General features: G+C 39.2%; 2 protein-coding genes and 2 long non-coding RNA genes across 10 annotated transcripts; 2 read left to right on the top strand and 2 right to left on the bottom strand.

Moving 5' to 3' along the window:
• The first annotated feature begins 14,121 nt into the window (after positions 1-14,121).
• On the top strand, positions 14,122-36,849 carry LOC110366401 (cell death-inducing p53-target protein 1). The gene is made up of 9 exons (XM_036148040.1): positions 14,122-14,284; positions 20,173-20,434; positions 20,651-20,683; positions 23,005-23,152; positions 33,915-33,918; positions 33,992-34,181; positions 34,705-34,740; positions 36,253-36,397; positions 36,520-36,849. Exons 2-9 carry the CDS (start codon positions 20,173-20,175, stop codon positions 36,623-36,625), a joined length of 924 nt encoding a protein of 307 aa, XP_036003933.1. The 5' UTR covers positions 14,122-14,284; the 3' UTR covers positions 36,626-36,849.
• Positions 36,850-40,080: 3,231 nt separating this feature from the next.
• On the top strand, positions 40,081-78,396 carry spag9a (sperm associated antigen 9a). 7 transcript variants are annotated; one of them, XM_012881584.3, is made up of 32 exons: positions 40,081-40,612; positions 45,433-45,553; positions 50,110-50,180; positions 50,271-50,359; positions 50,476-50,626; positions 56,022-56,111; positions 56,915-57,050; positions 57,759-57,852; positions 57,952-58,073; positions 60,140-60,151; positions 60,617-60,631; positions 60,911-60,968; positions 61,083-61,235; positions 63,456-63,507; positions 63,603-63,733; positions 63,832-63,888; positions 64,789-64,953; positions 65,034-65,163; positions 68,466-68,555; positions 68,661-68,777; positions 68,869-69,043; positions 69,125-69,340; positions 69,808-70,018; positions 70,136-70,252; positions 70,510-70,590; positions 72,587-72,654; positions 72,785-72,933; positions 73,015-73,186; positions 73,332-73,445; positions 74,834-75,010; positions 75,766-75,903; positions 76,880-78,396. In XM_012881584.3, the coding sequence occupies exons 1-32, from the start codon at positions 40,313-40,315 to the stop codon at positions 76,996-76,998; spliced, it is 3,891 nt and encodes a 1,296-aa protein (XP_012737038.3). In that variant the 5' UTR covers positions 40,081-40,312; the 3' UTR covers positions 76,999-78,396. The 7 variants fall into 7 exon arrangements, with proteins under 7 accessions (XP_012737038.3, XP_021163768.2, XP_021163770.2 ...); XM_021308093.2 differs by having other exon boundaries at positions 56,025-56,111; XM_021308095.2 differs by lacking the exon at positions 60,617-60,631.
• Positions 78,397-94,224: 15,828 nt separating this feature from the next.
• Positions 94,225-104,344, bottom strand: LOC118566367. The gene is made up of 3 exons (XR_004932960.1): positions 104,260-104,344; positions 103,816-103,943; positions 94,225-94,392 (listed from the first exon to the last, which is right to left on the bottom strand). It is a non-coding gene; the product is annotated as an uncharacterized LOC118566367 (long non-coding RNA).
• A 23,581-nt stretch (positions 104,345-127,925) lies between these two features.
• LOC118566368 lies at positions 127,926-143,347 on the bottom strand. Its single transcript, XR_004932961.1, has 3 exons — positions 143,170-143,347; positions 133,569-133,648; positions 127,926-128,009 (listed from the first exon to the last, which is right to left on the bottom strand). It is a non-coding gene; the product is annotated as an uncharacterized LOC118566368 (long non-coding RNA).
• Between the last annotated feature and the right edge of the window lie 832 nt (positions 143,348-144,179).

Consider the following 144,179-nt stretch of genomic DNA (forward strand, 5'->3'; position numbering starts at 1 on the left):
CATTCACATGACTGCTGTGCTGGCTTATCACCCAACAAGCTCCACCCTTCTACTGTAAGTCATCCATTATGGCTTTTAGATTTTCATATTATGGCTTGCAAAAAATAGCACTGAACCCCTCGCTCCATCCGTCACCGTCATTGTATTATATTTTATCAAAGTTGCGGTGCACAGGGAAACAAAACGTATTTGAGAGTAGATGAAACAGCTTTAGGCAATTTTAGAATCTTTCCAAAGTGGCTTTACCAGCATTGTGTTTTGCCAAAGGAAATAAATCACCTTAAAACATCCTGTTTTTTGTGAAACTGCACTAGTTTAGTTTAGTGTAGGGTGTCCAAACTTTTTTCCAAATAAAAATAAAATCAGGAATTACTTTCCTTTTCATTGACCAGCAACAAACTTAAAAAGTGATATTTTATTGAAATAAAGTAGAAAATAAATAAATATAAGTTCAAAAAAACAGTTTCTCAACTTTTGGGTCAAATGTTTTCTGTTTTGTTGGGGTAGAAATTGCTTTTAGTCTTTCCCAAGCATCAAGTACAAGAACTGTTTTCAAATACAGTTTAATTAAGTTTAATAAATGGGTGTGCTCAAGTTTGATTATGAGGAAATAGTGGCTGGATGTTTGGGGCCATACTTACCAAGATATTAAAACAAAAGCAAAAAATACATGGCTCTTAAAAATTCCTTTTTTTAGTACCTAACACTCTATTTAGGAAGATAGAAATTTGTCATTTAAAGGTCATAGCTACAATTATTTTATCAAAACAATACATTTTTCAAAAATAAAACATCCACAGATTGTCTAGAGTGGTGCAGGATAAAAGTATGAATTTAGCAGAAAAAGAAATGTATAGTACATACATTTATACATTTTGACGGGTCCAAAATGTATAAATATTTACTTGTGCTAACGTCGACCCGAAAGGATTCTGCACCAATAGGAATAGTAGGTTGAACACATCCCATCACCCCAAGGTGGTGGCAGTATCATGGCATGGGGATGTTTTTCAGCAGCAGGGGCTGACCTCAAGCCAATTGAGAATCTGTGGCACTGAAGTTTTCTGGCATTTTGTTCTATTCGGTGTTTGCTTTTGCAATTAAAAAAAATACTCTTTCAAAGTTTTAGGAATGTTCTCTAAATGAAATGGTGCAAACTCCCAAATAATCCATTACATTTCCAGGTTGTGATGCAACAAAATATGAAAAATGTTCCAGGAAGTGCAAACTTTTGCTGATCACTGTAGCACATCTTTTCAATAAGGAGATCTGGCTGTTGATAAATTGAGCCCCAAAGAAACATGCTCATGCTTTCAAAGGGCAGAAAACATTCAAAGGACAGTGGTGTTTAGATTTCTGCCTTGTGGTTAGGTTAGAGCCTTGTGCTTGTGTCCTGGAGGTTCTGGGTTCAACTCCCACACACTGCCACTCTGGGTCCTTTAGCCCTAGATTGCTCCCTGGGCGCTGCTCCCCAAGGGGATGGTTTCATGCAGAGAACAAATTTCATTGGGATGTATGTTGCAATGACAATAACTTGATTATCATTATTTTGATCAATTCACTCTTAAAAGGACAAAGAATAGATAATTATTTCAATGATCCTTTCAAAAGAATGTATGACTTGCTCTAAAAGCTTGACATTTAACATTAATCTTAGCCTGTACCATATTTAAAATTCCCAATGACTGCATAATTGCTGAGCTTTGCTTTTCTCCCTATCTAAACTAAGTTTGAATTAACGTTTGGATTAATTCATTAACATCTGAAGGACTGTTTGAATAAAAACAATTTCAGTATTTAATCATCACCTTTCTACCCTCCAGTGCACATCATCCTCAAAGGTACAACAGGCCAACTTTGCAACCCGCTGTAGCTGTTCCATATGCTCCCAAAAGTTTGGTTTCAATTTGAGCCTAAAAGAAAAACAAACAGAGAAGTAAAGCTTTAAATCAGCGTCATAATGCAGTGGATTAATTCTCATATATTTAATGGCTCTGGATCACACCTTACTACAGTGCTATCTGGGGTCAGCCTAATCTATGAGAAATAGATGTTCAGCTGATTAGAAATTGCCACCTGGTGTTTCTGGGAAACAGAAGAGAACCACTTACAAGATAAAACAGGAAACCAGGTTAAACATTAAAAAGCAGTTTATGTCCACAGAACAAAAGCAACTGACTACTGGCTACTACAAGTGTGCCCGCTCGGCCTAACTACAGACAATGGAGCAGGGACATGTAATTACAACCCACCCTGATACACATGTATACAGTTTATGTGCGTGATTAACGGCTCTGTTTGCTTGTTTTTTTTTTTATCAATTAGAAAAGTTCAGTTGTCTTAAAGTTGCATGAAAATCTATGAGGTAAACTTTACAGCAAAAACAGGCAACATAAAGATTATACAACTGCAGATCTAGACTATGTTGTCCAAAATAAATATTTGCAATTTATGAAACTTGCTAAATTTGACCACTAGGGTTTGCTATTGTGAAAGTAAAGGTGTTTTACATGCCCTAAAAAAATTTTTTTTGCAACAGTCCTCGACTAATTTTACATAAAGGAATGTAGACCTCGCCCACTTGCACCTTGATTTTCTTTTTTTTTTTTTTTTTGCAACAAAGCCCCTTGAAAACAAAAGCAATCTAACACCCAGGTTCATCCTACACCTTTACCCAAACCATCTACAGAGCAAAAAAAAAAAGGGGTTATCATAGACAGTTTGTGAACTTTTGCACCAAAGTTACGTACAAACAAATATTGTTAGTGAGTTAGCCACAAATCTTTCACTCGCAATAATTCAGGAACTATTAGAAGTTAAAAAATAGCCTTCATAATCCACGCTAAACATAGGATTCCAAAGAAGTGCATTGACTTTGGGCAAATATCCGCAACTAGTGGGAATAAGAGATTACTTTGCAAAAAAAAGTTGATCCAATTTTTACAAAAATTTGTCCATATCTTCAAGGCATACAGCTTAGATGACCTTTTCAACACAGTGATGTATCAAATTGGTAAAAATAAATAAAGATTTTTTTAAGTCTGTGTAAATCACACATTTATCCTAATGAGCTTAAATATTCCTTTGATGATCTTTGACATTTTATACTATTTTAAGAATTTTTTAATACCTTGTGTCCAATTTTTGCTCAGTGTTGCTATCCTTAATAAAATATAAATTTGTGGCTAAAAAAGTATTTAATCTAAAGACATGAAACCCTTTAATCCTTTAATAGAAATGGTTACTTCAGAATATTTCAGGAATCTTATGATTAACTATGAATTACTTATGAATTTTGGAATCAAGGTCATTGTTGAATTATGTTGTTGATATTTTGCTTTACAATTTTGGTTGTTGAAATATCATTAAATCTAGGAACGTTGAGAACAATGCATTTTATAATTTATAGAAATTGCTATTTTACAAATTTGGGGAAATTTATCCATCCATCCATCCATTTTCCAAACCGCTTAATCCCTCATGGGGTTGCGGGGTTGCTGGTGCCTATCTCCAGCGTTCACTGGACGAGAGGCGGGGTACACCCTGGACAGGTCGCCAGTCTGTCAAATTTGGGGAAATTTATTATATGCAAATTGTCCGGGTTAGAGATCCTCGAGGGGACTCAGAGTAGATTCATTGCTTCTCCACGTCGAGAGGAGCCAGTCAAGATGGCTTGGGCATCTGGTTAGGATCCCTCCTGGAAGCCTCCCTGATGATGTATGCCGGTCACGTCCCACTGGGAGGAGACCCAGAGGGAGACCCAGGAAACGCTGGAGGGACTATGTTTCTCGGCTGTCCTGGGAACGCCTTGGGGTTCCCCCGGAGGAGCTGGCACAAGTGGCTGGGGAGGGGGAAGTCTGGGGCTCCCTACTAAGGCTGCTACCCCTGGAACCCGAGCCTGGATAAGCAGAAGAAGATGGATGGATGGATATTATATGCATTTTTTAATATATGCATTTTTAATTACATTGTTAACTTGCTAACATGGTACCCTCAGAATGTTTTGATATTTTATAATAAATTATCAATAATGTAATTAACTTTTTATTGGGTAAATGCTGTGGAAATGATGGTTAGTAACTTGTGGCTGGAAAGGTATTTAATCTACGGACATGAATAAACCCTCATATTGTTTCTTCTGTAGAGATATTGATCGGTTGATAAATTAAGGGTTTTTAATGAATTTTTGAATTCAGGTTAATTTCACATAATATAGTAGAAATGACACTTAGCATTTTTTTTCTCTGGAAATTCATAAAATCTAGTGTATGCTATTCCTTATATAGATATGGTTATTTGAGAATGGTTTGTACATTTTATAATACACTATGAATTAAAAAAGTAACTTTAAGAACAAAGTTGTTGAAATAAACTTTTTTTTCCTTTTGACATTTTTTCTTCGTTTTTTTTTTCAGCCGAAAAGGCATTTAATCTAGAGAGGCTAAAATGATTTGTATTGAGGACAGAGTCCTCTGATGACATTTAGGCAGAGTTTTTAAACTCTGGTTTTTATATATTTGTTTAAATTTGGCTCTATGATAGAAAACAAAAAATTGAAATTACTGTTATAATTTTTTATTTAAATTTTTTTGAAAAAGCGTTTGATCAAGGGTATTGGAAATTGGTTGTATTGTTCCAAATATAGAAATGGTTGTTTGGAAATATTTTGTCATCAAATGTGGATTTTCATGAGTGCATTTCAATACAACTCATAGCCAAAGCTGTCAGCGCTGTCGATATGAGAGAGAGAGAGAAGGCAACGCCTGCCTGGCAGGAAGTGGTGAGGAAAGTGTGCTGGGAGGTGGGTGCCAGGGGCGGACTCTACTGGGTTGGGTTTAAAACCCGTTCATAACTGCTTGCTGTTCTAGTTTACAATAAAATGAAACTCACTGTGCTTCTGCAGTTGCTTGGTTGTTTGGTTTTCTTTGCATTCTAGCTCCCCCCTCAGATTAATGAAAAAATTGCATGTCAATTCTTAAATTTTACATAATCTGTAATTCCACAACATTCACGTGACCACAAAGGATACAACTATATGCTTGATAATAAAGAGCTGAGTTTACAGTTTGACATGCTTTAAGATAGCAAACTAAGCCAATTTAACATTTCAATGCAGTGATATTCGTTATTCATGCATAAAATGCTTATACCCCAAAGGACATCAATTAAAATAAACGTTAACACCTTAATTTTCCTTTGCAATGAATTTAATGTAAAGTTATTATTTGAAGGGAAAAGTATAAAATAAAGGTTTAGGAATAAATAAATAAATAAAGGAATAAAAACAGAGGAGGGAAGGAGAAATTATATACGTTAATGGTAAAGAAGTGACGTGGTCACATGTTTGCATAGTCAAGGGCTAATTAAATCCTTGCTTGCAGCTGCAACCAGACGCTTAGCTTCACAAACCACCAACCCTTTCAGGTTTCAGATGCGCGTCACTGAAGTGAAATATAGAAACAGCGAGTAACTTTGTGTTTTTGTAGAGTGTGAGTTGGTTTGAGAAACATGGCTTTGCACACATCCTGTTTCTGTTAGTTCAATCAGAATGACGAAGATGTTGGAAGATATTGAGAGGGTGACTGCAGTCAGGTTTACTGAACTGAATGTTCTCCATAACAAGTGTTCCAATGTAGTGTGTCAAACTGCTTTAGTGCTACCCAGCGCCAACATTTTACCATCTTCTAAAACTTTTATCCACTTATTAGCACCTTGTGCATGTCTGACAATTGCACAGCCCACCTGACCAGATCCTAAGAGGCACAGGGAACCTAACTGGCTGTATTTCCTTTTATCAGGATAGGTAAGTGTAATGATTAATGCTGGTGGACCCAATATTCAGCCAAACACAGAGTTACTTTTTAAAAGGTTTATTGTGAGAATGAGTTGTGGCAGAAGCAGACTTTACAGATGAATAATGGCTTATGTGCAGGCAGGCAGGGATGAGCAGGGGACCAGAATATGCAGGTTGTGACAGACTTAGACTAAGTGATAGAGGCAGGAGCTGATCAAGTGCAGAAGGTGCAGGCCTATATGGACCGAGGAACCACCAGAACGGGCGGAGTGAACGGCTGGAAACAGGCATGCTTGTGCAGCATGCAGACACAGGCAACTTTCATCTGAGAGGGGAAGCAGAAGAGTCCAGCTGGCCGAGGACACAGGAACTGGTACAGTCAAGGTGGTCCTCCATGAAACAAGACGAGACGAGACGTTCTGGTCAGGATGAGTTGGCTGAGGCAGGTATATAGAGACAGGGACAGGTGAGCAGAGTTGGCATTAATTACTGGCCACAGGTGAAGCTAATCTGGTCTAATTGACTGGTTACTGGTGACTGAGCTGATTGTGTGGCGACAGATGGCTGTTGGCTGAGGGGAGTGGAAACTAATTAGTCCAGAAAAGTCCAAAACAAAGAAAACAAAAACCTAAATCATGACAGTGTCAGGGTTCAATTTTGCCTGCCTCACCCTGAACAGTTTCTGGCACTTTCCTCCTTCCATACACCCCAGTTTCCACTCCACACCTGAGCACTGCACCTGCCATCACTAATCAAGGGAACTGATTCCACCTGCTCTCTGCCTACATAAGGACTCCTCTGCCAGCTCTTCATTGCAGGAACGTCTCTCAACTTTCCTCATGTCAGCCCCTTGCTCACCTGCTGCCGCCAGCCTTCACCTCACGGTCCTCACAGTTTCCCTCGCCTCAAGCCTGCTGCACTCACTTTCCTCCTGCCTGCCTGCTGTTCTCCAGCACCAATAACTTTCACTGTGCTGCTGGCATTCCTGGAAACTTCTGCGCTCTCCTTTCAGTCCAGAAGGTAACCTGGCTCCCTGCGCTCGTCTGGCTCTGGCGTGCAGCACTACGGTCCTCCAGCTCCTTCTGCTCCCGCTGCCATCATCCACCTGCTCCAGACCGGTTCAGTTCTCTGAAGACGAAACCCTGTGTGTGGCTGAATTCAGGCTCAGCAGAACCGTTTCATGACAGACAGTAAGTGGGAAATCAATACATAAAGATGGCTTCAAAGAACGCATTCAAAGAGTTGGTTGGAATCAATTTGGATGCATTTTGCCAGTGTACTTTGTAGTTTTGCCTGTTTTTGTAATTAATAATTTTATATTCTCTCCAGTGACTACATGTGGGACAGTTCCAACTCCCTCTGTTTTTAAAATCAATATTCAATGGTGTCATTTTAAAGCTATAGTTGGTGATCCTGTTCAGAAACACTTTTTGTTATACTGGGTAAAATCTTCTTTCCATCCAGAAAGTAGTAAATACATATTCAGAAAAGGGAGGTTAATAAAATCGCTCTCTGTGAGGCAGGCCGGTAAAAATTCTAACAATCCCTGCCTTTCTAGTGTTTATACATCTGGTTAGCTTAGTGGTTAGCTTCAGTCTTAGCCATTCATTATAGCGCCACTGCTTTCACCGTATACTTTGAACATGGCTGAGAGGCGCAAGAAGCAAATCAGAAATGAGTTTATCAGAAGAAAGGAGAAAGAAATAAGACCCGAGTGGATTTGGGAGATTTTTTTTTTTTTTCCACGTGATTTCCCCTGAGGAACGGAAAAACAGGTAAGAAGGTCTTGCGCATGCACAGTTATTCAAAAAGGGATTTGAGGAAACATCCGGAAAAATTGCTGATTCAATCTTTAATGCTCAAGTTACCATGTGTGGTTGTTAATTTAGTGAGCAGTTATGTCAACTTTGTAATTCCCACCATTGGAACTTGTATCATTTTGGTGTTTGACTAATTGCAGCTGGAGGAGTAGTAAATTTGAGTGTTTTCATTACCTTTTGCATTGTCTCAGTGTGTTTTTATTATTATTTTTTATAAATGTTGCTTCTGCAATGTTTTCCTTGCATGAGTTGGTAGTTTAAAATGGGCAAATTTCTGATCCAGTGCCCTTATGTTGAGGTATTTAAAGTATATTTAATTGTTTAATTTCTTCATCAACAGTATCTATCATTTTCAGCCCATAGGCTTTGTATCATTTTATTAATTTTGTTTATCTGAACAATGTCATGTTTACTTCAACTATTCACCCACAAGTTGTTTAGAATAGCCTTTATTGTCATTGCACAGGGAGCAACAAAATTTGAGTGCAACTCCCTTTGGTGCAGAATTACAAAAAGCAATACCAGCATAAAATAAAAACAATATTATACACAGATATATGCACAGTAGCGGCGTGAGCCAGTGCAAGTCAGGGTCGTAAACATGAGATGAAGCAATTAATTTCACTTAGTGTATTGTTGTTGCACAGAAATTGCTGATTTATTGTAGATGATCAATACGATCAGTATATGTATAATTCAGGGGGACAGGTTCATTTTATTTTGAGATTGTTGGCTAAAGTGATAGCTCCTGGAAAAAAGCTATCCCTGAGTCTATTTGTTCCTGGTTTTGTGTGACCTGTATCGCTGGCCCAACGGTAACAGGTCAGGTGGTTATTCGGGTGAGAGGAGTCCTTGATGATATTGCCAGTTCTGCTGAGATAGTGAGAGTTCGCAATGTCCTCCAGGCTGGGCAAAGAGCAGCCAGTGATCTTCTGTTCTTCTGAGCTGCGTTGATGACCATCTGCAGTGCTCTCCTGTCTGTTGCTGAGCACCCCGCGTACCGCAATGCAACATGCCAGGATGCTCTCTTTGGTGGCTCTGTAGAAGGTCACCAGCAGGCTCCCCTCCAGGTTGTTCCTCTTGAGCACTCTCAGGAAGTGGAGATGCTGCTGAGCCTTCCTCACAACACCATAGCATTTGTAGTCTTCAGATGGAGGTCTTCAGATATCTGCGCGCCCAGGAATCTCATGAAGTGGACCCTTTACACACAGTCCCCATGGATGTAGAGTGGGGCCATTTTGTCCTTCCTGAAGTCCAAAATTTGTTCTTTTGACCTCCTCCCTGAAGAAGGTCAACACCAACAAGGCTGCAGGTCCAGCTTAACTCATGTGCTGACTATAATTTCCTTACTCAGAGGTGCTCTTAGCAGCTATCTAAGAGGACTTTGTGAATACGGGCACTGATATTGTCACAATTTCTAGGTGTTTGTGTTCTGATTTTTCTTCATGTATGTATTTTTAACTAGTTTAAGTTCCTGGATCATGATCTCTTTCGTGATTATTTGAACTAGTTCTTACTTTTGTGGATTCTGTTCTCAGTCTCTTTATGTTCACCATGTATTTTCTTGTAGATCTTTTCCTTGTGTTTTTCTGTCTACCCATGCTAAGTATTCTCCTTCTCTCTCAGCTCTCTGCCTTCATTGTGCTCAGCTTCTCCTAATTTCCTTAGATTTTTTTTCCACCTGTCTTCTGTCCCATTTCTCCACTCTGCCCAGTATATTGTCTCCAGTTCTCCCTGTGTCTTGCTGGCTTCTATGTTTATCCTTGAACTTACACCTCCATCCGCTGATTCCTCCATACCTGATATGTTCCGGTGTTTCCTGTCAGACTTCCTGATAAAGAATATTTTGTAAGTTTCCTTGTTTATTATCAAACTTACAGCTATTAATACACTCTGTGCTTCAATCCTCCTTAACCTCACCATGACAGATATTGGGCTACTGTTTAATGGAATTTGATTTGTTTTAGCGAACTAATTTATGTTAATTATGTTGACCAACTCATATCAAACCGAATGTTAAAATATTGTTAGCCTTTTTCAGTTAGATTTCTATTTGTCATAAAGTCTGTGTATTGTGTACAAAATAAAAGACAAAGACGGAGTGTATTGTCCCAATTCATTGTCAGATAAATTGATATGTGGGTTCAAGGCTGAAAAGGCATAATAATAATAATAATAATAATAATAATAATAATACATATTTTATTTATTTTTATTAATCTACAGCATCTCAAACTCCTGCACGCAGTTATGATGATTACTCCAAAACATGTTAAAATACTGCTGTACTCTGACCCAGCAGCTATCTTCCACAGAACAAGAGCTAGTCTTTTCTTTCTTTTTTTTCTTAAAGGCAAACATGTACTGAAAATTGTATCTTGTCTCAAGAGTTTGATGTTGTTTGTAGCACATGTAGCTAAACATTTGTTCAGACATCCTGAAGCTAATCCACAAAACTTGACAGGTATAAACTGCAACGAGTTATTAGAAATGCAGAGAGGATTATCAGGACAGACCCGCAATCTAGTCATGACCTGTGGAGGACGTCCATAGCCCGTAAAAGGGTAGCTAACATACCTGTCAGCCCAACACATCCTGGTCACAATTTATTCAGACTTTTACCATCAGTTCGGCGCTACAGAGCCCTGATGACTAAAACGAGTCGGCAAAGAGCAGATTTCTATCCCCAGGCTGGGACGCTGATTAACACCTTACTGCAGTGGTAGCTAGCTACTCTGCTGAGAGGAGAAAAAAAACAACACATTGTTATGGTGTGTTTAATTTATGTAATATTTGCTAAAAGTTAAATGTAGTCTAATTAGATATAGGTTGTAGGGCTGGAAGATGATTCAATAACTGTATGTATGTATGTATGTATGTATGTATGTATGTATGTATGTATGTATGTATGTATGTATGTATGTATGTATGTATGTATGTATGTATGTATGTATGTATGTATGTATGTATGTATGTATGTATTCCTTCTTTTTGCATTCTAGCCATGTAGATTTACAACAATCACTACATCCACCCAACCAATCACAATGGGACCCAGGAGCGTTCTGTCAACAAGCTACGCCCCCTTCAAAGTGTTCAGAGAGCACACATTCTTTTGTAATTTTTTTATTTTATTTAATTTTTTTTTTTTTAAATTGCAGTTTTGGTAAAAGGTTGGTTGAATAAAGGGTTGAGTTTGAAACCAGTGTTTGCGTGTTCTGTGTCTAAAAATAGGTCGATAAGCAACAGCATAAAATGGCCAGGACAGCATTTAAAAATATGTTTTGATTTGTTGATTATCTATCGGTAAATATGATTTTTATTTTATCGATATGCTTTTTATATATATATATATATATATATATATATATATATATATATATATATATATATATATATATATCTATATATATATATATATATATACTATATATATATATATATCTATATATATATATCTATATATATATATATATATATATATATATATATATATAATCTCATCCAGCCCTCATAGGTTGTGTGGAGTTCTTAATGGAACAGCTCTCCCTGTGATTTTAGAGGCATGCATTCACTTAGTCAGCTCAAGACACCCACAAAATAAAACACACTGGGAAAACAGATAATGTCTCCACGACCACGCATTTTGTTCTTGAGACATCACGTGAGGAGACCACCTCTTTTGAGGGGTGTGTCTAAGCTTAGAAAAAGAACATGTGGGTTTGATTGGAGGCTCTTCATCTCTGGGACGTTGCACGTGTTGTTTTGCTTTAAGAGTCTAGCGGTGTAACATTGTGATTATTTCTCTGCCATATTACAATAAATGGTTAAGCTAAACTCTGAAAGTCTTCCATCGAGCGTGTTTTCAGTGGTAAGCTGCTTGGGGAAATTAAAAGGACTGGGGGGAGCGACCTTGTTTGAGTGTTACTGAGTGTGCATACACATAAATTATGAACAATATATACACATACTTAGAGATATGTATGTATGTATGTATAGGGGAAAATACTCTCCTGTGTTAATACTGCCACTGTTCTTACGTTTTTCTTTGATTTATTTTTTATTTCTATATTTTTGCTTTAGACTGTAGTTTGCTGTTGTGCTTGCTGTCAATTGTCTGCCTGTTTGCTACAGAATGCAAGTGTTGGAATTTGAAGTCAAATTCATTTGTTTGTTTGTACCCACAATCTAGGTGAACAAAGTGATTTCTGATTATGATAATATTTCACTGTCATGCAATCTGCTTTTGTTTTTGGACTGGCTTGTTTTTTACCTCATGCTCTTCTCCACTCGTCACACAATCTGCAACACCTTCTGCTGTTCAATTAACATCAGTTTGTTTCACCTGGGACACCTATTTATATGTGCCTCTCACAGCAATTCCCTGCCAGATCGTCTCTCAGCCTTGCATTAACACTTCCCCAGTGCTCGTGTGCACCACCTGCCTATCCTGTGCTCGCCCTGCTCTCGCATGTTCATTATTCCAGTGCGTGTGTGCACCGCCTGCCTTCTTGTGTTCCTGTGTGGATCCTGTGCTCGCCCTGCCCTCAGTGGGTACTCATCGGGTTCTGATTCTGGTCACAACCTGGACTACCGCTTGCCCTTTGGACTGTTCTGCCAACAGCCTGTTTACCCATCTTCATCTGATCAGCTGTCATCTTCCTGTTCTGCTTTCATCTGCCTGTTCAGCCTGCCACCAGCCAGTTCTGCCATCATTTTCCCTGTTTCGTCCTGAATTCTTTTGTGGTCTTCTTTTATTTTACAATAAACCTTTTAAGTGCACACCATGTCTGGCTGAATTATCAGGTTCTCTGCTTGGTATATAACATTCACCACTGGGTGTATCAGTTAAACACAATACATTTGTAACAAGACAATCATCTGTAACACATAGTACACATATAACAAAAACAATTTCTTCGACTATTAAATTGTCGTACACCGAGTTTTTTATCAACATGATTAGGTACCATTAGTTCACCCTTACACCCTGTCTAGCTCGTACCCTTCAAGTTGGTACCGCACAATAGCATACCACACTCTCCTGTACTTATCCAGAGTGGTTTGTCTTGCCACCAACAGACTTCTCTGGCTCTCTTCTTTTACTTAGTGTTTTTTACTTAAAAACACTGTCCTGCATGACAACATACATCAAACAGATAAAAATGAAGAAATGATTTAAAATCAATATTCCACATCTGAAGCTCAGTGCTACCATTTGCTGATTAAAACACAGCGCCCCTCATGGACAATATAGGAACTGCAGATTTTCAATTAAACAAAGTACATGTTTTTTTCATGTTTTTTTTATCATTCTCTTCCTTTTATCTCCTCTTTCTTTCACTCTTTCTTTTTTCTTCTTGTTCTTCCTTTCCTCTCCTACTTTCCCATTGTCATGTCCGTCTCATTTCAGATAATCCCCGCATGAATCATAATAAAACTATTCACATTCAAAATCAAGCGGAGCACTATGGCAAAAGCCGTACTGCTCCACTTGTGAAAGTCAAATCTGATGAGCTCTTTTTGGCATTAAGACAAAAATTCTTATTGCCACATTGCCAGACAGGACACTGGAGAGAAAAAAATTATATATATATATATATATATATACATATATATATATATATATATATATATATATATATAAAAATGACTAAATTGTTTGGCGGACCGGAACCGGCCAGCGGGCCATATGTTTGACACCACTGCACTAGGGTATGTTGCTTTTTTTTGTAAGTCAGGCCAGTTGATTTGCATAAAGTCCCCTTGTCAGTCCTGGGATTTCTATAGATCTCATTCTTCTGTCGTGAATGAAAATGTGTGTTTGAGTGAGTGTGAATGATTCACTGATCTCTAAGTACTGAAAAATGTGTTCATAAAGAAAAAAAAACGTTCCAGTGTTTATTGTTTTGCAAGAGGCAGAGCTGAAATTTATTTTAAAAAGATGTTTTTAAATCTCTTTATTTGAAATATTTTCAAATTCACTTAAAATTTAACCATTGTTCTATTTGGAATTTATATGTAAAGAATTTTATGGTTTCCACCATATTTAGAATTTTGGGACAGGGGATATATTATATTTCATTAAAAAGTATGGAAAGGATTACACGGTTTGTATTTATATCACTGTTATATGCAGTTTGCCTTGTACCTGTACCTGTGTAATAACAATAAAGTTGAATCTAATCTAATATGCATTCTACTTGGCTGAAATAGGTGAAACTGTTTCAGCTAACAGAAGAAACCACAAGAGGAAGTTGACAGGAAAGAGATAAATTGTGGCTATACTGGGTATTTATCATAGAAAACCATCAGTTTTCAAGTAAGCAGACTTAAAAAACATTTGACTCTTATATCTTTGGATGCATTGTGTTTCCTATAGCTACATATTTGAAAAGATTTGACGTGAACTTGGCATTGCTTCTTCTTTGATTTCTGTGTGGCTCTGGTCACATGGGAGGAGAAAAAAAGGGGGACGGAAGAATGTTTATTTCCGGTAAATCAAACCCATTGTGTTTAAGGAAGCATCTGATGCCTCGTGCTTCTATCAGTTTTACGTGTTTACTATTTAATCTAGGATTTGCTGCACGTCCTTATTATCCAGGACCAGGAAGATTTAAGAGGGGGGAAAAATCATTTCATCCCTGTCTTGCTGTTTGAAAAAACACTGGTAAGCTAAAGTTATTTCATATTTCTATCCATGTAATATTGAGCTGCAAATGTCATGTTCATTTTGGTATTTTGTACTATATTTATGTCTAAATGCAGTACCAAACAAGCCCTATCAATCTGTCAAACTTTATTTATAAAACATTTTACACACCAAAGTTACCAAACTGCTGAACAAGTAATAAAGTAATATAATAAAATAAATGAACAGTGAAACTAATAGAATGAGAGCAGTTAAAACAATAACCACTGATAAAAGAAGCCTGGTGCTCCTGCTCAACTGGAATTAAAAGACTGGGGAACATACTTGTGTAAAGGCACAAGCAAGTAAGGAAGTCCCTGATCATTTAAAGGCCAAGAGAGAACTCTTACAATCCTAAAATGTACAGGCAGCCAGTGTAAGGGGAACAATGTGGGAGTAATATGCTCACATTACTTTTTACTGGTCAACAGATGGGCAGCAGCATCTTGGACTAGCTGCAGTCGACACAGCACACAGTTGTAATTAAAGAGTGTTTCACCCTTTCAAGTGCACTCTATTTTCCGGGTTGTTCAACTCTATGCTCTACCTGTCTCATTTGTTTGTGGCTACAATCGTTGCTTGTCAGCGTGTGAATGACTGAATGTAGCGTAAAGCGCTTTTGGGTCCTCTGGACTTGAGAAAGTGCTATACAAGTAGAGGCCATTTACCCGCTAAATTAATTTAAAGGACCAATTGTGCTGCTACACTCAGTCAACAAGTCTGTTTTCCCCAAAACTATCACCTCAGTTTTAGTTCCATTTAGGTGTAGATAGTTAAGCTTTATCCAAATTTTACTGTCCTTTAAAGGTGACCTATTGTGCTTCCTTTAAACATTTAGGATAGGTCTACGGGCTAACCATGTTCACATTTTTTTGCACAAAGTTGTTCTCAACTCAATTTCACCTTCCCAGTTTTGGCCATTTTGAGCTAATTTAAAGTGCACTGTTTTTATTCTACCCTATCTCTTGCTCTTTGACAGCTGGATAGGGACCAGAACCCCTTGCAACCCCAGCAGGGATAAGCGTGTCGGAAAATGGATGGATGGATGTTTTTTTTCTATGCAAATAAGCTGTAGTTGCCCTCAACCCATCTCAATGTTTACACTTGCTCTTTATGCATGTGAAAATGGCTGCCAGCAAATGCAAAATGGTACAGTCCCACTTTGATCCTGAGTCAGACCCAGAAGCAGGACTTCTTGCACAATTAGCAAGGATCAGCCTCATTGAAACAAAATTAATTTGCACATATAACATCACAGGACAGTTCCTCGTCAGTGGTGACAAGTTCACGCTCTGCTTTTTTATTTCTTTGTTTTTGAAAGGAGGCTGCTACTCGTCCTTCCTTCAATAGGAGCAGACCCTGCTATCACAGCAGCTGTTGTCAATGTGCAACATGCTCTGTCTACTCAACCATTGTAATAAAACTACACACAACATTTTCTAAACATTCATGAAACGCTAGAATCAGACATTTCCTGGGGTAGCTTGTGCTGTGGACATGTCGTCAAAAACAGAGACTTTCCCTGGAAACTGAGGATGTCTGTCGCTCCACCTAGCCTGTCGGTAGCATTAGCTTGTGCTAAATAATAATAATAATAATAATAATAATAATAATAATAATAATAATAATAATAATAAATACATTTTATTTAACAGTGCCTTTCATGACACTCAAGGTAACTTTACAGAGAATAAAAAAATACAAAGACCATAAAAATATAAATAAACAGTTATGAAGAGGGACAAGAACAGTGTATTACAAATACAAAACAAGCTGGAAAAGGTTGGTTTTGAGTCTGGTTTTGAATAAGGGGAGAGAGTCAATACTGCGGAGGTCAGGTGGGAGTGAGTTCCAGAGCTGGGGAGCAGAGCGGCTGAAGGCTCAGTCATGGTGACGAGTTGAGCTGGGGGTACAGTGAGGAGGACGAAGGATCTGAGGGAGTGGGAGGAGGTGGCAATGTGAAGGAGGTCTGACAGATGTGGAGAAGCAAGGTTATGGATGGCTTTGAAAGTATGCAGAAGGATTTTAAATTGTATTCTGAACTGACCTGGGAGCCAATGGAGCTGCTGAAGGACAGGGGAAATATGATGAAAAGAGGGGGTTCTGTTGATGACACGAGCTGCTGGGTTCTGAAGAAGTTGGAGTTTGTGGAGGGATTTATGAGGGAGGCCGAAAAGAAGAGAGTTACAATAATCAAGACGGGAGGTGATGAGACTGTGGATAAGGACAGAGGTAGTGCGCATGGTGAGGGTGGAACGGAGGCGGTTAATGTTGCGAAGGTGGAAGTATGCAGACCCGCTAATGTTATTTGTGTGTGACTGAAAGGATAGGGAGGAGTCAAGGATGACACCCAGACTCTTGACCTGAGGGGAGGGGGAGACAAGCAGTTGTCAATGGGTAGTGTGAAACTATTGATTTTTGATAGGGTGGATGTGGTGGCAACGATGAGGAGTTTGGTTTTATCACTGTTTAGTTTAAGGAAGTTTGAGGGGAACCAGTCTTCAAGTAAGCAGTTAGTACGGGACAGGGGGGGCGGGGGTGAGGAGGTGGGTTTGCTGGATAAATAGAGCTGGGTGTCATCTACGTAAAAGTGAAAATGAATGTGAATTTGCGGAAAATATTGCCAAGGGGAAGGAGGTAGGTGATGAAAAGGAGGGGGCCAAGAACTGAGCCTTGAGGGACACCAGTAGTGACAGGGGAAGGGTGCGATGTGAAAGATTTGAGTTGAATAATCTGAGTTTGGTCGGAGAGATAAGAGCGGAACCAGTCAAGGGGGGTGTGGGAGATGCCAAGAGAGGATGGAGTTGAGCAGACACTAGTTTTTTTCCGAGTATTTTAGAAACAAAGGGAAGATTTGAGATGGGACAAAGATTATTAAAGCTAGTGGAATCTGAGCCAGATTTTTTCAGAATTGGGGAGACGGTTGCAGTTTTGAAAAGTGAGGGGACAATGAATAATGGAAGAGAGGAATGGAAGTAATGAAGGGGAGGAGGGAAGTGAGACAGGTTTTGACCAGAGCTGTGGGGAGGGGGTCAAGAGAACAGGTTGAGGACTTGGATTTATGAATGAGATCAGAAATTTCGGAGGAGGTGGGCAGTAGGAAGCAGGGAAATGACTGGCTATGGGGGAGGGGCAGAGGGGAATGGGGAGGCAAGGGGGTCGTATGTAGTTGCTAATGAATGGAGTTGATTTTTTTTTTTTTATTAAAAAAGATAATGAATTACAAGTGTTACTTGAATACATGTGAGAAGGCAGGGAATCAGGGGGATCAAAAATCTTGTGCCTTATTGAGAAGAGAGACTTGGAGTTGCCTTCGTTGGAGCAGATTAGATCAGAGTTGTAGTTTGATTTAGTTACAGATATTGAGTTAGGACAGTGAAGAAGATAAGTTTTATGCATTTCTTTGTGTATGAAGAGACCAGGTTTTTTTTATTTTTTTATGGAGGCGTTCAAGTTGGTGGCCTTTGGCTTTCATGAGGCAGAGCTCAGGAGTAACCCAAGACAAAATATATTCATGCCGAACAGCGATGCAAAACACACAAGACAAATAAGTACTTTTATTTCCATCATCTGCAGATTTCTAAAAAAACTTCAGAAGATATTTTAAGTTCATTGGCCACAGAAATGAAAAGGTGAAAGAGAAAAGATGAAGCAAAACGTTAAAAGGCAGAAAAGGTGACAAAAATAGAGCAGAGGAAAACGAGAACAAGGTCAAATCCTCAGTCTGCTTCTACCCCTGCAGAGAGATATAAAAAGAACAGCAAAACCAACCAAAAAGTACCACAGAAACAAACAACCAACGCCTTGATAACATCACTGAAAAATTCACTGACACATCAGAAATGCAAAATTCTCACGGACGCAAATTCTAAGGATGCTGGACTTTGTTTTCTCAGTTTAAAGATGTCTCGCTTCTAACCCAGAAAGCTTTCTCAATTCAAAATGTCTGGAGTAGTGTGGAGTTGCAAGTTTAGTACTGCCCAACAAAGGCCTTGTAATGGCTTAGATGACATGCAAATTGAACAGGGTGGACCTGTTTCGGTTAATTTTGCATGTAATAACCTTACAAATGGCTATTATCTACGGTCATTGTGTGAAATGGTTTTTGGCACTGTTGTCAAGTCTGCTTTTATTTTTTTTATTTTTTTTAAAGTGGCTTTTTTTTTGGGCTTGTTTCTGAACGTCTAAAAAAAAAAAAGCGACCTATAAACACAGTTAAAGACACCCGACCAGTCTTGCGGCTGTACTACAGGCAGTGGACAGGCCAGCCGACATCCCTCCGCATACTATACATACATACTCCTTGGGTCCAGAGGACTTGATAAAGTGCCATACAAATATAGGGCATTTACCATTTATTTGGTTGGCACACCTACAGTCTGTGGCGATGCTTTCACTATAAACTGTGACACTAGTGTTTCAGTATATTCCAGCTTTTGGCAGGCTTGAATCTTTATGTTTTTGAGTTATACATGAAGATCACACTGAATGTGAGTGTAACATGGTGATAATAAACCATAAATCACTATACAGAGAAGAAGTAATAGGATGCTCCTTTTTATACTTTTAAGTTGGATTGTTTGACTTTCTGTTTGAAAAACAGAACTGGAATGCTCTTTCCAAGTGGAAGTTCAATGAGAAATCCTTCCAAACAAAATTGTTGCCTATATCATTCTATCCTGACATAGTTATTTGCTTATGAAACTAGGAGGTGGACTTTGCACTCACACATGTGAACATCTGGGCAAACTCTTTAGTGCCTGTGCTATGACATCTAAAACTCTGCTGTATATTGGAGTTTATTCTGTGTATTATTAGTGATTTAAGGGATATTATTTGTGACATAGGTGATTTTAGCCAAATTATAGGTTAGAACAAGACAAATTTATCAGCTTTTTTTGCAGTTAGTAGAGTTGTATTGAACTTTCTAGCTAGTCTTCCACCTGCATATGGGAATGGGTTCTGTGATGCCTCAACATGGAATGTACAGTCATATTCAATAAATTAAGATATGGGTTCCAATGAGGCTTATTCGCCAGATTAAAAATACCTTTTGCAAATAACAACCTTTAAGCAAGTATTAAACATACTTTTTATTAAGCCCGAGTTTCTGTATTAAAATTAGACATTATTATTATTATTAGACTGTGATAGACTGGCGGCCTGTCCATGGTGTACCCCGCCACTTGACAGCTGGAGACAGGCACCAGCACCCCTTGCGACCCCACAAGGCATAGGCGTGTTAGAAAATGGATAGATGGATGGATTAATATTAGACCTGAAACCTTTCTGACGTCACTTTTCCCCCCTCGGACTACTTGACAAGGGATTTTGTGATTTCAGATGGGCCTTGTAATGGCAGATTAGTAACTTCTCAAGAGTGTCCTATGTGTTGTTCAACAGCACTCATTAACAGAAAAAAGCTAACCTAAAGAGACCCCTTTGGTTTAAAATTGCAAGTGCGAGTGGTAGTAAAAGAGGATGTGGTTGAAAATTTTCAATTTCCCTGAAACTATTGTTTTCATCACATTGGTTAGGACATATAGGTTCTCACTTCCTCCCACCATAGATCTTCAGTCGGAACTTAAAACGGTCCTTTTTACTGAAATGAAACAACTCAACTGGATCTGGTTTGCATTTCATAGGGCACCTGTTCTGGCTTCGTCTTCTCCATCATTAAAACAGTTCCCATATTAAACAGAAAGCAGTGCACATTTATTTCAGATGCATATAAAAAAATAAAGCAGCTTTAAAGGCGTCCAAAGATTTACACAAATCATTATTCTTTAAATCATTACTCTCTTTTCTTTCCTTCATTTGTTTGCTCTTCTTAAATGATATTTGTTTTACATGTGGGATTTCTGAAGATGGAAAAAGGATTCCTGCAACAGGGTACGGCTCCACCCTATCCTGGCCCTCCAGTGAATTATAATTGTCCTGGGCCTGAGGCAGGGATGTTCGCTCAACCAGGCTTTTACGCTCCACCAGGGTTCCCCCCTCAGCAAGGCCCCTCTGCTCCACCAGCCTACTCCACTCAACCAGGCTTCCCTCCTCAGCAAAACTTCTCCGCTCAGCAAGGCTATCTGACTCAACCAGGCTATTCCCCTGTCCCTGCTGGATACCCAGGAGGTGTGTAGTCACTTCTTAACTTTCTAGTAATACACAGTATATTTGACATAGCCTAGTAATCTTTTTTTAAGTGTTAACCTATGGTGGTACGCTTTAAAAAAAAGGGAAAGCACATTATAGTGATTGGTGATGGAGAGTTTTATGCAACTATCTTTTGGATTTTTGAGACATTTTTTTTACTCTCTGTTTTGTTGAACTGTTTCTCTTATCTTGCAGCTGCTTTTGCTCCTGTGGCAGCTGCACCAGTAGGTGAGGCAACCTGCACCACGAACATGTTGTTGCATTGAAAACGTATGCATTCAGTCAGCTATGTTTCAAGCAGAAGCATACAGAACTGTATAGTGTAGACCGCTGTCCTCACACAGTAACTCATCATGAATGTGTTTCTGTCCTAGTAATTAACCTCTGCAGTGGGTGGCTGCATGACTGAAATCTCTGTCCGTGTGAATGGGACCGTTTGTGACATCTGGGTTTAACAGAATGCTTTTCTTCTGTTTGTTCCTTGCACAGTCCCGTTCTAAATGTTGTTTTTGTGAAGAGAAAATTCCCCAGTATGTATTATTTGTCCACTCAAATGCATGTGAAACATTGTTTTTCCATTAATCTGTTGGCAACAGTTTGACCCTAAACGCATTGAGCAATCGGAAACATTCTAGCCGAACCTGTTCATTATACATCACACTTTCTAACTTTCTGTTATTTTCTTGCTCATTAAATCATAACATATCTTAAGACAAATGGATCAGCGTGCAAAGCTGTCATTGTTCAGAGGATATAACTGCTGCTACATTACCAGTGTTGCATCTACGTCCTCTGCTGGTGACGTTTAGCCACTACAAAAACTGCCTTCTAATCAAATATGATTGATAACTTTACATGTCAATATATCAGAAAAGCCTTCTAAGATTCAGTTTTCTTCCCCATAAAACGTACAGGTTCTGTTGAAATATGAATTTATGCCTACAAAAAAGTTATCTGAGATTGGCCTGAGTATCCAGCAGGGACATCTCTAGGCTGCAGATTTATGTATACATCCACTAGAGGTCAGGATTTCTCTTTACAATGAAAGTCACTGACTGAATGAAAACTGCATAATGTCAAGGTGTCCACAATCCATTCTGTGGTCCAAAAAGAGCCCATTCATTACAGTACTAATGACTGATATGAACAACGGTACAGTAGCTTGTAAAAATGTATATAACCCTCTGACGTCTTCTCGTTTCTCACGTGACAGACAGGAATTTCAATGTATTTTATGGGAATTTTATGTGACAGTTCAAAGCATATGTTAGTATATGAAATAATGTACAAAACTTTGAACATCTCACTTAATTCCACCCACCATCTGAAAATGCAAAGACTCTCTCCAAACAATGAATTTCTGTGGACGTTGTTTTTGTTGCCATTTTAAATTGACAGTTCCTGGTGTTAAATCAGCCCAGAAAAATGTGTTTAAAAACTTTTCTATTTGTAACCCATGGGAACCATCCAAATTCTGCCCAAACAAAAACTGAAAATCTGTTTATTATTCACCCCACTACGTGAACCCTAACAGCCATAAAACTACAGTTACACATCATAGACATGTGTGTGCAGATGCTCTTTTAACCTTTCACTGTTCAACCATATTCACACTTAACTGGGAGAAAGTATTGTCTTTGTGTCTATTCAAGAGAAATTTGCTCAATTTGCAGTCGCTCTAAACTAATAGGCCAGCCAAAGGTGATTTAATCAAAGAGGCAGGCATGGAGTAACTCTGTAGACGCAGCATTGATCCACAATTCAGGTGGGAAAACGTGTTGGTAGTCAGGTATTCCAAAAAATGTGTCCTATATTGAAACAGTGGCAAGAAGAAAGCCACTGCTAAGAAGACATTAGGAGTTTCAGCTTCCCACAAACTGTAAGTTACACAAAAAACATCTCTAAAAGTATGCATAGGTCAGATAAAATCAGATTTTTCCCCTTGTTGTGCCTAACTGTGGAGTTTCCTATCCCAGCAGGAAAATACCTGTAAACATAAAACCAGGGCTCCAAATAAATAATTTACATTCAAACATATTTGTTTGAATAGTCAAGAACTAAAGTTCGCTGTTTTATGGATGTATGGAAACACGTTATAATGGGTGTTCAGAGAAGCTCTCGATCCAGTTTCATTGAGTTTGACATTTTTGCAGAAGAATAGGCAAAAGATAAATTCCCTAAATGCAAAAAACTTGAACGGGTGTTCCCCGTCGACTTCCAGCTATAATTACGGAGGAAGGTAGTTTTACAATTTTTGGTCTCATAGGAGTTGAGTCAACACACGCACAATAAATGCACAACACCCATTTTGAATATTTCTTTTGTAGAACAAGTAGCAGTATCCTCTCCTTTGTTATGCAGTTCTTTTAAAATCTTCTTTAAGCTTATTATACTACATCTAAGGCTAAATGTTGTCTAAATATTGTCTTAGACTAGAAAGCAAATGAAGATTTTTACTAAACAAATAAGAAAATCCTTTAAACTGTTGGATTATTTTGAAAGAATTGTGAGCATTTATTTTGAATTCTACTATATTTTGTGTATTTCAGTGTCTCAACGTGTGGTAATGTCACCTATGCTGTCAGACGTCCCTGGACAGACTGTATGTCCTCACTGCCAGCGAACTGTGGTCACCCAAACAATGCACACAACAGGATTGTTGACCTGGGCTGTTTGTGGAGGGTTGGCCATCCTTGGGTAAATATCTTCAAGAAATAAATGAAAGCCTAAATGCCTTTTTTAAAAGAATCCAAAGAATCCATAGTAGGATAAAGTGTAACACAATTCAATTTCCCATTTTCCCACATGCAGGTGCTGGCTTTGTTGTTGTTTCCCATTCTGCATCGATTCCTGTCAAGATGTGGAGCATCGCTGTCCGAACTGCAAACACATTGTCTACATATACAAACGGATGTGAAACCAGTCCCACATGGACTAGGGGGAAAAAGCCACTGTTTTCATCTTACTTAACTTCATAAAGTGGTGTGTATACATAATCTCAAGAAGGCAGGGTTTTTGCATTTCAAATTATATCTAAATTCACAACATAATATATGGTTTGCTGTCACTTTGGTTGTTGTATATTTTATGCAGTAAATTGGTGTCACTTTCTGTCATACTAATCTTTTTCAGCTGAGAGACAAACTATGTCTTTTGAATAATTTGTCTTTAAAGGGGGGGACAGATTGTTTTTGGTAACGTTCACAATCAAGATATAGTAACTCCTGTACAGACACAAACTGAGAAGCACTTCTGTTGCTCTGCGCTTGCTCAATTAACCAATATGTGTATTTCTCTTCATTTGGTATTGAGAAATTCCCCTGGTCTTCTCTTCAGCTTCAGGATGTATTATGCTGCTGTTGTTTGTGCTGACAGGAGCAGACCAATAGAATTGCCCTTCATTTTGCTTCCATGGTGACCAATAAAAAAGCGTGTGCTTCCAGCACAGTGAGCAGTAGAAATGTGTTTTCCTTAAGTCCACGCTGATTAAAAAAATCGTGCCCGCTGACGGGGGGGGGGGGACAAAATGATCAATTATCGCAGGCCCAGGACAGAGGGGGGGCCCAAAACTGACACTCTGACCATTAAAATACAGGCAGGAGTAATTTTTCAGAAAATATTTGTGAAAAATATTTAATATTAGAGTGTGTATATGTATGTATGTATGTATGTATGTATGTATCTATGTATGTATGCATGTATAATTTCTGTATTTGGTATATGTAATATGCTTTCTTTAAATAAGGCAAACAGACTGTGTTGTCCCGGGCCCTAGCAAAGCTGTCAGCTGAACAGAACTGTCTTCACTGAGGAATCTCTGTAGTTAAGCTGCTCCAGGCTTAGGCTGCTGGAGGACATTATGTCCACTTTCTGACACACTGCTACATTCTCCTACTAATCTCCAATGTTGCATTCGCCACCTATGGCGCTAGTCTGCTGTTACCCTTTCTACCATAGAAAGCATTCCTGGAAGCTTCTGTGTTCTTCTCGTGTGTGTGTGTGTGTGTGTGTGTGTGTGTGTGTGTGTGTGTGTAAGAATATTGAAACATCCACAATGGGATGGATTTTTTTTGCTATTGCACCACTGCTCAAAAGCCCACCATTTATTGGCATATAAGCCCCTAGTGAAAGATACTGTGGCACTTTACTGGTTGCAACCACACCCAAGGGGATGCCTCTAGGTAACAAGCTTGACCTTTCAGCAGGTGGGCATGAAACTCCCAGATCCTGCCAGACAGGTTTTCAGGGTCTGCTACCAGCAACCTGTTTATTTATTTTTTTTACATACCATCACTAGCAGAATCAGGGACAGACCATTCTGGGCACTCTTTAAAGCACTGGCAGTATCCACTGTAAATCTGCTGAACCATTGCCAAATCTGAGCAACCACTGACGAGCGCAGCCTCCATTCACTCACCACAGAACAGAATCCCCAATAGACCGAAGGGCAAGACCAGATGCTCAGACCATGCCTTCGACAGCAAATATCAGAAACTGCTTGTGCTCCAGATGTATCACTACGTAAGAGTATGCGTCCTTGAAATCAATTCTTGCAAACCAATCGCCGAGCCCGACACCATTCAGAAACTGTGTCAACATTTTAAAGTTGTACAAGCAAAGATACTTGATTCACAATCTTAAATTCAGGATGGGGTGAAGCCCACACTGCAAAGAGGGAACTAAAAGTAGGTAAAATCCTCTCGAAATTAGTGTATTTTTCATTGATTTAAGCTGGTAAGTCAAACTATTTGCCAGTGGAATAAGATTTTCGCACTTAGAAATTCTCCTTCCATTGGCAAATAGTCTTATTTAGCTGTTCAAATCAAGGAAAAATATACTAATTTCAAGAAAGTTTTACTTGCGTTTAGTTCCCTTTTTGCAGTGCACCTCCCTTTTTCAGAACAATTAAATGGTGGCTGTATAAACATTTGTTTCTGAGGTAGGGACCATGCACTCTGCTCCTTTCACCAACAGCGTGTTTACACAGAACATTTACATTTACATCTGGAAAGAAATGGTTCAGTCTTACACCCTGTTGGAGATACAAAAATACACCTGAAGCCAACAGAAGATATCATATAGCTGATTCTTATCAATCCAAGAAACAGTTTGATGAATATTTTGCCTTTTTACCAAAATTGTTTTAATTAGCTGAATATTTAGCCAAAATTATGAGTTAAATAACACATAGCAAAGAACAACCGTGTGATCCATATTACAGTTGAATATTACTTTTTGTTTTAAAGTCTGCTTTTTTTCAATATTATACATCCTGCGTATAATCAGTTTGTCGCTTTACTTTCAACTTTCACATCTGTTAGTTAAGAAAGTGTCCAAGAATGAAGCACGGAAAAGAGTGATATATATAAATATAATCAATGTAATCCTTTTTTTTTAGTTAAATAGAATATGCTCACTGCCTTATATTTCTAAATATGGTGAAAACCACAGCATGTTTATATATAGATTAAAAATCAAATCAACAGTGGCTAAATTTTAAGTGGATTTCACAATGTTCCAAATTGAGATCAAATGTCCTTCCTGTGCTCTTTGTGTTCTGCCTCTTGCACAACAATAAATTCTTAGCAGTTTCTTCACTATGCGTGCAACATTTCATACTTTGAGTGAGTGTGGATGATTCATCGCAACACATGATTTTCCATTCACGACATAGAAGACAGAGCGTGAGGTCTACAGAGGTCACAGGACTGTCATGCGGGTATTAAGCAAAACACCTGAACTGAACTTAAATACAAAATCAACAAGTGTTTGTTTCATTCAAGAATAAATATATTATTTTAAAATATCTTTCTCACTCACTACATGTTGGAAGCAGGTAGCTTTTGGATTTTTTTTAGGCTAATGTTAACTACATTTAACATTGAAAGATGGAATGGAACAAATAAAGTTTCCATGACTATCGATGCAATCATGAGTAAAACAAAGAATCTCCCATTTCTCAATAGCTTGTAGGACAAGCTTTACATGCAATAACTGGAAGTAGGTGTGGACTTTGCCATGCCCATTGACGTATTGATTACCTTCTATTCAGACATTCATTTGCAGATTGCAGCTGTCTGTTGGACCGTGGTTCCACTGATGTTCCTGTTTGGGGGATGTTTTAGCTGTCAGATGATTTTACATTTCGCTCTTTAATGCTTTTGTGCGCCAATGCATTTGTGCTTGACCCAATGAATGCAAGATGCTTGCGTCTTGTAGCTGCAAAACAAGCTCGAATCATTCACCACCATGCGCGTTAGTTGTTATGAGATGAGCTCATATGTACATGATGCAAAAATATTAACATTGTATTTTATTTTCACCCAGAAAACAATGTTCTGGAGGTCTTTCTGATACAAAGTTGCAGCTTTCTTTCCAAGGGAGATTAGGCTTTTCTTATGACAACACTTCCCTCAAAAGGCAATGCCAATTCAGTATTTTTCTCTTGGTACTGTCAAGAAACTTGATATTTTACATGTGTCAAAGATGGAGCTCTTCCTGTAGGTTTTTGCAGTATGTCTTATTTTAAATTTATTACACCTGGAAATACCTTCCTCACTGTAAAACAATGGATATCACATTGTAAACGACAACACAACCCCTCCTAGATTGATTGGCTGTAAAACTAAAAAATGCTCACTGTCATTGCTGATATCACAGATCTTTTTTTGCTTCCTACCAGCAAGCTATCAACACCTGTTTTCAAGAGTTATTTACATTTGTTGATGTTTAGGTGTGTTTGAGCACCCAGCTGCCGCTTTCACATCCTAATTCTTCTTTCCTGTGACTGCTGATACAAAAAATATAAGACAGATATATAATAATTTTTCTACATGTACAAAATATTATAAATTAATGTCAATAACTTGACAGAAATTTGGCAAAGATGGGTCAGAGAGAATAGAAACAGCATATATGCACAAAGGTTGTGAACTCATGCTCACAACCTTTGTTGTGAACATGAGTTGCTACGCTTCTTATTGCTGTCTGGCCCAGGTCACATGGGCGAAGAAAAAAAAAGAGGAGGGTGGAACCGTTCTTACTTCTGGTAAATCAAATTCTCTGCGTGAAAGCAACTATCAGATGGTCCTGCTTCAGTTTTACAGCCACTATTTAGTCTGGAATTTGCTGCACTTCCTCATCATTCAGGACCAGGAAGGCTGAACAGAAAAACAGTTCACCCCTCTCTTTTGTTGCTGTGTTTTCATTAAAATACACGGGTAAGTTAAACTTATTTTAAATTTCTACCCACACATTATTGAGCCGCCAACTGTTCGTTCAGTTATAGTGTTTAGCACTGTAGTTGCGTTTAAATGCTGTACAAAGCAAGCTGTAGCTCCTGAACCAGACCGGGTAAGGCAGATACACAAAGAGGCTGCTTCATGGGGGGATTGCTCATGTTGCTTTAATTGATTTGGAATGAATTCGCAATGAGATACAAAAAGGCTTTACAGCTACAGATTAGGCCCGTCTATAATTAGCCAAATTGACCAGGAAACCGGGCTGTACCACCAAGAAGGCACTTACCCGCTGTTGTTTGGACAAACAACCTCGATAAAGCTGAGAAAAGTGCTCTCAGGCCATGAAAGCTTTAACATGGAGCCTCTCCCAATAAGTAAATGACTGACAGGATAAATTACTTCCTTACTACTGCTGAATACTGCCTAGTGTTTTTCCATTTTGTGTAGCTTTATTCCTCTTCTCTAGATCATTTAAGTTCATGAAGATTCAGGATTTACCAAGAAAATGTGTTACTTGATGAAGTGTTAGACAATAACAGTTAAGCAAAACAAAAGGTTCAACTAGACTTCAAATACAGTAGTTCCATGTTGGGATGAGAAAAACATAAAAAAAATCTGGGTTCTTACGTAATGTCCTGATAACTATGACTGACTTTCTACGTCAGTAGATACTGTTTTATGTTTGACAGAGTGCAATAAAGGGAAGGGAACATTGAACAATTCAGTGAACTTTTATTTAAAAAGGATCTTTAAATGGGACTTTTTGGGACTTGATTTTAGAGTTAGTGCATAATTAACTGGATAATTAGAACAATGCTAAGTCACTAAAGCTTAGCACAGAAGTAGTAATTTTGTACGTGCAATTAAAAAAAAATGAATACCAAGCTGCATCTGAAGCCAACGTTCCAATCAGTACCTTTTTTGGAGAATGGTCTACAGAAATAGTATAACCACACACTGCTTGTTCGAACAGTACAACAATCCCACGTCAAAATTGGTTTCAGATTGGTTAGAACCGGCTAAAATTAACCGTCCTGAATGCTCTTGAGCTCAATCCTGTCAAACACCCGTGGACCATCATTAAAAACCAGATCTCTGCCAGGAAAGCAGCTAATTTAAAAAAAAAAACTTTCCTAATACTGACTACAAAAGTGGTCAAACATTCAGGCAAAATTATGCCAGAAGCTCTCTGATTTGTACCAACTGGGCTTGGTTGCAGTTAAACATTTAAATTATATTTATCTAAATATTAGAGGGGGTTTGTAAAAATATTTAGGCCTGTAATTTATTCTATTTTCATTTCAACCCAAAAATGAACAGTTTAGATAGATCCCTGGGAGCCAATAATTATTACAAGATCATGGCGAATATTCAGTGTGTGTAAACTTTTGAATAGAACTGAATGAAAGATAGAAAACAAGAGCAACGATTTTGGAAAAAAAACTAAAGTATAAGGATTTTTTCGGCATCGTAATGGATAGGTGCAACATTGATTTCATGTGTCCTGGTTTCAGACACATTGACTGGGATTGTTCCATATTGCGTACGCATTGGGGATGATGATGATAAACCATAAATCACTTTACAGACAAGAAGTAACAGGGGGCTCCTTTTGTACTTGTAAGTTGGATTTTCTGACCGAACTGAAAATGAAGTTCCCCAAAAACCCCTGACCTCAACACCCAAAACGGCGATCTGATGTTCAGTGGTACACATTGTTCTTTGCAATATGAAGCCATAAAACCAAGCAAAATACCATGTGAGACTCATGAAAATAGTAGTTAGCCTGGTAATTTGGCACAGCAGGGCTTTCTGTAAGTAAGTAAGCAATTAATTAATGTCCCCTTTTCAGATTCACTCTGTAACAAAACTATGAAATATCCCAAGAAGACAAATGACATTTTCGTCTTTACCATCACCAAAGAACCATCTACGTTTTGGCTGAACTATCACTCTCTTCGATCTCCATAACTTTAAACCATGTGATTTATTACTGTAGCACAGGTTTCATGTGATGCAATTAGTACTGCTCTTTTTGCGCCATCCTCTGCCTATATGTAGGACTGTCCATTAACTCTTCTTCTATTTATCGTGTCCAATGACTCTCTGTCATGATGTCTCAATGTAATTCTGCATATAGTTCCGAAATAAAATTATTCACCCACCCCACACAACTAAGTTTTATCGGTTATACATACAAATTAGCACCTCTTTGGAAAAAGTCAAATCAAACTTAAACAAAAATAGCTCAACACAACTAATATTACAAGTGGTCTATCCAAATTAAACAGAAAACCTAACTTTAAATGACTTCTAAAAACCTAAAAATAATCCAGCCTGCTCGTGACAAGCATCTTTAGCACTTAGCAGAGCACCCTTTTGTTGTTATATCCTGCTGCAAGTGTGATTCACAGCCGACCCCTAGTTTCTGACGAATCTTACCCAGCTCGAAAGGAAAATACCTACATGTCATTAATAATCATACCTTTCAGCGCTGCAACCACTCTTCAACTCCCACCAGAGATTTTCACCAGTGTTTAAGTCAAGCTACTATGATTAAAACCAAGTCTGGGTGGATATGCTTGGGATGTGTGAAGATGACGCTGTGAAATAGCCTGACATTTTTTTCTGGATTTCCTGATGATTGATTGACTCCATCTTGCCCCCGCCGTTCACTTCAGGTTTCCAGCACAGGAGGAAACAAAATCGTCACCCAGCATCACTGAGCCACCATGACACTTTGCTCTAGGAAGCTGTGAACAAATTGAAGTTGAATTTTCATATGATATTAGGACAGTATTGGTGAATGTTGGTGAGCAATTCACTATTTACTTTGTTCCTTACTGGGGTAGCAGAAACCTCGCTGTCTGCTGCCACCAGGCCTTGCTACTGCTGTCTTTTACAATCAGGTCTGGTGGTTGTCGATAACATTCTGACACATCCAGATGGTGGCGATGCTTTTACAGACTGTGTTTTTGTCTTTTAGGCCTTTCCTATCTTTTTGGTAAATTTTCCATGTTTTTCCAAGGCAGAGATACTTTTTCTGAACTTTTTATATAATTGTCTTGTAGAAGCCATATTTCTAATATGCAATGAGATGTTTGAGATGAGATGAGTCTGGGAATTTGAGTTGTTCTATCTCTTGCACACTTGGTGCAACTAATGAAGCGTTTGACTATTCACGGGGGTTTGAGACTCCAGTGGTCATTGACAGTAAAATGTTGAGTTGAATTTTGATAAGAAGCTTGTAATATGTTATATTTGACCAATCAAACTGCTCTTGTGTAGTTTGTTAATTTTAAACACAATAATTTGTTGCGCCATTGAAAAATGTTTGGTTTAGCTATAACTCTGTTTGATTTAAATTTGATCAATTACTTGTTCTGAGTTGTCATGGCTCTGTTTTTATTTATTTTTATTTTTTTTTTAAAAACAACCTTATTTTTACAATATATTCTCCCATTTCCCGTGTTAGTTTGAAAATCATGTTGATCCATTTTGTTTGTGTTTACATTACCTTCCATTATTTCTGATTTTCCAACTACCTGTTACTACCTACCTGTTTCACAGGTGAGTGGTGCATTTAGCTCGTGCTTGTTTCAATCATGTCTGTTGTCTCTGATTTTGTGGTTTTGCTCTGGCAATACTGTTAGAATTTACATCAAACTACACTGAACATCTTAAATCAATCTGAAAAGTTGTTTGTTTCCTGTTTCCTCCTACCACATGTTGATGTGCCTCTGGGCAAGGCACTTAACCTCGAGTTTCCCACATATTTGCATTTTAGTCTATTAATGTTTAAGTGGTTGAATGTGGCTCTTGTTTAAACTGCTATCAGTGGTTGGTATGACTGGAAAAGCACTATATATATTCATCCCATTTACCGTTTACTTTTTTTTTCACCTGCCTTCTCAGAATCAATTATCACTTCCTCATTTACACAGTATTTCAACAATGCTACCTGTTGCATTAAAAATTGATTGGCTTGAATTATTTGAAGTGACAAATTAGTGTTATCGTGGTATAGTTCTGTGCTCATGAAAGTAGGAGGCTGACTATGCACCTATGAATGTAATAATCGCAGTAGACTCTGGAGTGCTTCGAGATTTTAAAAAAAATCTGCTGTATATTGGAATTTTTTCTGTGTATGGTCAGGGATTTTAGTCAAATTAATTGTGAGTGGAGTAGTTTTATGTGCATTACTTAAATTCAGATCAGAAGAACACATTTCTCAGCTTTACTTTACCTTCATGTAGTTGTAAAGCAATTCTAAGCTAATCTTCCACCTCATTAGAGGAATGAGCACTGTGACCCTGCAAGACATACTTTAGCTCCGGATCCTGCAAAGCTGCAAAGCTTTCACAAAAGCTGCCACGAGATAAATTGTGACAAGGTGTACTTTAATTGCTGTAAACAGTCAAAGACACTCGTGCTTAATGCTGTGCGGTATGGTGCATCGGCACTGCTGGAGCACCTTGCAAATGGAATCCAGTTTCAGGGTTCAAAGATTTCCTGGGCAATGATGATGACAGGCCAATGTGCCGCTTTAGCCTCCGAGCATTGCATTCAGCTATAACTTATGGCGTACAGTGGCTACACAACCCCTCACCCGCGGTGCTGAGTCCTAACACGCTCTCCAAACCCCAGAGCACAGATGAGGTGCGCCTTAATACTTCTCACATCCGTGCAGCGCAGCTTCAGCTGGCCAGATGCATCATCGCATCCGCTTCCTAAAGTGCTGCTTCTTTATCATGGGGGAAAATCTCTCATTTCTCCTGGTCTCGCTTCCTCGGCAGAATGTTCATCTGAAAGTACAAAAGTACAGCCTCAGAGGAATTTCAACACTGTGCCTGTGTGAGGCTGCATTCCCACGTTTAAAAGATCAATCAAGTTTACTTTTTACCAAACTCTTTTAATGTGGACAACATGTGTGATTTTACCTGATTTACACCTTTAATAAACTGCTCTGTGAGTATTTTCTTCACAGTTTCTTTGTTTTTTTCTCTGTGGTTGCCATTTCACCATGATCAAAAAAAAGTGAATAACTGACTCATTTAAATACCCATCAAAGTTCATGAGGTGCTTTGCATTGACTATTTATGGATGAATCTGGGCATGTAGAGGTCAGAACCAGCTACGCAAGCGTTTTGATCTATAAAGAAAAATTGCGTGCTGGTGTGCTTGTGCATGGTTTTATAAATTTAGTTTTGGTTTTATTTGCCGTATGCCATTTACTTTTTCTTGACGCACTTATACTTTCAGCATGGATTCTATGCAATGTTTTGTCAGTTCATTCATTGACAACTCATAATACGCTGCCTCACATCAGTGGTAGATAAAGAAATATGAACATTATAAACTCATATGTATAATTTTATACTTGTATAGTGTGTTTGTTGATATAAATACATGTTCTCCTTTTTGATAACGGGCCATACCTTGCCTAGAGGGAGGCGCTTGCCCAAGCACCTTTTATGCACAGTAACTGGTCTTAAATGTTTCAGATCTGTCCACGTGACAAAGGGTTTTTAGGAGTCTTCATCTGTTTACTTAAATCAAATGTGTTCAAGCAGAAAACATCTGAATCATGCAGGAGAACTGAAACTTTTCTGATTTCAGGTTTTTGAGCTTCATTTTGCTCCCCTGGTCTAAATGTCAATGGAAATTATGATTTTGGATGGGCCTTGTACTGGGGATGAGTGTCTTGTCCAGGGTGTGCCCAGTGAATATTTAATAGGAGAACAGCTGAGATCCCAGCTCCCTGTGTCCTTCAATAAGATTTTCTTTTTACAGGAGAGAGTGGCTTTTGTGTCAAATGTAAAGCAGGGTCATCACAGGTTAAATTTGCTTCCACAATACAGAAAGTAACATATGAGTGACAGGAAAAGAGGAAGCATTTTCCAGCAGTTTGGTCAGGGTACTAAAGTTTCTCACTTCCTCCCACCACGGAACTTGAATTCAAGAAAGTTTCAAACTCATTTGTCACAAAACTTGACACGCTCCTCCAAAGAGGAAACAATTCAGTTGGATCAAGTGTGAATTTTATGGAGCATGAGCTCTCACTTCTTCTTCTACATTCTAGTAGTATCCTCTTAAACTGAGCACTGTGCACGTTCCTGTCAAATGAAAGTCAAAAATAAAGCAGCTTCAGAGGCGCCAAAGGATTTTCATAAATCATTAATGTGATAATTGTGTTCGCTTTTTCTGTTCAACACCAGAAAGGTCACAGTTTTTTTTTTATCATTAACATTTCTGCAAATATATATTTGTTTGATGAATAATGTTTGTTTTAAAGGTGGGCTTTTCAAAGATGGAAAAAGGACCCCAGGATGCAGCTCCACCCTACCCTGGCCCTCCCATGAATTATGGCGGTACTGCACCTCAGCCAGGGATGTATGCTCAACCAGGCTTCGCCGCTCAACCAGGCTTCCCCGCTCAACCAGGCTTCGCTGCTCAACCAGGCTTCCCTGCTGGATACCAGGGAGGCATGTGGTCCCTTCTTAACTGTCTAGTATTTCCTACATCAAGGGTCACCAACATGGTGCCCGTGGGCACCAGGTAGCCCCCAAGGACCATATGTGGTATCCTCAAGCCTGTTCAAAAAAATAGCACAACCCTCCAGTGAGCTGCATCTAAGATATTATTTTATTTAGTTTCTCTTCCTATTTAATCATTCTTGTATTTACATAGATTTAAAATGATAAATGAATTAAAAACATGTTCATATTACATAAGATTAAGGTGAGCTCTGACTCTTCTTGTTCAAAGGTCAGTGCAGGTAGACCTTCGTATGACACAGTACCAATGAATTAGCTCTCAACTTCTAAAAGGCTGGTGATCCCTGTTCTACATAGTTTAGGATGAAAACCATAAACATGTTGAATACATACAGGCGTAAGCTTTAAAGGAGATAGACACACTATACTGCTTGGTTATGGATAGGAAAATGCATATACTTTCTTACAATTTTTATCCCTGTTTTGCTGAACAATGTCTCTCATCTTGCAGGTGTTGCTTTTGCTCCTGCAACAACTGTACCAGCAGGTGAGGCAACCTGGATTCAGGAACATGCTGAAAAAATGTGCATTCCATCAGCTATGTTTCATGCAGACACATACAGGACTGTGGCGTTAGTCATGAATGTGTTTCTGTCCTAGTTTGTATCTACTGCCGTGGGTTGCTGCATGATTGAAATCTCTCAGACCAGAAGAATGGGACTGTTTGTGGCATCTGGGTTGAACAGAAAGCTTTTATTCTCGGTTTATTCCTTGCACAGTTCCGTTCTGCACAGTGTTGTTGGGTTTTTTTTTGTTTTGTTTTTGTAACAGAAAACTCCCCACCCTCATATTATTTGTCTATACAAATACATGTGAAACATAATTTTTTCATTGGTCTGTCAGCAACAATCTGACCCTAAGTGCATGGAGCAGTCTGAAACATTTTAGCCAAACATAATTATTACTTCACATTTTCTAACTTAGACTCTTGTGTTCTTTTCATTAAATCACAATATATATATATATATATATATATATATATATATATATATATATATATATATATATATATATATATATATATATATATATATATATATATAAAGACAAATGCATCAGTGTGCAAAGCTGTCATTGCTCAGAGGATTTGACTACTGTTTATGCAAGATGCAAACATTGTTGCATCTACGTCCTCTGCTGGTGATGTTTAGTTACTACAAACAATGTCTTCTCAAATATGATTATCACAGCTTTACATGTCAGTATCTTGTTTTCATTCCCCATAAAACACACAGTGGTGCTTTTTTAATATGAAGTTATGCCTACACAAAAGATCTAATACAGGACTTAGGATTTCAACATACATCCCCTAGAGGCCAGGATTTCTCTACACATTGAAAGTCACTGACCGAGTGGAAACTTGATAATGTCAAGGTGTCAAGAATCCATTCTGTTGTCCACAAAATGCACAACACACCTCTTGTATTTTACTTTTGGAAAATGTAGCATTTTCCCGATAGTTTTCATGCAGTACTATGTGTTGGTATGTCACATAAACTCCTTTTAAAATGCATTAAGGTTTGTAGTTTTAATCATTTAAAATTGGGGGAAAGTTGATGCAGTTTAAACACGTTTGCACGACACCAGAAAAGTAAGCTGCGGGAAAGTCATCCCAAGAAGCACCGAAAAGTTTGGTGTTATCTCTTCTGTTTTCAGCCATGTATGATGCCACCCAAATCATGTACGTCACCAACTTTTGCAGTCATTTTTGACAACTTCCACTGCACTTTTGTGCATGCACGTTGCTATTTCACAAACTTCACACAGTTTGCATACAAACACCAAATATTGTCTTACACCATTTGTACAATTTCTAAAAGTATGTATTCTTTTTCAATGTTCTTATGCTATTTCCATTGTAAAGATATATCTGAGTGTTATTTAGAGCAGAAAGCAAATAATTAATTTAGACATGCAGCAACAAAATCCTTTAAAAAAAACATGATGAAAAAGCATGTAAGCATTTGTTTTTAATCCTAGTGTGTTTTGTGCATTTCAGTGACTCACGTGGTAGTAACACCTAACCTAACAGACATCCCTGGACAGACGGTGTGCCCTCACTGCCAACAATCTGTGCTCACCCACACAGAGCACAACCCGGGATTGTTGACCTGGGCTATTTGCGGAGGGCTGACCCTCTTGGGGTAAAAATCTCCTCAATATTTAATATCTTTAAGGAATAAATCAAATTCAAAATTTGTTTCAAAACAAAAACCAACAACCTCAGTAGCACAAAGCCTAACAAAATCCATTATTCCATTTCTAGGTGCTGGCTGTGCTGCTGTATCCCGTTCTGCGTTGACTCATGTAAAGATGTGGAGCACCGCTGTCCAAACTGCCAACACGTTATCTACATATACAAACGGATGTGAAGCCAGTCCTACAAGGAATGTAAGACGAAAGTCACCACTTTCGTCTTACTTAACTTCATAAAGAAATTAATAAATATGCAAGTGAAATCCAAGGAAATATGAATTGCACTGGTGTGTGTGATCAGTAATTTTGAAAGAAATTAGGATTTACGCAAGCAGAGGAAATTTTAATAAATTAACTTTTAATTTCACAATAAAAGCAATTATTTGCTTTCTTTCATTTTGGTCGTGGCATATTTTATGCGGAATACTCATCTGTTTCACACAATCTTTACACAATTTTTCAGCTGAAATTAAGACAAAAGATATTTGTTCGATAATTTGTCCCAGAGGGGCAAGGATTGTTTTTAGTTCTTGACTAACTTTAAGAACAAAGATATGATGGTCACATTTTGTTCTGAGAGACAGCTGTAGCATTAATACTTATGTAAAAGAAAAAGTGGTGAAGAAAATGTGGAACATTTATAAATTGTATACAGCATACTCATTGAGCCCGAGCTACACTACAAAACAATACAATGCATGAAGCAGGCTAAAATGTTTAAAAAAATACAAAAAAACCCGCATCATGCCCAGATCTAAAGAAACTTAATATACGAGAAAGAAAGTCACTGACATCCACTAGTCTGGAAACGGATAAAAAACCATATCTAGTCTTTGGGACTCCAGTGAACCACAGTGAGAGCCATTATTCACAAATAAAGCAAACATGGAACAGTGCTGAATCTTCCTGAGAATGCCCCGATCACCAAAATTACTACAAGAGTGCATCAACAGCTCATCCAAAAGGTAAAAAAGAACCCCAAACAACATTTGAAGCAATACAGGCAATAGCTTAGGCCAAGAAAGCAAGACAGGGAAAATATGCTATGGGTGGTATATTTCCAAGGTGAAAGCCACTACTGAATGGAATTGAAATACTTTATTTTCCATGGGTGCAATTCATTTGCAGCAAAGTCCAGAAGGTCTAATCACAACAATAAACACTCACAACAACACCCAAAGGTGAGCGGTGTAAAATTAACACAAAGGCCCGTCTCACAGTTCACCCCAAAAACAGCTCATAATCCACATCACATCTGGAAAAATATTGTGTGGACTGACAAGACAAAAGTGGAATTTTTTGGAAAGAGTACATGCAATTTGAAACTAACACATTATTTCAAATGAAGGACATCTTGTTGGCAGTAAAGCATGGTGGTGATAAGGTGATGGTGTTGGGAAAATGCCTGGCAATCAGACGTGACCATAAGCTTGAATAAAACTAGGTTATGTTGTGAGATGATGTCCAAAAGCACACCAGGAAGTCAACATCTGAATGACCTGAAAAAATAAAGGTTAGTCAAAGTCTGGGTTTAAATCTAACTGAGATACTGTAGTAAAAGCTTACACAGTATAGTTATGCTAAAACAAAATCCCCAAAAATTATTAAAAAAGAAAAGGAAAAAGGGGACCATAATTTCTACACAACATTGACTCAAATACTCAAGTTATTGCAAACCCTTGAAGGCAGTCATGTATTGTGGTTGCAGCAACTGTAGCTCTGGATCCGTTTCAATGCCATTTCCAATGATGTATTTCCAAAACGATGGAATATTGTTGAAGCAGAAAAAGCTGGAGGACTGAAACTGCTATTTAACCAGATATGCATGTATACATTTAAGCCAATTTATTTAACTTTCAGGACGTGTGGATTAGGGAAACCTGTACAATGAAATTAAATTTTTCCAGTAAACTCTGTATTTTAAAGGATGGTTTAGAAATTGTTTGTTGAAAAGAAAAGTGGTTCAAATGAATAATCAAAAGCCCCAAATTGAAATAACATTCCTGCTAATGGTAAGTGCATGCAAACGTCTCACTAGAAGTACAAGGCATCTCTGATTGGATTCAACATTCATATTTCAGCTAAGCGATGTGACACTGTTTTTTTTTTTTTTGTGTGTGTGTGTCATAGAAAAAAAATGTACAATAGAAACTACTGCTCTTCCGTTTCTTATTTCTGTTTTGGTATCAGGGTCGACTTCCAGACAGATAAACAGCAATACCATAAAGATGCTTTCACTGTCACAGATTATTTTTAATAGTCTGTTTTTGCACAAGTTTTCACAAAAAGACTGTACAAACTTTCCAGTTTTTATATGACGTTATTAAACTTGAAAATTTCAAAACTATTTTTGACTGTAGTTTTTCCCATGCTGTATCTTTGACTTTCCTTTGAGCAGCCTTTGTCTTGTTGTTATTGATATTTTTTATGGGTATCTGTTTGCGTACATTTGCCTGGAACTATAACTTTGCTGATGATACCTTTGAATTTTCCAACTGAGAGACAATAAAGATATGTCACAGTCTCTAGGTCTTTGGATTTTAATCTTGGATTGTGAGATCATTAGTTATTCCCCTTTGCTTGATTATTGTAATGTGTTTGTGTTTTGGGGTTTCTGTTTTGTCCCGTGTATATTTTCTAGCTACTCCTATTCTAGTTCACACTTTGTGAATCAGTTTGTGGATTTTGTTCATAAGTCATTCTTTGTACATTTTGTAATGTTTCCTGGTAGACTTCTTCAGTTTCTGCAAATTGCACTCCACTACTCAGCTCATTTGTCTCAGCCATTCTTCATTGCCTTCTGATTAGTTTCACCTGTTTTCTGTCTGACTTTTTTTTCACACCTCCCTCTGTATTTAAACTCCCTGGTATTCATTTCTCATTGCTGGTGTCTTTCGTTTGATTTCCTGCTCCCCGTTTCTCTGTTACACTCTCCATGCCTAGTATTCAATTTCCCGTGTTTCTTGCCTGTTATACCAATGTGATAACATGTACGCTTTCTTTTTATTATCAAACTAATTAAACCTAATTAGAGGAGCAATAATAAAACACATGTTTCAATATTTATAACATTCAGGTTGTATTAGGACATCTAGGGGCTCAAATTATAAGTATACGTAAAAGTAAAGAAAAAAAATATAACACTTTTATTTTTCCTGTTTTTCACAAAAATGATCGATGGCGTATGAGCACAATAGGGTGTCTTTGTAAATGGTCCACGTTTGTAGCGTGATGTGACGTCATCACGTGATTCGGTCAGCGACTCAGCTGTTGGAGGATGGGTTCAAAGATCGTTGGAATTGTCGTAATTGAGACTTCAAACGTGAACGTGAACTAAGAAATTAGTAATTAGGTATCTTTCATCTCCCACACGATACAAAGGTTTAAATTTGTTTTGCATTTATTATAAATCTATTTAAAAATACACCCCTCTCACCGAAAAAGAAAATGAAGAAGTGAAAGAAAGAGACGAACGTGTGCATCTTTTGTTTCTATAAAACTTTCTCATAAATGTTAGATTGTGTGGGTAAATATCTGACTGTGCTTTTCAGCAAATTAAACTGAACTATGTGTCTTAACGCCAAACTTTGTTTGCCCAACGTTGCCTTGGGTAGTCCACGCTTTCCGGGAGCACTTGAAGGCAGCACGGGACGAGCGAGGAATAAGTAGGAAGATATCCACGTAGCTTGTCTCGCACAGTGATTTTATATCCGCGCGCCGTTACAAATGTGTCCGTTGTTTGTTAAAGAAACCCCGCTTTTCATTTAGGAGCTACTGGCGTTCATAGTGGCGGGGTGAAAGCGGATAAAACCCCAACAGCAGCCGGTCCTTTTTGCTGAAAGGAAAAAAGAGGACTAAAAAAAATGGAGCTGGAAGACGGAGTTGTGTACCAGGACGACCCGGGGACATCTGCGATGATGTCGGAGCGGGTCTCGGGCCTGGCCAGCTCCATCTACCGCGAGTTCGAGCGGCTCATCGGCAAGTACGACGAGGACGTGGTGAAGGAGCTGATGCCGCTGGTGGTGGCCGTGCTGGAGAACCTGGACTCGGTGTTCGCGGAGAACCAGGAGCACGAAGTGGAGCTGGAGCTGCTGAAGGAGGACAACGAGCAGCTCATCACCCAGTACGAGCGGGAGAAAGCTCTGAGGAAACATGCGGAGGAGGTGAGCTGGAAGGGAGAGAGGGAGGAGGAGGAGGAGGAGAGGGGGGGAAAGAAACAAAACAAGCGGTTGTCTTCCTGGAGGCTCGTTCTCCTCCCAGCATCCCTGAGCGGTGGATCCACCGAGTACACACGTGGCGCGGCAGCATCCACGGAGCTCACTGAGGATGTAAACAAGACTAAACACCAGACTCGCTGGTTATAGTGGCCGTATGCTCTGGTGAAGTGGTCGGCATGTAGTCCGTGTGTACGAAACACATCCACTAAACCATAGGTGGCCCCAGCCTCTCATCACACAGATTTGTTATTGCATCAGATAGAGCCAGGATGAAGGAGCAGGTGACGTGACTCAGCGTTTTAGGGCGTGATGCTGCAAAATGTTTTGAAAGGGGTTGACAGAAAAAGAAGAAAAAAAGGGAGGGATTTGTTGGCTAGTATAACTGCTGATGATGAACTCTGGATGTTGGGTACATGAAAGCTGAAGTACGGATAGAAATGATTGTGACTGTAATACAGGTGGGGTCCCGTTCAAGTCCTCCACAGCCACTGTCCTGCAACTTTTACATGCTTTTTAGATGTTCCAGCCCCCCTGGATCAAATGAAGAGCTCGTCACCCGGCCTCTGCAGGACTTCACATGTACTGAGAAGGTAATCCAACCTTTTGATTCAGGTTTGTTGCACAGAGATGCATTAAAACTTGTTGGACAGTGGCTCTTTGAGGACTGGAGTTGGATACCCCTGGGGGGTAACGTGACTGCCTCCTGTGATTTTTTTTTGGCCTACGCTTTCGATGAGTCAATGTTGGTGAAGGATCAGTCCCTGGAACTCAAGCAACTCCTGTTTTTTTTCTTGTTTTTACACAAACCTTTTTTTTCTTGTACCACAAATAAAAATGTTAAAAAAAATGCAAAAAAGCTCTTTAGCAACAATAACACGCTTGTAGCTGACTGAGACCAACACACATTTATCAAAAGTCCTGATCTTCATCTGAGACTCCTCTACAAAAGTGTCTACCAACTATATGATAGCATCCCACAATTTAAATTAAATTTTTTTTGCCAAAACTATGCCAAGATGGCGCAAAAACAACCGGATTTGTTTCAATCTAAAAATGTATACCTTCTTAATTGCTTGGTATGTGGACACCAAACTGGCCACAGATGTAACCAAGATGTCGTAGTTACAATTTATTGGGTTTATTTCCTTCTTTACGGTAAAAGTAAGACGTTTTGCATGTAAACATCTTGTTGTTTTTTTTTTAGGCAAAATGTATTTTTGGGGCATTTAAATCTCATTTACTCAGGCCCAGGATAATCAACTCTCATATTTTCACACCCACATCATCCTCCAGGACCTCTATGTTAGCTGATAACAAGATTAGCAGTTTAGGCATTGTACACGTTGAGAAATGCCTTATAAAGCATGAGTATGCATTTTATTTATTTATTTATTTATATTTTAGAAAATAGACCCTCGGGCTTAAGAAGTTAAGCACTCCAGGATGATGACAAAAGTAAATAAAGTCAAATCTTTAATATTTATATTTTTACAAATAAAGAAATCCAGATGATCAAATATTGTGAGACTGAAGCGGCAGCAAGAATAGACCTCAGTTTAGTCATGAGTGCAACACCAAGAGAAAAACATTATGTTTCTGTTTCAGCTTTTAGTTACAATGTAATAATAAATGCTGTAGCTCTGTAAACGATTGGTGTTCATTAAATGTGTGTATAATTTCAGAATTTCTGTTTTAATGATTTACATATTCGTGTCATTTAGACAAGTAATTGTGGTTAGTATGGGTGTTTCACTAACACAGGCATTCACAGCCAAACTGTTGGTGTGTGGGAAGAATTGGAAAACTTGCCAGAGAGACAAGTCTTCTAACCTCAGAGTGCAAATAGGATCAGTCAAAAAAAATGTTGTTGTTTTTTCTGGCTCTTCAGAAGCCCTTGTGTCTCCTTGGCTGCTCATGAGCGGCGCTTATCCTGCCGTGCTTCATAACAATGCTTACAGAACATCCACACCTTTGTTCAGCCTCACCTGACTTAATACTCCCATATTTTAGAGCGCTTCGATGGGAACGGTTTTAACTTTCATAAAAAAAAAAAAACACACAAACAAAACTCAAAAACAAAACAGAAATCATGAAATCCATCACCTAATATTGATATTGATGTGTTTTTATTATTATAATCAACGTCATTGACTGCTGACAATCTGCAGCAGCTTTGCTGTGTAAAACTCTTTAATAACACTGAGCCAACTTACCCTCAATCATTGGCATTTGACATAATAATTCTTTGTAAAAAATAGTATGATCAAATATAGTGGTATAAAAATTAATATTATTTATATATTTTTATGAACTGTGGAGAAAAATAGTCATAAGAAGGTTCAAATCGCATGTTGACTGTAAGTTCATTGCATGTTATACTCTAAAAACCAAAATAACATCCTACTGGTGGAAGATATATTTATTAAGTAGATTAAGTAGATTGCTTAAAATTACTTTGAAACATTGTCTATCAGTCTCCTAGCACCCAACAAAATATATTTAAGTGATAAAAAAAGTGGACTTTGCATGGCAAATCCCCTTTAACGGTTGAAAAAAGTTGGAAATTGATGAAAAATAACTTTGCTGTGCTTACAGAGTTTGAATTAAGAAGTAAAACTCTGTGTATGCACCTAAATTCTGGAAATCTGTAATTTTCCTCTGGGATTATTGAAGTATTTTTGATTCTGATTCATACGGCAAGGTGTTAACATTCTCGGCCAATTTTCAAAGCCTGAGAGACACAACTTATAACGGCAAAAAAAAACGTCGATATAACAGCTTTCATCATACAGTGTGTGGTGTCCAGTCAAAGAGCAAGCACAGCACGCCACACACAAACAGATTTAACTCGGGAACATTCAGATGTCAGGCGGGAAATCTCGCAAAACATGTCGCATGTCTGCATTGTCCATGACTTAGCAGCAATCCCTCATACTGAGCATGCATGAAGCGACAGTGGAGAGGAAAACTCCCCTTTAACGGAGAGGAAAACCTCCAGCAGAACCAGGCTCAGTGTGAACGGTCATCTGCCCTGACTTTTAGAGCCTCAGGGAACCAGCAGTAGACCTTAGATAGTCTGTTTGAGAGCGAAGGGCTCCGTTAGCAATCAGAGCTCTGATATATGAATAAAAAACACTACAAAGAGAAAGGCTGTTGGTTAAAGGAGTGGAGACAGGGTGAGAATGGGCTTTAGTGTGATACTTTTTATTATCTGCCCTCATGCACACCTATTCTTCTAAAATCCAGCTTTTCCTACTTTGAAAGCGCCAGAGGTGATTTCCCTGACTAACATTCACGGGATCCTTTTACGGCTCTCCAAAGCTATGTAAGGCTGCTGTATAAATGCTTAAAATGTACAAAAATAAGCGAGAAAACGAATGCATTCAAAAAGGTAAAGTTCCTTTTTCATGCGCTAAATGAGCATGTGTGTGTGTGTCATGCGTTTAGGGAAGGATAATTCCCAACTTATGCCCGTGTTTGTTCAGGGGATCTGCACCGAGCCGCTGTTTTTGTACGAACGTCGATGTGGTGGAACACAGTTTGCTGCCCTGACCCACGGCGAGGAAACCGGCCCAGGACGCAGCAGCACGCGCTGGCTGACGAACTCAGGCGCGCAGAAGCAGGCAGACAGCAGACATCATGAATTAAATCCAAACGCAAATGATTTAAGATGATAAAGCTGCTGTTACGTAGATTGTCCAGATTTTTCTTTGTTCATTTCCCCCCTGAGGAAGACTGAGTGGGAAGGGACACATCAGGCATGCTGGTTACTTCCAGGTCATGTGATCCTTTGTTGAAACATCCTCCAGCCTCCATTTCTGCATTTTCTTCCCTTTTGTTTTCCTGTTTTTGTTTTTAAGGGTCAACAGAAAAGACCCCAAATATACCAGAAGAAGGATGCTGCTTCCACATAATGTTATTTTTGTGAGCCTTCTACTTAGTGATTTATAGCGTTTAGTGAAGTGGCAAAGTAAGCTTGCACAAGCAGTGCATTTAGGAGTCCCACGCTTAATTTATCGCCGCTGGATTATCTGTTATCTGACGCTATTTTGATATTAAATCCTCGGATATACAAAATCATTCAGAGATGTGGAGATAAAATGCAGATTCATTACTACGTCAAGTCATTGATTTTTGTGTCGGCAAAACAAACGATGCAGCCCCGACGAGTCAGCGGAGAGATTATGGATTTGATTTTGCTTCCAGGTTGTTGTTTTTTTCGGAATGCAGCCTCTTCATGATCAGAGAGTTGCCTTTACTCCTAATGCGATTTGGTCACTTCAGACATGTCGTAAATGCAACTTGCATTCATTCTTAGAGCCATCGGGATTCAAGAAGATCATTGTTTTAACCTTGCAGTGGCACTGAGTGCAGGGTTGTGTAAGGATTTGGGCTTCAAAGCAAAGGAAGAGCTGCGCGCCAACAGGAAGAAGGGGAACCACATCGGGGCCTCGGCTTGCTCAGCCGGACAGGAAGTGGACTCCAACAGACACAACATATTTTCCCATCCGGGGCTCCGCCCAGAGGGGAACTTGAAGGAACTGAAACGTGCGATCCAAATCCCAGAACGTCTTAAATCGTTTAGCATGAAAAAGTTTCCCGGCTGACTGAAATTGTCCTCTGCATCCTCCATACAGCAAAGCAGCTGCAGACTAAAACGCCTTAAATCACTCAGAGCTGTAAATGAGATTTGATGGGCTTTTAAAGGAATTCCAGCTCGTATAACTCGAGTCTTCTTTGTGTACCTTGTGTTTTGCTCGGAGCAGAAGTTCATAGAGTTCGAAGACACCCATGAGCAGGAGAAGAAGGACCTGCAGAACCATGTGGACCGCATGGAGTCTCATTCGCGGCAGCTGGAACTCAAAATCAAGAACTATGCAGACCAGAGTAAGAGCACACACACACACACACACACACACACACACACAGACACACACACACACACACACAGACCAGAGCACATAGACACTGGCCATCATAATCCCTAAACTTTCCTGTTTCCTCATTTTAGGTTTATAAAAAAATAAATCATAACCCTCTCGTCTGAGGGTTACAGCTTAATCCCCATGTGTGTAGGTCGAGACATTAATCCTTGAGTCTCTATGGTTGTCCGGGTTCGACTTTTAAACAATGCTGTTGAATCCCCAAAAGTCCGTCCGTATAAAGGCGTACCGCCTATATTAAGATATAAATGCCTGCTATATACATGCTTTTGGTCTTTATGCATGGTGATAGTAATAGGATTACGGGATTGGTGTTATTCCATTAATGCTGCTGTGCGTTGCCGCTCATCTCGCTGGATTAAGCGGCAGAGGAGAAGAATTTGGCTCACACTTTGTGTCTTGGTGGAAAATGTGGATTTGCCGACTGAGCAGCGCACAAAGCAGCAGGGCTGGTTAAAGTGAGTCATTCACTTACAGCTTGGAAAAGGACACCCCCCATCCACCCCTTCCCCTTTCAGTATCCGTGTATGCATATTTCTCCTTGACTCACTGAGCACTAAAATACGTGTGCAGTCCTTTCAGTCTACGCGCAGTGTGACTGGTCAGGGGTCGGAGCTAAGTCACTGCCGCTCCCTGTGGTAAATCATTCATCCGTTTCCACCAGCCTCAAGTACTCGATCTGATTGCTTTCAGAGTCACAGTCCACCACTGCTGCGCTGTCAATGAGGCAGCAGTCGGCGGGACATTAAAAACAGTCCCAGTGTGCCTGAGGAATGCCCAAAATTGCCATAATTATCTCATTGTGAGCTGATTCTGTGGAAAACAATGTGGATTAATCCAGCAGAAAGTATATATTCCTGCAAAACGTCCACAATGCTTTTTACCGGGTGCAGTTTGTTTACGTGTATTTTATAAATGACTGTCTCCTAAGTGGGGTCTAATGGATTTTGAAAATTACTCTATTTTTCATTCAATTAACAAATGGTCAGCGCATAATGATGCACTCCTAATACTTATTATAATCAGGATGTTTCCATTTAGATGTTTAACATTGTAGGACATCATAATAACCAGTTTATACGCAGGTGAAGGAATAGACAGGCTTCATTTCCTCCTGTGTTTTGTTTTCGCACATCCTGTATAGGTTGATGTTTCTGTTTAAACACGTTTGTCCCCATATACTACCTAGTAGCACTGAATATAGGGAAAACCATCAAACAAAAAAGGTTTTATGTTACAGCAAACAGGCTTAAATCCGAGGCAAAAGGACTTTCTCTCATTTCTTTCTGAAACGTTTTGACACCTATCCAGGAGTCTTTGTCAGTTCTGGTGGCTCGCAGTTGAGCAACCTGCAGCTGGAGTGCTGCTGTTTTTTAAAGGACATGGAGGCCCATCCTCGTAGGAACATTCTCAGTCAGATGTAAATCACTGACCCACCCACCACTGTCCTGGGTCATTAGAATCTATTGCTTGGTGTGAGTGGAGGACTTGGTCACCTGGATCATGATGAGACTGCTCATGTAATCTCTTTGGAACGTGTTGGAGGACCGAGCTGTAGAGACTTTTCTGTTATAATGATGATTATAATTTGATCAAAATCTACATTTTCCTCACTAGATGCTTTCTCATTTTAACGTTTCATCTCCATCTGTAACTTTTAGCCTCCTGGGCACGAGCGTGTCTGTCAGGAGTCGGAGTTTACCGTGGAGAGAGTCTTTCCCGCTGGAAGAACATGTGATTCTCTTTGTAAAGCATGTTTTCGAGACGCGTCGGCTATAATAACAAATTTCGTACTGCCTCAAACTAATTTTTCTTCAGAGTAAAAATGCAGAGGATGCCGTTAGAGAGCCAGAGTGTGAGCCGGCCCAGTGCACGTCTCTTTTTACCCAGCTGCTGCTGCTGCTGCTGCTGCTGCTGCTGCACGTGGTCTTTCTCCTGTGTTGTTTTCCTACTCCTGTTTGTGGCGGGCAAAGCAGACGACAGCAGAGGTGAACCACCACCATAGCCATCGAAGTGGTGCGTGGATGGCTCTGTGTGCAGCACATTGAAGCTGTGTCACCCAGAATAACTCTGTACGATCGCAACGTTTTGGGATTTTTCCTAACATTGTGAAGCACAGGCTTCACAATGGTTCAGTTAACTGATTTCTTTTTAATTGCAAGCCCAGAAACAGTGATGTGATGTGAGGGCTCCCAGCGCTTCCCCGCTGTTTCTTTGGAAAATCATCACGCCAAATAGTTTGGTGTCCCAGAGAAACTATCTTTATCGTCCTTCTTGCTTATTGTTATATTATTGTTTCAGCAAACAATTCTTCTAGCAGTATTTTTTATAATTTAAAAGGAACTGAGACCTTTAAATGGAACAATCTGAACCAAGAAATCAAAGAATCACAATCAGTATTCACATTAAAAAGGACAATAAAAGCTGCTAAGCGGAGTGAATATGTCAGTTATGCCTGATTATTAATAATCATATTAAATATTATGTTTTATGAATATACAGAAAATCAACCTAAAAAAATGATATTTAATTTCATTATCTTTTGTTTTTGTTATGTATATCTTCATGCCTATTGTGTTGTTGTTGTTGATGATTTCGTAATTTAAGTTCTTTGTAAATATAATGCTTTAGGTAAAGGGGGCAAATCACATAAGATTATTCTTCTTTCTGCTCCCATTCATTCAGGACTTTAGAATGTTTGTTTTATGTTTAATTGCTTGAAATAAATGGAAAAACAATAAATAAAAAACATAAATTTTTACATGTGGCTAGGCTGCGTGGTATGCATGTTCTGGCAGGTGTGGGGTTGGTATAAAGGACTTTAATATCCTTTATTTTCAGCGGGGAAAACGTGTTTCCAGTTTCAAAGTCGAAATTGCCTGATGGAACAAATTAAATTCATATTTAGAGGTTCTACTAAAGCAAATGGAGTCAGTGCAAAAATGAACATGTACCTGCCCACGCAAGAAGTTATTTAATCCTTACACATGCCATATGAGGCTCTTTATGCTTTTAACACCCACAGTGGACAGCACTTTATACGGCCGGTGAAAACGTGTCTTTTCTCTTAGAAGTAATCAAACTCTTTGTCCTCAACTGATTTGGCAATTTGAGATTATTGTCCGTCTTAGACAAAACCATATCAGGTTGGTTCAGAGGTGTGTGGTCATTCAGTGTGCCGTGCTCATACTGTTATCAGGGTTTCCTCCGCGCCCATTTTTCCTCACCTTCCTCTTTCTCTAGTCACAGGAGCAATAACACCAGTAACTGGCTTTCCATTCAGTGCTGGACTGAAATCTTTGTCTTTTCTGACACTATTATAGCTTCGGCAATAAATAAATAGTTAGTCATCAGGGGAGAGGAGTCACTATTTGAGCTCATCTTTACATGCTAAGGTCCTGTATAATTTGCTAAATCCCACAAGGGTGCAGGGCAGTAATCGAGCAAACAAAACAAGTTAAGAAATTGCTGGAATGATAAAATTAGATGAAGTATACAAGGAATTATTCAAATTTAGAATATCCTGGACTAATCTTCATGTTAGCAAAGAAGCAAACACTGGTCTGCCCGAAAACATCGGTCCAGGTCCCCGCTACAAGTGAATCAGATGCAGAAACGGGACTACAGCGCGCTGCATTGTGGGTAAACAACATGAAAATAAACACGTGTGTAGTCCTTAGACAGCTTGGAGAAATGGCTCACCTTCAAACTTGTAATAAAGAAGAAGTAAAGCTAAAAACTTAAAGTTTGGATTTTGCATTATTGTTTATTATTGTTAGATCCCCATTGCTGCATCTGTTCTTCTTCCTGGGGTCAGCTCATAAGCCTATTTAAACAAAGTCATGGCCAATACGTGTCGTAATCAAAGCTCAAGGCTAAAGATGGTCCAGACGAAAATCTAATTGCTAAAATTCCTTTTTTAGCTATTTCTTAGTGATTTGTCAAACACTCACACAGGAACTTCTGCAACACGCCTCTGCTCATCATCCATCTCAGTCTCTTTAGATTTAATGAGTCAAACGAGCGAAATAAAATCCTCCCATTTGCGTCAAAATCCACACGGGGGTGTGAGACATCTTCCGGCAGCGCGCAGAAGCTGGAGCGGCTGTGATTGATAGTATTGAGAGTTTCCTCTGCATATCTGTCTGCGGCAGCCTCTCACAGCGAGGTTTAGTCCAAAGCCAGGACGCTAATAGGGGATTACGCATCTCTGTCACTTATGTCGACTAAACACCAAAACCCCTTTTCACCGGCATTATTCAAGCTGCTTCATAAAATGATAGCCTGGTGGAATGAAATTCTTCACAAACTTGAATATATAATTTAATTTTTTTTTTCTAGTTTGAGTCAACAATCATACGAGGGCTTAAAACATTTTATCTTAGTTTAGCTTGTGTTTCGAGTCGTTCATTCCCATTTTATGGATATCCCTTGCATTTCCTTGTTTCACACGCGTAGAAACGACCTCCTGAAACTGAAAAGTGTTCCCGTCTCGTTCAGTCAGCAGGTTGGAAGAGCGAGAGCTGGAGCTGAAAAAGGAGTACAATGCTCTGCACCAGCGGCACTCCGAGGTAAGGAGAAAGCCGGAGGAGGGAAGTGTGCGTTTTAGAGTAAACCTGTGACATCTTCTTCTCTGAGTCGTTGGCCTTTACTCTGTGCAGATGATTCATAATTACATGGAGCATGTGGAGAGGATCAAAATGCAGCAGATAAGCGAGACGTCAGAGTCCGCGACCGGCGGCCGGATGAGGTGAGACGAGCTCAGATGCAGAGCAGCTACCTTCGCATTAAAGCAATCTTCAAGAAAACACTTTTGTTTGTGTTGTTGCTTGTGGTCTCAAACCATTAAATAAAACCTTCCTCTAGGAGAGAGCGGCCTCTTTCTTTGGGGGTTTTTCCCTCGTCTGGCGGAGCGTCTTTGATAATCCCAGATCCCCACAGCAGAGCCGAGACGCCAGGGACGGAGGGCTGGAGGTTCGCTGACTCAGCTCAGTTACGCTCCAACACTAGTCTGAAGGTGGGTGTGTCTGTGGATCCTCCCTGAATTACTTTACAGGGATTTTTTTTTTTTTTTCATCAGGGAATAATGTCACGTCTTATTCAGCTGGGGCTGCTGACTCACAGAGGCATTCGGAAACGGGCTTCTGACATATACATTTTTGTTGCTCTGAAAAGACTGAAGGCTCTGAGCTCTGGGGCCTCTCAGACGATGCCTTTTTCCACTTAACCAGATTGTGAGTCATTTGTCCTTTTGATCTGGTAACATGAGGTAATTAGTTGTCCATCTGATTTAGCAAGATAAATACATCAAGTTTAGAGAATTATTGAATCAAATTTCCTGCCTGCTTCAGGTTTTGAACTACAGCATTTTGAGCGATGAGCTTTGGGCTCAGATCCACTGAAAAAGAAGCGAGCCTTTGATGCGGCTCCTGTGCTATTTTAGCTGGTCCCTGACAAGGCCACCCCTGTGGTCAGACTCTTCTTTAACCACTGATGAATATGCAAGCTTCCTCTCCCACAGCGGCCAGCGGAGGAACCCAAATGTGTCCCGTAAATGTTAATCATTGTTGGCATCTTCCGCTTAGTTTGCTTCTACTAGTTTACTGTGCTGTGGAAAAGTTTTTGCCCCTCCACAGGTATGCTGCTGATTTCATTATTTTTTATTTGTCACGCATAACCTGTGTCTGATCCTGGAACGTATTTTAATATCGGACGACGATAACCCGAGTAAATACAAGAACGACGGTTACGTTTTTTTTAAGGGAACAGAAACAACGTCAACAGCGTTTCAGGGTTCCCACGGGTCCTTGAAATCCTTGAAAGTTTGTGAATCTGAAAAAATTCATTCAAGGCCCTTGAAAGTTCTTGAAAACAGCCAAAAAAACACCTTGTCCTTTAATTTTTTTGTGGGGTTGAAAGTTCACACGGATGATGACTCGTGTCATTATTTTACTACCACACGATCTTTTAAAATTATGTTGATTCCGCAGACTTTTGATTTGCAAAAGTACGTTCGCTCTTCTTCGTTAGTTGCTAGGCTACGGTTTAGGCCTACGAGCGTCCAATAGGTTACATTTACGCAGTGTTGCCAACTCAGCGACTTTGTCGCTATATTTAGCGACTTTTCAGAGTCAAAGTCAAAAACTACCTTAATCAAAGATGAAAGTAAGTGAAACAAATTGATATAATTCTGAAATTCTCAATGCTGCACTTTTTTCCATAAAATTCCATGAAACGGTAGGCTAATGTACATCTTATATGTAATGTAGTATGGCATAGCCATGTACTGTGGGTATAAATGTAGGCTATGAATATGATCAACATCAATGTAGGCTATAAATTAAGTCCAATTTCTTGCATTGCTTCTGACCCAACAACTTCTATGCCGTTTAGTTTTTTATTGAATTTGCATTGTATTAAAATATGATAACCTATTCAGCGGTCACAGTAGGTAAATGCCGCCACGTGTGGTCCTTGAATTTGAGGAAATTGGTCCTGGAAAGTCCTTGAATTTGATGTTCACCAAGGTGTGGGAACCCTGGCATTTATTCTTCCCAGCCACACCGAGTCCTGATTATTAGCAGACATGCAGAGTCAAGAAGTCACTTAAATGATTCCTTTATTGACTGACAACATGAGGTCGGGTAAAAATCACCATAAGCAATGTGTGATCTGCTGAAATTTATGAAGAGATGGAAAAATACATATAGAAATGGTTAACAAGCTATTTCTAAAACGGTCTCACATGAACCGCAGTGAGAGCCAATTATTCACAAATGGAGACAACACGAAGAACCTTCCACGGGTTGCAGGTCTACCCGAAAGAGCGTCAACAACTCATGCTCAATGTCACAAAAGAACCCGGGGCAATCTCCAATGCACGGCAGGCCTCGGCAGCCTCTGTTACAGTTTATGATTCAGCAATAAGAAAAAAAGACTGGGCTGCACTTGCGTCTGTGGGAGAGTTTCAAAGCAAAATCGCTCAAAATGTTGACTAAAATAACACAAAGGCCTGTCAAATATGCAAAATGAAACCTTGATTATCTCTTGGGAAAACATTCATTAGACGGACGAAACAAAAGTGGAACATTTTGAAAACTTCTAACTTCTGTAGGTTAACCAGCCGGACAGTGATAAAAGCACCCCAGCAAGTCGGGTGGTATTTATCAGTCAGAATCCAGAGTGAGATGCTGTGGCGTGACCATTAAAAGGTTGTTTGTGCTTAAAAGCTCCCCATGTGGCTGAATTAAAACTGTTTTCTGAAGAAGAGTAGTTCAAAATACCTTCAGGGCGATCGATGTAAAAAACCCACTGCCACTTATTGCAAATGCTTTCTTTGGAGGGCCAGGACGGTTTGGATAGTTTTGTTCCCTTAATAAATGAATCTAATGTAAAAACAGCATTTTGCATTTACTAAGGCTACGTTTGTCTCGTCATAAAATTAGTTGGATGGTTCGAAAGAATCCACTATGATAAAGAAGCAAACAGAGGAGAAATCTGTAAGTGAGTTTCTCACAACATTATGTGCATCAGAATTTTTAATTGTATATAATTGTATATCCAGAAAATGTGATCCATCTTCCACCGCTTTAAATGTATTTTTATATAGGAAATACATCAATGTCTAAACACGCTTAACATGTCAGAGTCTATGGTAATTGGGATCAGGAGAGTGGCAGCAATTTTTTATGTTATTTTGTTGGGACATTTGCAGAGCAGTGCATGATGGGAGTAATGTGGATGTATAGTACACATTCGGTCACACAAAGAGAAAATCTACAATCCGAAAAGTGTGGGACTCTTTTAACACGAGGAGCTTTTATTTTAATGGGGGCAGCTGTGTTTAAACAACAATATATTACATTTTTTTCTTGCAGTCTAAGAACGGATCTGTTGCACTTAATTACATGCATGGGGTTGCATGTTAGTCATTATCTGCAATATCATTTATTTGTCATTGCATCTACAAATCACATATTTACAGCATATTTAAAAAAAAAAATGCATTTTATTTTTTCTTATGTTAACGTAGAGAAGCACCCTGTAAAAAAAGTTTCCAGAAATAAATCAACTTAATATCTATTGTACAATAGTAATTTAAGATGTTTTTTTAAAAATCCGAGTAATGATTTCTTATTTTCAGAACTGATTCATATTTTTCATCACATTTTCTAAGGCAAGTTTGCTAAAACTGAAAACTATATTAGTGGCCAAAAGTTTTGAGATTGACACAAATGTAGCTTTTTGACAGACTTTACTGTTTTTTCTGTTCCTTTGTGTTTTTGGTGTCTATGATTGAATTTCAGCTGTAAATATTTAATGAGTTTTGAAAGCAATTATGTAGCTACAAATTGAGTTTATAGAACCTGTCAGAAGGGTTTTTAATAAGATCAAGATCTGGGGAATATTGTGGCGATGGATCCTGTAATTCAGCAAACTCTCTTGAACAAGATGCAAACCCTCATAAAGGGTTCAATGCTGCTTCACTGTTTGACACAAAACATTTTCCTCTTTGGACGCCCTTTATCCATGCAGTCCGCTTCTTGCAGAGTTTACATCTCTTCTGGATTTATTTCTTGGAGAAAGGGTCTCTTTTGTTGCCTGCATTGACAGAAGGTTGGAGTTCAAAGTCCTCGCCTGCCATTCTTGAGCAAGTTCTGCACTGGTGGCAACCTAGTCCCTCGGTTGAATCCCCTTTAAGAGACAAACCTTGAACCTTTATTCACAGTATCTGAACGTCTGTCCATTAAGTTATTGGTGATCAGATAAATGACTGATTTGGGGACAATGTTACTAATATGAATATATTTGCTTGTGAAGCCACTTTGGTGGAAAACAATGATGACAGCAGTTGCTTTTCCGCAGGTAATCATGGTTGAAAAATGCAGAATTGTTTCAAACAGGATTTCAGTAAAGCAAGCATCCTGCAGCTGGCCTTTCCTCATTAACACTTTCCTGTCAGTTAACAATAAGATCGTTGAAATGATGCCAGCTGGTCACTCTGTGGCAGACCTAGACACTGCAAGTGCGTTTTTGTTTATGTTGTTGTAATTTAGTTAATTACAGCTGCACAATATATTGAATTGAATCTGTATGTATAATAGTGAGATAGCAAAAGCCCGTTTGGATGCAGCAGTGCTGATAACGGCAACAATAATATAAAAGTTGCTCCTCAAACTTATTTCTGAACATCATTTTATGAAAATTGGCACTATAAAAAACTGAAGCAGTAGAATTTGTAAAAGCAAAAAACAAAACCATATCAACCTTAAAACTTTTGCCGACTTCTGCTGTTTTCATTCCACTACTTAAATTTGTTAAACTTCAAAAGTGAAAAGTGTTTTCACTTAACAACTTTAGAATATGAAGGGAGAAATTAAGCTTTGTCAATCATTATTATACATAATTTCAAATATAACTAGTAACATTTTCAGTTCTGTGGTTGCAGACTGGACTGGAAATGCATTTTTTATTGTCACAATTAAGAACTACCTTACGGTAAATGGAATATTATGAATCATTCAAAATGTACGTTTTTGATTTTATTTTCATGGAAAAAAAGGTAAAAACAAAAAAAGTCTTCATAATTTTCAGCCCAAAAAGCCTTCTAAACCCTGAACTCATTTTCAGGTTATGCTACCTAAAACTGTGGCGGTTACAGTACCGTATTTTTCGGACTATAAGTTTCACTATTTTTCACAGTTTGGCCGATCCTGCGACTCATAGCCAGGTGCGACTTATATATCAATTTTAAATGGTAAATCATACTGAGCAACATGAACCAAGTAGTAAACATTATCGTCTATAACGGCAAGATGGTGCTCTAAGCTGGTGGAAACTATATCCTGCTGCTGTTCCACTTAAAAATTAATTAAAACAACAAAGACTGAACACGTTTGTGTGTTGTTTTACTGTTTCAGTATACATTCACGCAGCGGAGCGTTGTTCAGCCGATTGTGAATGCAGCTGTGCAATTAAATAAGTTACCTTACCAGATTAAACGTCAGTTTTTAGTCTTGGATTGTGTGAAATAAATTTCTAAATAAATACGATTTATACTCCGGAGCGACTTATATATGTCCTTTTTCCTCTTTATGACGCATTTTTGACTGATGCGACTTATATTCCGGAGCGACTTATAGTCCGAAGAATACGGTATATGCTTTGCATTTTTAAACAAAATTTGATTAATTGAGATCCTCTCAGGACCAACCATTTGGTCTCCCCTGTCCCAGACTGCAGGGACCGCTAATCCACACTAAAGGTTGTCCACATAAGAGACCACGCAGGCTCACAGGGCTATGAATGCACCTTTCCATCCACTTCACGGCCATGCACACGTTTGAGTGTCTGCATTTCTGCTGAACTGCTTCTGCACATGCAAGCCTTATTTTTACTCTCCCCTCCCCAAGCAGTTGGACTTTGTCGAGCCCCCAAAGGAAAGGGAGGGTAAGAGTGCGCAGGACCCTACTTGGGGGAATTCACTGGCAGTCGACTGCAAGGTAGTTGGACGAGTGTCTGCGCCGGCGCGCTGGCTGCTGCCGGCGCAGTTCATTGTTTGCATGCGTGTGTGGGCTTCAGTGCAGTAGTGTCATCTTTTTTTTTTTTTATAGTTTTTTTTTTTTCTTTCATTTAAAGACCATCTTAGCTCATAGACCCCCTGTGCTGTGCAGCGCCACATGCAACCATGCTCCCGCCTGAACGCTAAACATATGCACTTATTGAAACTGCTTAATTATTAAAGTCAGCCACGGCCTGGTTGCATCTGGCGTCTCCTCATTTGAGTTTTAAATTTCACTTTGCTTTACGTCTGTGCTTCATTCATGTACATTAACCATCGTGCCGTTGTACCACAGCAGACCTTTAAAGCTTGCTCTCTGCCTTCTAACGCTGCAGTTTTCTACCAGTTAACTTTTGTTTTAGCGGGTTTTATTTTTCCGAAAGCAGCTTTCAGTTTATTATCCTCTGTGGATTTGTGTTGCGTAGATTCATCCTGTTGTGTAGATCCCTTCTGTGGTGTTGTCCATGGATGTTGTGCTAAGCCCTCCACAGTCTGTGCAGCGATGTGTCAACCTTGTATTTGTGTGCCAGTCCTGTGTTGTCCCATCTATCCTCAACACTTCCCTTGTAACTCTGAGTTGCCAAGAGATGTGCTCTCACATTTTTTACAGAGAACCTGTTATTGATCTGTATGTTTTATGTCCTAAATCTGCCCTTTCACTTTAAAGCATATGGTTCAATTAACCATTTAATTTAGCCCCTTTAAAAGGTCTTTTCCTATAACTAATTGGCTGTTTCATAAAAGGATGAACTGTCGGACATCACTGGCTCCAAATCAGCAACACCGATGTCGACCACGGGCTCAGACATGGAGAGAGAAGATGGGATCTGTAAGAGTACAGAGGTGCAGGCTGCACCAGGGACCAGGTCCATATCAGTGGGTACGTTCACATAAACGGCCCCTTGTCAAAGGTTTCATTCCCCTTACATTTTTCTTTTTACATTTTGTCACACTACTTTAAAATTCAATGTATTTTGTTGGGATTTGATGTGACTAAGAAAAAGTAGAGCACGGCTAAACCAGAAGTATTGTATTTTTTTTTTACAATACACAAATCTGAGGAAGGTGGTCTGGATTTGTAGTCTACCCCACTACATTCATATTCTGCTGAATCACCTTTTGGCGCAGTTACAGATGTAAGTTTTGTGGAGTATGATTTAGGTTGGTTTTCTAATTATATGATTTGCGATGGCTTTTGTGTAAGGTCGTCAGATAAGGAGGGAATCAGTCCACTTTGCAGATAATATTAGCAAATATTCTGTTGAACATCACATATAGGTTTTTCTTTTCATGTCACAATTCTACGCTAGCTTGTGTTGCTCTGTCACGTAAAGACCCCGGTAAAACACTGACATATAATAGTTGTTGTGTGAAAAGATGTGAAAAGGTTTGAAGGGTATTGATACTTTTACAATACACTGTATATTGTCTTATATTAGATTGTTGATCTTTTATTTTAGTTTTATGTTTTCTCCCTCTGGGCACATGGATTCAAACTTGTCAAACATGTATTTCGATCCTCTGACCTATAAACCTATTTTTAGTGTTTAACAGGACATATTTTCCTCTCTTGCTCTGTCTCATGTAGGTTTACCTGAAAATGAGGAAAACTCAGACGTGCAGGACATTATTGAGTCCACTCCTGAGCTGGACATGGATCTGATTGGATACAAACCCTGCAGGTAGTACATGGAACGCTCTGCTTGGTCTACTAGAACTAGCTTTTCTCTTTGCACTGGAACATGATTTTTTTTCTTTTCTTGTTATGGTTACTCTTTCAGCACTCCAACGAAAGGTATAGAGAACCTGGCGTTTGACCGCAACACAGACTCCCTGTTTGAGGAACTGTCGTCTGCGGGCACGGGGCTCATAGGGGACGTGGATGAAGGGGCCGACCTGCTGGGTGAGTTCACACTACGCTTAAACAGGCACCATTCCTGCTAGGTTTTCAGAGGACAGATCAAATAGATTGTATGGTAAAAATGCTTAGTTCTGCATGTGATTTAGAAGTTATTACTGTTGCAGCATGATATTTACAGTAACGATCTAATGAAGCTTGATTTTCACTTTTTGAATGTTAACTTTAAGACTCCACTGTGGTCAGAAAAAGAACATTAACAGCATTGAAGTTTTGCATGTTTCCTGATTTTCTTCTTTGTTTTCATTTTCTTTTACAATTTAGTGAAGATAAAATGTTTCACACTGTTCTATTATAATCTTTTAAACATTTTCTAACTGAAAGGTGACCTGTGGTTTCAGGAGAATTGTTGGTAAATTTAACCTGGAGCTTAAAAGAACTAAATGTGACAAACTATTTTTTAAATCAAGTCTTCTTTAAGTGACTTTCATGTCCCCTTAACTTTCTCATGTGATTTTATAAACCTCAGTTATATAACTCCGCAATAACTTTTTATTTTATTGACTTTGCTGTCAGTGTTTGACTTTAGCTTTACTGCCAGCTGCAGAGCCCGGGCAAAGTATTTATACCTTGAACCTTTTGTCACTTTCTTTTTTTTTTTTTTTTTTTTACAACAACTCTCAGTGTTTTCTATTTTATGTTATAGACCAACACAAAGCAGTGCGACATTGTGAAGTGGAAGTGAAAAAGAAATCAGTTTTTAAATCCTTTAAGCCAATAAACATTGGAAGAGTGTAGCCTGCAAATGCATTCAGCCCCTCATTTAAAGCTCAACCAACCACTTTCAGAAGTAAATCAAACAGTGAGTAGAGCCCACCTGGTTAAAATCTAATGTATAAATATAAATACTGCTGTCATATGAAGGCCTGTGAGGTTTGTTGGAGATCATTGGTGAACAAACAGAGTCATAGAGATCGAAGAGCACATCAGAGAGCTCAGGGAGAGAGTTGTGAAGACGGTTAGCAGGGTTAGCTTACCAAGCAATATGTTTTGAAAACTTGACAATGTTCAGTGCATCATCTGAAAATGAAAAGTCTGCCCCAACTGCAAACCTACCAAGACACGGCCATCCACCTCAAGGGGAGCATTAAGCTGAGAAGCAGCCAGGAGGCCGTTGGTAGCTTTGAAGGAGCTGCAAAGGTCCACAGCTCAGGTGGATCTGTATGGCCCGAAATCAGTACCAGCAGAGCCACGCCTATTTTATCACGCTTTAAAAGTAGGTCCAAAACGGTCATGTTCTTTTTTTTTTCTTTCCTAAATACCTCAGAGGAGGAGGCTTTAATGTTTCTTAAACAAATCCATTTTTTTTTTTTTTGATGAATACGTTCGGTTCTACAGCATTTAAAACACAGAAAATGCCATTTAACTGTCTCTCAAACATTGCTGACTCAGACATGCTTAACTCCACCCCCTCTAGGTCAGTATACACGGAAAGGTAGTGTGTGTTCACCACGAATGTACAATGCCAAATTTACAATATGGCGGTGGCAGTGGTGTGCTGTGGGTCTGCTTTTCTTCTGCAGGGACAGGGAAGTAGTGGAAAAAGAGATGAATAGAGGTAAAAGCAGCAATTTGGCACAGAGGAATGAGCAGAACTCTCTGGATGGGCAAACCCTGATTTAGACATACGCCAAAAGACTTGACACTGTAATTGTAGCTCAAAGTTCCTCACATTTCACAATTATTCACTACTTTGAGCTGGTCTCGCCACTTTAAACAGTAAGATAAATTAATTTTAGTTTGCACATTTTGTGACAAAAGGGGGTATAAATAGTTTGGTAAGTCACAGTATATCTGCCATCGGTTGGATTTTGTTTTATCTTTTTAATTATTTTTCAAATATTTGTTATTCAGACTTCCTAGGGCCTTTCTGCTACATCATGAAATAAAATAGCCGCAGCAGCAACATAATATATTTTACTAACGGTCCACCTCCCCCTCCCCTCTGTGCGCTCCGGTCCAGCTGTTATTTACTCTCTCAGCCCTGTACCCATGGTAACATCACCTCTCTCTCCTGTACCCCATTCTCTGGCTTTTATCCATAATCCCAGTGGAATACTCTGGTGTGTATAATCTCAACCTTTTCCTCTGATTTAACAGTTTTCTTTCATGACCCCCCTTGCCTCCGACTCATTAGTCACCCTCTGTCATATGCACCATTGTTATACCCCAGACCTTCATTTTCATTACGTTCAACAACAGTTGGCATCAGTAATGCACAGTTTATTCTTCAGCTTTGTTTTTGTTAGGGTTTCTGCATGACTGATGATCCTTTTGTGTTTTTGGAGCTGTAAATGCATATTTTTATCCCTCGTATTTTTATTGTGGTCTTCTGATGCTGCGATTATCAGACGAAGCTGAGAGACTTAGCCGCAGCTCTTCCTTTATGGCTTGTGATATCTGCTGCTACAGATTTAGCTCTGTCTCCTTCATCATTTTGGTCATTTCACTGTCTCATGCTTATCCCCATTTCTCTATCTCTCTCTCTCTGACTCTCCTGCCTGACTCGGATTGCATGGTTTTCTCAGACCTTAGTTTGATTGGTAAGACCTCACCTGCTCTATCCATTCCTCTCCTGTCAGTCACGTGACATGTGCTGTGCTGCTGTGTGTCGTCGTCGTCGTTCATTGTTTTTTGTGAAACCGACTGTAGTAGACATCCTAGTAGAAGATTTCTGTGTTCATGTTACTTTAGATTTAACTTTAGAGTTAGGTTGAATGGTATGTGTAGCGCTAACATAGTCAGAGCTTTAGGTCCATGTCAGTTTTTAAAATAGTTTTCTATTTCCTCACCTTTTTAATGTCGCTTCCGCTCCTCTTCAGGAATGGGTCGAGAAGTTGAGAATTTAATCCAGGAAAATTCACAGCTGCTTGAGACAAAGTGAGTACATTTTTTTTTTATAAAAATGCATCTCAGTATGTAGATAACTATTCTAATTGATTGAAATTCTCCTGTGCAATTACCCTCTATGTCTGATTTGGCTGTTTTTTCCAGGAATGCCTTGAATGTGGTTAATAAAGACTTGATCCTGAAGGTGGATGAGTTGACCTGTGAGAAGGATGTGCTGCAGGGAGAGATGGAGGCTCTGCTGCAGGCCAGAAACAAGTTGGAGGAAAAGAACAGAGAATTGGAAGAGGAGCTAAAAAAGTAAGTCAGAACAGGTAGCACTAAGGGCTGTTTTTTTTTTTTTTTAATTCCTTATCCGTTATACCTCCAATACATATATAAAGAGACCTAGAAGTTTATCTCAGCCGTATACCCTTGCATTTCCACTAAGCTCTGAAGTAAGAGGTAAATTAGTGAAATATTTTAAAGTATATCTCATTGCTGCAATGTTAAAGTTGTCCGGCTAGCAGTTTAAAAATAATAAACAGCTCATTACCACAAATAGTTTTTGTCACAGCAAAAATAATTCTGTGATTTAGCATGAAGAAAACATGGATTGTTTTACAGTAGTTTCATCTTCATGCCCAAACAGAATCACTCCAAACTACAGAAACTTGGTTATTGTTTCTAAAACATAACAACTGTATTTCTGTGTGGGTTTAAAGTAATATCCCCAACTACCATATTATTGCGCATGGCCTGGAAAAAAAAAAACACTCCCGCAATGCTGTATATCGCATTTGAAAGTGCAGAAGGAACGATTCGATCACTAGCATAGCTAGACAGCAACAGATTTTATTTCACATTGAAACGATTTGCTGCAAGTGCTGCACAATATCATACGGCAGATATATGTACCACTGCTACAGAATCAAATCCAGTTCAATTGAGTTCATTTCCATTTTTGTTTTGTTTTTTGAATAGCGCCAATTCACAAAACACGTCATCTCAAGGCACTTTTCAAAGTCAAATTCAGTCAAATCACACAGACAGATTCATCAAAAAGTCTGCAGATTACACAGAGTCTTGACCAGCAACATTCACTCCTACTGGAAGAGCGTAGAGACGCAGTGGACGGTCACTATCATTGAGTCATTGGCTTTGCAGCAATCCCTCATACCGAGCATGCACGTGGCAACAGTGGAGAGGAAAGCTCCCCTTTAACGGGAAGAAACTGCACTGCAACTCTGATAGCACCACCATGACCTAAAATGAACATGACATGATGATTTCATTCTACAATGCGCATAAGGTCACGACGCAGCAGAACACTGTGGCTTTCACCCATTGATTTAAGTATAGTAAGAGCGGTAGCGTAACAAAAATGTCACACATGCTTGAAAGATGTGGCAGGACTCAATGTTCAAAAAATTAAAACCATGATTTTCTAACATTTAGACCCGCATTACACATTTCTCTCAGTGCTAGCACGCATAACAAGCAGGGAAACTGTGACAGAAAAGCCAGCGTTACACATTAGTCAAGACTTCCTAGAGACACAGAGACTCTACTTTGACTCTAGTTAGACAAGTAAATGATGTTGCTTTCATGAGGTGTTTGATAACATGACAGATAAGATTAAACAAAAACAAAATAAGTGAAGACATCTATATAAATAAGGGCATATACCTATTTGCACACATACTGCCTATAAACATACACGTACATACAGATGGAAGTATGCATTAGCTGTATATACATATGGGTGCATGGCTGTACATGCTAACATATCACACCTACATATTTTCAGACATATTTAAAAGATACCTGCAAATATATAAAACGTACAGTTAAAAATACAAAAATGAAACACTAAAGAAGTACGCAGCAGTCACAAGTGAATGCCTGTTCCCACTGGACACCCAACGACACACTGCGAATCCAAAGACATATTCCAAATCCAGTAACCATTTCTTAAAGATCAAGTTCTCTTTCAGCACATGAATAAAAGTTATTCTTTAAATATGAGTTTTTGATAACTTGAGACACCTGCATGACGGTCGTAAAGCAAGCAGACCTGGGAGTGAAAAGTCTCCAATGACATTAGTAGCACGCTGGCGACATCCAGTTGTGATATCAAACTTGTACAGCTTAAAGTTAGCAGAAATTATGGTTAGGAGAGGTTAATCTGAGATGATTTATACTGAAACGTGGACACAAAATGTGTAGCACTTTCTCACCACAGAGCTCCACATTCAGGGTAATCTTACTTGGGCCAATTTGGGGGAAGAATATCGCTGCTGTTTGAGCATTTTGGTCTGTGCCGTTCCAAAATGGGTTTCGGGGACTCAATAGACTCGAGCATCTGGTCAGCATCTATTAATCTCTCTGTATTGCCTCAGATTTATAAAGTTTTTTTTCTTCAAAATTTCATCTAGACATTAGAAAAAAAGTTTTAGTTTTTTTTGTCATTGCTCTTTAGCACTTCAAACTTTTCAGTGTTTCTTGTATGTCCAGTTAAGCGTAACCGATCTTTTCCAGAGTACGACAGGAGGTAGAGGAAGTGAAGTACAAAAGCAAAGATGAAGAAGACGTGAGTATCTTTTTTTTCATCTGTACAATTATTCTTTTCTTTTTATCAAAAGTGAAAAAGAATAACGTCTGCATTTCTGTGTTGCCTTGCCACAGAGTGAAGTACCGACAGCTCAGAGGAAGCGCTTCACCAGAGTGGAAATGGCCCGAGTGTTGATGGAGAGGAACCAGTACAAGGAGCGGCTGATGGAGCTCCAGGAAGCTGTGAGGTGGACGGAGATGATCCGGTAGCTAAATAAATGGATCAAGCTTCTACCGTCAATGCGTTTGACTGTGTGTCTGTAGACATCAGTCTTCAGGAACATCCTCATGTTCTCTCCTGCAGGGCTTCAAGAGAGAATCCAACTCTTACAGAAAAAAAGAAATCAAGCATCTGGCAGTTGTGAGTCTGAATGTACCTAATTGCACACCTTTTTTAAGACTTTACTCAGAAAACCCTTAAAAGATCTCCTCAAAGCTAACTTATCTTTAAACCCATAAATCTGTTCTTTCCATTATCTGTGCGTGGATTTGGGTTTTGAATGGGCAGCGTTAGGTAAACAGGATTTGACCTTGTGGAACCTTGTTAAACTCCCCCCTCTACTGGCAAAGAACCGTTCCTGAGTTTCTAATGTATCTTTATCCACAGTCTTTGCACTGACTGGTTGTTAATATTACTAACTTCTTAGACAAGACTCTCCTTGTGTTCCTGGGTCTTTCTTGTCTCCTGCTTGCTCTGTGCCTTTTTGATGTTTTTCTACTTTGTCTACTCTCAGGCAGCTGAAGGTAGACCACATATACACATTTTTTTTTTTTTTGCTTAAAACCCTTTTTATGACTCCATATTAATATGTTTCTGTTTTGCATATAGATGTTTTAAAGAGATCTGTAGATTTTTCCTTTTTATTTTATTTTTTTTATTTTTTGTCAGGATCAGATCAGAATGTAAAAGGGTCCAAAAAATCTTAGGCAGATGTGTTGGATGTTTTAGGAATGGAGAGTTTTACACAGTCAGTCACATCTGATGTGATTTAAATTAGATAGTTTTTTAAATAATTGCAGCAATAAATCTTGGAAAACTTCTTAATTAGTTGTTTTCTCATTAATTTGACTGTAGAAAGATGTTAGAAAAGTGCTGAGTTTTACTACAACTCCCAGCATGCCTCCTTGTTTGTCGTGGTACAGTTAATGTTGGTGCTCCTTTACTGTCTGGTTGGTGACCCCCCCCTCTACCTTGCTCTTCCCCCCGCAACCCTGTTTGCTTTGTGTCCCTCTCGACTTTCTGTAACCTCGCCACCTGCAGCTTCAGCAGACTGTTTAGCACCTCCACCAATTCCCCGCCTATGAAGACAGCCGAGGACCCGTCCAAATTAAAGTACAACTCCCCAGGCAGCCTGGTGAAGAGGAGCAGCACCTTCTCGCAGTTCCCCACCGAAAAGTCCAAGATATTTGACTTCATGATTGAAGGGTACGTGACGTTACGACACGCAGGGCATGCATGGATACCGTGCATCTGTTTGCTAAAGATGTTTGCCTCTCTTTATGTAGAACGGAGCAGTGCAGCTCCCCCTCACATAAGGAGAAGAAGAAAGCCCAGTACCGGCAGGTTAAGGCCCACATGCAGAAAGAGGACGGGCGGGTCATGGTGCACGGCTGGAGCCTGCCGAGCAAACACAAGGTGTGAAATGTTGACTCTGTCTTGACACATTTGGATCTTAACAAATGTGTCCCGTTATAATCAAAACCTTTAATATTTTATGTTGGGATTGATTTTAATTTGGAATTTTACCCCAAAACTGTTTTTGTAAACAATTTTTTTTTTGGAAAATCAGAAATATGTGGTGTGGGTTAGTCAGGCACTATAAGCAAAATAGGTCAAGTTAAGTCAAACGGATGGAGAGCATCCTTGAACGTCCATTTTACGTTTCGCCCCAGGTTCTGGGGTGGATTTAGAAAACTATTGCATGCTGCATTTTTTTATTTCTCTCTGGGGAAAAAATGAACTCACTTAATAAAATGTTCTTTTTAACCTCATAATAATGAACTATAGGTGTTCGTCTATCAAAATAAAGGAGCCCAGCAAAATAGATCCAAGTTTGTGAGTGTAAAAAAAAATGGGAACGAGTTAAAGGAGGTGACTATTGTTCCAAGGCGGTGTTGACTTGAGTAGGACTGATTGTTCTGAAAACGTTGCACCTAGCTCTCTTGTTCTACCTTCTTAAAATGGTTTCTTTCTTTTTAAATGGCTCTAAAATCATATTTTTATTCAGAATTTTAGCGCTAGTCTTGTAATTTGATGCTCATAAGAGGCAAATATTTACCGTATTTATAAATCCCACTTTTTTTCATAGTTTGGACGATCCCGCGATTTATAGCCAGGTGCGACTTATATATCAATTTCAAATGGTAATCCACACTTACCAACATGAACCAAGCAGTAAACATTGCCGTCTATAGCCACAGGAGGGCGCTCTAGGCTTGTGAAAACGATATGCTTCTCCTGTGCCACTTACAAATGAATCGAAACATTAAGTTAGATACATTCACGCAGTGGAGCATCGCGTGGTGCAGCTAGGAGAGCCCAGACTGAGACGGAACCCTGTTATTGGGCTAATAGCTAATAACAACTAGCGCTAGCTTACAGGTCTGTTGTCCGGGGCGGGTTACAACTTTGCTTATTCACGTGAGCTTTACGTTGCTCTGACACATCTGCATCGTACTGTTAGCTTAGCACGTAGCACCGCTACGCTCCTGGTCTAATTTCAGCGTGAACAACTCTCAACGTAACGGGCCTTTACGTTAAAATGCGCTGACGAGAACTTTCCGGGTTGTTACGCTAATTTACTCACTGAGCTATATTATACACTGGAGTGCTAATCGCCCGCTGTTAGAACGAGTCGCTTTGAAGCCACCAGCCGCCATATTGGTACTCCCTATTTCCCCCCAGTAACTAGGGAATATATGCGCTACAGCATCGAATAACGAGGATTTTCTCATGTTCAGGGGGGGCTTAAAACTTTTAAAATGTCAAATGCCGTATACTTTTATGTTATGTTCTAAAACTATCTGTGTGTGTGTGTATATGTAGCATTTATAAATATATAAATAACAATATACAAAACATATATTTACATATATGTATACATATATATATATTAGGGCTGGGCAACGATTAAAATATTTAATCGCGATTAATCGCCCTGATTAATCGCGATTAATCGCATTGTATTTACAAACTCCAAGAATGAATTCAAAAGTAGTGTAAAGAGCACTTTAATTTAAATGTTCTGCTGCCATATGAACAAAAGTGTTGTAACATTTGTAGCACTTATTTTATACTGGATATTTTCAACCCATCTATTGAATTTAGTGCACTACTTGATCTTTTCTTCATAAGAGAACAGCAAGCACTGCAGCCAAAATATGGCCTTTTTTGACCTGCTGTATATTAGCCAGTCCCTAAGCTTGATGTATCATGAAACTGTTGACCTTTTGGGTTTTGTGGTTTTTATTTTATTATTACAATTAAATAATAATAATAATAATAATAATGTTCAGTGTTTTTTCGCTAATCCACCTCTTATATATTTCAATCCTTATGTAATTTTGTCTGTGTTGTGTGCACCTGCCTGTTGCTTTAATCCTATAAATTTCCCCGTCGTGGGATAAAAAAAGGATTAGCTAATGTTATCTTATCTTAAATAACACTTTTTAATATATGTACTGGGTTCTTTCAAGGTCTTAATTACATGTTATGTGTGGGCTCCAGTAACATCCATCCATCCATCCATCCATCCATCCATCCATCCATCCATCCATCCATCCATCCATCCATCCATCCATCCACTGATCTACCTGGATGTTCCCTGGAGGACTGAAACGCCTCAGTCAGAGACGTCTGTGGGTCTGTCGGGGCAATGACAGAAGTTTCGTCTTCTCTCTCCGTTTCTGGGGCTCGACGTTTTCATGTTTTTTCACGTGCTTAGATAAATTTGTTGTGTTTCCACTGAAATGAACCGGCTTTTTACAAAACATACAGCTTGATTTCATTTACGGTATTAAAATAAAGCCAAACGGTGCTACTTCCTCTGTTCATGTTTTTTCGCTGCTGCGGTCTCTCTCAGCTGTTTGTTTGTTAAGTTTGTGTGAGAGCTGAGCGGGCGGGCCAGGCTGAGCCTGCGTGCTGATTGGCTGGCGCCGCTGAGCCATGTACGAGAGGGGAGGGGGAGCGGGAGAGTGCTGCCGTGAGAGCACGCTGCAGTCAGCGCGCCTGCTGACTGACACTGACTGAAAGCATGCGAGCAACATGCGTTAATGCGCGATAAAATAAATATCGCCGTTAATAGTGTAATGAATTAACGCGAAATTAACGCGTTAACTTGCCCAGCCCTAATATATATATACATATACACATACTTATATATACATATTTAATATGAATAACATGTAAAATACTCAGCACCTAATTTCCTAGTAGTTTATAGTGTTAGTACATCCACTGATTGTATAATTACCTGTGAAACGTTTTCCCTCAGCCAGAAAACTGCTTGTTGTTGCAACCAAATCCTATGGGATTCTGTGAGAGTAGGGAGTAGCAAGATGGCGGCCAGTGACTTCAGTTTTTTGGCAAAATCACTCCAGTGTATAATATAGCCCAGTGAATTTACTCCATCCAGCCTCCCAGGTATGCTCCATATTATTCAGCCGATTGTGGATGCAGCTGTGTAATTGAAAAAGTCCACGTACCAGATTTAATGTCAGTTTTTAGTCTTCAATTGTGTGAAATGAATGTCTAAATAAATGTGATTTCTAGTCCGGATCGATTTATATATATTTTTATCCTCTTTATGACGCATTTTTTGACTGATGCGACTTATAGTCCTAGAAATACGGTATATGCTTTCTTGTTGTTTGTGTACTTGACCTTCAACAACTCTCACTCATATTTCTGGTTTTCTTTAACTGGTTTCATTCCTGCAGGTTGCAAATGGGGGACAGATGGAAAACAAAATGAATCTACCGGTGCCGGTCTACCTGCGGCCTTTGGACCAGAAAGATGCTTCTATGAAGGTACAGCAGTGAAGCGTTAGAAAACATGGAAATGAAAGCTGCTGCATTTTAGGGGGAACTTTCTGAGGAGACATTTGTATCAAACTCTTTGTCTCTGTTGCTCAGCTGTGGTGCGCTGCAGGGGTCAACCTGTCTGGGGGTCAGACGGTTTCCTCCTCAGAGCTGGCAAAGCAGATAAAGGGCTCCCAGAGCAGCCTGGACCAGCTGGAACAAGAGAACAAGGTAAGCTGTTCGTAGAAGTTCAATGTCATGTTTAAACGGGATATAAGTGAATATTTTTTTTTTCATTTGTGTGTGATGCTTTGAAAAACAGGAGAAAGCGGAGAAGGAGCTGACTGTCCAGGATGAGATCTCCAGTCGCGTGTGGGTGTGCTTGAGCACCAGTTCCTCCACTAAAGTTATGGTACTTGACGCCACACAGCCCACCGACCTGCTCGACGCCTTCTACGCCTGCAACACCCATGTGGTCTGCATCGCTAGTGTACCTGGTAGGCTGAGGGGCCACCCGTCATATTCATCTTGATTGACCACACCTCTTATTAAGATCGTCTTGATTGTGCTGCTCTCAGGCGTGTTGGAGTCAGACTATCCTGCCGGGGAGGAGGTACCCCAGGACCCGGAGGCCGGCCAAGGGGATGTGGTGTCGTTGGCGGGGAGCGTGGCCAGCGTGGGCTCAGCAGGCAGCGATGGGGCCGCAGCAGCCGAAGGCGTCACGGCCGTCCCTCAGACAGCAAGCTTAGGTGTCTCTGAGCAGCCAGCGGAGTACGGCGCCACTTCAGGCTCAGGTAGGGAGCAGATGTATATAAAAGGTATCCTTTTTCAAACATCGCAAAGATCTTCTGCTGTTACCTCGCAGAATTACATGAAGTATGAGTATCAGTTCTGGTGTTGGTGGGCGTTAAAGACCTCCAGCCAGATGACAGAGTCCCCGAGAGAAGCACAGTCTAGCCCCCCTACCCGGGTCGCAAAGATGGCCGGGTACTCCTCACTGCACAGAGGTCTCCACATTTTACCAACGCCCAATCCTCTTTGCATCCCAGAGGGGCTGTGAGTAGAGCCGCTGCTCCTCCACATCGAGAGGAGTTAGCTGAGTTGGCTCGGACATTATGTATCATTTGTGTAGTAAAGTAAATCTTTTGAGAGCTCTTGTGCTCCGTCGGTCTTTAAGTCGTACACTTCCTAACCACATTCACTCTGACCAACCATTGTCTTAGTCACTGATGCTGCAGAATTTCATATTCAATTCCCACAGTCCAGCTGTCCAGGGAGACGAGCCCAACAGAGGATGGGGTTCCTACGGCCGAAGAGGCGACAGAAGCGACAGAGGCCAACGCTGGCGTGGGTGAAGAAGGAGAGGAGGACCAGGGATCAGATCCAAACCAGCCTGGAATTTACACAGAGCACGTGTTTACAGACCCTCTGGGGGTAGGACCCACCGACTCCTGTCCAGCCGAAGCACAGAGGTGAGAATGAGACAGGGGGCAGTAATTGAACTTAACCTGATTATATTCATTGACAAACTGATATTGTTGAGACATCAGCTGATTCTATTTTTCTTTTTTTTCTTTTTTTGCCTTCAGGAGCTCTGGGCAGGATGGTGAGCCTTGCCGGCCAGAAGTCACGGATACGTCAGATAGTGAAGTCCTGAGGATGAGCAGCGCTCTTCCAACCATGTGGCTTGGAGCTCAGAACGGATGGTGAGCACGGTGGACTCCACCAGAGGGCGCTGTTAGTTCAGCTAAAATAAAAGTGCAGCTCCACTATTAATGAGCAAGCTTATTGAAAGGAAATCAGAAAACGTTGGTAATAAATGTAGTCAATGGATAATCTAGATAAATGGATAATGTTAGCATTGATCTGATGATTTGTCCATAATTGTTTATGACCTCAAGTATTTAATTTGACCTGGGAACCCTCTACTAAAGTCCTAACTTAATTTCTCTTCATCCTACAGCCTGTATGTGCACTCGTCTGTGGCGCGATGGAGAAAGTGTCTCCATGCCATCAAGCTCAAAGACTCCATCCTCAGCATTGTGTAAGTAAAGTGTTAGACGTTCCAGACAAACAGCAACATCCACATTTATTGACTCCCCTGGGGATGGTGTATAAAAGGTTTTGTGTATAATTCGTTTTTTCACAGCAGCTGTATAATCCTCTACTAAAATGTTGTAGAAAAAACCTTTTACAACTCATTTTCAGTTTTCTCGCAAAGGCAACCAATCTCCTCCGGGTATTTCAGAGTCAATGATGCCATTCACGCTAACGAGGTTCGGCAGTGAAAAAGGCCCACAGATCTTCTGCAGCCATATGGTGCTTTTCCTTAAATTCATGCTTTGTTCTACATCAGAGTCACCTGGAGTGACTGTTGCCAAAACGATCAATCTTCAGTCTCATCTGAGCAAAATGGTTCCAGATAAAGTCCCAATAGAGATTAACAACCTCAGCACGTTTACATTTGTGATGGTAGAACAATAGTTTTTCCTAACATGCCTCCCATGCAGTCTAATAATTGTTACTGAGACTTAATGACTCTCCGTCTCTGACAGTGAGCTTTAGTTTTGTTTTTTACCTTCGTTACCATTCTGCTCATTGTGCCTAGTGATCAAATTGGGTCTTTAACCAGCCTTGGTTCGTATAATTTAGGTGCTATAAACTTTTTATTTATTTCTCTGACTAGAAATGTTATCTGAACGTTTTTTATTTTTTTTTTGTCCTTCCAATTTTGAAGATTGCCAAATAGATATAGAGGCTTCTGTGTGACGTGTGACCAATAAACAGGAATTTATTGGTTTCTCGTGTTGAATGTTCCTAAGGCACTGATTAATTCAATTTTAAATTTTTTTTTAAGATTTCATTTTTGGAAAAGCTCATTGTGTAATACCACTAGCAGCAAACGTTTTGTTATATTTTGATTGTTTAAAGTGACAGGGCCGCCATCTTGTTTTACAAGCATGTTTCACAGCTTGCATTAAAGGCTGGTTCACACAGCAGGATTTTAAACTAGTCTGCCTATTTTCAAAGCCTGAGGGACACCACACGTAAAAATAAAAATCTTTAGATAAAACAGGTTTGCTCGAGCTCAACACAGCACACACGAACAGATTTCACTTGGGACCGTTCAGATGTAAGATGGGAAATCATGCGAAACCTTTCAAGATTAAAGGTGAGTTTCTGAGAAAATTAACACGGGTGACGAGGAAGAATAATGCCGATAGTTTCTGGACTGATTTTAATGGAGAAAAAACATAAGAAACAGAAAAGGCGTTGGTTAAAGGAGAGGAGACAACGTGACCGGGGGGGGTTCTGCGTTTGCTGCACTTTGATATAGAGTTGTTGTTTTTTTTCTCTCTCCGGGTTTCCCTCACCTCGCTTTTTGATTGGGAACACCACACATGCTAGGATATCAGGGCAAGACAATCCAACATGTTAAATATCCCTGATTTGAGGTCGGAGCGGTCCTGACGTTCCCCAGAGCGGACCCAATCACTCCTAACACGCCACACACAGCAGGAATATCTCTTAAAATGATCTTAAGAGACACGTTGATAGGATAGGAAAGAGGAGATTGGGGCAAAAATCCTGCCATGTGAACCAGGCTTCACTTGCACTTTGCATTCAGGTCAAATCCCAGATGAAATGCTTGACATAAGAGCAAGTTTTTAAAATAATTTCTTTAAATTCTTTTTGTGAACTGAAAAAGAGGGGAAAAAATCAATTAATTGGATTTGGTGTAATAAAATCAGATGTTTTATTTTTAAGCCATATTGCCCAGCCCTAGCACCGATCAACCTTAAAAAGTAAAGTGAAAATCAATAGGATGTTTCGGTTATCATGAAATGTTAGAGGTTTCCTCCTCTAAAATGGTCTCAAAATAAAGGTTTTATTTCTGTTTCTATTTTAAGATAATGGTAATGTAATTAAACATCAGCTTATTTTAAGGCCTTGTATACATCTTTACCAGCAGTGGCAATAATTGTGGAGGATGCGGTAATGCAGAAAAGATCTCTTCAAGATATATTTGCTTGTTGCAGGCATGTTAAAGGGAGGGTGCTGGTGGCTTTGGCTGATGGGACATTAGCAATTTTCCACAGAGGAACTGGTAAGTGTGGAAAAAATATAAATACCACTAAGATTTTCAGTTTTTGTCTTTGGATCTTTGAGAATTTCTTACCTTACCAAGGCTCATTTCGCCGATTTTAGCATTTTTACCCTGTTTTTGCTGTATCCAGACGGTCAGTGGGATCTGACCAACTACCACCTGTTGGATCTGGGGCGGCCACACCACTCCATCCGCTGCATGACGGTAGTCCATGACAAGGTGTGGTGTGGCTACAGGAACAAGATCTATGTTATCCAGCCCAAAACCATGAGGATAGAGGTACGCCGGCTCTGTTAAATCCCGTTTCAGCCAGCAGAAGGTGCGTAACATTTGACGTTGTTGTTCTTTCTCAATTTTCAGAAGTCCTTTGATGCTCATCCTCGCAGAGAGAGTCAGGTGCGCCAGCTGGCCTGGGTAGGAGACGGTATCTGGGTGTCCATCCGGCTGGATTCAACACTGCGCCTGTTTCACGCCCACACCTACCAGCACCTGCAGGACGTGGACATCGAGCCTTACGTCAGCAAGATGCTGGGTATGACTGCCGTTTGCTGTTACTTGAGACCGTATAAAGTTATCTGAGACCATGCGTATTGCTCCAGAACACGTGAATTACATTTTTAATCATCTGCATGTTTTTAAGAAGATACTGAACTCAATTATACTCGTTTCCATTTCAGGCACTGGCAAACTGGGCTTCTCTTTTGTGAGAATCACAGCTCTGGTTGTTTCCTGCAACCGTCTGTGGGTGGGGACGGGAAACGGAGTCATCATCTCCATCCCATTATCTGAAGGTACCACAAGCCTACATAATATAATTACCAAAAGGTGGATAAGATAAGATAAGATAGGTTTATTGATCTCACATTAGAGAAATTCACATGTCACATCGGCTCAGTAATCAGTAATCAGAAGAAGGTGGCAAAAGTAGGACAAGGTGCATCAGGTATATACAGTGTGTCCTCGTTTATACAGTGGATCAAAACGAAGTAGATAAGAAAATAAGAATAGAAAATACAAAATAGAAATAAGGCAGAGGATGTCTTATGTACATTCACGGTGACTTATATACATGTGTATTGACATATATTCAGGTGTAATAGCAGCCGAGTCACTTCTTTCAGGATTATTGCACAATGTACATTATTGCATTATTGCACATTGTAATTTAATACATTGTACATTATTGCACAATGTATTAAATAGAATTGCACATTAGATATTGCACGTAGGTTATTACAGTTACATTGAATTAGAGCCAAAATACTTGCATCCAGGTACAAAATTGATCCAGGTGCCGTTGGATATCACTAAAGGCCTTTAATGCTCTGTCATTTATTGCTATATTTGTAGCACCACATTAGCATATTGAATATTTAGCTCTTCAACAGTCAATGCTGTGTTTTTATTTGTTTTCCTACGATTTGCTGAATTGCTAAGCTAACTGACGCGTCAATGTTTTGACAGGACTCACTGATAATTTGACCTGTATCAGATTTTTAGTGCCAGACCAGTTCAATGTCTGCAGCAAAAGCTCCTTCTAACTTTTAAAACTGAGCCTTTTGCTTTGAGCATCTCAGGATTTAAGAAGATTTAAAATGTTTCAGCGGCTCTCTGCACAGCCCTCTCACCCAGACAGCTGCCGGGGATACGTGTCTCGCTGCACACGACACAGACAGAGCAGCAACTGCAGAAGCCAAAAGAGTTTCTGTGTTGTTGCAAAGAATGAAAAGGGTTGAAAAAGGGTTGAATGAAAAATGAAAAATTCAGTTGTCAAGGATAACTTCCTGTTTCTTAAAAATTTCCACCTCCGAAATTTCACAGGCGAGGGATCTGGGAGAAATGAAATCACGGAGGATGTGAGCAATGTCTGTATGTGTTCTCCTCCTCTGTCTGGTTTTCTACTCGCTCAGTTCATTTTACCGGCCTGTCTTTGATATATATTTGCTCTAAAACAAGGTCAGACTGCAGACATGATTAACATTCTGGGCACAAGACATAGAATAAAGGAAACTTTGGTTGCCATGGACACTGCTCTCCAGTCCACCGGATCTGAGCTCCATTTGTCACGTTTATACTTTTATCCAGGCCCCTTTCTTAACCCGATTGTTTCAAAACAGGGCGATGCACGCATTTTAACATCAACAGGTTTTATTAATATCTTCCTCTCTTGTTTCTCTAGCTAACAAGACAACAGGACTAGTGCCAAATCGCCCCGGTAGCGCCGTACGGGTCTATAGTGATGACTGCTCAGAGGGAGTTGGGCCGTGCAGCTTCGTGCCGTACTGCTCCATGGCCCACGCCCAGCTCTGCTTCCACGGACATCGAGATGCAGTGAAGTTCTTTGTCACAGTCCCAGGTAAGAGCCAAGGGCTGACCCGGCAGACAAACTGTTTATCAGGTTTAGATTTGTTTAAGCTGCTTATAAAATCATGTTGTGCTTATTCCGCTCAAGTAAAGTCTGGCCTTTGCTGTTTTTTTACAGTCTATTACTCTTTAAGTTCCCTTTAAACAATGATTTTAAAGAACATTTTTAATGTTTGGGTCATGGTGTCAAACATTGGTTGTGACAAAATCAGGAGAAACAGAGCTTGATCCAAACATTAAAAAAGCTGCATTATAGATCATTTCTTTGTTGCTAAACATTTACCGTCCTACCTTTTTATTTTTTTCTTATGGATCACAAATTTCAGCTCTTTGCTGCAACTACTTTGTTTTGATACTAAAAATGCAAGAGTGATAAATACAGACAGAATAGACTCAGTCAGGGTTTGGCGGACTTACATCCTTCCTTGTTTGTTTGTTTATTTGCTTATTTTTGCTCTGCTCTAAAAGTCATTAACTGAGCAGCATAAATACAGAGTTAGTCTGATTATCAACATTTGTCAGGCCTAAAGCTGTATTATGATGTTTGTTATTTACAGCAACTTTTATTTTAAGGCTTTAATGTCTGTGTTTTAACATATTTTTAAAAAGAAATGTTTTTTTTGTTTAAACTGATTTACTTTCTGTGTTTGTCTTTTTTCCTTTAAGCTGCAGCTCAGCTAAAATCTCAAAAGTCATTGAAAAAAAAACCTGTTATGGACTGTTTTTTTATTCGTCTTTCTGTCCCAGGTCAAGCCATGCCTCCTCCGGGCAGTGCGGATTCGGGTTCTGATGATCCTCCATCTGAATGCTCAGATACAGCAACCTCTGAGCCAAAAACATACCTGGTCATGAGCGGAGGAGAAGGTTACATCGACTTTAGAATCGGTGAGTCCAACGCATATAAATACATGCAGAGTGGCTCTGCATGTAGGGCCAGTGTCACTTTCAGATGTTGTCCCCTGTCCTCCATGGTGTATCAAGTGGCTAACCTGCTTCCCTAACACGCAGTCAAGCTGTACGGAGCTCTGCTAATCAGCTAATGTTCAGCTAGGGTATGTTGAAGCAGACGTATCTTGATGAGTATCCTGTTCACTTCAACTGGAAAACAAACAAACCTCTCAGGAGAAGAGAAAATAAAAAGCTACAATAACCTGGTTAGATCAGTTTGCACACTGTTGACATAAAACCTTTTTGAAACACCTGACTCAGTTTCAGCATTCAGTGTTTTTGGGTACTCGCCTGCCAACAGGTGTAGTGAGTCTGGTGAAACTGCAATAAATGTGTTTTCTGGTTATTTTCTAATTCTTTGGCCAAAACCTGAATTTGAGAGAGGTTACAATTGCTTTATCTACAATAGCTTTTCACAGTATTCTAATTTTTGTAGCTGTATTTTAGAGTCATAATCTGGAGTTAACGTTTCTTCAGATAGAGCTGGAGTTTACGTTGAGGGAGCTTGGAATTATGATGAGACTAAACTACCGACCAGTTTTGGCTCAAACCCTCCATCGAGGAGTCTGCCAGAAAGATAATACATAAAGAAAGATGGTGTTTTTTAGCATCACGGTGACTCCAAGCATACATCACATCAACAAAAGAACGTATTCACGAAAGGAAAATGAAGGTTTTACCAGAGTCAAGATGGCTCTGATGAAAATTGTTCTCCTTCCAAAACAATAATGTCTCATATGTGGAAAAGGTTTTCAAAGGATTTGTCATTGACTTTTTTTTTTCATCCACCCAACCTGGCATTTTAACAAGGGTGTGTGCAGTCGAGACACACATTTAAGGTCGAGCACTACAGGCGATGCCCCGCCTACTGTGATGCAACACTGTTTGCTTGACTTATCTTCCTCCTCCTCAGGCGACGAAGGCAGCGAGCTGGAGGGCTTAACAGAGCAGGCCAGCAGCCAGCCGGTGGCGCCCGCCAAAGCCGAGCGCAGCCACCTCATCGTCTGGCAGGTGGCCACGCCTCACGGGTGAAAAACACCCGGCAGACTGCTGCATCAGCCACGGGCGCCGTCCAGCAAGCCCACAACGTCCCGCTCCCAGTTTTTTCACCATCCTCTATGCCCGAGTAGACGACTTCTTTGTAAAGAAAACAAAACGACTACGACGAAAAAAAAATAATATTTTTATTCAGTGTTTTGTACCATTTTACTCCTCACGAATTTCAAAACTGGTAAACCTATATTTATGTCGACTATGATTATGAAATCGTCCAGATGGCCCTGCTGCCGGGTTGCATGTAGGAAAAGCAGCCGCCCTGCAGCTTGATCATGTAATCGTTTACCTGAAAGGGGTTAGATATGAGGAAAAAAGGGACATTTTAGTTGTTTTCTGTCAGTGTAATTCTACTCTTTCTTTTTGCATAACTAGAATCAAAAGTAATGGGATCAAGCCTTGTTTCAGAGGCCATTTTACACTTTTAATTCTCACATCCAGGTCGCCACATGTAGAAACGTCCTTGCACTTCGGGAAGGTTTTCCTGTGAATAGAAGAACTAATTTAGCATTAGTTTGCATTAGGAAGTCCTGTTTCCTCACTAAAATATATCTGCTCGGCCACGCTGGAGCTAAACCTCCGTCCTGTCGGTGAAAACAAACAAGAAAAAAAAAAAAAAATGGCTGCCGGGGCCGTCAGCTCAGTGCTTCCTGTTTGCTTCAGCTCATTGGCACTTTAAAATGTTAAATGTTAAGTCTGGAGGGATGCGAGTGTAAGTAATGTAATCTTTGTCCTAAATTGTGTGAAGGAAAAATAAAAGCGTTCAAATATAATTTTTTTTTTTTTTTTTTTTTTTTTTGCAAGGATGTCACAGGAACCAAATGACGGAAGAAAAACAAGGGTCATGACACTTTTATTTATGAGTCAAGGGATTGTTGAGCTAATGAGTTGTTTTAAAATGTTATTGCAGGGACCACAAACACTAAAGAGAGTCTCCCTTTATTTCTCCATCTCTGCTGTTTTTTTATTTTTTTTTTATTTGTTTTGTGCTGGAGGTCTTAAATGCAATTATCATGACGTTTTTATTGTTATTTTTGACATGTCTTCATTTGGGAGATACTTTCATAAAGAAATGGGTGTTTTAATGACTGTAATAATAGCAGGATGGCTCTACGATTGCAGATGTTTTAATTTGTTTTTATATTAAAAGAGCTGGGCCAAGTTTGATCCCAAGTCCATTTCATAGCAGTAACTTTATATTGTGTTCGTGTGCCATTCCAGTATTTATTTTCTCCTTTGTTAAGGAACCCGTTTGGGCTCAGAATGTAACTTTCTACATGAACAAAGTATCATAGGAGGCTATTGTGAACAACATAGTCCAATAAGTTTACATGATTGTTAATAATGGTTCAATAAAATAGATTAATGCCAACAAAAGTCTGTGTGTGTGTGTTATTTTAAAGAAAACAACTATCTGTAGAATCTTAGCTGTTTGTCGTTATGTTGGATGGAAAGGACAACAGTGTGTCTGTGTTTTATGTTGGGGTCTAAATGCAATATTAGTGCTTTCATTTGTGCAGATGTGTGCTATGTTGTCCATTTTATTTAAAAAAAGATCTTTAGCTGTTGCAACTTAGCGTCTCTGAAGGCTTAAAAAAAATGGTCCCCCTCCCCCCGTTGTTTTGTCATAAATCTTTAGGCGTTTAAGTTTATGGGATTTCTTTCTGTTTTTCCTGATCATGTTCTCTAGTTGCTTCCATGAAGTTCATACATTTGTGAGTTAGTGTATTGTGTTGTCGTGTGCATTTTGTATTAGTTCTGTTAGATGTCTTCGATGTGTTGTTGCTCTGTTCAGATCCTGTTCATCACACTTCTCCCCTCATCTCCCCTGTCTTTATCAGAATCAGCTGTCCCTCATCTCCACCTGATTGCTTTCACCTGTTTCTGCCTCACCTTTCCCCACAGGCTCTGCATTTAAGCTCCCCGGTTCTCCTTACTCATGGTTTCTTAATTTCCATGTTCTCTTCTGCTCTCCCTGTTTGTTCATTGTAAGTTTTTTTTTAATTGTTTTTTTTATTTTATTTCACTATTAAAATCCTGCATTTGCCAGTTCGTCTCCATTTGGGTCCTTGCTAAACCGAAACATGACGTCCATGTTTTCTAAAACAGTATCACTGATCTACCTTGCAGAGGACAAGTATTTCCCCTTAATAGATTCCTTCTGTTGTGGCTTTTGTGGCACACTTTTCAGATCCGATCATCCAACTGATTTAAATTCAAACAAAAACAGGTTTTCAAGTGACTGATTTCATTTATTGAAGAAAAGGGATATCCAAACTAACCTGGCTTATGGAAAAAAAAAAGTAATTGCCACCTTGTTAAATGAAGAGTTACAAACGCAATTACCCTCGGGTCTTGGGTTCAGTTTCTCAGTCCACACCCAGGTCCAATTAATGCTAGACCTGTAGAATCAAGTCACTTAAATTGAGCCAGTCGGACTACATAAAGTAGGCTAAGGATCTCAAATGGGGGGAAAAAAAAGCATGATTTGTGATCTGACAAAATTTAAGAGCAGGGGAAAAAAGGATTTGACATGTATATATCTAATAAAGCTTGCAAAACAATTTCTAAGGTTTTGGGCCTTCACAGAACCACAGGGAGAGCCGTTATCTCCAAATGGAGAAAACATGAAACGGCTGTAAACTTTCCCAGGGCCTAGAAAAAAGCACATCAACCTCTCCTGTGGGATCAGAACATCAGTATCTGCTGCTTTAGGACCTGTATGACTTACTCTACTTGAACATCCAAAATCCAGAATATATGTTGTTTTACGCTTGTCAGGATGATGAACTGTTTATTAGTAATCCATAACATCTCAGGGGTATAAACAATATGTAACACAGAGGCCTAATTCTCTCTGCCCTTGTTTATAATGGGCCAGAACAAGCCGTTAAAGCATAACCACTACAGATTTTTCATAAACCGGGAAACAGCTCCTCGCAAAAACAACCACAAAAATGGAATTTATTTAAAAAATAAACAAATTTTTTTTTTTAATGGAATGACTAATTTCTACCACAAGGTGGCGCCATATGCTTAGCTGTTTGTTCCAAGGCAGCATGTGTTGTGTCCAAATGGCTTGATAACGTTTACATTTTTCCATCTCTTTTAGAATGGATTTTTCTGACACGTTTTAATTTGAATTTTACCTGACCTATCTTGTTTCATCACATATGAAGAGTTAGTAGTTACCCAAACTTGACCCCGGGGTCATTAGTTGGAGTGTAACTGATTTGTCTCTGCATAGCACGCTTCTCTCCCCCCTAAAACATGCTGCTCGTATCACCTGTTGTGAATGGAACAATAAAGCAAACTCAACATCTCAGCTGCTCTGGCTGTCATCTCCGTGATGCACGAAGGAAACAAACGGTTTAGCCCATGTGGTCTCCTCTCAGCCAGTAGGAGGCTGTCAAGCTTGTCTCGATGCAGCATCCCCACACATAATCACCTCCCTGACATCACAGCGCAAGAGCCCACCTCCCACCCACTCTCATCCTCTTCAGGCACACATGAGCCGACAATGATGCCGCAAACAGGCACACAAAGGGCTTCCTGACGTCACACGGGCGAGGGATTCTGAGCCCGAATGACAGATTGAATTACAGCTGGGAGGCTGGATAGGAGCAACGCAGGAAGAACAACAACAAAAGTTGTTCACCTTGTTAAGAATGGAAACATGGAGAAAAGATTTATTGATGAGTTAAAATTAATGCTGTGGAAAATCTATTGATGTTAAGGCTAAGTTATTTACACGTAGGTACAGGCCTCAAATTAGCTAGTTTAGGGTAAAAAGAATGTATGAATAATTTTTAAAAAAAATCCTCTCAAGCAAGAGTAATTAACATTTCCCCTGTAATGACTGAGTTTGGCAGAAAGTGGCCTGCACAAACATGAAACAATTGGGCCTTTGCATTGACTCAGACAGGCAGGTGGTCAGTGCTGCCTTCTCCTGCCTGCTGTGAAAATACCGTACCTTCCTGTCCCCTGACTGCCGTCTGCCTAATCAGCAGGCCTTAGAAATGGGCCACCGTGGGTACATTCAGTCTCTTTAGTGTTTCCACTGTGTCCTCCTGCAACCCTCCCGCTGTTTTCTCGGGTTAGGTTTCTTCTTTGTTGATCTTTTTGTGGACTGTGATGAGGCCTCCATGCTAATTCTCAGTGTATCTCAACAGCTACGCACCCACAAAATGTTGATTTTTTTTTGTTTTGTTTGTTTGTGACGTGAGCATTTTATTTCTGTTCCGTCTCCTGACTGATAGAGTGGCACGGTGAGGTAATTTGAAGCGCTTTGTCACCTCTGCAAACTTTAGCTAAAGGATACAAACGAGAAAATGCTATAAAGATTTTACTAGGACTGCTGAAATGAATTTCAGGTTCATCTCAAATCCTGTCATTTATGAATGATGAGCAACCAACAAGACAGAAAGCTCTGATTTAAAGTATTAGCTTAAAGGTGAGGACTCACATAGTATATGCAGTGTTCATGATGTTTGGCATTTCCTCTTTCCTCTTCTTAGTTTTATTTTTAAATTGAACATGAAAGAAGGAACAATCTTGCTCTTTTTTAACACAGGTTTTGAGAGCCAGTGTATTTCCATTTTATAATAATAAACAATATACAGTGTCAAATATAGTGTCAAGCAGTCTCTAGGACTTTTTTTTAGAAGAAAGTAAAGTTTGAATTGTGATTGTTTCATGATTTGCTTGACTGGTACTTCCAAACTCCCCCTCCTATGAGCAGACAGGACACATTTGCTTGCAGCCTTTATTGTTTTATAAAAGCAAACCCCGTCTCAGTCAGAGCTAAATCTTTTGGTCTTTTAGGCTCTGAAAGTTGACACCTGTACTTGGTTTTGGTTTGAATATCGTTTTGACTACGTAAAAGAGGCCGGGCGCTAAATAAAGAGAAGGAAATGTAAGAACTCTGCAAAAACAAGGGAGTGGAGGATGTATGAGGAGCTTTAGCCAATGACAATGGAGTGAAAAAGATATGTTTGTATGATGTGACGCAGGGCTCCATTTCTCTTGGCCCTACCAACTTTGATGCCTAGGCAATATTTTAGAAGGCTCCCCCTCCATTGGCGATTTACATATGTGTACAAAATGGCTTGTACTTGTTTAGCGCTTTATTAAGTCCGACGACCCCAAAGGGCTTCACGCTACATGCAGTCATTCACCCATTCACACACACACACAGCTCACCTGATGGAGGTGAGCTATGTGTGTAGCCACAGCTGCCCTGGGGCAGGTTGACAGAAGCGAGGCTGCCACCGGGCCCTCTGGCCACTGCCAGCAGGCAATGCAGGGGAAGTGTCAAGGACACAACAACTGAGACGGTCAGAGCGGGGGATCCAACCAGCAACATGCCCTGGCTCCTGTGCCTCTGTCGCCCCCGCCATGATGCGAGTCAAATCCTTTTAAAATTAAACATGTTTATTAGGGTAGCCCATAATTATGAAGGATGTTATGACGGGTGCTTTAAAGGAGCTATAGGTAAGATATTTACTGTGAAATCAAACTAAATCATTGTCATGTCTCATCCGGGATTGAAGTAACATTTCTCTATAAGCGATCAGTCTTCTCCATCAACAATGTCTCAGTCACGTTTTTCTCCTTTTAAACCTCGAGGTACGGTCTGGAACTACTTCGTTTCAGAGTGTAGCCCGTGTTTACCGTATTTTCCAGACTATAAGGTGCACTTAAAATCCTTAGATTTTTCTTAAAAAATTTAAGATCCAGTGTGCCTCGTTGTGCTTACTGACCAATTTTATGTGGTACAATGTGCTCAAAAATCTATCAATATGTGTAAGTATGACTATGGTAAGCAATGAAGCCACACCGCTCAATGGATTTTTGGAGCATTATGGTACACTGTGGGTCACCATAGACATTATATACGTAGACGCCTCGTTGGGCGGGTTCTGCCTATGCTGCAGATGAGTCAAAGCGTCTGCCATGTTGAATGTGGCAAATCTGCAGTTAGTCTGAGTCACTTAAACAGTATCAGAGGGAGTTTAATCTCAGAACACACTTTATATTCTTAATATTTTTGTTCTTGCAATATTACGAGTTTATTTTCGTAGCCCTTTGGCTTCATTCTCCTGACTTTATACTCGGAAAGAATAAAAATAATTAAAATAATCTAACCTGGCCCTATTACTCCAGGACTGAAATAGTTCTGCAAACTGTGACTATTCTGAAAATGTTCCCCCTTAATTCTCATAATATGATGTTTTTCTCATAACATTATCACTTTGTCTGTTTTTTTTTTTTTTACTTTATTGTCCAAGGACTTTTTTTTCCTCATATTAGTAACATATTAGTATCCTAATCTGTGACTATACCAGACTTTAAAAGGTTGACATGTGACACAGTTTTATGAAATAATGAAGACCACAATGTTTAGATTTAACCAATTGACTTTTATATTCATAACACACACACACACACACACACACACACACACACACACACATATATATATATATATATATATATATATATATATATATATATATATATATATATATATATATATACAGTGCAGTGCAGAGTAGCAACGACGTTGACATACGAACCCGCACCCAACGAGGCATCTACGTATACGATGCCTATGTGGGTCACTACCTGATCGACCTGTAACAGGACCCCTGAGCAGTCTTGAAGACTGCCTGAGAGTAATGTCTACACTAGAAAAGTATTTATGTAAGGCAGCCCATGCCCAGGGCCCGCACTAGCAACAATAAACTAAGTAAATTAAATCAATATAAAAGATAAGTTTATTTTGGCCTTATGTTAGAAACAGGGCAGTGTCATCCAGGACAGGATATTGTTTGTTATTTTGTGGGTGCATAGTTCCTTAGTTTCTTTTTAATTCAGATAAACAACATCCTGTAGTGGTGTTCTCTGGATGTTCACTTATGTCTGTTAGTAATTTATTGTACATTAAGAGAAGTTGTCACTCACTTATTCCACATGTGTGCAGAGTTTGCTATTAGAAGAATGCAATTGCTTGAATCACCCTTTCAACTATTGTCCTAATATCAGCTGTTTGGGCTGATATTCACCGGACAATACCTAACAGACTGAGAGTTATTTATTAAACATTAAATAACTTAAAAACATGCGTAATGGCACAACACTGCTAAGAGTTTGACGCTTTGTTTTCCCTGCTGTGTTGGCAGTTCTGGTTCACAACTTGCGCCCAGCTTCCCTACCCTCATCCCAAATATTTAACTATATACAGATTACACCAGGAAAACAGCCATAGAGACAGAGGGGTTATTTCAGAGTAAGACAAAATGATTTCATGTTAAAAAAAAAAGATTTTAATTTTAATTGATTGAATGTTAACACGTTTTCATCTGATCAAAGCCAAGGTGAATTCATAGAAGAAGGTAGCAGTGTTGTGTAGCCCACCTACACTGCGGTACACAGTGTTCCCCCCGCTGTGATTTAAAAGCCTCCTCTGGTCACGGTAGGAGCGTCCTTGCCCTCCCGTTGAGGTACTGCGGTATTTTCCTTTGATGGGCTGGGCTAAGTGTTTTCAGATCCATCCAACGCAGTTTCATGTCTCTCTCTCTCTTTCTCTCTCTCTCTCTATCGTGGCATGCTGTATATATGAAGCACCAGGTGAGGCCTGATCACAGCTGGAGAAAATAACGCGCGGAGATGATATGGGCTGGCTCGCGTGGGAGACTATTTATAGAGAAGGAGTAAAACTGCTGAGTGGGGTTGAAATCGGGGCCACGGATTGATGTGACTTAAATGCCAGCGGTGAGGCAGAGCGAAAGTGCGGGTGCAAAGCAGTTTCTCTTCTCGTCCCATGTTTTAGGGAGAACACCCGAGCATCTCGTTGAAATTTAGTTGGCAAAATCCCAGTTTTATTTGTCCATCTACTTCATTCCCTATAGGAGGGCCTATTTCAGGAGCTGTTTACCCTGAGTAGGGATGAGCAGTCACTGGCTGAAGACGCCGATTATTAAAAGACGTGTATGTGTGAGTTTAGCTCCGGGCGTGCTCCGTGACTGTTTGCGTACAGTTCTCCTGTGACGTGCTGGACAGAGTGACATCACTGCCCAGCAGAGTGTGACCGACAGCAGGGGGATGTGGATAATATTACCCCCCCTGATACCTTTATTTATCCTGCTCCACCCCAAGGCTCTGGTTTCTCTTTCACCAATGACGCAGGCGTTGAGCTGTTCTCCTTCTTTCTCTCATCCATCTCTCTCTCTCTCTTTCTTTTTTTTGTACGTTTCTTTACACCATTGTGCTTCTCGAATCAAGCAGCAACTGGACGGTGTCTTATGAGTCACACTTTTTTTTTTTTTACTTTTAAATTGAATGATTCATGGAGATGGTGTTGATTGTTTGTTTTCTTCACAAAAAGGTAATTTAGACCTTTAGGCAATCTGTGCTCTTTCTGAAAATGTTTTTATTTTGTTACCTTTTAAGATAAAAAAAAAGGGAGAGCTAAGCAAAAATAAACAGCAAAAACTTTACATATAAATGTAAATGTAGAAAAGTTTTAGAAAACAACAACAACATGCTTCTAGGAATCTGGAGGTTATGTACATGCAGTCTTTTATTGCAGTGTTTCGCCAAAGGGATCATGGTCATTTTGCCGTGTTACAACTGCCAACTTCATATATTATATTGAGATTCAATCCGACATAAAACAACACGAACTGCAGAATTATGAAGTGAGAAGAAAATTATATGTGGTTGGATTTTTCTTTTCTTTCAAATAAACATTAAAAGTTTCTATTTTCGACCCCCTTCCTCTGATACTGCTATATAAAATATATTGCAAATCTTTGCTGACAGAAGATCTAATTAGTAAAATGCTTTGAACATCTGACAGATCACCCTTCAATTCACAATCTGAAAATGGAAATAGGATGGCACTGCTGCACATGTACTAATATACCATAAACCTGCTTTGTAATGTACCTTGTTTTATGTTAGTTAAAATGTTTTTGCTTTTGTATGTGCATATATTCTAAAATTCAATAAAAATAGTATAAAAAAAAAAAGATTAATTAGGCCCAAGGACTTCCCCCCAGATTCTACATCCTCCATGCTTGGACATATGTACGATGTACAAGTTCACGTGATCATTGTCATTACAAGCAGAATGCAAACCTACTTTGAGAAAATTACCATGTTTCAAATTGAATGTTTAAAAACAAAACTGTGCAAAAAGAGTGGTTTACAGCCAATATTTGAATAAAACAATTCACTTTATTGTGAATATTACAAGAAAGTCTTTAATTTGTGGCTAACATTCTCTATTTACACCTAATAACTCTGAAAAAAACACAGGGGTTATGGTAACTTTGGAGGAACTGCAGATATCCAGAGCTCATGTGATAATCTACTGACAGAACAAGTTTTAGTCATGCTCTCACAAATCTTGTCTTTTTAGAAGACTGGCAAGAAGAAACTATTCACTGAGAGATATGGATGCATCTCCCTACACACACCTTCCCCACTGTAAAACATGGCTGTAAAACGACATCATGCGTTGGAGATTCTTTTCTTCTGCAGGATAGGGATTGTAGCTTTTATGCGTCAGCCACAGATTGGGATCTTTTTTTCATGTTTAGGTGGTCAGGTTTACCTTTTTCCATACTGACCAAGCCAGAGTAAGAGGGGTATTAAACTGGATTGCCAAAGTACAGACCACAGGTGGCTGGCTCCATCTATCCTCTCTAAAACCTTGCATCGCCCGCTTCCGCCACAGTTTCCGCTCATCCGAGCCGACTTTCATCAACCTCCGTCTCAGCCAGACTTTCCGACTTTGTGATGTCACGTCGTGAGAGCCCACCGCTCAGCTTTTGATGCCCTGGTGCTGTGTCTGATGTGCTCCCACCGGGGGTTCACAGTGGTGATGACCTTTTCAAGAGGCCCCGCTGTGCCATGTTCACTTAACGGAAAGGCGGATGGGAGAAAACAGAGAAGGTATCTCCCCCCTCATCAAAAGAAAATAAAAACACACATAACTCTATGGGTGTATGTTTATGGTTATGACTAAGGAAAACATATGCTGCCTCCTTGCAGATGTTTGCATTTTATTTAGACTCCCTGCATAGCAGACTGGGGTATCAGTCACAACCTTGATGAACTGGGGATATATCTGGGTATCACAAAGCTCTATACTGGACACTTCCTCAGCTCTCTCTAATAATATCAACAACTAATATTTCTGTTAAATTTTAATTTCTGTTTTCATTACCTGAGGTTCCCTGAATAAAACATTGAGAGAGTTCTCAGCAGACTCGTTTGCATTTTCATTTTAGATATATTCTGGGTCAAGCAAATGAGGAGTGGAATTTTTTTAGGTAATAAACTCTTTCCCCCCCTCTTGTGTAGATAACGGTAGTATAAAAAAATAATTACCTCCTTCCTGATTAGTAAAGGTAAAGGTAACAAGGCCATTTTCAAGGCTTTGAGGCGCCATTAAACCACAGTGTGAGACATTATCCACAAATAGAAATGGAACATTGCTGACCATCAACGATGATCCAAGAGGTTAGGAAAGAACCAAGAACGACATCTGAAGCCTTGCAGGCCTCACCTGCCTGAGTTAAAGTTAGTGTTCATGATTCAAAAATAAGGAAAATATCAGAGAATTTTAAAACCAAAATGTCAGCTGACAAAGAAAGATCACAAAGACCTGACCCAAGCTTCCTAAAAAGAACATCCTCATGATCTCCAAGAGTCTTTGGAAAATATTCTGTGATCTGATGAGATAAAAGTGGAAATCTTTTGTGTGCAACCGTATACATCTGGCGAAGAACTAACACATCATCTGTAGAATAAACACTCATATCTGCACACAAACACTGTGGTCGTAGTGTGATGGGTTGGCGCTGCTTTGTAGCTTCATGACATGGACAACTTGATGGAGCCACTGGTTCTGCTCTTCCTGCTCAGTTGGCTCTGAGTTCATGAGCGTATGCACTTTGGCAACGCAGCATGACCTTAAACTGCTCAAAACAACTGGAACTGTGCCAAAGAAGGCTAGCCACATTTTCTTTAAATAAGCAAGGAGGATATAAGAGGCTTTTGTTGAGCTAATCTTTGGTTCAGTTGAGCTAACAAAAGCGGTTTCCCACGACATGATCTATCAGATCTCTCTTTTCACTATATTTCCTAAAACCAGCTTACTGTTTGCCTTCTTCTCCTCAAGACCTGACTGTTGTCTTCTTCGTCTACCGTGAATGATTGCCCTGCTGGAAGAGGAATCTCCCCCACAGTATCTCTCTGCAGCCTCTAACATATTTCCCTTTGTTACTGCCTTGTGTTTTAATCCCATGCAGTTTCCTTTAACCTCTGACCAACTTCTCCATCCCCTGCTGAAGCGACTGCACAGCATAATTCTGCTGCCACCATGTTTCACCATGGGAAGGATTTGGTCAAGTTGATGGGTTAGTGTTTTAAAGTGTTAAGTTCCTACCCAGGACACATATTTCCATGTTAAGATTCATGCATAGGTGTACATTTCTAATCAGATGACTTAGAAAAGCAATTAATTTGCACTGTACTTCATCAGAAAATCGTTCTTAAGATTTTTTTTTTTTGAAAACCATGTGTCATTTGCCTTGCACTAAACAATCATGCACTGATTTGTGCTGTTTATCGAATAAAATCTTTTTAAATCTTTAAAGACAAACTTTATAGTCATCAGAGGGCATACAAAACGAACTTTCGTTGCATACAGCTTACGACAATGTAATGAGACAGCAACTGAAATAAAATCACGTCACAATATAAAGTGCAGCAGTGATATGAACGTAGCAGTGCAGGAGAAAAACAGTTTTTTAAAAAGTGTGCAGAAGAATGTTCAACCATGTTTGTAGTGCAAGGATAATGGTGCAAAAAAAAAGCCATTAATTTGAAAAAATTCAATGTTGGCAGTGCAAAATCATAATGGTGCAAAAAAGCAGTAAACATACACAGTTGTGTACTTCTAAATTTGAATTGATTATAAAAGTTCAGCGACGTTGGCAGTGCAAAATAATGATGTGAAATTGCCATAAAGTTCAGTTCTGTGCATGTGTAAGGTACATAGGGGTTTATGGTCTCATGGTAACAAAATGTGAAAAGGCTCAAGCTATATAAATATTTTTGCCAGGATCAAATGTTTAGTATTGACGTTTTTACTGTTGCCCCTTATCTAACCTTGTAATTATCCATCCATCCATTTTCCGAACCGCTTTATCCCTCATGGGGTCGCGGGGGTTGCTGGTGCCTATCTCCAGCATTCTCTGGGCGAGAGGCGACCTTGTAATTATATCATACTAAATTCAATAAATTCTCCCCCTCCTGAGCGGTCAGAAACGACCTGACTTGAACTACAACCTCACCATCCTTTGACAGAAACAGGTAGTGTTCGTTCTTAAAAAGCTAAGAAACGAAACGTGTTGATACAACCCGGAGAGTGATCTGGCGTGCAGCTGTGACGGGATAAGCACCGTGACATAATGAGCCTGTGGCAATTGCCTAGAAACAGACAAGCACACACAAACAAAAACCCCCATTGGCTTGTGTAAATGTCACGCCTCCTCTCCTGATTGATAATCTGATATTAGCTTTGATATCATCATGCTGCTCAAGGTGGCATTTGGTGAAGCAGAGCCAGTTTCGGTTATTGCTGCTGCTGGAGGCTTTCCCAAAATAACTGGCCCAGCATCAGTGTTCGCATTCGCGCCAAATAAGGTAAGAAAAGTGTGAACAAAGTGTGAGAAATGAGTCTGTAAAATGCTCCTTTGCTTGAATGGCAAAAACGTTTCACAATAATTGACATTTAAGCACAACGGGTCTCAAAAGAGTACGTGACCCTGTAAAATAACTTTTTCTTTGTGATGTTTTTTTTTTGTGACTTCAATAAATCCTTTCCAAACTATTTTTTTTATTTTTTTTATTTAATGTGACATTTATCCAGGGCGATTCAACTAAAACACAAATATGTTAGAATAAACAGCAATGCAGAAGTGCAATGACCTGGCTGCTTGGTGTGGACACCCTTAAACTAATAATTTGATAAAACTCAAGTGGTTTGATGTCAGTATTCAGTTTTAGTTCGTATCACTACTTCATGTCTTGACTTGGAAATAATTGCCCTTGTACCTGCTAAAGGTTCTCCAGATTTGTCCAACTGTGGGGATGAATGCTTGGATTCACTGTTATGATGAAAAATAAAGTCCTTCCTCGTCTCTCTGACAGACATCTCTTTATTTTGGCTCAGAACTGACTGATATTTAAAACTCTTCATTTTGATTCGCCTGTATGATTAGATCATTTTCGGCCCTTATAGCCTCTCTGCACACCTTGGCTTTAGCTTTTCCAAATGAATTAATGTCAACATGGAGTTCAACAGTCCAACTGCTGAACACCATGTCAGGTTCAGATTCACTGTAAGTGATGGTGGGTGTGAACTCAAGGAGACTGAATGAAAAAAAAAAAACAACAAATAAAAGGCTGCCCTATGCAACAAGGTTATGGCAGCTTTATTCATTTTAAAATTTTTCGTCCAGTATGTATATTTTTCTTTCATTTGTATTATAACAGGTGGGTCTATTCAAATGTAGCAAATGTTTCGGAATGTCAAAGATCTAGTTTAGTTACATTTTGGGATCATTTACACTAGCCCTGTTGAATCCAAATCTCGCTGGTTTGCTCCCGTAATGTCCACTTCATTAGGGGAAGGGTAAATGTGCAATTTAAAGCGTGTGCAGATAAAAGATGCAAAGTTTTGCTCCGCTATGACTGAATCGAATGCAGGATGCGGACTACATTGCAAGAGAGCACTTTGGGCAAACAACCAATAACAAACACACATGAGAAAAATAAAAGGTTTGGAGAAATGGCTTGCCACCAGATTTGTGACTGAGGTAAAGGCTTTCATATAAAACCATGGTAACGCTGAAAATAAAATTAAAAACTTCAGCAGCGAAAATATAAAACGGTGACCTTTTTTTCGAGGAAGAAAAGGAAGGTTTTCTTGGTATGAATAACTAGCTACCATTCCTGGCATTTTCAGGACCACCATGGAGGAGGAGGGGAATATACATATTTCAAAAGGTTCAGGTCGGTAGTTCTTGACCCTTGTCCTCCGGGTCCATTGTCCATTATGTTTCAGATGTGTCTCTGCAACAGCACGCCTGATTCAAATTGTTGCATTATCTCCCAGCGTGACAAGAAGTGCAGCAGCAGCCTGCTAATCACTCATTCATGTAAGTCAGGTGTGTGTGTTAGAAGGACACACCTAAAGCATGCTGGGAAGGACTGAGAACCCTTGCTCTAGGTCGTTCGATGAGGTGTGTTGTGAAACAAATCTGGTTCGGTAGAATCTGAGAGCCTCCAGTTGGACTGTTTGGGGTGCGCCGACTTGAGAGTCTCAAGTTTGAGTTTAATATATGGACCCACATGCAGGAGAGATTTTGTTTTTTACAAAAGTGGTTTGTTTTACAGCATAGACAAAGTTTTGTCACCTGTTAAGTAACTGCTGTGTTGTGGTGTCGGATGGTTTCTGGTAGGGAGAGCACAGGAGCTCAAAGGAAGGCAAGTACGATGAAAGTAAGTAGAGTGCAATTTATTTTCTCAAGAGGGGAATGAGGTGCAGAGCGGAGTCCAGGGGGTTCTGGAGGTGGGCGATCTTGGGAGCTAAGCTCATAGGAGAGAACCTCGGAAACAAAAAGGACAGGCAGGCAGGACAAAAAGGTTAAACAACTGAGATCGGAAAAATATGCTTGATTATACGATTATGGTCGATCATCAGGCAAAGAGTCCCGGTCAGCCGGCCCCTGTTATCTACAGCAGCCTAATCAGAGGACTGCAGTCAGGTGTGTGTGTGCTGTAGCCTGCCTGGCCACGCCCGTTGGTGGAAACTTGCAGCGCAGTGAAGGTTAAACACACACACACACACACACACACACACATATAATAAACCTGAGCCATGACAGAAAGCCATTGTGCATTTAAATGCACAGCATGATTGAAAACTATTTTTCACCAAAAGTCAAAGTTTTTCTTTTTTTTCTTTTATAAATTCAGCAAACTTAAACAGACTATTTTAAAACTCGACCACCTGCTCTTTTTTTCCAGTGCAAACTGATTTCCAGTCCTTCAGTCTATCACTGCAATCCTCTAAACCTCTCCTTCCACCCTTACAAATACTAGGGCACCGTGTCACATGAAAAAGGCATCCTAACTCATAGGAAAGGTATTCTTCCCTGCGGCTGAGATGCACCAGCTGCTCACTTCGTGCTGTCACAAAAGAGATGTATGTTCTTACTCCTGCGAGGCGGCCCGCAGGTTGTGCAGACCCGTTCCACCTCTGCAGCTCAACCTTGGCAGATACTGTAAATTTCCTTCACCTCTGCTTAATGTCTTCAGTGTGCAGCATCCAGTAAAAGCCAAAGGAGCCATAGCTGCTCATGTTATATTTCACATAAGTGTGAGAGAGTGAGAGACAGACACGAGCAGAGATTAATTTACTTTGACACGTATGAGGTCACATCCCTGAGGGGATGGTTTATGATGTAGTGCTTCAGCAGGATTTTATCTCTAAGTTGCAGGTTTTAAAATGGGCTTGGTCTCATTTGAGTTGCATGTAAAACAAACTAAAAGACAATGGCAGGAGAGTACAGAAGAATGGCGGCAAAGATACAACCCAGAAAAGAGAGGAAGGAATGAAAAACGGGAATAAACTGAAAAAAATGATGGAAAATACAAAAATGAGAAGAACAAACAGGGGTTGCATGCAGACAATGGGTGTATCGGACGTCTATACTACTGTCTCATCAAAGCTTAAGAAAAGTGATAAATGCCTTCCAATTCATCACCCATTTCTTTGTGTTTTATTGTATTTCATCCTGCATATTTGCATGTACGGTCAAGGCAATATTCCAGAATAAAATCAGAATGGATCAGGTCATCTTCACAAAGCATGTTACGTGTTGGAAATCTCCTTTGTTCTGGCTTCTTGACTGTGAAGTTGATACCGTTTTTCACAAGGCAGAAATGCTGTTATTACGCTTCTGGAAGGAGGAGAAGTAACTTTTTGATTTGAAAAAGCAAAGTTTTTTTTATGTATTTACCTACTTACATTTAGTTGGAAGTGTGTTTTGATGGAAAAGTTGTGAGCAATGAGCATCTTACCCTGCAGTGGACGGCAGTCAGACTGAACTCGGTGGGGGAAATAATATATAGAGACTCTCATGGAGGAGTTAAGCAAGCATAAGCACCAATTTGCTATTTGATATTCCAGGCGATATCTATCTGCCGTTAACTTTACATGTTAGCTAAGTAATTTTTTTTTTCTTTCAGACATTACTTATATGTTAAATTGATACTAGTGTGTACTAAATATTTCGAGGTAAAAAATATCTGCCAATATGCAAATAAACACTTTGCTGATTACCTACTAATGCTATCTTGAACCTTTTATTTACAAGGTAACCGTATAGTTTTGAGGTCTGGGTTGATGAGAAACTGCTCTTTCATACTTTTGCGTTAATCATTTCAACTTGAATGTCTGAAATTTATTCTTCTGAGTAAAAGTGGAGGACATAATTGAATCGCATTCTTCAACCATCGATGCAGCGCTCATGGACGAGAGGTTTTATTTTCCTTTCTATGGTTTTATGGTGTTGGCCTTACCCTGACTCAGTCCAAGTCCTGTGGCACAACTGCTTTAAAATGTCTGTCAAGACGGTGGTACTTAAAAACCTTGTATTTACTGTGGTTTGCAAACACTATAGTATACGCAGGAGCCACATAAGGTAGCTCTACACCCCTTCAACTTGGAGACTTTTGATTTCCCATCTGGTGTCTACAGCAGATGACAAAAACTCACCTTACACAAGCACTCTTAAAAAGGTGTTTCGTTGTTGCCACTGTAAAGTAGTGAGGTCAAGGGTCAGCAAGGTGAACCGAAGAAACAGCCTCAGTCAACAGTTCCAGCTTCTGAAGACTTTTATTTTCAACAGGATTCTGAACATTTCTCTCCCTCTTTTCTGAGCTTCCAAGATATCTGTTTTATAATCAAGTGGGAACACACCTGCACTTTAGTGGACCAAACCACAATTAAACAGGGAAAAGGAAAAACACATGAAAACTAAACAGAAAAAAAAAAAAATTAATTATTAATCTGATTTACAAACTCCTCTATATAATAAAAGGGTCTGAAAAATAAACCAGGTAATACAAAAGAAGTCAAAAAGTTACTTTAAAGAAAAACAAAGCAATACTCCAAAAGAAACCCTCTAATTGGTAGAACCCAGCCAGACAATCAGTGACATCACTCATATATTTAAGCAGGAAGTACTGAGCCGGCCCCTCCCATTCTCCTGCCCTGCTGCAGATCTACAAGGACAAACAATGGTGAGTAAAAAAGGAAAACAAATATGAACATACTTTGAAACCAAATAAACCAGTTCAACCAATAATCCAGTAGTGGCTTTAACCTAAACATATAGATGGAAACTGCAACCTAATGCTAACACAAACAAACCCGGGATAGTAAGTGGAGCAGAGCTGCAAACTAATGTTTAAATTTAAGCAAGATGGCCAGCTACAGAAAGGAAATAAATCAGAAATAAGAATAAGGGACAAATGATGAACACAAACTGAACCACTTTGTCACAGCCACAACCTGAAAAAAGTCTTCTAAAAGGCCTAAAATGCACTTTCCCTGAAATAAATTAATAAATACATGGAAGGAAATCTTGCCCTAGTGAAATGACACATAGACCCATACAAACACACGAGACAATAGCCTTTGTAAGTATATACGTCTATGGAGATTACATTTATACTACTTTATTAATACCAAAGTTTCTTGGTGCCTCTGGGTATTTCTATACCCACACTGCATGTCTATCTCACACACACACATTCAAACACACTTGGATGTTCCTTGACCTATAGCGCTTCTTTTGCTGGGCTGGGGTTGCCATGGGAACACATCTTTGACAGTTTTCAGCTCAAACATAACACACATTCACACACATAAGATTTACTCAGGAGATAGAGTACAGACTTTTTTTTACAAGCTGTGGAGGACTGTGCTAGTACATGTTAGACTGTTAATAATTGAACATGGTTCCCTGCTGCAGGATCTACCTAAATTTACTGCTAAAAGTTGAAGCATGCTTTGCCTTTCTGTCCGTTCTTCAAAGGGTAGGAAATAGCTTTGGCAACTTGGACCATTAAGTTTAGTTTTGTTGTTGTTGTTGTTGTTGTTCCATTTCAAATATTGTTTCATGTTTTGCTTCGGATCTATCAAAATACTAAAAACAATAGCGTGGAAACGTGTCTACGGGTGAGTTTTGCCTTTTGAATAAGGATCAGCAGCACACTTCCAGTAAGTTAGGTGGATCAACATGGACCTCCAGTTCTGTCAAATAAAATGCTGAACTAATTATGTAAAGACAAATATTCAAAAAATATATGTTATGATTCAGAATTTTAATCCTTTGCAATGGGAGAAGACAGGAATAGCTTGGGAACAGGATTTCAGCGTGGGATTACCTGGGGAGTTCTGGCAACACTATCTATAAAACTCGCTAGAATATATTCCAGCATGGACCCAGCATGTCTGAGATGTCATGAAGATAGAGCCACCTTAAGTCATTTGTTTTGGAGTTGTCATCTATTATTAAACTGTTTCAGGGAAAACGTTTTCAAGATTCAACACATGTGCAGGAGAATATTAACACCTTCACCCCATGTAGGTGTCCTTGGGATCTACCCTTCAGAAGTTAGTTATATTACAAGCTAAAGCAACAGAATTCACTCCATTAATGGTTTAACTTGAAAATTATACAAAAAACAAAGGTTGAACAAATACGCACAAAAATGTATGTTAGCAAAGGAAAGCGTCACCCTCTCAAATACTTCTCAGTGTCGACATGAACAAACCAGTGGGAACTTAGTGCTACTTATGGTCAGCCAAGTCAGACGATTTAACTGACCACTGCTCACTCACCTCCAGCATATCACCCCATAATCTCACAAACAACCCAACTTTTTTGGCACAGATTACAGCCATATGCAACTGGCTGTTGGTTAGGAAGCCATACTTCAACTCAAACTCTGCACAGGAACAATTTGTACCTGATTCTTCTTGTCTTCATATCTACTGTAAGGAAATGTGGTTTTATCCCTCCGGTAAATAATACCTACCAGCAAGATGTCACTCAGGGTTATATTAGTCTGATAATTGGATAAGGGTCAACTATCCCAAACAAGGTTCAGGACTAAAAGTGACATGCAATGTCACACAATTCAGTTCAATGAAGCTGTACACCAGATTTTTACTATTTATCTCTGTAGTCATAAAACAAAAGCAAAATACAAACAGAAATAAGATGATATGCTGTGAACGAACTGCAGACAGAGTCTAGCTGCTGTCATCGTTGTGGATTTCCTTTTCTCTCCATCAGGGATGTGTGACTGTCACGCCCCAAGAGGACTTACTTCATTCAAATGTCATGTAATGATTCACTGCAGTAAAACATTCACTTTGTTGTGTTTGTATGTGCCATAGGTAAATATGTGTGCACATGTCTGAGGAATGGTACTGACTATATGGTATTTACTTCCAAACCAAAACATTCAAGAAAATGTCGACATTCTACGGTAAACCTGCTCTGTTGCTTGTTGGCCAAATAGAAAATAGCCCAAACGCATTACAGTAGCTCAAAACGTAGATTTAAGAATCAAGAATTGTTGATCATGACTTGTTTAAATTGAGCATCAGAATGGGGAAGAGAAAAATATCCAGTGAGCTGCATTTGCGTGGGGAAAAAAATGCCTTGATGAGGCTTTTCAAGACAAATAACTGGTCACAGCCAAGGTATGCCGAATATCACCTGTAAACATCTGGCACACTGAAACCTGAAGCAGATTAATGATTGCTACTGATGCCTGTGCAAATTCTCAGTTATCCGGGTCATGGCAACCACAAAAACGATTATTTTCAGAAAAACTGAGTGAAAGTCCGGTTGCCTCAGATTTAAGCACGGTTATTATTGTTGCAGTTCGTCTCCATCCCTTTCTATGACGTCTCTATCTTCTGACGGTTATTCCTAGGCAGATAATGTGCCATCTCATGAAGCTAAAACCTCTCAAAATGGTTTTCTTCAACATGATGGGTTCACTATATTTCGCTTCCCGGTTGCCTCACTATAAGCATCTGGAGTAAAAACTCTGCCAAGTCTGTCTGCAAGTTGAAATGACTTGCTGTGGCAATCCCTGCATAAGAGATCAGCCAAAAAATACTTTCTCCCTCCTTTAAATCCTATTTTCAACTAAACAGAAAGTAAGTTAAAGGTTTCTTTGCCCTCTGATCACTTTAAAAACTGTTTTTGCTACAATAACTCTGGTTATTTCGTAGAAAGATCTCTCTTTTTGTGGGATTATTTCTCCCACCCAATGACGGTACTCAGATTGAATAAACTGTTCTAATTTAATCAGGGCAAGTTTATGCTACTCCAATTAAAAATAATTTACTTTCAGACTCTGCTGGATTCTGTATAAACAGCTCTCACAAAGTTATTCCCTATTTGTTAGCCACACCATCTCGCATGTAAACAGATGTTTGCCACGTCAGTTTAGTAAAGAGCAAAATCTGCTGGAAGTAGCACGAGGAAGCGTGAGTTTTAATGACAAATACGGTCAATCAGGAATGAAGTGGGACTCCAAAACAGCCCTGGACTTTGACTCGGCCGGCCCACAACAATCAGTACGTGGAAAGTCATCAACGCCTGTCAAAAACACTTTAATCATGGCTTATGGTACTATACCATCCATATCACAGCAAAAGCATTGAGGTTGATTAGATGTGCTAAGAGAATAGTATTCAGCAGGAATCTGAAACACACAACACATACTAGGAGTTATGATGAATCGTAAAACAGTGTATGAGTCTCTTCACAGTACATTTGCCACGTTCTTATTCGTCTCTGTGTTTAAACTCTTGCTGTATTGTCAGATATTTTGTCTTCCTTATAGGGTGATAAGGAAAATTAAGTTCTATGGCAGGGGTCTGCCACTTGCATATCAAGTTTGGCTACAAATGATTAGAAACCATCTAATATTTTTAAATATAAAAATGTAGATTTAAGATGTTTGTTTAATAGCATATTTGGATTTAATTTGCAGTATAGAATGAAATTAAATGAACCAGGAATATATATTTTTAAATCCACTGTACATGTTTTCATTGACATATGAAATGTAACTTATTTTTTATTTTATTTTTTTAACATACTTTTTCTTAAATATCAATGACCCTGAAAAGAAAATAAATTCCCTTTTGCAAAAGTTTTGTTTTTCTTGATTTTATTGTCTGAAAATATGTCAAATTAGCTGTAGTGGATATCTAAAATTACAATTATATGTTTATATAATTATATTTTTATATATAATACTTTTTCAAAAGGCCATGTAACGTCTGCCCTTCTAAACAAGTTTTATTTATCTGGATTGGGGGCAAGGATGGCTCTTTGGACTGAAAAGGTTGCAGACCCCTGCTGTATGCTGTGATTGCCTGACTTGGGGTTGTGTAAACATCGCATCAACGCTTCACTCCGTGATGCTTACACAATGTAAATAAATATGTTTTCATTCCGAATTTTTTTTTCTGTACATGGTGTTACCTATTAATTATTGTTCATTATTTATTGTTCTTTATTTCCTCTCTCTCTCTCTCTCTCTCTCTCTCTCTCTCTCTCTCTCTCTCTCTCTCTCTCTCTCTCTCTCTCTCTCATCTAATCCTGAGCTTTCTGTACACAACAACAATCATTTCTTCTTATTTTTTGCATGCTGTTTATATCCACATTCATAGTTTTTTTTTTATCCTGGAAAATGTTTAAAACTTCCAGGTGATTTGTGTCTTACACTTTACTTGCAACTGGGGCACGAGTTTAATATCCTTGAAAGAGAACTGTTTTGCACAGCTTCTTGCATGTGCTGACACTGCAACCCCAGGGAACTTCATTTGGCAATGCGATTCAGCCTTAGTTAGTCAAATACAGAGACAACAAATTAATAAACATTATAGTATGTTTTATGGGTTAGGTTTCTGCAATATTATCAGCGCATAAAAATGCGCAAAAACTCACGTTCAGAATCTCAGCCCAAAATGGTGATCTGCATCACGTTATTTTCAGCAGTTATCGGCAATTATCGGTTATTGGTTACACTGCATAAAATATGGGCAAAATTGCTCCCTCTGCCTTTACCCCCATTGGCTCTTATGTCAGCCTGGAGTAAAAAAGACCCAGCAAGTATGGCAGCGACACAGGATGTGCTCTAGAACGTAAAGAGGCATCTAGTATATTTTTTTCTATAGGTAGAAGTGTGTGAACGCGGAGAGGCGGAGGGATATTTCAGCCAGTACTGAGTCTGTAGCGCGGCAGTGCAAGCGGGACTCAAACATGTTTATCGTCGCTTATTATAGGAACCCAAATAAGCGACTTCACTTTCAGAAACAAGCCCAAAAAACTGCAACCTGCAACTCACAAAATTTGCAAGCGACTTTAGAAAAAACAGAAGCCCATAGTCGCTTATAATAAGCAAACTTGGCAATACTGATTGTCATTAAAGTTAAAGACACATTGTTGCCCCCCTAGCGGAGGTGCATATGTTGATTAGCAGAAAAAACAAACAAACTAGGAATTACTGTGTTGTGGCTGCTGACTGCCCTGGAGCACCTAATCTTCTTAGTATCTGGCAGGTTGTGCCAGAACTGAACTGTGGTTCCAGGGGCTCCGAATGGAGGCCGGGGAAGTCATTGTTGGCTGCACAGCAGTACAGCTCCCACCCAACAGCATCCGAGCAAGGCACAGGGAGATCCGATTTCCAGGTATGTGTCAAAACGTGAGGCAGGCGGAGGTAACACATGGGCTAGAAAAAGGTAGATATCCCGAATTCAGGGGCAAGACAAAAACAGGGAAATCCACAACACAAAGCAAGGTCCCAAGCAGGCAGGCAAGGAACGCTGAAAGGTCAACTCTCACAATGACTTTCAAAAATCTGTGAGTAGCAGGAATATGGCACGCAGGTGCACACTGATCAGGTAATCAGAGTAGTGCAGGTGACACTGCTCAGTTGAGCAGAGCAGAAAACACACGGTTGCAAAGCAGAAGCATTGCAATTTTAAAAAAGACAGAAAGACTGAAGCAAGTGAAGGACTGCAGGTGTAAAACTGCCTACCTCTGATGGAAAAGGCTTCCAGATTTAATGGATGAAGAGTCTAAATAGTGCTTATGTGTATCTCCATGGTTAATAAATCTCCATCAGGAAACTTTAATTTGTATTTAGATTATTGGTCTGTGTGTCTTTGACACTTAAAAAAGAACATTTTAAGTTCAGACCCCTTCAAGCTCTCGCATAAGCGGAAAAAGGCTGCAAATGAAGCCGACTTGGGAAAGAACCTTTGGTGGGAGTATGAAGGGCAAGGCTAAACAAAGCAGGTCAGGAGAACCATAACTAGCTGAAGGGCTGAAAACATGTTGTATTGATGCCTCCTCTGACAACAACCTAGGGCTGCTCAACTGGTTAGGATCCACAGGGGGACGTTATGGAGGTCAGTCAGCGCTAGATCCGACAGAAACAGAAAAGCTATGGGGGATGTTTCATTGCAAACAAAAGTAAAGGAGTTCAAGTTGCACATTTACCAATTATCTGTCTGGAAAATGATTTAAAGGTTATTGCCGCCTTCAAACAGATCTCCCCCTTCACAATGAGTAGATCAATAGTAGCTATCTGCATCATTTACAGCTGAAACCAGATGTTTATGTACATACACTGCATGGAAAGCTACTTGACCTTTTGTCTCTCTGTCTGGCAATACATCAGACAAAACATTATTTTTTTAGTTAGTTAGGATTAACACAATTATTTCTACTTACTAAATTCTGACAGAGTGAGACGTGTTTAGCTAATTCTTTATAACTGTCCTTAAAATTACAAATTTAAATACACAAATGTTGCAACCTGCCTTTAAACAATTTGGGGATGTAATGCCTTTGTAAGCTAATTTTAGATAATATGTTTTGTGTACAGTGTGATGTAATTCAAATCATTTGAGTTGTACAAAGGCACTCCTGTGGATGTATTTTAAATCAACACCTCAGACACGCTACTTTCCTGTCATGAAAACAAAAAAAATTTCAAAAGAAATCAGCTAATAAATCAGGATGAAAACTCTGGACCTCCAAATCTTAGGTTCATCCGTGAATGCAATCTCCAAAATCGTGAAGGAATTGGGTTTCTGCAGAGTTGTGTGCAGGAGAGTGGTGGTGCTGGTGTCTGTGTGTTTTTACCTCCAGCAGGGTGGCAGGCTGATTGGACTCAGCTGGTGCTCATCATTACAATCAGCGCAGGCCTCAAGTAGGAGCAGCTTTCCTGAGGCTGACGCCAGAGGGTTCCCTTCCTACAGCGGTATTCGCCAATCGTTAACCCTGAGATCAGATAGCTCCCATGCTGACTCTTACCCCACAGATGATAATCCGAACCCACGGTGATGCCCTGATTACCTGGACTCCTCGTTTTAAGCTCCTTCGGACGCCCCGCTGCTCCTCGTTCCTGGACGACATCACGGGAGCACCGGCCAGCCTGCCTGTCCACCCTTGATGCTCTCACCTGGAAACATCACCAACCGCATCACCAGACATCACCGCTTTCTGCCAATCTCAATCGCTGCAGTTTCCTCTTGCCCTTCTCTGCCCGTCCTCATCCTCAGACCGTAAGCCTTTGCAAATTTAATCCACTGCCCTCTCCAACGTGTCTCCACCCGATCCAATCGCTTACTTCTCTCCTCACTTCCTCCTCTGGTCCGATTCTGTCCGGTTGCCTCAGACCCCAATCCCTCGCCAGCCTACCCTGTTTGGTGCCTCTCCAATTTCCCCGTCATCCTTTGCACATTCAACAAATCTGTTAAACTGCTTCGTGCGTCCGAGGTTCTTGCTTGCTTAAGAGTCCCCCTAGACCAGAATTATGACAGAACGTGCTTTGTTCATCTGTTCAACCAATATTATGCTAGTGTAACAAACAAAGGGAATATCCAGACATTATACTGCTTAAGAAGGTGACATGTTTTGTGTCCCAGAGACGAAGCCCTTTGGGTACAAAATGTGGGTATCAACCACTGAACAAAAACAAAAGATCTTGCAAAGAGGATGCCTGAAGCTGGCGAAAGAGAGAGGGAGCGTCAATGGTGAAACCAGCAGTTCTCACAAAAGATCAGCATCATCAGTACAGAACATTATGTACAAATGTTTAGGCAACATAACATGACATGAGCCAGAATGTTAAAAGTGGTACATAATTGTCTTCTAAACAAATCTGGTTCCAACTGTATGTGCACACAATAAAACAATATTTATCCCAGAATATTGTCAAGTCCTTCTATTTTAAAATCTGAGTTTGGTTTCCAAAGTGATTCATACTTGTTTATAAACTCTTACTGAATACTAATACTTACTGGAACAATCTCAGTGGTGTTCGTTTCCTTGTGAAATGAAGAAATCCAACACCTAACCTTCAAAGATTATCTTCCAAATTGAGACTAACTTTACCTCTAATTGAATCCTGGTATTCTCCATCACATATAAGAGCACTGCATGTTCCACCCAGCCATTATCTGTCCATTTCTCATTCTGCTTTTTATCTTTGTGTCAGTGTTCTGTTTTATGGCCGTTTGGACTTTTGAAGTCTACTGGTATGTCTTTTGTATCATAGCAGTTATAAGCAAAAACATGTCAAGTAAACGGAAAATCTCAACCTATACATTTTTTCCAACCTCCACAACATAGGCTTGCCCCAAATGTTTACAATTTTCAGTGCAACTCTGGGGCACCTCCTGCCAAAGGTCTGGTTGCTTTGTTTTCAGATGCTGTGAGAAATGACCTGAATTAAAGAGACAGTTGAAGTCCTGTGAGGAAAAGAGATGCTCATGGATGGCTCAAATGTTTCTGCATGCCATTCTATTTTGAATGTCATCCGTAGCTTCTGGGTTTATTAATCTTCAGCTTAACAAGAAGGCATAAAAAAGTGTGACATTTCTGTCTTTTCTTTTTTTTTTTACCTGAACTCATCCAGACTGTCATTTCCAATTCCAGCTTGCAGGTAATGTTTGGCTAAATTGAAGCACAGCTGAGGCTGTTGAGAGCCACAGATAAGGAGTGAGAGAGGCTCTGTTATTAACACAGGGACTGTGGGTTTTGAGAAAAGTGTTCAATCATTTCTGTGATTATTTTGTAGTTCTTAATGATTGTGTCGCACCTAAGTAATTCTGTTCTCCTTGAAGGGTTATGAGTTTGATGCTTGGATTGATTTTGAATTCTGATGTGGTTGTGATTATAATATTTCATGTTTAAGTGTTTTGAAGGGTTTACTGACCTTGGGTGATTTTTCCAAGGTTATGTGAGAGAATGTTTCTGTTGCTGATAAAATTTAGATGAGGATTATCAACCAATGGTTGAAAATTAGCTCCACTTCCTGTTTTCTCCTTATTAAATCTACATTTCTTACTAGGTTGAGAGATCTGGCAAACAAGTTGAGACTTTAAATGCTCCTCACCTCAATGCCACATAGGAACAAGAAGAACAACAACAAGGAGTAAGACACGTGATGCTTAAATCAATCCAAGAGATTTGCCCTCACCATTTTATTCTTGTCAGATTTGGTGAGGTAGTTGGAGGACCAAAACGGAGACCAGAGCTAGGTAGCCACATGTTAAGTAGAGACAGTTTATCAAATCCAAGACAACGGACTTACAGGCAGGGTTGGTGAAGATGATGACCAGAAACAAAACCAGAAGCTGACAAGACACAGGGTCAGTAAAACATCATCTTGGTCCTCTAAACGTTCCGCGTCCCCCGACTCTTCCTGGCACCCCAGTCGACCTGAAGCAAGCAATAGTTACACTTTGGCCGTGGCGAATGATAGAACTAAAGTGGTAAAATTGGAGCCGCAAAAATCAAGGCAGTTAATGAAAACAGGCAACGTTTAATTGTATATCCTACTATTTATAACATTAATACTTAACATGTTATCGTTTTATTGACATTCAATTCTAATTTTTAAAGAGGCAATATTAATCAGACGTTGGGTTTTTTGGTACTCAATTTTACCATGTTCAGTATTTCACAACTTCGATTTTTATCAAGTTCAGTTTTACTGCTACATCCAATATTTCAAATACAATTTTGCTACTTTGACCTCTCATAGAGCAGGAGGTAGTAGAGATGAAGATGCTGAGGTTCTCTTTGGGAGTGACAAGGAAGCATAGGATCTGTCACTTCTGAAACAGGAAAACGGAAAGAAGAAGGAATTTAAATATAAAAGAATGCACCAGTATGGAAAACACCTAATAGATCTAAACACAGAGAAATTAACTATATGGCAAAAACAACAACAAAATATGGCAAGACCTTGAAGAACATAATAAGCAAAACAATTAAAACCATTACCTAATACCTGACATATGGCATTCACAGTGTGGCTGATACAAAATAAACAATTGTACAAAGAAATAGACACTCCTGACCTTTCTAAAAGAATTGTTTAAATCGTATCCTGGGATTGTCAAGGATTAACCTCAGATAGAGGATGAGATAAATTGAAGAGACTGATTAAGTAATTATACAGAAGGATTAAGTAATACGTCAAAAATATACATCACATGTTTGTATAGATTAGAAATATATAAGAGAAGTAAATTGTGTTTCTCTATTCTGAAGAAATTCAAATAAGTGATACCTTTCTTTAGATTTAAGAAATCATACAGCACTTTGGAGTGCATCTCCTAATACCCAAGCCAGACACTGACTTGCTTAAGACATCAAAGCAACTTGGTGGTCTGCAGACTTCATTCTGGCTTCATGGCAATAAACTGATGTTTGTTATGATGGGTGGCAATAAGCTCTACTACTTCTATTTCTGTTTTGGGTTTTAACTTGGTTATGCAGCAGCACAGCTTCAGCTTTCTCTCTAGAACCGACTTCTTTGTCGTCTGGATGGCAGGTTTTTACCCACTAGCCCGCTATTAGGTCCTGTTGGATTAAGTGATGTTGTTATGAAGCCATTCAGAAAACACATTTTCCTCAACGATCACTCTCTGCCAGATTGTCACGTTCAACAATAATTCGACACATCTTGATACATTGCAGTTGGAACAAACTATTGGACTTTAGCCGTGGGTAGTTTTGTTAGAAGCTTTGAGGCGTCTGGATAGAACATGTTTGACAATGATAGCTGGGTGCCGTGCCTTGGAGCATTGGCCGGAAACCAGATGTCACCACTGTGGGTTCTTTAATAGAAAACAAACACGCTTTCTTTCTTGTCTCGTACACCCCTGGTGTGTTGCCTTTATTGTCCATGTATTGCTGAAGGTTATCTTAAATGTTAATCGAATGCTGAAAAATAAACAAGAAAACACTGGATTGTGCCACATACCTTTCCTAGAGCAAGAAAGTCAGAGAGCTGAGTTTAGCAGATTTAACAATATTCAAAGGGAGGTTGTGGATTTTATTTTGCCTTTATGTAAAGTGTCTGTTTCCACTTTGTCTAAATTTCTGATATATTTTTGATAGTTTTATTTCTATTTTCACTGTTTTCACTATCATTTCCTTCTTTTCTTAACTTATTTTAGCCTCTTTTTTGTTAAGTCAAATTTGCAGACCAACCTGTCTCAAATATTTGCCCAACAGAGGTGGACTTCAGGAATGTAAAACACCGCCTTAGTTGAAAACACCCTTAACATCATGCTCTTTCATGGGAATGCTTACTCTAACAGCGTATTTTACTGCTACCATCTTATAAGTGGTCATATATGGACATATGTGTCAGAAATAAGCAATTTTAGAAAGCAGCTTGCAAGTTTGAAGTATAAATCCTGAATATATGCAGCTGGGAAAAAAAAAAAACTCTCAGAGGAAATCATTGTCAAGAGCAGTTTCCTCTGCATCTCTGTTTACTTGACTTCTCTGCCTGCAGACAGTCTGCAGTTGTGTGCTGTGTTGACAGGAAAAACATAAGGGCATCAGTGGTGCACTCTGAAAGCCATGCCCTGGTTCAGCTCCTATTTCTGTCCATATTAGCTGTGATTATGTTGCTGTTTAAGAAGCCCTGCTCTGATCCAAAATAGACCTAAACCTTACTGGTGGCAAGTAACTCCATGCCCTAAATAGCCCGAAGGCGAAGCATAATGATGTAGAGGAATGTGTAAGCTCAAAAACATCCAGATTTTTTTTCTTCCCCTTGTTAGTTTTCAACAGCCAATTCTTATATCAGATGTGTTACTTCATACCCGGTGTGAAGAAACACTGCAGAAATATCCTTCCACAGATTTGGAGGAGAGCTCCTGCAATCATGCAGGCATGCGTCAGAAAAAATGAACATTTCACTGTGGTTTTATTTATTTTTGTATCTAAACACAGACAGTTTTATATATTCTGACTGTTGCACAGCACAGTGCAAACATCACCAAATTGGATTAAAGTTTCACTGACTTGCCTGGCGAAACATTTTGACTGCAACTGTGGGGTGTAGCTCAGCCTGTTCTTTCAAACTGTTGCAGTAAATTGAGGTCAGTCCCTGTGAAGCGCACAGGATAGTTTTATAGAGGAGCCTGCATGAAATACAACACAAACATCTTCACTCTGCACAGTCAAACTGGGTTTGATCTTGGGTGTTTTTCTTTTTTTTTTTACAGCACATCATAACTCTCACGCCTGCACCTCACACCCTGAGGTGTCAGCTCAGAGTGTGCATTATGACAGTCTCTGAGCAAACTGAAGGATTGGATGGACACCTCTTAATACCTTGAAGGTCACCATGTTTTTTGTGTTGTTGCGAAACACATATCTGTCTTTCTGAATGATCTCATGTCACACAAAGTTGTAAAGTTACACTGTAACCTATATGTAAACTTTGTGTATATAAATGTTGTTGCTATTAGCTCTGTGCCACATAATTCATGTTAGCCTTATTTTAGATAGAACAAACAACTTTATATCGCCTACTGTTGTCTGAGACAAGTAACAATGTTGAAAATAAACTCAAATAAATTAGGGCCACTTTCAATGTGATCTCTTTTTGTTTTGGTAAATTGCTGGTCTGCAATAAGCAGGACTGTGTTACCACAATGCCAAGATGGAAAAATATCAACAATGATGTTTTATGGAAGCACCTGTTACTGCGATCTGTGCAGGATTATAAGGGAATTAACCTACATTTCCCCCATTTTTTTCCCTTTACTATTGCACAATATCCCTACTCATGTGTTCATGAGCTCTGGTTTCCCAGCCATTAAGGTCAGTCAGAATCCATCCAACAAATAGCATACCATACCATACCAATTTTATTTATAAAGCACTTTAAACACCCACAGGACCAAAGTGCTATACACAATCACAAAATACAAATGATCAATCATAAAACAATAAGCACAAATGGTATATAAAATTAGTAATAAGGTGAAAGAAAGTAAAATGCAGTAAAACAAAGTCAATATCTCAGATTGTGTTAAAAACCAAGGAAACGAGATGAGTCTTAAGAAGGGATTTAAAATCGGAAAAGGGAAGAAGCCTGTCTAATGCCTGAGGGAAGGTCATTCAACTGGACAAATATATACAGGCTATGTCAAGAGTGAAAGCCCAACACCTGAAATGTATAATCTTATGAAATACAGTCTCCAAGCAATTGTTTGCGACTGCAGTATTGCCTACAGTGATACTGTGATGACAATTATTATTTCTATGTATTTTGAACCTCTATACAAAAGGGAAAAAAAATGACCAATCTGCTCAGGAGTGGACGTCCCAGAAAGTTAAGCCAAAAGTCAGACCATATAATGTTTTGAGCAATTAACAAAATGAAATAAATAAAACAAGAAGAACTCACTGGCTTAAGTTAGTTTCTAGATGTTACAGGTCATAACAACACAATTAGAAAGAGACTGAGATGCCAGACGTTTCTCTTCTCAGGAAACGGTTTGCAATGGCGGATCGAACTACAAGACTTCTTGAACAATCTCCTTTGGATAGAAGAGACCAAAGTTAAGAGCTTCGGTTAGTTTGCACAGTGTCACTTTTGGGTAGAGCCTTTGGAGGATTATTCTTGATATTTGTCTGAAATAATCTTCCATAAGAGTCAAACACAGCAAATTAACACAACCACATCCTACCAATAGTCAAGCATGGTGGAGCTGACTAGTGGAGACAATATAGGCTTATTTTGAAGCCATCGAGTCAAACATCAGAAATCTGAATAATGCAGGAGAGCAATGATCCTAAACACAGTGGCAATTCTCCAAAATAAAGGGTTAGAAATGAAACGAATGACTTCCCAGTGAAAGTAAACACCTAAACCTGGGTCAAATGCGGTTGTGTGACCCAATGAGAGCAGTGCAGAACAAATACTTGCAAACCTGTATAAATTAGGTCAATATTTTTATTTATTTATTGTCGCATTATTACACCCTATAAAGTAAAATCCGCAGATTTGAATTACCAATGCCATTTCTTTTTTACATGGCTGTAGATGGAGTTGGTACTGCAGTACCGATTATTCATCTTTATTAAAAACAACTAAGATTTAAATATGTAGCTCTACCGTGTTCCTGCTGTGTCTGCTCTGTTATCTAACACGGCCTCCAATGTGATGACAGTTGACAGTAACGCTGACAGGAAGAACAATGAGCGACGATATGAACCCCTCAACACCAATTCAACTTGTGTAACCCCTGATCACCTGTATGTTAATGAGTAATGCATGTGATTTTACAGCTGTGATGCCTGGATCAGTCTGATTGGCATTTCAGCATCCAGTTGTCACACCTAACACACCAAACCTGACTGTGAGTTACACTGCAACAATGAGTGATGGTGAAAAAGTTTGATTTCTTTGGTGTATGCAAACCCTAAAGGGGCCATGACATCAAATTTCCTTTTTCTGAGGCTTTGGTAGGGCTGGGCGATAAGGCCAAAAATTATATCACGATTTATTTCTTGATTTCGGTCGATACAATATGATTATGATATGAATATAAACAAAATAAAAGCCTCAGAAAGACTGCCAAGAATGCCCATAACAGATGCCTGTACAAACTTATGACAATTATTTTGCCATTTATAAAATTCCTTCAATATAAAATTTTAGATATACTTGCTCTAAAAAAATAAAACGCTTAAAACTACATAAAACCCAGAATGTCAGTCATTGACAAATGTAATCATAGGCTGTAATGTATATTGAAACATTGTAAATGTCATGTCACTTTTATTGAATCAAGTTATTTTGTGATATATATTGATGTTGAATTATTGTCCACCCCTAGGTTTTGGGGGTATAGTATGATCTGCTGGTGTCTGATGAGGCCGTGTGAATGTCAAAAGCATGTACCAAGCGTGAAAATCATGCCAGATACATGATTTTCTTGTCGCAGCGGGGGTTGTCAGCTCTCTACCATAGTGAACTTGTCACAGCCTCGACACGTTCTGCGCCGCGGTCTATTGGCTTTGTATTTCGATCCCACTGTGTTGAGTCACGGTGGCAGGTTAAAGCCTTTGGTCAACTTGGCCTCGCCTGCCCAACATCCTGCAGAACAAACTCTTCCACCAGCCATAATAACGGATTTGTGACAGAGTGTTGCTGGGAGAGAAGAAAGTTGTTGAGGGAGGGGAGAAGGGGTGTGTTTGATCGGTTTTCCAAATATGGTTGTAACCAATCAGAATGAAGTCAACTAGGTAGAGCCGCATATCTTTAACGCACCCAACCGTTTAACTCAGGAGGGACATTTGGCCTGACAAAAACAACAAGCTTTATTATTATTATGCTTGTTATTAAATTCTTTGGAGAATTTACACATGTAGCAATATCAGCTACATAACATGGTTTATGCAGTGATATCATGGCACCTTTAAAGAGGCTTTGGAAGCATTTTTCTGAGCACCACATAAATAGTTTTGAACAGAATATACTAACTTTCAAACCGTACAAGAGTAAAACAAAATTCCAGTGAGCAGACACTAAATGATTATGGTCTAACGTCTGCAAATGTTGTTGTCATGACAGAAATCCAACATCCGGCTCGCGTGCACCACATCAGCTGTTCACAGATACTATTTCATAGAGACACCCCATGTTGCAGACAGCTACAAAATGCCAATAGAGACGCAATATAATGAATAAATATATCATTAAACATCTATAAACTATATATTCATATTTACAGCACTATATGTTGCAATGAAATGAAATATTTGTGCCATGTATATTTGTGGGCTGCACAGTGGTGCAGTTCGTAGCACAATTGCCTTGCAGCAAGAAGGTTTAGGGTTTGAATCCCAGCCTGGGGCCTTTCTCCAGTTTACATGCGTAAGTTCTTGCCCGATAATCGGGCTTCCTCCCACAGTCCAAAAACATGACTTTTGGGTTAATTGGTGTCTCTAAATTGCCCTTAGTTCTGTCTGTTTGTCCTGTGTGTCTCTCTGCTGCCCTGTGATGTACCTGCCTCTTGGCCAATGACTGCTAGAGGTAGGTGCCACCCCCCAGTGAACCTTCATTGACAAGTGAGTTTAGTCCATGGCTAGATGGATGCATGAATGTATATTTCCACATATTTGTACTATAAGTACATCATTTAATAAATAAATAGGTAATTCATTAACAGTTCATATGTTAAAACCAGATAGAAATAAATACATTTATTTAGTTCCTGTTCTGCAGATCCTTGTGAAATAATTAAACTGCCACTGCTGCTGATTAAATACACCCTAACACCGGCTTGGTTAACCTGCAAAGAAGCCAGCTTCAGACCAATTAAAATATAAGAGTAGCCGTAGCGCCACCTATTGACTTTGATGGATAAGGCCAACACATAAAATCAATCCATAATGTCTTGCAGCATGATGTCATGATATTATCAAGTAAATTGTGTGATAACTATATATGCTTTTAGTATGATAATTTATAGTTATATTAATTAAATAAAATATTTGCTTGTTTTCTTTTTTAATTACGGACATATTTCACTGCTCATTTGTTTTATTTTATTCTGGCAAATTTCAACTTCCACCGCACGATGCACCAAAGGCTAAGATTGTTGACATGGGTTCACTTTCTGTATATAATCTCAGGAGCTTGGCTTACCAAACCTCAGTTTTAGGAAGATCGAATCACTTTTTACAGATTGGATCATAAAAAAAGACAGATCTCGGTCTGACAGGGGAGATATTTAAATCTAAATCAAGAAATGTCAGCACTGACAAAGAAGCTGCTGTCACTGCTTGATCCGTAATGTTCTTCTGACACCTCTCCATGTTTTTGCAGGAGATTAGAACTCACGGCGTTAATTATTCTTGCTCGGGTCAGTTTCCTTCAGCTACAGAGAGCAGCGTCGGGGCAAAGCGCATTGATGTTCCTCGGATGCGGCGCAACAGAACATTTTCTGTTCACCGATTCAATGTGTGCCGTCCTGTAGTGGTCAGACTTTTTGTTAATCTAATACTGATAAAGGATACTCAGCTGCTATCACTGCTGACCTGACTGTTTATTTTTCCTACTCCTATTTTTACACCCCCCCCTTCATCCACCCATCTGTCCCCCGGTTTTTTTTTTCCTCAGCTTGAGAACAGGAGCAGATGGAAAGGGAGCGTGTTGCCTAACGCCAGGTGGTCAACAGACAGAAAGAATACGGGAAGGAGGGACAGAGGGAGGGACAGTGTGCCCGTGTAGTCACAGCACAGCCTTGCAACCTGCTCTGACCCGCGATAAGACAGAGGGGACTATTCAGTGATTTGTCCCGCGAAACCATATGAATATTTTGGGATCTTTGACCTTGTTTGCTGTAGATAGGAGAGAAATCAGCAGATGTTTCTTTCCACGCTCTTATCATTTATATTCCGGCCTCTTTAAACTTGTCTTTCATTGCCTCAAAGGAATTCTGTAAGCATCCAAAACATGTTTATGTGCAACTGATTGCACAATAACAGAACGACTTGACTTAATTCTTACTGCTATCTCTTTCAAAGATCACATAACGGCTCTATATGCGTTTCTGCTGAACATGCTATTTTGTGTAGACACTTTCCTCTGCCTTGGCAGACCGTGGTAGATGAAAAATTTCCACTACCCATGTCCTCTGCCTGCTCCTCCCCCTTGCTTCCCTGCCTGTCTCTTGTTTGCAATCAGCTTTAATCTCTGGAAGGACATCAGTTAACCAAACTCAGTCTGTGTGCACAGATACATTTGCATCCAATCTTTGTCCGCATTCACGCTATTAACATTTAAATTCTCTTTGAGAATATGGCGCTTGCTTTGGTCTGCATGTGAAAGTTTTAAAACTCAACACTGATGAAAGATCATGCATGATCTGAGGCGAGAAAGAGAGAAACCACTTCTATGTTTGAGTTATATTATGTGACTATTTAACCTCAGGGCTGTGGTTCTCAAAATTTAGACATCTTTGGTGCCACAAAAGCTTTAAAAAAAACAGGGCTGCCACTAAAAAGAGATATAGGGTATCTTGCAAAAATAGTTTTTCACAATTTGTCATATTTTCAACCACACATTCTATTTATTGAGCTTTAATGATAGATCAACACAAAGAAGTGAATAATTGTAAAGTGTAAGGACAATTGTACATTGCTATGTATTTATTTGTACAAATAAATATCAGAACAATGTGGTGTGAAAAACCATTGCTGAAATTTAAGTTGCAAGTCTCCTGGTGTATGTCTCTACCAGCTTTGTGTTGGTGTATTACATAAAACCCAAAGTATTATCATTGTGTTGGGAGTAATGTGACAAAATATAAAAAAGTAGAAACACTCCCCAAGGTACTGTACTTAGACATTTCTAGACACATTACCAAAACTCATTGCAATCAAATGGTTCAGATTTTCTGGCTTGACTCAGTCATATTTCTTTTGTATTGTTTTTTTTTTTCCTTTTTTCATTCCAACTTTGTTGCTGATTATAGCGAATCATTATAATTTAAAAACTTCATCTGTCTCTGTTTACAGTGATCTAATGACATAAGATGTACATTTAAAATGGCCTTATTCCCAGATTCTCAATAATAAAAGTGAAACAAAAAGTATTTTTTCCTCCTAATTTAATTATACAGAATGAAAGTACTGGTAGCACAACATAAATTAAGAAAAAATCATAATGTGTAAAGTTAATTGTAAATGAAAGAAAGTTAATTGTAGATTTAAGTTCTTTTAAATCAAGATTAAAAACAACTTTTTTAGGATTGCCTTTGATTGTTCTAGTGAAACTGTTTACTGAAACATCATTAGTTTAAGTTTGTAGTCCAACTGTTTTTAAAATAAATTAATATTTACTTTGAGTTTACATTTTCCCATGTTGTATTTTGTTTAATTTTTTCTACATTTTATTCCAACTTGCTTTTATTCTGTTTTTATTTTTCTATGCTATAAAGCAGTTTGCATTTTCCTGAAATGTGCTATACAAATAAATTTGCCTTACCTTGCCTTAAAAAAATAATGACTTCATCCCTCTCCCTGGTATAGTAAACACAGCAGGATTTGAAGTCAAAATGAGCAGCAGAAAAATCTTTATTTTATCCGTTGGAAGAGCCTTAGGTGCTTCAAGTTCTTTTAGCTGGACTACATAAACGTTTTTACTTTCATATAACATATATTAGGAAGAAAACAGTGGAGCTATAACGGAAAATAGCAAAAAAAAAAAAAAGAGGTTCTTACATCTTAAAAATATCTCTGCAACTGGTTCTGGATGTTCTGGTGGAATTTCTGTCTTTAGAAGAATACTTTCAGCAAATTGGAAATTATCCAAATTGGTTTCCAACCTAGCATGATACGGCAGACTGGCTGTTTCTGTTCTGAGCCTAAAGTAAAAAAAAAAACAAAAAAACAAAACTCAGCTGACCAACAAGAGTCCTTTACACATATGAAATAATATCTCAGATAACATTACACAAAAATCCATAAGACATTTTTTTCTATGTTTTTTTTTTCTATTAACAGTTGTTTATGACTTTCTTCTCCTTTATTTCTTTCTTGTAGCGAGAGCAGCTTGTGCTGATGTGAAGATGAAGGTAACATGACAGATACCTTGTGCCTGCACTAGTAAATTTAATTCAATCCAATATGTTTATTGATTTTTTTTTTGTTAATTTCCTTGATAAAACTGCTTTGGGTTCACTTCACTAGAGAGGAGAAAAAATAAATCAAATAAATTTTTTTAACATATTGTTTAGACACTGACTGTCACCCATGTAAAAAGTTATGCGGGGTAAAGACAGTACTGCTGCAAATCTGAGCACTGAGCAAACTCTTTCAGTGTGATTCTGACAGGTCAGCCAGCCCCTCTAGCGTGTTATGTAAAAAAAATGCTTGTTTTGCAGATTCAGTAGAGAAACAAGTAATGTGCACCTGAACCATCACGTTTAAAATATCAATGCAGAAGTGTTTGCATCTGAAAGAAATAGGAAAAAAATAACTAGCAAGACCAAACTTGCTAGTTACAAACTACCCGTTTTATGGATCAGCACTGACCAGATTTGGAGAGATTTAGATGTAAGAACAAAATACACAGCACCTGCCAAAAAATCAAGGATTCACCACAAAGACGAGTGATAAATGCTCTGCCGTGGTTACCTTACTCATGGCAGATCATGAGGATGAAATAGAAGCTGGGCGTATTTATAGCCCAGAGTTAGGAACAGAATGACAGAGAAACTTTAGCTTAAATATAAAAGTTGCATTAAAAGGCCAAAGCTGCTGTTACACATTTCTATTATTGCCACATATGTTGACATTTCCAAAGGTGTGTTTCTATTGATTAAAACAATAGAAACAATTGAAGCCCATTCAAGCATTATGAATGCTGAGGTTTTTGAATCTTCATCTATTACCCCATTAGATGAAGCTCTGAGTGAGTCATTTATATATATAATACTTCTCCAAGTTTCAGTTCTCAAGCCAAAAAAAAATAAATCTATATGCCCAAAAACAAACCATGGCAGCCAGGCTATAATGATGTGCACATTATGTATGCATAGAAGTCACACACATGGAAAAGTGATGCTGAAATTTTATGTACTTAAAGCCTTGTATCTTCATATGTAACTACAAGGCAAATTCAAATGAAAAATGGCTTTATCGAAGCATATTTCCAACCTCCTGAAATCTATTATTCCTGGAGTAAAGCCCATTTTGAGCAATCAAACTGGGGGGGTAACTAAAACCACGGGCTGCATAATGACTGCATTCCATCTAGTTTCACCACAGAACTGTTGCACATGTTGGATCCTGGCTGATCACACCCTAATTTCAACACAGCCATCATTTTTAGTTTTTATCACACCTCTGTGTGCTACTTGATAAAGCCTGATGTTATTTCATTAAAAAAACAACACTCTGATTAATTTGTCCTATTTTTTAATTACACATAATTCATTCATTTAAAATGTCGTTTTTAGTAACCCAGTCTTTCTGACATACTTGTGAAGATCCTCACAATGTTTTTTTTTTTTTAATTTTATCTGCTTTTTCTCTTCTTTTTTGTTGAGTCTTTGCATCTGATGAGTGATGGTGCAGAAAAGTGGAAAAAGTGAGGGACAAAAGCTGAAGTGTGAGGTATTGTCAGACCTAAATATATATATATATATATATATATATATATATATATATATATATATATATATATATATATATATATATATATATATATATATATATATATATTTTAGGTCTGGGTCAGTTGAAGCTTAACTAAAAGCTGTGTTTTTGAGACATCAACACTTGCAGCATGCTGTTGCAACACCAGTCCCTAATAGGTAGGGTTAAAGCAAAACACTTTATAAATTGAGAGAGAACCCCTTTCTGGAAGTGTTTTCCAATAGAATGGAATTCTCCAATAGTATTAATTGGAGAATATTTATTAACAGCAAACCATATCAAACCTAACGTTAGCCTAGCACTTTGGTATGTAATTGTTTTAATATCAGTATCTTGTTAAACTTTAAGTACAATTTATTAGTTTAAATTATTATTATGTGTGAAAAAGGGTCCTGTTATCTGTTGGTAGTCAAAAATAATGAAGGTGGATAAGATTAAAATTAAAATCTTAAATGAAATGAAAATGCTCATTGTGATTTACTGTAAACAATTACAGCAGTCAACTGACTTAAACGATTATAGGCACAGTGTATTTTTTTTCTTTCTAAAAAGGCCTTTGACCTTAACTAGAAATTTAATTTAGACCTTGTACATAAAACTTAAGCCATCCGATCTAGTTTATGTCACGTATTCAGCTCTTTTGAAATTGCTTTGTTATCCAAGTCCAAAAACTACAAGAAACTCTGACTGCATGGAAAGAAAATTTAACATGAGAAATAATTCAACACTTCTGCACATCAACCAACATGGATATACTATTATAAGTAACTGCAAAAGTGAGAAAATAACTAAAACCAAACACAACCAAGTTAGCAGCTGAGACTTTTGTCTCTCCATAATGCTGAGCTTTATACCGACTGATACTGGATCAGATTACCTGACCGTGTGTTGTCTATGTTTAGCAGCCAACACATTACAAACACCTGGCCCCAGAACAGTTGGTAGAACTGCTCTCCGCTGTCTGTTTGTGACAGATGGCCGTGCCCAGAGAGGACAGGAGTGTTCTGGTAGATAGGACCACCAGGACTGTGACAGCCAATCACAGGAAGGGGTGGTGATTTGCTTTTACCCAGCAACAGGCCAGGAGCTGCTTAACAGGACTCAGGTGGGTTGACGGAGCAACCTCGGGCCTCAAGCACAACTTTGTACGGTCTTGTCTGTCCGCGTTTAAAGTTTTCATGTCAGAATGTCTCGAGGGGATAACTTGGCTCATTTCAAAACACACTCTGTCTGAATGTGTAAAACACACTGCTAAACAGGTTGTAACCTCAAGTGTTCGCTGAAACAGTCTCGCTTAAGCTGGAGTGTGGTTTGTGTTATCCGAGTTGACGCGGCAAAATGCAGGAGAAAATGAGGCAGCAAAAGTACAAATTGCAGCAAATGAAGGACAGTGACTGCAAATGTGAAAAAGGAAAAAAAAAAGGGGATGAAAGGTTGTATCTGAATAAGCAGTTTTCTCTCCAAAAACATCCACCAAATGCATTTTAGGAACTTGGCTGATGCGCTGGCAGAATGAATAAAGCTCCAAAGGAAGCTACAGCAGGAATCAAGGCAGATGAAATCTTATATATATGTGATTGTAAGCACTTAAATGCAGACAAACACAACAGAGGTGATATATTTTCCATCAGTCTTACCAAAGGTTACCACCTAATCTCTCATATTCTTAAAATATAGAGTGTTTTTAATGGTTCAAGAGTTCAGGTATTCTTAAATTGCACATATTTTAATCCATACAGAAACTGTTCTCCTTGAAAATGCAGTTTGCATGTTGTGCACGTCAGTATATTAACTCACGGACCATTTGTTTCTGCTGTTGACACCTCTCTTAATGCTGAAACTGTAAATCACTGAGTGTGGCTGACAGCTGTGACATTACCAAGCCATGCAATAAAGGAGAATGCTGAGCTCAGACTTAGAATATACTTTCTTCACATTATACATTTTGCAAATTAGTTTTTTTCCCCCAACTGTTCGTGCATAATTGCAAGCTTTACAATTACTCTCCATCAACACCAAACTTTTTTTCAGAGAGGGCCTAAAAATAAAACATCACATCTGCAGCAAAGCAGTACGCTGATTTGTTTTAATGAAGCCACACAATTAATACCCTTACTTTAGTGGTCTCAGCAGAAATGCCAGCACCTTCACACAGTAACAGCTTTGTCAATCAATGTTGCTTAGACATGCTCTGTTAGAGCAGGTAAGGAAGAGATTGAAAGTGCAAAAGGCCAGCAGCAAAGATAAATGGCTCACAGGACTTCAGTAAAGACATATAGCCTTGGAGAAATCTGAACATGTCAGAACCAAAGATAGTCATAATAATATTAACAATGATTTAATAATTAACATTAATCATGATCTGTATTGTCATTGTCAGAGGCGGTTCTAGAAAGGGGCAGACCGGTGCCAGGGCCCCTGCAGAAATGGTCCTGGCCCCTGTTATGGCCCCTGTGTTAAAGATATAACATGAAATACACTTCTTACGATTATATGCACTGGCGACAAAACCATGACTGATTGGTCACTTTGACCAATTTTATTTTTTATCTATATAGTTTTACTCTAACAAGGATTTAAAAATTAAGGAGTTTCATGTTTAGCTTCAGTCGTATTGAGCTGGGATCACAGTTTTCATCTGCTAGATCAGGGGTCTAAAACCTGCAGTTCCAGAGCCACAAGTGTATCACTTAATATTATTAAACCATTAAATATTGCTGTTTCATTGTTTTATTGTTTCATTCTTTTGCTCTGTGCCCCTATGAAAAAAACAGCGGTGCCACCTTGCCCCCCCCCTGGTAAATTGGGTCTAAAACTGCCACTGCCAACATACATTCCAATTAAATTTGCCCTCTGCATCCTTAGGGAGCATTGGGATGTCACTGTGAGGTGCCCCAGGGAGCACATAGGGCTAACCATCTTGCACCGCTCTTGGTTCCTTGGAGCTCGAGGAGAGCATACGCGAAAGGTACGAGTTCACAAGATAAAAAATGGGGATATAAAGGAGCCGGAAATAAAACAAACTTTGCGTTCTTCCTTTTAATTGCGTCCGAAAAAGTTCTCTGTTGCTGGTTATATATCGACTCTGCATATTTTTTGTGTCCATCAGATATGGGTGAGTACATTGGCTGCCAAAAACGTATGCTTTTGTATTCACATACAAAGCTTATCAATATTAAATATTAAATCAGCTTCCTTGTTCGGTGAAAAACCAGCAGTTTGCATTCAATATTTAAATAAAACGGTCAACTTCATTGGGAATATTTAAAACAAAAGATCTTTTAATTTGTAGTTACCGATCTCTCATTACCCTATTTTACTTTGACAAACCAGATGTTGTTAGCGTTTTTTTTACTACTTAACCCTCCTATCGTCCTCAAATATAGTAACAAATTTGGTCCTTGGGGTCAATTTGACCCCAGGGATATTTACCTCCAGAAAATGATTTACAGAATATTGTTGACCAAGTTTTTGTGACAGGCACTTTGTTTATTTGTTGAATACATAAATAACCCCTTCAAAATCAGTGAGTTGACCTTACCTCTAGCGCCACCATCAGGCCAAACCTTTAAATGAAAATGAGTTTATTTTGATTTTTTTATACAAATCTTCTCAAATTTACAGGTTTTGAGCACATTCATGACTCTCACCAAATGAACCATATTGATTAATGTTGGTGACTCCCCCTTTCCTCTCATAAACATATTTATTTACTTATTTTTATCTATTTGGTTGTAATATATTTGTTGCTAGTTACTGTAGGATCTTACTCACCCCTCCTCTTTTGTTATCCGGGCTTGGGACCGGCAGTGGCAGAGTTATAGAGTTTTTTTTTGTTTGTTTTAGTTTTTTTATGATTTTTTGGGTTGTTTTTTCTGGGGGTTTTTTTTTTTTTTTTTTTTTTTTTTTTTTTGTTTGTGTGACAGAAAATGGATAATGAGAACATGTCATGTAGTAGTTAGAACATGGAACAGTTTTTAGAGAGAAACAATTTGAAAATCCACCCATTTTGAACAGTGTGATAATGTCAGTAGCTAAAACGTGGAACAGTTCATGCCACAGTAGCCAAGCTTTTAGTCTGCACTACTGTACACAGGATGTGCAGAGTGTGTGTGCATGCTCCTTGCAGACATACTTTTCGCATTTTGAACAGGTCATGCTGGTCTTGCAGTCGTTTCGGGTGGGACAGACCTGACACCTGCCACGTTTCTTGCCTGCAGTTTGTGCCACTGGAGGAGTTGGGGTGTTTTTCTCCCTCTGTATATCCCTCACAATAGCTGCAGCAACTGGTGATGCTCTTGGAAGGCTCTGTCTTCTCTCAATTTGAGGCCTGACCAGTGCATTGCCAAGCTCCTCCAGGAAAAGCCTCCTTCGGCTGAGTTTTCCCCTATTCCAGCCTTTGTTTATCTCACACCAAATTACGAACGCATTATATGCACTCACATCAATGATGTGGAAGAAGATGACAAGGGGCCAACGGGAAGTCATGCGTCGACAGCTGTATGTGGCTGTGACCTTGTCTAGATTGTCCACCCCTCCCCTTGTTTCATTGTAGTCCAGCACCATTTGTGGCTTTTTGTCTTCTCTGCTGCTCAGGGCAGCATCTTTATGCATGGTGCTGAGCAGCAGGACATTTTTCCCTTTCCTGGGACAGTAGGAGACCAGAGTTGCTTTCTCAGTGAAGGCAAACATGGAAGATGTTACCTTCCTGCTCTTGACAGCAAGGAGTTCAGAGGGAAGCTCTGGCTTGTTCTTTCTCACCGTCCCCAACATCGTAACCTGCCTTTTGAGCAGTTCCTCACCCAGGGCGTAAGACGTGAAAAAATTATCACATGTAATATTATGCCCATGCAGTCCTTCAGCCATATCAAGCACAACCCTTGTGCCCTGATTTTTTTCTGGTGCTTCGCCAGGAGATTTGCCCATGTACACCTGCATGTTCCAGGCAAAGCTGGACTGTGCATCACATGCTGCCCATATTTTGATGCCATATTTAGCAGGTTTGCTAGGCATATACTGTCTGAATGGGCAGCGCCCACGAAACGCAACCAGGCACTCATCGACAGTCACGTGAGCGCCTGGATTATAAAGCAGGGGTAAACGCTGCACCCACTTGTCCCACACATCCCTTACCGCAGCAAGTTTGTCACGTTCTCGACGGCCCTGCCTTGTTTGTTTGTCATCAAAGCGTATGACACGAGACAAAATGTGGAATGCCTTCAGAGACATGGTGGCTGGAAATATTGCCCTTCCAGTCTCAGCATTCCAAAGACTTGCTGTTGCTTCACCTTTTGACTTATAAACTCCTGCCAAAATTAGCAAGCCAATGTAGGCTTCCAAGTCAACTATATCCAAGTCTTTCCAACTGTCCCCATAAACACGCTTTCCCTCTAAATTTGTCATCCCAAGCACAATATTTTTGATTGATGGCGTTATGAAGAGCTCGAATGATGACTTGATGTCATCAACATGGCTGACTGCATATCTGGTGGGTCCTGGAACCATTTTGATTATATTACTTGCGCTATGTCTACCCTGCTGTTTCAGTGGGGAAAGGGACCAAATTATTTTTCCATTTTTGGAAGAAATTGTGTCTGCTGGTGGTTGAGGGACAACAGGAGGGTCAACACTCTCATTCTCATCAGATGAGAATTCCTCAAAATCAGGGTCCTCCTCAACACAATCCTCAGTCTCAGAGACAGTCTCCTCTAAGTCACTTTCACTGTCAAAGAGCAGCTCCAAAACCTCTTTGACAGTAAGCCTTTTTCCAGAAGACATTTTCAAAGAGAGAGTGTGCAGATTGCAGTATACTCAGAGCACAGTGAGGAATGATTTGGATAGAGGACTCAGTGTTGCCAACTCCTCAGTAAGGAAAGTAGCTATTGGCTGGTCTAAAAGTCGCTAGAAGTCGCTGAATGACGTCATCGCCTAATTTGCATAATCTGCCACATGATGTGATGTGCATATTATTGACGCTGTGTGAGAAAAAACCTCGTTAGAGAGAGACAAAAAGTGAGTAAAAACACTCAGAATATATATAGAGCTACTTTTTTCTGTCTATTAATGTTTATTTATTATTATTTTTTTTATTTTATTTTTTTATTTTTATTTTTTAATGTTTATTTTATTACAATACTAACCCTCCTCCTTTACCCGTGTTTGAGACCGGCAAAATGAACCATAAAGAGAAACTATGGCGGAGTTACAAATTTTTTCCTTTCAACTTTTTTTCAACATTTTCTTTTTTCTCTTGTGGTCCACTAAGGAGCCTACAAATCACGGTAAAACATGAACATGTGGCTGTGTGAATCAAATGCCGTAATATATTTAAGATAAAATATTTCAAATTCAGTTATTTATGATCAACCTGCGCCGTCAATCCCGGCGCATGTGCGCTTTATTTGCAGTCTGGACGCTGAGGGTAAAATGCTGTGGCTCTGACTGCAGCGCTGAGAGGGACTCCTGCGGGAGGGGGAGAACGGGGGAGGCGCCCCACGGCAGTACCTGCCGCCGGAGGACAAGAGTATGAACGATACGTGCTTTCACGTCAGAGTCTCCAAAAGTCGCTAGATTTGTCGCTAGTCGCTTTTTTGAAAAAGAGTCGCTGGAGGGGTCTGAAAAGTCGCTAAATATAGCGACAAAGTCGCTGAGTTGGCAACACTGAGAGGACTGTAGTGCAAGCTTATGTTTGCTCCTCCCTGATTTGGCATGAACTACCAATGGCGTTGTAGGAATAACCCGCCCTTCACAAGGCGGGAAAAATCAGTTCTACTTTGGCAGGTGTGAGTTCAAAAGGTCACACAGATCCCCAGATGTCTCAGTTCAAATGTATCAACTAAAATGTATCAACTCTGTGCCTGCAGGTGTGGTCATGTTAGGTCACTGACAAGTTTTAGCAGCTAAAACAGCTTGGGGTCAAATTGACCCCAGAGGACAACCAATGCGTGTAATATGTGTTCAGCACATTCAAAAAATAACATCACAAAAGTTTTATGCTTTACCAGTTGTCCCCATCAAATTAGGAAAAGTCATGAAATATGAAGCAAAAAAAAAAAAAAGTTAACTACTATTTTTTGAATGATAAACATTGAATGGGGTCAAATTGACCCCAAGGACGATAGGAGGGTTAATACGATTGCAGTTGTGGAACTTGACCTGCCTGGAGTACGATGGACCAGAACGGAGCAGAAAATTGGACTTTTACCGTATTTTAAGGGTGAACGACGGATAGCGTAGCCGCTAACAGTGACGTTCAGAGTAGTCATGGAGAATGTGGAACTTTTCTCATTAATTAAAATAACAACGTAGTTGCTCCGTCGGATGGCCGTGAATGTGTTGAACGGAATGGAGCAGTCAAGGAGGATGTGGAATTTGGGTTTAAGGGTTTTGCTCAGGGACCCAGAGTGGCAATCTGAAGGAGTCAAGGAACCTTGAAACCTCTCCATGATGCTAGCTCCCTGCTCTCTAACCACTAGGCCACCACTCCCCCATTAAATGCAAATTAATAGAGATGATTTTAGATTACCCCTGATTTATATTTATAGCGACAACTCTAAACGCAAAGATTTTAATACACATTTTGTGCTATTGCTGGAGGTGACAACCCAGGATCTAGACCAGGAAGAAGAGTCCTCATTTAACACATCTCTCTGTAGCTGGAGTACCGTTAATTATCCATTGCCCCACTAAGACAGTGTCTTGCCCATGGTCAAAATCAAATAGATTGAAAACTAATCTAAAAGAGCCAAATCATGAAAAGCTCATGAAAAATTAACACAGAGAAACTTGGCTGCAGACAGGGAATTATGTTAGTATAAATGAGTCAACTCCTTCCAATTAATACAATTTTCAAATTTTTACATATAGTGGGTGAGGAGGAGTTGTCAAAACCATCATTCAGTCTCAGTTATTAAAATCCTAGGCAAACTAATAATGACAATTATTTTGAATATTTAACCCTCACTTTTCCTCATCCGAGTCACAAAACTCTAAAACCATTTCTTTTGTTGTTTTGTATTTTTTCACCAGGCCCTTACTCTGATTCTTTAGGTTATTTCACAGACTTCCCGTCTGATTTAGTGTTAAATAATGATAAGGTCATTATAGTGTTGACATTCACGTCGACAATGAAAACGATAGGGCTAAATGTAACCTTTAATGCTGTCTTAGCCTTAAATGGCTTGGCTTAAAATATGCACAGTCCTATCCACTTGTCTTCATATTTTGGACCGTGTGCTGACATTTGGTATTGATTAAGAAAAAAAAAAACAATGATTCCTCATAACCCAGTCCTATCTGACCATTTTTGAGGTTACTTTAACAGAGTTGGTGAAAGAAAATTTAATTATGGTTGATCATTATCAGATAATGTTGTATTTTGTTAAAGAACCTGTACATTGTTTTATTTCCTCAGTATGAGAGAAATCACAGCAGAGGGTGGCCATTTAATTTTGTCCCTTTCATAAAATTATGTTCTTGTTAATAGTCTTACTTCCTTATTCCCTGTTGCTTTAGAAAATGTAGCACCCTTGAAAATGAATGTAATATTTGTAGGCTTATAAAGGTTATACATTTGCATTAATCTATAGTTTAATTTAGAGCTTCATAGTCTAAAGCATGATTCCAGGAAACTGGAGGGAAAATGGCACATCTGGGGGTGCTCACTTAATCTGGAAAACCAGTGTACAGTTGTATAAAAAGACTCTTCACAAGTATCACAGTGTTCGGCGCTTGGTACAATTCTCTTCACTTTATACAGTATATGTATCCAACAGGTAAAATGACCAGACAGCATGGAATAAATGCCAACTGATAAATCCCGATAAATATGATCAGTTAGACAGACAACAGGCATTTCTTAAAGACATAAAAACCTAGATTACATTTTCTTCTGTTAAATTCAGACAAGACAGATGCTGTTCTTTGGACCATTTTTTTTTAAATAAACTGAAAAAGTTTTAAGTCTGTTTGTTCTTGCTTTGATGGCCCTATTGTCTGGAGATTTTTCCTACTTTCAACCTTGCAGCTAGCAAACCATGTACAGAGGCAGTATGTGAGGACACAAGCAGTCTCTGGTTGATTTTCCCAAGGATTCTCAGGGAGAGGAGCTTTTGCTATTCCTCCTTTACCATCAGTGTGGTGTTCCTTTCCTAGATCAATTTCTCCTCTATGTGGACTCCTAGGAATCAGAACCCACTGACCCTTTTCACACAGGTTTCCCTAATAAGAATGTCCATTTTGTTACTCCTGATGTCTATGATTAACTCTTTAGTTTTGGATGTATTCAGGAGCAGGTTGTTATTTCACTGCACCACACCGTTGGCTCTTCCACCTCATCGCGGTATGTAGACTCATTTCCTTAGCGATACAGCCGACCACTGTGGTGTCATCTGCATAGTTAATGCTTTCTGATGTTTTTTTGATGCACTACAGGTCATTTTTATGACACGGTTTACCAGCCAACGTTAAAATTCTTTCAACAGTTTTAAATTTACCCTCAAGGCATGTTCGTATTGCCATTTATTAAAGGGTTCCATTGTTTTATCCTGTCTTCATTTTCAATGTGATTTTATAGTAAAAAGCCTTTTTACTCTGTCTTTGTAACATTGTACGATTGTGTCTTTAAAATTTGAAAAGCAAATGATACCCAGGTGACATTAGGTTATATGAATACATTTTCACTTTACTTTGACCTTAACTAGGGACTTCTGGGAATGTCTTGCTGTATCTGAAACGAGGTCATAGCAAATAGTGGGTGTCACCGGGTGAAGTCCAAAGATAAATATAAATAAAATATCCAAACTCATTCCAGTATTTGGAAAAAGATTTGGAAAAGTACAAAGTACTTTGATCATGGGAGCTCTGACATTGTGGTTAATATTGGTAATAAATACTAAACTGGTTAGGCTTTGGAAAAAGCAACTTGATCTGATTATACTAAGCAGTGATCAAATGCTGCCTCCTTTTACTCAGTTTTCTAATTTATTGGTGATTTTATTAAAAAAAGGTAATTGGTGCAATTATCAAATACATGTAGCTGAATATTATTTCCTTTTAATTTACAACATTATGTTGATCAGACTGTTGAAAGACAGATCTTTATTTCATGATCTATTATTTTGTTTTTCCCTAATGTATAAATTTATCAGAGGTACATTTCTTTCAGCTACTCTTCAGCATGAGAGAAACAAGTAAATATAATTTAAGTAAGGTAGATATGTTTTGCTTTTCACAAATCTTGATGTGGTGACAAGAAAAAATATATTCAACCAAACTTGCCCACATCTACAATCAGAACATCGATGAAAAAGATGAAAAGAACTGGAACTTAGAGGAAAAAGAAGACTGGAGGAGGGTCCCAAGTTTATTTTGCCACCAAGCAGAGTGAGGAGGACGGCAAAAGTATGTCTCCATTATACACACCTATAGTAATGAATTTAAACACATCACTTGATGAAGATGAGACTGAGCTTTCAAGATGTTTAAAAAGCAGCTTCCACATTCTTTTTAATGGAGATTAAATTAAATGGATTAGAAACCTCTTCATACACTGTCAGCGTCTGAATGACCATTTCTCTGGACGGGAGGTTTTTACGTCTCAACCTGAGGTGGGGTATATGGTGCCAGAGGGGTAACTTCATCAGCACTTTTTTTTTAAAGAAAAAAAAAATATGACTGCATCCTTTGAATCTTCTGTATAAAAAAAACCGTAATTGACTGAAAACGTGAAAGAGCTGAAGCAGCAGAATTTGAGCACACAGAGTGGGGAGTATATGAAATAGGAGAGGAAATAAAACGTAGTCAGCGATGTGTACTTCCCAACATTATTTGCACCATAACCACCTCAAAGTGGGTGATCCTAGCTAAATGATAAGAGCTTCTAAGGCTCAATCAAAACAAATCTCACTTTGTCTAAGGTTATAAGTCCAAACACTGTTGTTTGCATGTAAGGGACATTCTCTCCTTTTTATCCAAACATTGCCCAGAGCCTTTTTTTCAGTCGATCAAAGAATATTTCATCAGACAGGATGAGTGTCAAAGGCTCACTTCCTAAAACTTGTCCAGTACACACAGAGAAGTACTGTGGATTTTTGCCTGTTCCCGTTCAAAGTTTGGTTGTGAAATTGAAATACAGAGAATACATTCAGATTCTACACCAAGATTTTGGAGACATGTGATATAAAAAACATGACAGAGGTATATAGAAAATATCTTCCCGTGTACAGGTGGGGAGCAGCTCTTGGTTGGCATCCAGAGAAGCTGGATGTCAGAGTCAGAGGGGATATTTCTGCAGCAGATATGTTTTTTTTTTTTTTTTTTTTTCAAAATAGCACTTGAATAAAACACAAGTAAATTATCATCATTTTACATAGAGTCCTAGTCAAGATTTTTTGATTAAATTAAATTTTAAATTAAACTCCCAAACTGTAGAGTTATCTACTAAACAAAAACATATATAAAACTCCAATATATCAATAATCCTTGTAGTCACCTTTTGCTGTGATATCTATGGTCGTGTTTGATATTCTCTCAATTAGTTCTATGAGGTGGACATTTGGAATAGGTTTAAATTACGAGGTGTGCGTTTCAGCACTCATTTACAACTATGCCTTTTTGATTCAGCCCATCAGTTGTGTTGCGCAGAGATTGGGTTGATAGAAAGTGTCATACAGAGCTGATGAATATTAAGAATTCCTCTGAGGCAAAGGTCCATCATAGCTTTAAGACATGAATGTCTGTCAATCTGAACAATTTGAAAGAACTTTGAGCATAAATACCTGATCTCTTTTCTACTTCTGAGATAGTGTATAACAGCTTTTTAGGAATGTGATAGGTATACAGCATCAGCAGACATTTTGAGCCTCTTCTTGGTGGATTTTTTTTTAATTTATGTCAATTTTCCTTCAAGAAGGAAAAGGATGCGTATTTGTTTATCAAAATTTGTCATATTAGGCGTCCAATTGCCAAAATCTGACTGTACCTCACACACCTTTACCTTTTCAGTCTGCACCATTAGACAATAAGTTTAACCAACAAATACAATCTGAACGAAGCAAAAGCAAAAAGATTGTTCATTTGATTTCATTTGCAAACCCATCAACACAGCTAAAACGTTACTCTAACACAAACCTTCACACAGTACAGCTCAAAGGGTTCCTTTAAAGAAAATAAATACTACAGTAAAAAAGTAAACCCATAATTTGCTTATACCTGTTGATGCAGTCAGTAACATCATGAACCAATACACTGAAAAGAAATGCTGGGCCGGCCTCTCCCATACATCTGTCCTGGATGTAGGACCTGAACAAAGGGACAAACAATGATGAGTAAGAAACATTTAGGAGCATTAACAAAAAACATTTGACCAAACGGTACCTTTAACATTCGAATTAACTAATGAGTTAATAGTGTTTGCTTTTAAAAATAAATGCTTGGAGTTAAACTGTAACAGTGCTTCCACAAACAAACCCAGGATAGCATGTAAAGAAAGATTATTACAGCCATATTGACATCATTATAACTATAAAATGAGCGGCCATTAATTATGAATATGTTTAAGGGACAATGGGTGAATAAATACATTCTCAACCACTTTGTCACACAATCCTTTCCGGGAAGGAAGAGTTACCTTTGCTTTAGAGCAACATAAAGCTGAAGTAGTAATTAATTCTGAGTTACATTTCCCCAAAGAATTTATTTACAATAAGAACCAAGGAGAAGAAAAATATGCTTTGTCTCATGGACACATCTGATGTCGCATTGAGATGCTTTGTGATGAATTTGGCCACACAGTTAAAATAAAGCAGTCAACATGTCTGGGAACTCCTTCGTGACAGTGGAATATCAATTTCAGGTGACTACCTCATGAAGCAGATTAAGGCAACAACAAGTGTATGTAAAGTAGTCATCAAAGAAAATTGTAGCTATTTTAAATGATTATTGTGTATTTAACCTGTTTTCCCTTGCTATATATTATAATTCTGTGTTTCTTTGTTGTCTGTTGTCCTTAGTTTTAAGCTGCAAACAGTCAGTGCAGACTTCAAACTCTAAACCAGCGCGGTCTCTTCATTTTATTGGTACATATTTTGTTTTTAAAGCAACAAGCGTTAGGAGAGAAAGATTGTGCAGTTGTTTCCTGCAGGTCAGCTATGATCCATGTCTGGGTAATGCCTCTGCTGTCTGTTGTGCAACTTCACTCGGTCAGCTGGCTGCACACTCAGCAGCTGGGCATGTAGAATCTTCTTCATAACAAGATGTTTATCTTCCAAATATTGTCAAAAGCCATCCTCGTCACCCCAATATAAACTCTCCTGTCATCTGGTATTGATTGTATCTTTAGATTTCCTTTCAAACATTTCCCGCCCATGGTGGCTTTGCCGTAAAACCTCCATTTAAAGACTATAGGCCTGGTAAATAACTGGTACTGCATTATGAAGAGATTTGCAGGCAGTACGTTTGGTTAGTTTTTATTTCCCTCAGGGTCCAGTGATGCATAAGACTGCTGTCGCTGGTGAAGTCCTGATCTTAACACTCTCTGGCAAACACTTGCTGCCCCCCCCCCCTTTTTCACTATGATGCCATAGTGATGACACAAGCATAGTCACAGCACATTTTGCCACAGCAGGAAATCATTATCACTCAGTTTAAATGCTGTTGACACTGTTGCTGATCACTGTGGGGAAAAGGCAAATAGAAATTAGTTTTCCTTAAAAAAAAAAAAGAGATGGAAAAGCATTACACCCTTTGAATGCCCTCTTTATTCCTGTCACATTTTCTTCTGTCCTATGCAAACGCACAAACAAACAGTTGTCTGAGTATGTAGCACACAACACGATTTCTCCTGCCCCGTTAATGGGGGGCATTTGTGTGTCCTTGCAGACAACGTGGACTGTGATATAATAGGTGATCTGTCCGGGCCCAGGCAATAAATGAAATAATCTCCAGGATGAATGGTGCTGTGAAACCACTATGCTACATCCAGGGGGAATGATTTTGGACTGCAAGTATCTGTGATGCAAGCCAAGTATAGGACATTTCAGCAATACGATAATTTAAAGTGTTTTACGTGATGAAAACATAAAAAAAAAGAAGAACATTGCAGCGGCATAATAAAGCATAGCAAAGAAAAGTTTGACTACAGACTGAATCAGGTCCTGAATCAGCTCAGATACATAGCGAAGCCATTTCTGGACCCCCTGCAGTTCACCCATATCAGCCCTGACTGGGGGTTGAGATCACCCTCTTCCATGTGTTGTGCAATTAAATGCTTTTAAGTTATTTAATGTTTACTCAAAAAACCTTGGGTCTGAAAGGTATTGTCCAGTGAACGCTATCTGAATTTGGCAGCAGGTGAAAGAGGGGTTTGAGCTCTAGAATCAAGAAGTATCAAGAATCTTTATTATCATAGCATTCTCTAACAGCAAACTCTGCACACATATGGAATAAATGAGCGACAACTTCACTTTAAACATAGGAATTTAATAAAAGACATAGACGCCCATCCAGGAAACGCTGATAATAATGTCTTTTTTACCTGAGGAGAAGCCCATCGAGAGGCTGGGAATGAAAGAACATATTCATTACTTGTTAATACATTATGAGAAGTTTTATCATTACCTCAGCACCTGTTTCTTTTAAAAGGGAATCAAGTATAATGCAAAGAATCCCGATATTCAAGACCTTTGCTCAGAATTTGATATTACATAATAAAATAAATAAAAGATACAATAAGCAATGCATTTAATTGTCCCATACTATGCTTTTGAAAGCCTCTTAGCAACTCGAGCTGCGATCAGAGATGAAAATAAGCAACCTGCAAGTGTCCAAACAAAAGTGTCAGTCCTGGACACTGGAGTGTAACACTAGCTGCAGCATCCTGAATGAGCCGTGGGAGCTGAAGGTAACCCGCTGCAGGGCCAAAAGAATTAAAGAGCTGGAACAAAAAAATAAATAAAAAAATAAACACTTGGCAGAATTGCTGATGGAAAACCGGCTGACTTTGGCAAGGTAAGTTCATTCTTGCAGGAATTCAGTGTGTGTATATAAAATGAAATTGTGCTTAGTTTGTTCCTAATTTATTCTCTTAGGGGAATACAGGATAAAGTCCCTAACTCTTCCCCTTGCAGATATTTTTTTGAATGTGGGTTTGCAATTTCATGCTGATTTGACAAAATAGATTTTACGACATGAGCAGCGGCCCCTTAATGTCTGTTAAGTTAATGTATTACATCTATTTCTAAAAGAAATTTAACACAGCTACGCTTTAGGAAGTTATTTTAACCAGTGGATGAGCTTTGAGGACTTTTCTAAATTATTTAGATATAACACCCACACAGACTGCAATGAGAGTCCAGCGCATACTAGTTCACATCCATATTTTCTGATGCAACAACAGTTTGCTGAGCCTGCGAGGCCAATCTCATCACTTTGGTAGAGACATATGGAGGAGATCATAGGGTCCCTAGTCTCAGAAATGTGGACAGGGCATCTAGATGTCAAAGATTACCAAATAAAGAAGGAGCAGATAGAATTATGTCTTGTTTGTGCAAGAAGGAGCTGGGAGAATACACCTGTCCTTTTTGGCCAAACCAGTGTCTCAATTGCTTTTTGGCATGAAGATTAGCTACTGGTATCAGTATTAATATTATGGTCAGTTAGCATTAGCTACTCTCCTATGGTAAAGATGACCATGCAAACATGTCAGTGGTGATTGGAAAGGGTTCAAAGAATTTGGAGGTTCCATTATGTACTTTGAGATGCTTGCCTCACCTGTCACCATGAGTGGTTTGGTAGTTGTTCAGTGATGATCTTGAAAAACCTCAGTGTGCAACTTGGCTTACTGGATCTTTTTGATTCAAAGTAGAGAATCCTAACAACCATGATTTATGTAATCGCAAAGTTGGCAGGAGCGTGTGGTATTGTGGTCAACTGGTTCTGATCTTCTTAATTTGTTTCATTTGGTGATTATAAAAGAGAGCACACAAAGATCACATGTGGTTGAAACCTCAAAACTCCTTTCTCAACCAACTTTTATTCAACATCTACATAATCGCATCAGATCAGATTATGGAGAATTATACAATCTCCTACAATATCTATGCTGATGACAAACAGCTATGCATTTCTGTGTTACCAGTTGATCATAATCCATTAAAATCACTGTAAAGTCAGAATTTTCTTCAGCTTAATGTCAAACAGGCATTTTAAATGTGGGATTTGAAATAAGAGATCAACGAGAATCTTTGGGGCCAAACGACCACAGAGCAAGCAAAAAAGGAGTCATTTTGGGCGCAAAGCTGGTTTGTAAGGTGTGACTAACCCTAAAATCAACTTTTTTTTGCGGATAAACTGTATAAATTGGGCCTAAGGGCATTTTTTCTATATATATTTTCATGTGAACTTGTTTAGTTCTGCAAGATTTGTCTTAAAACCGTCTTAGTGCTGCCCTCTTAAGGTTGAACAGAGGCTATTGCAGTGGAATTTTGCTATTGGTTCAAAAGGTACATGCTTTTGTCCCCATAGCCCCATGTTCAGATTTTAAAGCATCTCATACGGACATACGCACCGTCGCCCCCCTGGGAGTCAGATTCCGGAGTTGGAATCGTGAGGATTGGGAGCATTGATCAATAGCGTTTAGTGTTTGTTACTGCTTTGAACTTTAACCGGTGTTAGCAATGATGCTTCTATCATCACTTTACCACTTACAAACTGCACCCATTCTGCCCTCTGCTGTCTCGGGAGTGCCGGCTATGTCTATCGTTGAGTTAGCGCCTTGAGTCAGTGTCTCAAACACTGTGGCCCGCTGGGCTCCATAAAGCCTCCTTTGTGGAGCCCGCTGGGGGGAAGAAAATGACCGATCCATGGTGAAACCACCAGCATTGGCCTGGTCACCAACTCTGTGTTTCTACGTGTCACTTTCCCTCAAGAAACTGCCCACTTTGGTGCCTTTTATCAAAGGTTGTCTGGGCGAGTTACACTTTAGCAACAAAATAAAGTCAATTTGAAACCATGACAGAATTAAGGGTTTTCTGCACAAATATTACACAGAAACGCTTGCTTTTATTTTCAGTAGGTTAGATGTTTATAATGATGTCTATACGGGCCTGTGTAAAATTCAATCAGGTAGATGCAGCTTATCCAAATCGCTTCTGCCAGATTCCTTACCAACACTAGAAAAAGGAATCATGTTACAGTCATCTATCAATTAATGCACTGGCTCCTTGTTTGTAAAAAGACAGATTTGTAAATCTTGTTGATATCCCATAAGACATTGAATGGTCTTGTTCCTGAATGTGTTTTAGAGCTGCTCAGATACAAACACCCCTCAGCGTATTAGAGACGTCTTCACTCTGTGATCCCAGGAACAGAACCAAATAAGGTAAGACAGCATTTAGTTTTTTTTAAGCTCCTCTACCTGATCCAATTACCTGAAAACCTGAGATGTGCAAAAACGGTTGGCTCTTTTAAATCTAGACTAAACCGCCTAATGCTTACTGCTGCCTATTCATGAATTGCTTCATACTTTCCATGATGTTTCTCTTTACGTGATTATGTCATGTATCCTAATGTTTTTATAACATACTTTGAGTTTTTAGTTTGTACATGTTCTTTTGGTGTCTTTTTTTCCCCCTTTAAGCCACTTTGAATTACCCTCTGTATGAATGGGAGTATACTTGTGCAAACTTGCCTTGCCTAATGCTGTGTTACCCTAATAGCAGTTGGATCAGGGTTTAAAAAACCACCACACCTATTGTCAGATTTGAAACTGGTGCAGTGTGCCTGGGGTTGCTCATGGTCCCCGTCCTCATGTGACTTGAGTCTGGACCAATAGGATCATTAATTCTATTAATTGGTGCTTACCTCCCCTACGCCTTGGCCGTATCAGTTCTTCCAACATACTGAAGTAGGACCACAGAGTGCCAAGGATATCACTAAAACAGCTGCAAAGACACATACACGGGTGAGTATACACGTCAAGAAAACTCAACAAGGCAGTAAAAAACTTTTAAGTTTCCAGCTTACTTTCCAACATAGTGATAACACCATGGACTATTTTCTACATCAATTGATCTTGTCAAAGAAGAAAGCGTAGAATATGTTTTCTTTATTGTGAAGGTGCTTCAACATTGTTGTTGTGGACATCAAGATGGAAACCGAGCTCTGAGTTATAAGTAATGGGAGATTGTGCTGCTGGACCACTAAGTGCTATCTTTATTGTTGTCCCTCTTCCAATTTTAAGTGCTCACATTTCTCCTTGCAGCTGCTTGTCCTCGCTTATTTTTAGCTACAAGCTGCATTTTCTATTGATTGCATCTGCTCTGTATTTTGTGTTGGCAACTTGGAGCTGTGCCACGTTTCTTTGGCTCGTCATTGTCCTTGCAGATGCCATGATATATTAGCTACACATCACAATTCAGCCTCTTGTTATCAGAGTCGAGCACTTTTACTTGCCCTGTTTTTTTCAGCCTTGAAATGTTTTATCACTTAATTATTAAGTAATCAACCAGAATACGCTAAATTTCTGTTCTAAAGCGTTTCAAGAATAATTAACCTTTAAACAGATTTGATAGTTGTTTGTGGGTTAGACATACATGAGCTAGGCAGAATAATGGAGAAAACACATTTGCACAGGATGATGACGGGATCCAGCAGTTTGTACACAGGATGTAGATATGCAAGAATAGAAACAGAATCATGTTCCCTGCAGATTCCCAAAGGCTTAGTGATATCTGGCCTCATCAGCATCACAGATACTGAAGCAATTCCCTCCTCACTCGCCTGCTTTTTCTTCAACGCACGTTTTCTTGCTCATGTTATCGTCACCTTTGCATCCACAGTTCCAAGCAAGGCAAAACTGTTTAAAACCGACCCCGGTGGCACTCTTCCACCTCTTGTCCACACAATCATAATGGCCCTTAAATGTTATTGTATCAGAGATTGTATACTTTACTGAAACCCTGATCTAGAAATTTACATAATATGAGCAGATGTACCCAACTTTTGTTCCTTCCCTACAATTATATAAGAACTGATTGGTTAATAAAAAACAAATTTTTGTTATTTTGCTAGCCTGGACCTGGACTAAGCCTAGCTTTTGCCTTGATCGAAAAAATGGGTTAAGATAATGGATGTTTATACCAAAGATGGGTCCAACCCAAAAAAAAAAAAAAAAAATGGATTGTGAAACAAATTATTTCGGAAAATTTAAAATAAAGGTGTGAAAGAAACACAGCTTAAAAAGATCATAAAGGACATACAATTGGATTCTGATGTTTGACTGCATTTGTTCCGGGTTCCAGCAAAGGCTTTCTGCATGACACTAGATCTGGTTTAAACAAACATTGGACCCATGCAGGTGGATTCACTTGGTTAAAAATTAAGACAACATGACCTTGTCATTTATTATGCTCCAAAGGCATTATCTGAGTCTACACATGCCTACACATGTCAAAGTCCTCATGTGAATGAACTGATCTCGATTAAACAAGATATTCAGAAAGCTTTGAAAAAAATCCATGAATAGTTGGAACGTTAAATAATGATCATTACTATATCAGACCTTGGATAAGAACAAGTATTTTATTCAAGTCTTCTCCCCTTTTCATTCCCCTCCCAAATTGAAGTAGATATAGGCACTAATAACTGCAGTGAAATTATTTTTACAGGTTGAATTTCTCGCTAGGAGATGGGAACTCCCCGGCTGCGACCTGCTTTTAGCGAGCAGTTCTGCAAAAGCAGCCGAGCCTGAAAGTCAGGCAGCAGCTATGGCGCATGGATGGGCACTCTTCAGAGGCTAAACTTATCAGCGTTCAGTGTGTGTAAAATCAGAGAAAGCCTCAGTAAGTCTGCTGATACAGCGCGTCTTGCGTACAGAAAGCTGAAGTGTCCTTTTTCTTTTCTTTTCTACCTTCTGCCGTGGTTCGTGGTTTGTAAATACTAAAATTATATTTCGGTGTTACCCACTCTGTTCATAGTGGTCCTTAAAGCCCCCATACGTCACTTTTCACCCACGTATTAGCCTAATTTGAGATGTTATTCGATTTTCCATGTCAATATATACAACGCTCAGCGTGTATTGATGGTCTGTGCGGGCTGCCCTTCTCAAAAACACGGCTATGTAACTTCAGAGCCGCGGATCCGTCACTCAGGAAGTCATGTGACCTAGCACGCCCTTAAATAAGAGAGCTACCACATGCTAGGGGCCTACAGGGCCGCTAAACCTTGAACGTTCAGGTCTAGGCCCTCTAGTGGTCAAAAGTTACATATTGTTGCTTTAATATTAATGTCGCTCTTCAGCTTGTCTGGATTTCCTCGTATAAACACTGCTTAATTTCTCCTAGCCCCTCAGCCAATCACTGAGAAGCAGTGTGTTCATGTCAAAACTCTGCTCGAGTCCACTCGGTTTGACCCTGCTCTTGAGCAAGGCTGGAGAGTGGTGCGGTGGACAGTGGAACTGGGGCTATAGAGGAGTAGAGAGCAGGCATTAGTAAGTGGATTTCATTTTGAATTATAATACAACAATTATTTTTTTAGGTTTATTACAAGTTCTTAAAAATCTTTATTTGAAAGGTTACAAAATGTTTGAGATGATTTGAAATTAATTTAAATGCTGATAAATATAAAGACAATTCCTTGTGCTTCTTTTTGTATAACAGAGGTTGACAAAAGGCAAGTTCAAGAATTTGTTCTTCAAATAGATTTTTAGGTTTATGACACTTCATTATAAAATAGCAGATAAATGCTGCAGTCAATAAATAACATTGTGCAAACTATTCCCTTTCTACGTTGTGTTTATGACCCGCTCTTTGGTGAAGGTTGAGAATAGCTAGCGGTAGTTTATGTCAGCTATGAAGCAGCTAAAAGGCTAATATTCTCCAAAGTGAACCAAGTTGCTCTCTATTGTGTAAAAACAGAACCCAATGACGTTTTCACAATTATACAGCATCATTTTACCATCTCACCATTTCTTATTTCAACCTGCAGTCTGATATTTGAACATGTTCAGTTTTAAAAAAGGATGGCCTATTGAAAATGATAAAGGTTCTAGTTTCTTCTCTGATAACACAACTTGTGTCAATTATTGTGACCCAATGCTCTTTCAACAATACATACATATACCACATTTGTATATTACACAGTTTTAATAATACTCTCCTGGATACCGTGAATGGCACTCTGTCTATTTCCCCTGCATTGTTCACATTGTTACATTGTTTTACATTTCAATTGTTTACATAAATCGCTGCTGCATCTTTATTCTGACAATTTGTGAAATTTACTGTGAGTTTTCAAGCTGTATGCAAATTCAATTTCCTTCTGTACGCACTTTGTGCATACAAAATGACAAATAAAGCTGTCTAAGTCTCTAAGTCTCTAACAATACATAGGTGGTATCCCAACAGCAAATATCCAACCATTTGGTAAAAAAAAAAAAAAAAAGTTTTTGTCATCACCATTACAGTTTTTATTTCTATTAATCTGACCTGAAACAGCCTTCAGAGTCAGGTAATGATCTTTCCTCTTGCTTTCTCTCTCCTGTTTCTGATCCGGTCTCCGGTAACTGCAGCCTGCACACTCTATTGTTTTATGTGGATGCTGTTTATTGATGCCAAAGTTTTATGACTGTCCATCCATCCACCCATCCATCCATCCATCCATCCATCCATCCATCCATCCATCCATCCATCCATCCATCCATCCATCCATCCATCCATCCATCCATCCATCCATCCATCCATCCATCCGTCTAATTTTCCCCAACCTTCCATATTTGTGCACAAAAGAGCACACTTTCAAAGCTGTGCCCACCAAGCCACGTTTTTAGGAGGAACTAGTGAGGAACAAGGAGAGCATTGATTGATTTGGTGAGAGGAGGGGCAGTTGGGCAGCCCTGGCATTTGGTCTGGCATTCAACAAGGGGGCTGATTAGAGGAGGCACCAGGGCCTAAATAGAGACATGCATGGCTACACGCAGCATGGGATTGTGTAATTTTTGTGTTGTGTCGAGCAGTAAACAATGAGTTTTTTATCACAAGTTTACTAATTTGGTGGTAATATTTATAGACGTCACGGCTGAGTGGGCTGCAGCTCTTTCCTTGCTAGTTAAAATTATTGAGAGGCTTGGTTCTTTGTTTACAGAAAACATGCTGAAATAGATTTAGAATCAGTTTTAATCACTGTTGTGTGAAGTTGCTTCATACAATAATGAATTTGACTTTAGTTCCACTATGCTTGCACTGAAGAAATAAAAGTGCAAGATACAAAAAAGATGAAAAGAAATATTTTCATGCAAATATAAATATATGCATTTTAACAAAAGAGGATTAGATTGGTGGGTCTGCAGGGACTCTATGCATGCTTTAGTAAGTGCTTTTAATTCCCACTATTTTTTGTATTTTTGCATAACTTTCACAATGTTGATGAAAATGACAAAATCAATTTTAAAGTGATTTAAATTTTAATAACTTTTTTTTTTAATATGGCTTGTGCCATCAAGTCCTTTTAAAAGGGTGTTTTTTTTAAATACAGCTGCATTGGATACTTTTGTATTATTATTTATTTGTACTGAAATCCCTTACTGTTTCCCCCCTGTTGTCAATGTCAGTTTATTTATAAAGCAAATTTAAAACCACACTACGCTGACCAAAATGCCGTACAAAAAGGTGAAAAATGTGAAAAACAAATATATAATATATAGTTCACAACACAAAGGCAAACAATAGAAAAAAGAATGCAATGACTCCAAGTTTAACATATTTGGGATTAGGGGAAAAAAGAACCTTTTGACCACCTTTTAATAATTTTGCATAAAAAGTAAACATTTATCAAAATCTGGGCTGCTGCCAATTTTTGCAGCATGTGCTCTCAGATAGTGTCCCTCCTGCCAGAATAGGCCTGAGGATAAAAAAAAATAAAATAATGTTTTGTAATTTCCAAAAACAGAAAAACGAAAATGAGGGGGTGAGAAAGACTTCAGTGTGTGACATCTGGTATATGACAATGTGTAATATTCCTTATGGTAATCTTTAAGAAAGGGCCTAAAAGGTAAGTGGAGCGCAAAAGAAAGCGACCACCAAGGGCTAAATTTGTTTGTTTTTATGTGCGTGTGTGTGTTTTTTGTTGATACATGCTTGAAAATTAATCAACAGTTCAATTTTAAACTTAACAAAAAAAAAATAATGTTCTACACCTGTTTGATCAGGTTGTTCTTGTACCGTTTCTTGTATTTGCCATCCCGTTTTGTGTTATATTTACTGTAATCATACTCCTTGTTTTCACTCATTCTGCTCTATATCTTCTAATGTGTGTTTTTACAACACCTTTATTTTCTGTCTACTGTCCCTGTTACACCCCACACCAAGAGTGAAAACTGAAAACCCATTAGGAACAATATGGATAGTGGCACAGTAGCATTAGATGGGTCAGTGTATTCAGTGTGTGTGCCTGTTGCATAACGCCTAAGAAGAGTTTGACCGCGGCCGCTGAGACCTGACCGTGATATGACCGCTCTGCTGTAACAATGACCTGGGGTCTAATTAGAATAACCACAAAAAAAAAACAGTAGGAAGGAGAACAAGCAAACATTAAAACCAAAGTGACAGCTTTTCCAGCCTTGTTTTCAAATATTATTTTCTCATAGCCGAATTCAACTTTTAAACATGTTTGATTTTTGCTCCAAATTATTCGGAACGTTCAGGCAGATTTTCAGGAAGCCGTTCCAGAACACAGACGCTCTCTCATGGATTCTGTACGAGGATTTAGAGCGCAGGGAGGGTTTTCTCTGGTTGCATTATCTAAAAATAAACTTGCTCCCTTGCATAATAACTGAGCCAGAGTGTGAGAGCAAAAGTTTATCGCCAGCAGGTCCCGACCAGTATCAGTCACTGAGGGACATGTTGTTCACAAGCACCCTCAGAGCCCTGGCTGACCGGCGTTTGCTGATTATTTGGTGGATAATAATAGAGCTTTGCGACCTCGGTTGAAAATTCAAATTAGTTTATTAATGTAGTGCCGATTCACAACAAATGTCCTCTTAAGGCCCTTTTGCAAAACACACAGAACCAATTTATATCCAGAAATATACACAGTCAATCCAATCATATAGAGATATTCAAAGTCTGCTGCAAACATTCTGATTCGCAGTTATAAAACCATGCGGCCAAGTGCAGTTCATTATGACTCCTAATATATTTGTAAAGAAACTCCGACATTTTCATCGAGTGACTGACTGTTCGGCAATGTCTCCACCTGAATAAACATTTAACAGTGGATAGCTGATTGCATGGACTCCTTACCGTTGCAGCAATCCCTCGTTCAGAGAGATTGCTGCAACAGGGGCGCAGCGCAAAGGAAAGAGTCCTTTTTATGAGAACACCTCCATCCGCTGGGGGTTTGATAAAACAGAGGAATCACACCTAAAACACGTAAGCATTTGTCCAGGACTACATGCTATGGTAAAAGTACATTGAGCTATAGTGGGCTCATCTAGGATTTAAACACAGCTAAAGATATGAGCTCTGAACTAGTAGTAAATTCGTTCCGTTTTGCTCCCCAAAACAAACTTGGTGCTAAAGTTTGTTAGGTGACCCCGATGCCAAAGGTAACAAACCAACAAACCCACCAACCAACAAAGAAATAAAGTCATCTGCATTTCATCTGAAGCGCTTATGTCTACGTGTTTCCCTCCCCGTCATCTCTAAAATTGCCTCCCTGCGCTGCTCCCCACTATTGAATCCCTCATCCATCACCGCTCCTGATCCATCTCATCGGCCAGGGTCCCCTACCTCATTCTGTGCTCATAAATCAGCAGGCGGATGCATTCTAAACAGCATCTGTCTCTTTGTTTGCGTCCTCCGGCCTTTGCTAATCATCGGTCGTGCTAGCTGCATGAATCAGTACCGTGAAGCTGTTTGCATGCACATCACTGACAACCTGTATGAGCTGCGTGTGCACAACGTGAGAAAGAGAAAAAAAACAAAAACAAAACATTATGATAACTCGTTTTAGCTCTCGGGGTAACAGCACAGGCCTCTCGGCACCCGTTGGATAGTTTTCTGTCAGCCTGTGGTTACGGCGGTGATGGCAGGCTGTATGTGTGCAGGAGCACGTATCGGAGCAGGAGACAGATGGAGCGGCACTCTCACTCTGAGGAGATTTAAGGGATCAAGACGAAGGGCGAAAGCGAAGGGGGGAGGTGGAGGGACCGTGAGAATGGTTACTGTGGTAACCGTGACATCATCGGAAGATTGTGCAATGGGAGTCTTGTTTGTGTGGAGGTGACGGCAAACCAGGGTCTTGAGATAACATAAAGGAGCCACATAAAAAAGCTAAAGCAACAGAAATGTGCTCTTGGGCTTTTAGTGAAAAATAGGAAGACTGATCTTCGCTTGGAGGCTGTTTAATTTTTGTTCTCTCTCCGTTGAATCTGTCTGGCTGTGCGTCCCTCTGGCTGCTGTAACAGCTCTTAGTTACGTCAACATGCTGATAGCACACTGTGGTCCTGTGGAGGTGAATTGTAGGTTCCAGATTGCTTAGTCATTTTACATTTGATAAAAAAAAAAAATAACAATTCAGGCCTAAAAACAAGGGAAATGGGACACTGCAGAGACAATGTCACCATTAAAGCATTAGTAAGATGAACTGTTGCAAAAAGCATTTAGATTCCACCAAAAATCCCCATTAAAATGGTAGGTTTTTGAGAGGTAAACATAAAAATGAACACATTTTCAATATTTTATGTGACTTTTATGTGACTATCCTGTGCAATTCATATGAAAAACAAACAATTTGGTTATGCAGAAAAATTTAACCAAAAGGTTAAAAAATTTGTTTATGTAAAAGTGCATATCTTCAAACACTTTGCTTAACCACCCTTTGATGTAATTTTTGCATTTAGTATCTTTTGGCCCTGTCATGCAAACCCTCTGACATGCAAACGTTCTCTAGATCTCACATATTGTAAACGGATATGTTTTGTTGACAGACCTCTTACAAACTTTCTTCCAGATTTACTTCTGAAATATGGCTAGACCAATCAAAAAATTTACATTTCTTCTGATAAAGCTGTTCTTTTTTTTTTTTTTTTTGTCATCAGTCCTGACATCAGCCCTATTTACATTCTTTTTGGTGTACCAAATGTTGAATGTTTGATTTCATCAGTCAAGACCATCACATGCCTGTTTTCGTCATTGCCCAAAGTGCTCCAATGACCATGGGAACTTCTGTTGCCTTCAACTCCCAGCTGTTGGTATTCCTCCACATTTTTATTAATATTTCCATTGTTGACCAAATGATCAAAACGATCACAATGCCTGTTCTCTGGTGCTTAAAAGTATTCACAACGTCTGGCTGGATGGTCATTACCATTTTTGTCATTTAAAGACCAACAGGTTCTTAGCTCAGTTATTTTCAACCATCTAGAGAAAGGATTTCAACTTTGACCTAGGGGTCTCCAGTTCCTCCTTACAGATATATATATATATATATATATATATATATATATATATATATATATAGAGAGAGAGAGAGAGAGAGAGAGAGAGAGAGAGAGACATATTTTTTTATTTATATGTATGTCTTTTTAGTTTAAAAGTTACAGAACCGTAGAACTGTTTGCAATTTAATTTTCCGTCCAAGGCACGTCTTGCCACTCTAAAGATTGGATATTTAAGGGTTACGTAAACAGGAGTCATACGTTATAATGTTTAGCTGCCACAGCGGCGTCCAATTTGACTCCCCTTGCATTTCTTGGAGGCCAAGACCTCAGTCACATGCTCACAGAGTGTCCCCTGCTTTCTGCCCCGAAGTCAACAGCTGTCCAAAGACATCATCTGCGGCACCACAGTGACAAACAAGATGCAAGTAGGCTTGTTTTTATGTGCGTATAGTAACATATGTGCATGTTGGGTTAAAGGTCGGGACAAGTGACGCAATGCTGGTGTCCCACTGACATGGTGTCCCCCTTTGGAAAGAGTTTTATACCAAAGTTATGCATTTTTTTTTTTTTTTTTTTTGCTGAGGATCATAGGTTAAAATAAATTTCAGTTGAATAAAGCAATATGACAGCTGGATGGTTCCCTGAAGCAGTTTCTTCTGCAAGATTTTAGGATTTGCACTGTACTGTTAAAGGTAGGATCATTATTCACCCTCCTAAACGTAACTAATCGGTTTCTCTACTGTTCTCATAATATAATAATTTAGCATTTTTCTACTGAGTCACTTACAATCAACATGAAATACATCTGTGCTGCCCTGACAATATTTAAGTTAGGAAACAAATAACAGTGATCATAAAACTTGGGACGTCCAAATCAGGATTCTTTGTACCCGAAACAAATTTGAAGTCTCATTATAATAAATGCAATGCATATGCTTGAAAGGTCAGTAGCTTTAAAGTGCTATAATCTATTGTGCTAGCAAACTATACCGTCAAACTGTCAAACAAGCACTGTGATCCATTTACCTCAGAAGCTGGAGCTCAGATCTGGGAGTCAGATAACAGTGTGTACCCTATTCAGGACAGGAAGCCAAGAGAACATGTCAGTTGTTGTGCTGAACGACCAGCTTTTCTAATAGCATACAGCTGCTCAGCATTTTAGTTCAGCAGCACAAATGTCTAAATGAGCCAAGAAGTGCCAGCAGTTGATACAAAAACGTACAGGTCCATCCTAGTAAATCCATTTATTGTCAAAAAGGATATATAAATATAGATCTATATATATATATCTATATATATATAGATATATATATATAGATCTATATATAGATAGATAGATAGATAGATAGATAGATAGATAGATAGATAGATAGATAGATAGATAGATAGATAGATAGATAGATAGAAGATTATTTTCATTTGGATAGATAGACGTGTTATGGCCACTCAATAAAGCAGGGAGACCGCTAACTATGCAGTACTTTAAGACTAAGCTGTCAAAGGTCTTTGCTGAATAAACTGTTGTTCACAGAAGGCTGTGTTCAAGCATATTAACAGAAAGTTGAGTGGAAGGAAGAAAAAACCTTGAGAGGAATGTGAATATGAGTTTCAAGAGCTGTCACACACAGACATATCCAGGACACGGGATATAACGCTGGTTCAATGTTTTTTTGTTTAGTGGTAGCAGGACATTTTAGAGCGCTTCATGCTTCCCTCAGGTTATGAGCATTATGGAGATGAAAATTTAATTTTCTGACAGGACTTGGACCTGCCCAAAGCCAAAAGCACCAATGACTTAGAAGCCGGGGGGGACCAGGTTCCAGGTTTGGCCTGCATTTGGGACTCAGGTGGTGGTCTTGGCCAGGGGGGGTCTGGTAACAATATTCTGTGCTGCACTCTCTTGTCGTGCCGTGTGCTTTGCCTCTGTGTCAGGCGCATGGCTCTTCTCGGGAGGTGCCTGGTGTTGTCTGCCCACGGCTGCTGCGGTCTCTGGGAGCTGAGGCAACCCTGATTTGATAAAGTCACTCACATCAGGA

The sequence above is a fragment of the Fundulus heteroclitus genome, chromosome 16 (assembly GCF_011125445.2).
Source record: "Fundulus heteroclitus isolate FHET01 chromosome 16, MU-UCD_Fhet_4.1, whole genome shotgun sequence".
NCBI classification, from domain to species: domain Eukaryota; kingdom Metazoa; phylum Chordata; class Actinopteri; order Cyprinodontiformes; family Fundulidae; genus Fundulus; species Fundulus heteroclitus.

Coding starts and splice junctions, on each gene's coding strand:
- spag9a (XM_012881584.3), top strand. CDS start 40,313: ATGGAGCTGGAAGACGGAGTTGTGTACCAGGACGACCCGGGGACATCT. Junction 63,889..64,788: donor AAATCAAGCATCTGGCAGTT/GTGAGTCTGAAT, acceptor CGCCACCTGCAG/CTTCAGCAGACTGTTTAGCA. Junction 65,164..68,465: donor GCCTGCCGAGCAAACACAAG/GTGTGAAATGTT, acceptor TCATTCCTGCAG/GTTGCAAATGGGGGACAGAT.
- LOC110366401 (XM_036148040.1), top strand. CDS start 20,173: ATGGAAAAAGGATTCCTGCAACAGGGTACGGCTCCACCCTATCCTGGC. Junction 34,741..36,252: donor TGCAACAACTGTACCAGCAG/GTGAGGCAACCT, acceptor TGTGCATTTCAG/TGACTCACGTGGTAGTAACA. Junction 36,398..36,519: donor GGAGGGCTGACCCTCTTGGG/GTAAAAATCTCC, acceptor TTCCATTTCTAG/GTGCTGGCTGTGCTGCTGTA.